This window comes from Mercurialis annua, linkage group LG1-X (assembly GCF_937616625.2).
Source record: "Mercurialis annua linkage group LG1-X, ddMerAnnu1.2, whole genome shotgun sequence".
Taxonomy (NCBI): Eukaryota; Viridiplantae; Streptophyta; class Magnoliopsida; order Malpighiales; family Euphorbiaceae; genus Mercurialis; species Mercurialis annua.
In genome coordinates this window covers 71,482,844-71,588,060 of record NC_065570.1, presented here as the reverse complement: position 1 = coordinate 71,588,060, position 105,217 = coordinate 71,482,844, and the positions used below count along the sequence as shown (strand labels likewise).

At 32.2% G+C, this 105,217-nt stretch overlaps 15 protein-coding genes and 1 non-coding gene across 19 annotated transcripts; 6 read left to right on the top strand and 10 right to left on the bottom strand.

Annotated features, from left to right (window-relative positions):
• The first annotated feature begins 7,408 nt into the window (after positions 1-7,408).
• LOC126665307 (subtilisin-like protease SBT1.7) lies at positions 7,409-9,985 on the top strand. The gene has a single exon (XM_050358067.1). The coding sequence runs from the start codon at positions 7,409-7,411 to the stop codon at positions 9,716-9,718; it is 2,310 nt and encodes a 769-aa protein (XP_050214024.1). The 3' UTR covers positions 9,719-9,985.
• Positions 9,986-10,859: 874 nt separating this feature from the next.
• On the bottom strand, positions 10,860-13,055 carry LOC126665308 (protein arginine N-methyltransferase 2). The gene is made up of 3 exons (XM_050358068.2): positions 12,665-13,055; positions 12,173-12,568; positions 10,860-11,335 (listed from the first exon to the last, which is right to left on the bottom strand). Exons 1-3 carry the CDS (start codon positions 12,993-12,995, stop codon positions 11,022-11,024), a joined length of 1,041 nt encoding a protein of 346 aa, XP_050214025.1. The 5' UTR covers positions 12,996-13,055; the 3' UTR covers positions 10,860-11,021.
• Positions 13,056-13,991: 936 nt separating this feature from the next.
• On the top strand, positions 13,992-17,309 carry LOC126662895 (uncharacterized). Of its 4 annotated transcripts, none has more exons than XM_050356383.2 (5): positions 13,992-14,324; positions 14,444-14,558; positions 14,641-15,243; positions 15,344-15,527; positions 17,003-17,309. In XM_050356383.2, the coding sequence occupies exons 1-5, from the start codon at positions 14,248-14,250 to the stop codon at positions 17,023-17,025; spliced, it is 1,002 nt and encodes a 333-aa protein (XP_050212340.1). In that variant the 5' UTR covers positions 13,992-14,247; the 3' UTR covers positions 17,026-17,309. The 4 variants fall into 4 exon arrangements, with proteins under 4 accessions (XP_050212340.1, XP_050212342.1, XP_050212339.1 ...); XM_050356385.2 differs by having other exon boundaries at positions 13,994-14,324; positions 14,444-14,554; positions 17,000-17,309; XM_050356382.2 differs by having other exon boundaries at positions 13,996-14,324; positions 17,000-17,309.
• Positions 17,310-17,521: 212 nt separating this feature from the next.
• LOC126662951 (protein TRIGALACTOSYLDIACYLGLYCEROL 5, chloroplastic) lies at positions 17,522-18,989 on the bottom strand. Its single transcript, XM_050356387.2, has 4 exons — positions 18,865-18,989; positions 18,709-18,753; positions 18,129-18,161; positions 17,522-18,034 (listed from the first exon to the last, which is right to left on the bottom strand). The coding sequence occupies exons 1-4, from the start codon at positions 18,902-18,904 to the stop codon at positions 17,862-17,864; spliced, it is 291 nt and encodes a 96-aa protein (XP_050212344.1). The 5' UTR covers positions 18,905-18,989; the 3' UTR covers positions 17,522-17,861.
• Positions 18,990-22,517: 3,528 nt separating this feature from the next.
• On the bottom strand, positions 22,518-24,143 carry LOC126664317 ((S)-8-oxocitronellyl enol synthase CYC2). Its single transcript, XM_050356660.2, has 2 exons — positions 23,939-24,143; positions 22,518-23,858 (listed from the first exon to the last, which is right to left on the bottom strand). Exons 1-2 carry the CDS (start codon positions 23,975-23,977, stop codon positions 22,725-22,727), a joined length of 1,173 nt encoding a protein of 390 aa, XP_050212617.1. The 5' UTR covers positions 23,978-24,143; the 3' UTR covers positions 22,518-22,724.
• A 5,203-nt stretch (positions 24,144-29,346) lies between these two features.
• LOC126678469 (uncharacterized) lies at positions 29,347-31,601 on the bottom strand. Its single transcript, XM_050373368.2, has 2 exons — positions 29,737-31,601; positions 29,347-29,587 (listed from the first exon to the last, which is right to left on the bottom strand). The coding sequence occupies exons 1-2, from the start codon at positions 31,460-31,462 to the stop codon at positions 29,481-29,483; spliced, it is 1,833 nt and encodes a 610-aa protein (XP_050229325.1). The 5' UTR covers positions 31,463-31,601; the 3' UTR covers positions 29,347-29,480.
• Positions 31,602-35,709: 4,108 nt separating this feature from the next.
• LOC126665481 (uncharacterized) lies at positions 35,710-37,910 on the bottom strand. Its single transcript, XM_050358298.2, has 3 exons — positions 37,246-37,910; positions 36,715-37,062; positions 35,710-36,622 (listed from the first exon to the last, which is right to left on the bottom strand). Exons 1-3 carry the CDS (start codon positions 37,708-37,710, stop codon positions 35,993-35,995), a joined length of 1,443 nt encoding a protein of 480 aa, XP_050214255.1. The 5' UTR covers positions 37,711-37,910; the 3' UTR covers positions 35,710-35,992.
• A 12,750-nt stretch (positions 37,911-50,660) lies between these two features.
• LOC126664743 (aspartic proteinase 36) lies at positions 50,661-55,537 on the bottom strand. The gene is made up of 12 exons (XM_050357279.2): positions 55,142-55,537; positions 54,918-55,038; positions 54,362-54,789; positions 54,109-54,265; positions 53,604-53,686; positions 53,400-53,496; positions 53,149-53,221; positions 52,741-52,947; positions 51,768-51,892; positions 51,496-51,597; positions 51,303-51,400; positions 50,661-51,083 (listed from the first exon to the last, which is right to left on the bottom strand). The coding sequence occupies exons 1-12, from the start codon at positions 55,396-55,398 to the stop codon at positions 50,906-50,908; spliced, it is 1,926 nt and encodes a 641-aa protein (XP_050213236.1). The 5' UTR covers positions 55,399-55,537; the 3' UTR covers positions 50,661-50,905.
• A 953-nt stretch (positions 55,538-56,490) lies between these two features.
• On the bottom strand, positions 56,491-61,449 carry LOC126678800 (pumilio homolog 12-like). The gene is made up of 5 exons (XM_050373711.2): positions 60,002-61,449; positions 59,717-59,900; positions 57,419-57,582; positions 57,077-57,335; positions 56,491-56,916 (listed from the first exon to the last, which is right to left on the bottom strand). Exons 1-5 carry the CDS (start codon positions 60,814-60,816, stop codon positions 56,794-56,796), a joined length of 1,545 nt encoding a protein of 514 aa, XP_050229668.1. The 5' UTR covers positions 60,817-61,449; the 3' UTR covers positions 56,491-56,793.
• TRNAL-CAA (transfer RNA leucine (anticodon CAA)) lies at positions 58,149-58,232 on the top strand. The gene has a single exon. It is a non-coding gene; the product is annotated as a tRNA-Leu (tRNA).
• Positions 61,450-62,552: 1,103 nt separating the features above from the next.
• Positions 62,553-66,489, bottom strand: LOC126664382 (metal transporter Nramp2-like). Its single transcript, XM_050356752.2, has 4 exons — positions 65,682-66,489; positions 65,459-65,595; positions 64,718-65,370; positions 62,553-63,269 (listed from the first exon to the last, which is right to left on the bottom strand). Exons 1-4 carry the CDS (start codon positions 66,287-66,289, stop codon positions 63,045-63,047), a joined length of 1,623 nt encoding a protein of 540 aa, XP_050212709.1. The 5' UTR covers positions 66,290-66,489; the 3' UTR covers positions 62,553-63,044.
• Positions 66,490-69,862: 3,373 nt separating this feature from the next.
• LOC126664791 (cytochrome P450 81Q32-like) lies at positions 69,863-74,949 on the bottom strand. The gene is made up of 2 exons (XM_050357342.1): positions 73,941-74,949; positions 69,863-70,611 (listed from the first exon to the last, which is right to left on the bottom strand). The coding sequence occupies exons 1-2, from the start codon at positions 74,817-74,819 to the stop codon at positions 69,991-69,993; spliced, it is 1,500 nt and encodes a 499-aa protein (XP_050213299.1). The 5' UTR covers positions 74,820-74,949; the 3' UTR covers positions 69,863-69,990.
• A 3,136-nt stretch (positions 74,950-78,085) lies between these two features.
• On the bottom strand, positions 78,086-80,359 carry LOC126665756 (cytochrome P450 81Q32-like). Its single transcript, XM_050358651.2, has 2 exons — positions 79,331-80,359; positions 78,086-78,827 (listed from the first exon to the last, which is right to left on the bottom strand). The coding sequence occupies exons 1-2, from the start codon at positions 80,237-80,239 to the stop codon at positions 78,213-78,215; spliced, it is 1,524 nt and encodes a 507-aa protein (XP_050214608.1). The 5' UTR covers positions 80,240-80,359; the 3' UTR covers positions 78,086-78,212.
• Positions 80,360-82,940: 2,581 nt separating this feature from the next.
• LOC126675868 (PKS-NRPS hybrid synthetase cheA-like) lies at positions 82,941-83,888 on the top strand. Its single transcript, XM_050370239.2, has one exon. It carries the CDS (start codon positions 82,941-82,943, stop codon positions 83,886-83,888), a length of 948 nt encoding a protein of 315 aa, XP_050226196.2.
• LOC126675836 (uncharacterized) lies at positions 83,885-84,658 on the top strand. The gene is made up of 2 exons (XM_050370237.2): positions 83,885-83,989; positions 84,084-84,658. The coding sequence occupies exons 1-2, from the start codon at positions 83,885-83,887 to the stop codon at positions 84,513-84,515; spliced, it is 537 nt and encodes a 178-aa protein (XP_050226194.1). The 3' UTR covers positions 84,516-84,658.
• A 9,865-nt stretch (positions 84,659-94,523) lies between these two features.
• Positions 94,524-99,587, top strand: LOC126675788 (agamous-like MADS-box protein AGL66). Its single transcript, XM_056105020.1, has 8 exons — positions 94,524-94,708; positions 94,818-94,871; positions 94,975-94,990; positions 95,067-95,156; positions 95,238-95,299; positions 95,373-95,472; positions 95,841-95,900; positions 99,315-99,587. The coding sequence occupies exons 1-8, from the start codon at positions 94,524-94,526 to the stop codon at positions 99,585-99,587; spliced, it is 840 nt and encodes a 279-aa protein (XP_055960995.1).
• The last annotated feature ends 5,630 nt before the right edge of the window (positions 99,588-105,217 follow it).

Genomic DNA, 105,217 nt, shown 5'->3' with positions numbered 1-105,217 from the left:
TTTATTTTATTTAACTAATGATTTTAACAGACACTGATAAAAAAATAACAATTATAACACACGAATATAATATACATAATATAGTAAACATACAACATATACTAAAATACAAAAATCGATAAATAAAGAAAAATATGAAATCTAATCCTCATATCTACGAGTCCTCGGTCTCTGTATCCTCAAACCGTGAGTCTCTCGTCGGTGCCGCGAGCTGTCTGTGATCGAGTGAAACTGTCTGGGTACCGGAGGGCTCTCGCCGCTGTCACCGTCATTTCTAATTAATAAACAGCAAACATGTCACCGTTATATTTAAAATGGAAATCTTAAATTTATAGCTTTAACATATCAATCGAATTACTATTACTTTATTTCTAATTTTTTTTTTCAAATATTCTAAAATTGAATTAAACATATCCTAATATTGAGATCTAATTTTTTTAACAATTAACAATATTTTTGTAAACTACAACAATTTTTAACAACAACAATATTAATAATTAAAACAATTATAAATATTATCTAATTTTTTTATATTACACATATATTTCTAAATTATAATTAATAGCTAATAATAATTTTCTACATTATAAGTAAATTTCTACATGCATTCTAAATTATAATTAAAATCTAACATTTTCCTACATTATAATTAAATTTATATATGCATTTCTAATATTTACTAACACTAAAATTATTTAAAGCAATAAATGAAAAATTAAACGTACTAACCTCTTGTAGTCCTCCAAAATAATTAGTATCGAATAAAAAATATAACTCCTTAGCTCCAAAATATATTTTTGTTTAGCTCCGAAATAAAAACACCTCGATCCAAAAAATTTTCCGTGCTCCGAAATAATAACCGACTCACTCGAACTATTATATTTCACTCCTTAGATTTTCGGGTTGTGAGAATTTTCTTTGTTTGGTATGTGTTGTGGGGGTGTGGGGCGGATTATATAGGCATTTGAGAATTAAATGTGTTCCGCATTCTAAGAATGCGGAACACATTTATGACAGCTCCCAACGGTAATCTCTGCATGTTCCGCATTCCTAGAATGCGGAACATGCATTAATCAGCTGATTATTAATTAATCAGCTGATTAATGTGTTCCGCATTCTAGGAATGCGGAACACCTCGTGGTCCGCATTCCTAGAATGCGGACCACGTGGGACCAGGCACTCTTTCGGAATTAAATCCGAAAGAGGCACTGATCTGTAATTTTGGGTGCCTTTGAGGCACCCAAATATCAAAAACCCTATAAAATTATGAGGAAATATCTCACACTACTTCTTTTGGAACTTAATTACCACTATACTTATATAATGGACTCTTTTTTTATTTTATAACTTTTAATTTTTAAAAATATATTTTTTACCTTTTTGATCGAGACATGCATGTCTAGAGCAAGATGTATTTTTTATGGCTTAAGGTCTGAAAAACTACCGACCTTTTAATTTTTTTTTAATGGCATTCTCACCTTATAATATTTTCAATAGCACTCTATTTTGTATTTTTGGCTTTCAATAACACTCTAAATTAAAAAAATTAGATGATTTGATTACTATAAGAATGAAAATTTTCAAAAAAAAAACTAAATTTAAAGATGAAATCATACTTTTTTCTACTTGCACACTTTCAAACAAGTCCTTTAACTTAAAAAAAATTCAAATAAGTCCTCGATAAATGAGTTTAATTTGATGATTTATGGAGCTATTGAAAGTCAAAAATACAAAATAAGGTAAAATTGATTATTTTACAAGGTCGGGGTGCTAATAAAAGCCAAAAGTACGAAATAGGGTGCTATTGAAAGCCAAAAATACGAAATAGGGTGCTATTGAAGAAATTATAAGGTGAGGGTGCAATTGAAAAAAAATGAAAGGTCGGTAGTTTTTCAGACCTTAAGCCATTTTTTATAGTCTTTTTTATGGTATATTTATGATGTTTATATGGTATTTATAAGAATAAAGCAATGTCTCAAACAAGACATAAATTAAAAAAAAAATGAAAAATTGGGTATCAAATGGAATTAGCAAAACAACGTAAAAAAAAATGTAATAAATACTTTTTAAAAGTAGGATATTCTAAAATAACCCCTAACATCATGGCCGACCATTTTCTTCTTCTTTTTTCACCCATTTCGTCTTTATTTCGTTTTGGTTATAGAGTTTGCCAACTTGAATTAATAGACTACTAAAATTGATAAGGTACCAACATGAAAAAGAAGTATCTTCATTATCACATGGTCCAATCTTCATATTCCTTTCATATATTTAATTTTTAGGTTTAATTTTATTTGTATCCCGTCTAATCCGATTATAACTATTCACTATATTTGAAATAATTAATTATTAATCACATTCCAACAATAATATTAACAATTCATTATATTTAAAATAATTAATTGTTCTTTTTTTTATTTCAATAAATTAATTACTAATTAAATTTAAAATAATTTTAATTTTAAATTAGACGATGTAAATACGCCTATAAATAAAAAGTGCAAATACACTCTTAAAATTTCATAAAACATATTTATATATCTAAATGTTAACTCGGTTTAATTCCGCTTTTAGAATTATAAAATCGATCCAAATCAGTCCTTTAAACTAACTTTGTTTATTTTTTTTTTATTTAGAAACAGGCTTAATTAGTCCATCTTTTCAAAAAATTTATTGTTAATGATTGAACTTTCAAATTCGTCAATTTTAGTCTACTCCTCTACTTTTAGTTTCAATTGTAGCCATTGTTCAAATTAAAGTGAGAAAAATTTAAATATTTCATTCATGTTGCTCCAATTTGCCTTTTTTACTATCAACAATTTCAAACTTAAAGGATATATTTAAATCATTTTTCTTTCAATTTAAACAAATGGCTACAATTAAAAGAGTGAAGATAAAATCGTTTATAGGTTATATTAATTTTTTTTTTATATCTTTATTATAGCAATTGTCTTTCTTTATAAAAGTTTTGTTATCCTTTCTATATGAACGGTTTGTTTGTCTGTTTTTTTATGAAGATTTAGTGAGTTTTTTGTTAGACAGAGAAGAATTGGATCTTATTAACATAGAGCAGTTATATAATTTTGTTTTTATTTTATAAAGTAATCATTTTACATCTTGTTCTATGTCAGATTATTAGAAAGAGGTCCCGTTTTTTTGTTAATGGGAGTCTTGGGTATCGCTTTATATAGCTCCAATCAACCAAGATTCCATTTTGAAACATCAACCAATCAATTTTATTTTATAATCTTTTTAAATTTTTACATTTGTAATTTTAATAGAAGACTATTTAATTGTTAGAAAAAGAAAACAATTTCAAAACTATAATATCTCTTCAAAACTTTTAATCAATCAAAGGTATTGAAACTTGAAATCTTCGACTTGAGATGATAATGGATCCAAAGTAAGATTGGTGAATCCTTGGCTTTCTATAACAACAAAATCCTACATATGCATGTCTTGACTATGATTTCACTATTGCTTATCGTTTATTGAAAAATGGCAGTAGTACAAGCAATTATTGGGCGGTGGGGCGCATTCCAGCTAATTATTAAAAGACACTATTATAGTATTATTAAAGGTCGCTATTATTTCAATTACTTAATCATCAAAAGGCCTCTTTCTTCTTTTATCTTTTTTATTACTGTCTCATAATTTTAAGCTACTTTAATACTGATTCCACAGTTGTGCCTTGGCACTCGTTGGTGTAAAAATCGAACCGTATCGTAAAGCCGAACTAAATCAAATTGAAATTGTAACTATGATTTGATAATTTAATTAATACGATTTAATTTGGTATGACAATGTAAAAAAGTTCAGCATTCGGTGTCCAGGAAATAACTGAAAAACCGAATCAAAATATGAAAAAGTTAATGTGTATACACATATCTGTATTTTTAATCTGTATTCTTTATAAATTTCATATAATATATAAATATAATAATAAACATATATGAAAAATTAATACTATTTTTTTTAATGTCTAAACTAATTTTAAGATAAAATGATAATAAAAAAATTTGGGTTTTAACCGGAACCAAGCTTTTCGATTTAGCATAATCTAATCAAAATTCATAGTTTGGTACGATTCGGTTTAAAATTTAACAAATTTTGGTGAGTCGATTTCGGCCGATTCTAAATCAAATTGAACTGAATCGACCGATGCATAGCCCTGCCATGCTGACTAGTCGCTAATCCATAATATAAAGTTGCCTAAATTCTGAATCATCATCACCACCACTACCTCATAACCCACTAAAATTCTCAACTCATAATTTCCTATTAAGAATGTAATCGGAATGAATCATGGCTTCAATATCTATTTGGTTTTTACAATCTTCGTGAGTTAGATTATTAGTAATGTTTCCACTACACTTTAGCAAATGATTTTTTCGGTTAGTAATGGAAGGTTAGGCAAAAATTCATTACCCATATAATAAGAGATATTATATAATATTAATCAGATTTTAATTATATTTATGAGTTGATGATATCCAACGTTTACTTCCACTAGGAATCGTATGAGCTCAAGTCTTGCAAAGCATATCCAACTTTTTTGGTTAAATATACATTAACAGCAATCAATTTTCATTTTTCAAAGAATATATTGAAGTTACCTATAAAAATATAACATGGTATTAATATTCAACTTCTTTTTTATAATTAGGAAAGGAAAAGTGTTTGTAAGAAAAATTGAACCTACAGTTTTAGTAGTTTCATGCTAAGCGTTTATATCATTTGAGATATAACTGGTGGGTAGAGAAATTTTTAGATAGACTCAGTCCTGCACGTCATCCGTGCACTAAGCCTATCACATAATGACACATCATTAAAATGATGACAATCTTGTAATATTACTATTCAAATGTGTAAATAAGTAATAAACAAATTTCTCCTAGTCGGTAATATTCAATATTTATTAGTTTCTTTTGATATAATTTATTAGTAGGAACAATCCCTCTTTTTATTATGGAATCAATTTTTATATTAAAAAATTATTATTTAAATAATATTTTGATACAAAAGTTAATTTGTTTTATAATCTTTAGTTTTTTTTTTTTTTTTTGAGAGAAAGATTGCTCTTTATTAACTAAAGCGGATTAACAAAAAGTTCGTTGATCGGGTAAGGCAAATCACCGTCAAACGAATAATCTCGACCAATGAACATACCCCATTTGGCGATGGTATGAGCAATGTGATTACAATGTCTTCTAACATGCTGAAAACGAACTGACGAGTTTAACGGGATAGCGAGGCAATCCTCTATAATAAGTTGAATATGATCGATAGCATTTAGCGGGTTGTGAAGCCTTTGAATAACTCCCAGTGAATCAGACTCCACAATCAACTCTGAACACCCAACCTCAGAGGCTAACTTCATGCCAAACTGAACAGCCAAAGCCTCTGCAAGTTCACTATCTACAACTCCATTCAACACGCAAACACCACCCTTTATCACCCTTCCTGAACTATCTCTGCACACGGCCCCAGCAACCGATCTTTTCCTCTCTGTCGACACTGCTGCGTCCGTATTCACTTTGATAGCTGAGGTTGGAGGGGGTTGCCACGTCTGCACAGCAGAAACTTCATCTAACAAAGCCTCCTGGGAATCCTTGTCTGCACCTGGAATCAGTGAATGAATGTTGCTAAACAAAAGATGTGGAGGCAGCCTGTTATTACCGAAAACAATGTTATTCCTGTCGATCCAGATCGTCCACAGCGACATAATAAATAATTGAAGGTCCTCCGTCTTTAGAGACCTGGTCATCAACCTTAACCACTCAACCACAGTAGTGCTGGGAATATTATCGACTCGCAAGCATAACGGCGAAGAGAGCCAAATCCCACGAACCTCGTCGCAGTCTTTGAGCGCATGCAGAGCTGATTCCTCCTTCAAACCACATCTGGGACAAAGCTCATTCATAAACTGCATTCTCTTTACCAGATTAGCGTTGCATGGCAGTGAATCATGCCCAATTCGCCACAGGAAATGCTTGATCTTCGGTTGGACCTTACATCGCCAAATTTGTTTCCAAAAATCCCGCATCATTGACATACCTGACGATGTTGCTCTATCCCTCTCCACAATGTTACGAGCTTGATAATATCCAGATTTAACTGAATAATTACCGTTTTTATTGGGGACCCAAAACAGTTTATCTGGTGGCAGCCTCTGACTAATAGGAATTTGAAGGATACAGTCAACTTCGTTTGGCGAAAATGCTATCTGAAGTTTCTCTACATCCCACTTCGCTAGATTTTCATCAATAAACTCGCTAACACGACTTCCGTCCTGCACATTCAGACAGCCAATCGGTTTCATATAGTTTGACGAAGTGATCCATTTGTCACCTTTCACATCTATAGACTTGCCATTTCCCACCCTCCAAGCTAACCCATAATCTTTAGTTTTTAAAAATAAAATTTATACCATTTAATGGATTTTCATTTAGTCCCTACATAGTTAGTCTATTATAAGTCGTCATGAGAGTTCCAGATTCGAATCCCCCCTCCCATTGTTATAATAAAAAAATATATAGAATAAATAATCCGACCATGTAATGAAAGAAAATTGAAGAATGATCCCCTCCCAACCCAAAAGCTTTATCTATAAAATTGTTCAATAATATTGATTTTGCTAAAGAAAAAAAGTAAGGACGGGAAATAATAACTGCCAAAAAGAAGCAATTTATGCTGATTGGTAAGCAAAGATGCAGTTAGAAAAATGAAAGATACGACCAAACCAAGAGCATTAGCTCGTATTTGGAAGATGACCAGGAAACTTTAATTTCTAAAATGGCGTATTTGGCAAAATCTTGCCTACCCTTTTAGCTCCATCTCACTGGTCAGTAATTTCCGACCGATTCAAGAGTGTTATAGCCACCAGTAAAACATAACTTATAGTATTAAATGCAAACCTTAGTTTGAAGCAGTCATTTTCATACAAATGCTTTTACTCACACAAACCTTGTTCTAAAAATTATGGATGTCAAATAAATAATCCACCTCCCATAATAGTACTATCTCTAGCAATGAAAACTATAGTGAATTTTGGAAAGCCAAGAGTAAAATAATTGGAGCAATCAAATACAAATAATTATAATAGGACATACAGTATCTTGTCAATCTTTTTCAGACTTATAGTGGACAAGGTTCCGTATGAGTCAAACCTGGTGTCACCATGCATCATCATATAATAGTATTTCCACCAAGTGCCCACCATGACCTGCATAATCTGCATTATATAAGGAGCCTATGACTCGGCTAAAATCCAAGAGAATCTCTCTTCTGCTACCATCTAAATACTCTTTTCATTCTCTCTGCATTTCCCTTTCTCCAACTTAAATTATTGATATCAGTAACTTGCCTGAAATTTCCAACTGAAGTTAACCGAAACCGGAGTGTAAAGATGAAGGTACTGAATTTCAGGCTCCAACTGCTGAAAGCGGCTGTTGTGAGCTTGTGTTACATGTATGCGGTAGCAGAAGTGACGAACTTGCAAGCCGAGAAGACTTACATAATTCATCTGGATAAATCCTATATGCCATCAAGTTTTGACGATCACCTCCAATGGTTCGATTCAACTTTAAAATCGGTATCGGAATCTGCTGGTGTTATTTACGCTTACACCAATGTTATCCACGGCTTCTCTACAAGACTCACACCTGCAGAAGCTGAATTACTGGAAAAACAAGAAGGAATCGTCTCTGTGTTGCCTGAAATAATATACGAGCTGCACACTACTCGAACTCCAGAGTTTCTTGGATTAGGAAAAACCGATGCTTTACTCCCTGCATCAGACTCAGTTAGTGAGGTGATTATTGGAGTGATAGACACTGGAGTCTGGCCAGAGATAAAAAGCTTTGATGATACAGGTCTTGGCCCCATCCCGAGCACCTGGAAAGGTGAGTGCGAGACAGGCAAGAACTTTAATTCGTCGAGCTGTAACCGCAAACTGATTGGAGCAAGATTCTTCTCAAAAGGGTATGAAGCAGCAATAGGACCTGTTGACGAGTCTCTGGAATCAAAGTCCCCCAGAGACGATGATGGCCATGGAACTCACACTTCAACTACAGCAGCTGGATCAGCTGTCTCAGGAGCTAGCCTATTCGGTTTTGCTAATGGGGTAGCACGTGGGATGGCTACACAAGCTCGGGTAGCAGCTTACAAGGTCTGCTGGCTTGGTGGGTGTTTTGGCTCAGATATTATAGCCGCCATGGATAAGGCTGTCGAAGACGGTGTGAATGTCATGTCTATGTCAATCGGTGGAGGCCTCTCAGAATATTACAGAGATACTGTTGCCATTGGAGCTTTTACAGCAACAGCACAAGGAATTTTGGTATCATGTTCTGCAGGAAATGGTGGACCGAGTCAGGGCAGCTTGTCCAATATTGCTCCTTGGATAACTACTGTAGGTGCTGGAACACTGGACCGAGATTTTCCAGCTTATGTAAGACTTGGAAAAGGGAAAAGTTTCTCAGGCGCTTCGCTTTACAGTGGAAAGCCATTATCTGATTCTTTGGTGCCACTGGTTTATGCAGGTAATGTAAGTAATGCAACGAGTGGTTATCTTTGCATGACAGGTACTTTAATTCCTACAAAAGTTGCCGGGAAGATCGTGATATGTGATCGAGGTGGAAACAGCAGGGCACAGAAGGGCTTGGAAGTGAAAAGTGTCGGCGGGATAGGTATGATTTTAGCAAACACAGAGTTGTACGGTGACGAGCTAGTTGCAGATGCGCATCTCCTGCCAACAGCTGCTGTAGGCCAAACTAGTGGAGATGCCATCAAGAGATATGCCTCTTCTGATCCCAGACCAACAGCCGCAATTGCATTTGGAGGCACACATCTAGGAGTTCAACCTTCACCGGTAGTGGCAGCATTTAGTTCCAGAGGCCCCAATCCGATCACCCCGGCGATACTAAAGCCAGACATAATAGCTCCAGGGGTTAATATTCTAGCCGGTTGGACTGGTGCAGCTGCTCCAACTGGGCTAAAGGATGACAAAAGGCGGGTCAACTTCAATATCATTTCTGGTACATCTATGTCCTGTCCACATGTTAGTGGGTTAGCTGCACTCATCAAGGCTGCTCACCAAGATTGGAGCCCTGCAGCCATTAGGTCTGCCCTCATGACCACAGCCTACACAGCATACAGAGATGGTAAAACCATACTGGATATATCTACGGGGCAACCTGCAACACCATTTGACTATGGTGCTGGACATGTAAATCCAGTAGCAGCCCTCGATCCTGGCCTTGTCTATGATACCACAGTAGAAGACTACCTAGCTTTCCTCTGTGCATTAAACTACAGTGCCATCCAAATAAAGGCAGCCACAAACAGAGATTTTACATGCGACAAAAGCAAGAAATACAGTCTGAGTGATCTCAATTACCCGTCTTTCTCTGTTCCCTTTGAAACTGCTTCAGGAAAAGGAGGTGGTTCTGGGGTAACAAGCACTGTCAAATACACCAGAACTCTGACCAATGTGGGAACTCCTTCAACATACAAGGTCTCGGTGTCTACTGAGACTCCATCAGTGAAGATCTCAGTCGAGCCAGCAACACTCAATTTCAGCAAAGTAAATGAGAAAAAGAGCTACACAGTGACATTCACTACTACTTCGATGCCATCTGGTACAACCAACTTTGCTCGTCTGGAATGGTCAAGTGGAAAGCATGTGGTCAGCAGTCCAATAGCTTTCAGCTGGACATAAAATCTAAAAAGGCTGGATGAATGACTATTAGTTACAGTACCTGCAGTGCCTGAATCTATGTATAATGAATGTCTTCTACTTTTCCATTCCGATAGTTCTAACAACTGAGTTACAAGAGCCAGTTGTTGTGCTTGTAATTTCTCTCTCAGATGATCTCAGGTCAAAAAAATGAAATGAAAAAGTAACTGTACAGAAAACCAAGCACAGAAAGCACAGACATGTATCTGAACTTAATATAATTTCTAGTCGTATCTCATGCTTATTAAATTCGTGTACAGTTGTATTCTGTAAAGATTCTAATTTATACCTTCTCTGGAATCACCATCTAAATACAGTGATTGTATTGCCAACACAACTAATATGACTTATCTTTACGAGTTGATTTATTAGAAACCATTATGCTTTAAAAAGATTCATTCCAGTTCAGGGCATGCTTCTCTGTACACTTGAAACAAAAAAAAGCACATGTTACAGCTTATGGATAAAAGACTTCTGTGGTTCTGTTTATTTAGTAGTCCAATCCAGTTGTTTGCAACAATTGATGCCACAATTGACAACCCTGTATTATAAGTTTGCATTTGCACGCAAACAAAGGCTCGTTTGCCAACAAGGGGAGTTCAATTTCAACTCCTACTCTTAAACTAAACAGATTAAATTTGTTTTCCTTTCTTATTCGGTTCACGTGAAGGATTGTTCTCTTTTTTCCTTTATATGTTTATTTTTTTTCCTTTTAAGAAAACCATGAAGAATCTAAAGATAACCAGTATTTTCCAGAGTTACTACCTTAATCGATTCCCATATTGGTAGTATATCAAATAAAATGCAGCTTCATGGAGAAATACTAATCAACAAAGCTTATAATTTATATGCATCTAAAACGGGTAGGCTGCACGTTAAATAGTTGTTATGAACTGTGTAGGCACAAACTTGTCCTTCTTATGCCTATAAAGTTTAGCACCTTGTCGTTCAGAAGTAGCGGAAAACATATTCTCATTTGTCCTTCTTATGGCATACTTGCAGTTTTGAACAGAATTCATGAAATGAATACTAAATCATGGCAAATGGGGTGTGGTCAGATTCATTCTTATCAACAGAAAATATCAATACTACCATATGTAACGGCTCAAACTAGTCATATCTATAGCAGTAGAAAGACAACAATTACAAGCTCAATTTATTTGGAAGATCCTCATACATGGCACGCCAGTCTATAACAAAAGTTTCACTAACTAAACTACCAACTATAGCCAAAAGCCTTACTAATGTTGAATAAAGGAGAAAATTAATGGCAAGATTTAGAATATCATTCAGAGTCTTGAATAGACTGACAGACCGGAAGGTAATATGTATCAAGCTGCCAATACTTGTGTTTTACACCTTCCCAAACTTCTGTCCCTAAACAATCCTTAACAGGCAAAGGAATTAACTGTGTGGAGTAGCCCAAATTCTCCAGCTCTAGAGAAACGAGATTACAGTAAACAACATGGAAAAATGCATTACCTCCGCAAAGTCCGTTGAAGAATGAGTAAATTCCTCCAGGCTTCAATAATACAGGAAGATGCTGGTGGAACTCTCTCAAATCCTCATAATACTCCCCATAAGTGTCAAAGAAAATACCTGAAATGTTTTTCCCAGAACTTGGATGAGTTATTATGTAAAATAATTGATATGCAAGCAAGCCGGAGAACAAGTCTTGCTGGAGCACTCTCATTATTCATTTTAAAAGTAAAGAGAAGCCAATTAACATTTGAAAAGTTGTTGCCTTATAATGTTAAAGGTACAAACAAGGTGCTACAATATTGATGCAGTGCCAAGCATTCAAGACAATATTACATAAAGCTGACTGGAAGGTAAACATAGCAACAGGAGTAGCAGTGTAAGACCATTCTAAATTGTATTCTTCCTCAGCAGAGCAAATCCAGATATAACGCACCATTTCAAAAATTCATCATCTTTTGCTTCATATATGAAAAGTTGAAAAATAAAGGTAATGTTTTTAAATTTAGGAATTTGATAGAGATTGAAGTCAAATGATGCGTAAAGTTGATATTGCTCAGAGATAAAATCAGTATCACTTTTTTAACATATCTTGAAAACTAGTTTGCTTTGCAGCCAACGCCACTCGTATAATGACTAATGAGCATACACTGTTAAGTGATTCACACAGACACTGTTAGGAACAAATCACGTGCAAGAAGTTTCAACAATATCACGTTTTTTCTTTTTCAAGATACTTTGCTATTGTAAAGTTGAAGGACTGAATCCTCACAGCAAATACCTTTCTAAACATAATAACTGACTAAATATAGAATTCAGTTCTTGCATCTTCAGACTTTCCATACAGTTTAGGTGCCAGAAATTCCGACACAGAAATTCAAACACACAAACTGAGATATCTATTAAACAAATTTTAAATGCATACATTTTTCATATACCAAAAAAATCTAAAATTACCATCATATGTTCTAAGTTGAGGAAGAACATCCTGCCACCGACCAAACACAATGTTAACATTATCCTTGTCACCCCAACCATCGCGAATCATACGTTCATAGACCTCCGGATGCGCCTCAACAATGGTATGGTTAACGGGACTATACTGCTGAATAGCAGAATCAACTAGCCCCATTCCAAATCCAATATTTAGCACATGACCACCTGCAGAGCAAACAGCCTTAGCATGTGCCTCCATTAACGGTTTCTCCCAAGCCATCATCACCGCCTTGCTCTCAGCATCCATCAGCTTATCCTCGCTGAAACTAACTCTATCTTCTAGATAATCTATATCAGACTCCTCTTTTTTACCACCTTTCCTCGCGATTGTTCCTAGTATTAACTCAGATTGAACTCCTAACAAGAAAAACAGATACAATCAGACTATTTTAATAACTCGTTTGGCAAGATATTACTGTTTATATTCAAAATATGCAATAGTTAATAGAGTACCAGCATTAAGTAGAACTTCGAAGGCTTCTTGGTGACCTTCCTCCATGGCTAAATCTCCGGAGGAGATATTACAAGGAGATAACGCGTTCCAGGGAGCACCGGCTTCGAGAAGCGCTTTGACGACGGCGGTGTGGCCGTGCTTGGCGGCGTGCATCAGCGGAGTGAAGCCATCGGTATCGAAGAAGGAAACATCGGCTCCGGAGCTTATAAGAGATTTAGCTTCGTTCACGTCACCGTTTTTTGATGCCTCGCATAGCAGTTGGCTGTTGTCTTTCATGGCTGCGGTTTGAATAGTGAAACCCTGCTGTTCACTCGCAGTGTAAAATTCCATTGGAGAAATTGGAGATCATTTCATTTTCACCCAAAGATAGATACAAATTTACTTTTCACCTACGAGTCTTTTTGTCTTTGTAAAACAATCCTTTTTTTTCTTTCTCAAATGACTCCACTTTTATTTAGCTGAATATTAAATTTTATAATTTAATGGTATAAAGTAAAACTAATAAATTCATGCAAATTAAAGACTAAAAAATGTTTTGAAATTTACATCAAGATTAGAATTTAGAATTTTATATAAACATAATGGTATATTTATGGAATTTGTATGAAAAACATTAATAGCACCGATTGGATTGAGGTAATTCACCTGATCAAAATCCATGAATTTTACAGAATTTATGATTTAAACAACATGATGGATTATTATAAAAAAAATTAATTTAAAAATATTTTTATAAATATATTGATTTTGAGTATTTTTTAAACAATAGAATTTGTAAATTCATCAATTTTATATTTGATAAATTTTAAATTTATTAATTTTGTTAAATTCATGGATTCGAATGGTAAAATTTAGTGCAATCATATTACGTGTATTTCTTAATACAAGAAAGAAAAAGGAAATAGCTTATTTAAATGCAATACTTATTCTCATACATTATAGATCTCCTTTTCAATAGAATAATAATTTAAATGGTGAAAAATCATAATTAGATCTAAAAATTTTAGATTAAATTTCCATTCTCAATTAAAAATAAACCAACATTTCTCAAAAACTAAAGTAACAAATTAAAATTATACTAGCTTTGACTGAATTTCTAATCTAAATGAGACAAAACAAAAGAAGTAATTATCCGCGTTGAAACGCCACCGTTCTAGACGATTCAACCCGGTGGATTATTAAACATTATGCGGCTGCTGTGACACCTTCTTGTTAGACACACGCCTTTTCAATTATTATTGAATCACACGCGCTGCTTTTTTACTTTATCTTTAATTAATTACGCATATCTAGTTTTTCAATTTAGAGCCACCTAAATAAAGCTTCTTTTTCTCCCTCTCGATTTTACATTAACGATCTCTAGATTTTCTTGAATTTTTTTTTATCAGAGATTTTCTTAAATTGATCTGCAGTTTTTGTTACAATTTATAACAAAGATTATATTCAAGATTCACGGCACATAATTTACAGCATTAATTTTGTTTTTCATTAATTAATTTGGTGAAATATTAATTTGCGTAATCATAATCGTAAATTTGAGTTGCTTGTTCTTGTTCTTGTTGTATTGTTATTATTATTATTAATGGCGTCGAGTTTCGATCGGTGGGAGAGAGATCCTTTCTTCTCTGCGGCGGAGGAAGTTCAAGAATCAGCCGACAGGTATTTCTTTTTCTTTTTCTTTCTGTAATTATTTATATACAATTCTTCATTTTAATAAATAATTTCTGAAATGTTAAACACATAATTGAGGGTATAATAGAATATCTGAAAACTTGAAGGATGGAATCTACATTTAGAACATGGCTGCATTCAAAGAGAGAGGATTCTAGTATGTGGAACTCTGATGAACTCCGCCGTGACCTATGTACTGCGCTTGGCACCACCAAATGGCAGGTGCATTTACTGAATATATCTTTTTTTATATGATATTGTGGGTAATGGTTGATGTTAATATAATTTATGATTGGTAATGCAGTTAGATGAGTTTCAACGTGCTGTCGGCTCGACTTACGTTAAAAACTCCAGTGAGGATGCAAGAGATAGACATCATGAATTTATCATTGCAATTGAGGATCAAATTTCAAAAATTGAACTCTCGTTGCAGGAATGTTCGATTTCAGAGGGGAAATCGCCGATGTCCCCTTGGGTGCGATTAGATGAAGGCGAGAGTAATGAACTTGCGTTGTTTTTGTCCGGGTCATCGGTATTTGGAGTTAATAGTAGTAATACCAAAAATCATAGCCAAGAAGAAAGGATGAGTAAAGAAACGACTGCTGACTTTTTGAAGACCTTGAATCACGCTGTTGAGAAGCCTCACGGGCATAGGAGGACAGCCAGTGCTAGTGCTGACATTGGATCCTGGAAGATTGCAATTGCTGAAGTTAGCTGTATTCCAGATGATTCTAATGCTCAGCCCCTGCAACCCCCAAGAAAGGTACCAAGTTTCTCAGGATTTTTAAGTTCCATGGAGTATGCACCAAAATTCAAGTGGCCAAAGAATGGTGTTAGAAAATTGAAGGCGATGGATATTAGTCAAGATTCTGACATTGCACTCTTGCGCTCTCCGCAGTTGACCAAGGCAAGTTTCTCTGACTTGTGTATTTTATTTTACGAATTGCTTCCGCTTTTTCATTACTTGCTAAATCTTGCAAGTTTTTCTTGTCACTTGTTAATTTCAGGGTATTCACGCATGTTATGAAAAGAGTAAGAGCTGCCTGGAGGGCTGTGATGAATGCTATGACAAGCAACTTTATGGCTGGTATGGAGTGATTCAGAGGCAGCTTCAGCGGTCTCAGTATCAGATGCAGTACGGTCGTTCTTTTCAAGTGGTTATTTGGATCGTACTTCTCCTTTGCTTAATTGGTGAGAGAGACATTGAGATCCAGTACATATTTACTTTTCTTTCTCTTAGTGATTATGTTATTTTCCTGCATATGTGGGGTGTTCATTACTAGAGTGGCATGGTTAATAATTGAATCGATTATTGATCTAGTAGCTATACATAAAATCTTGACAATCTCCATAAGGACTGAGCCCATACTTTTTTTGTAGCCTGACATGATTAGATTTGGAACCTTAAGATGGCTTAGAAATGAAATAGGTGGTGGCATCTACAATTTATAATTCTGATACTGCCTGGACATGTACCATAATTAGCTAGTGTAAAGAACACATAATCCGTTTTTGCTTTTAATAATTTGGCTCTGCTGCTAATGATTTGGAAAGAATAGATAGAATACGGCACAGAGAGAATATGCCAAGTAATTGGGCACTTAGACGTTTATCTAACAGATGAAATCATGTCTTCTATTTCCATGGTGGGACATATTTCCTTCTTTCTACTTGTTCAGAATACCTCCAGTTAGCATTTTTTTTTGGCTTTTTGTTCAGAGCTTTTTTATGATTAGTATCACACTGTATTTTTGAACTGCAACTTATTCCGTTTAATTTACTAAAGCTTTAATTTGTAAATCATATGGTTGACCGTGTTTCACAATTGGCTTGAAAGCTATGCCTCATTGTTCCTTCTGGTATCTCAATTGTTTGTAGAATTAAGAAATCAACGGCGGCCTGTCACCATCTGAGAATTAGTAGGTCGCTTTTGAAATTTTTTTCTGTTTGTTTTGAAGTATATCATGGTTTACATTATCATATGATTGAGTGCCACTTATGATTGCTTCAAATGCACTTGACTGAGATTGGGCATAATAATCATTACTTCCAAGATTGGTACAAAAAGTTACCACTTGGATCAATGTGATGTTATTTTGGCCTTAAATGTTTCTACTTGTAGGTGAAAACACCTTAATATGATAAATTGTTCTAATTTCTTTTTACTTGATTAAGAAATAGTTTGTGTGTATAACCCATAAGCTTTGAGAAGAGATGCTTGAAATTAATGTCATAACAGTTTAATAGATGCATTTCGTCATGCATGTGTCCATTAACCAGTTCTTGTTATTGTCTTGTTCTTTGCAATTTCGATTGTTTATCGAGAAGCAAATTGGAAGATGCAACAAAAGCTATAAGTTGGGAGGAACCCTTTACCAATTTATGACGAACTGTTTAATGTGATTCTATAAAAACAATTAAAGATTGTTGACATGTATTTGTGTTGTGCAATTACATTGTGTGGTGTAGAATGCTGAAATATGCTGTGATTGTCTACAACTGATATTTGTGCAAATTAGTTTGCTCACTAGGCTGGAACATTCCTAGAAAACTAAAGACAGATTAGTTTTGGAAGTTAAAGTAATAATCTTTCTGTTTTGGGACCTATTATGCATGGGGGAGTTTAATGTTATGATTCTGATTTTTGTGGGTTCTCTCTGCAGCAGTAGTCGCATTCCGGGCACTGTAAGATCATCATCCAGTGGCAATATGAGATGGCAAGGAATGTTCCATTAGCAGAATTGCAGGTTATAAGGAGACATGCTCTGCTCTTGGAATTCTCATATTTTTCAACCTTCAAATTTTGATTTCTCTGATGAAGGGCAATGTGTGTATAATTCTAAGAGCCGATGGCAGAGAAAGTTGGCAAAGAACAGTTCTTGTATCTCATTGGATCCTGCTATATACCTTTGTACAAATACAATTGTGTAGCGCTGTAGCTGCTTTCTTAATTTTATTTTCTCCCATTTTATAGATTTGGCTATCCATACGTTCCAAGTTTTTATCTTTATCACTGTCAGACCCGGAAGTCATTCTATTTGAATATTAACATGAAACATCAAACTTGCATAAAGAACAGGGCATCACTTGATTCAGGGCTGTAATTGAACTGAACTCGGGCAAGTTTTAAGATGTTTATGCTCAGCTCATTATTTCGTTTTGAGTTTTAATTAACGTAGAATATATAAAAAGAAAAAGGTACTTTTACATTAAAAAAATTGTTTTTTTTGTCATAGTACTACATTAAATATTGAGAGTAAATGTGTTATTTTTATAAACATCAACACATTTTGTCTAAATAGACCAAGTTTTTTAATTGCATCACTACTACATGATCACAGTAAGCCACAATGAGAACAGAGAGAAACAGATATCCACCAGCGATCCAATATTCATAAGATAATGGAAGTAAGAACCAACCGGAGTTGACAAGAGATCTGCAAACTCCGTAATTTGCTAAAGACAGCCTCGTCTGTTGAGGAAACGGTGAAAGCTGAAGGTACAAAAGGTGTTATTGTGATCCACCTATTTGCCGGCGGGTTTTAACAAAGCTTTAGACTCGCCGACGCCACTGGCAGCAGTTTCTTCCTTTGAATCAAACTCTATGCCCTGGAATGTGACTCTAGATGATCTATACTTGCTGCCAAATGCATTGCCAAATCCCCATCCAAGGCCTAGACCAACCCCGCATCCGCCTCCTATTAGAAAAACATAGTTCCCATCAAAGTCAGCTGATACTAAAATTTATCAGTTAGATTTTAACTAGGTTTAACTTGAGAACAATTGGTGTACCTGCACCGAGACCCAACACATTCAAAGGCACTCCTGCACCATATGATATGATCAATAAAGAGTAGCGAAATGAGGGGATTCATATTCACTCGTGGGGAAACTTACATGAAGAGTCAATTGTAATATAAGCTTTCTTAACACTTAACTGCTATATAATACACAAACAGAAATGTGAAAAATTCAAAAGAAATTTCAAAAATGAAGACAAAATATGTGGTAACATTTATATAAACAAAAACGAAACATGACTCTCGAAGTTTCCGTGCAACATAGCTTAATGGTTGTAACTTGTATCATATGTTTATTTTCACCATCTCAGAAAACTTAAAATAGCCTAAACAAAGCAGGTTGATCATTAATCTCTTACTAATTGCAAGTTCATGTATAATTACATATTTGCTTGTAAACCCTCAAATTTAACAGAAAAAACCTTAATAAAAACTAACTGGAATCAGCTGCATAAAAATCATATATTTGATATTTAATTCATTAAAATTGGCCAGTCAAGTGATTGTTTTTTGAATTATTTAAAGAGGACAAAATAACTCAATGAGTCAATGGTAAAGTTTAAATAGCAAACCTCCAAAACCCCATCCCACACCGAAGCCACAGCCGACGCCAAAACCTTAAATCAAAATTATCATAGAAAAATAGATATTAATTGATGAGGACAAGTTAAACACAGCAATTAAAATATACTTTGAGAAGGAGGAGCTATCTGATGCAAATGACACACCAAATCCAACGCCGACGCCATTGAAATTAGTAAGCACCATTTTCTAAAGCGAGCTTCCTGAGTAATTGAGTAGAGCGAGAAGGAGAAGATTGTGCTGGTTCTGCGGCCCATTTTGGACAAATATTGAACTATATAGGGCTTTTTACACAAATAACCTATTTTGCCAATTTCTTATCTTTTATACGGGTCTAAATTTGTCTTTTCTAAACTACCATGTGCGGCCTATTTTATTACTTTTATACGGACTCTATATATTAAACCCTAACGGTATACAAATCATAATTTCATTTATTTTCTCTCCTCATCATTCAATTCTCTCTTCCTCTCAGTTCATCTTCCTCTCTTTTTTACCGTTCGCCGTCTTCTGCTGAGCCGTCCTCTGTTCCTCCGCTCCTCCGTCATCGTTCTCATCATCGCCTCTGTTGTCATCTTTGTTAACGCCATCATCTCCTCTGCTCATCGTCGTCATCTATTTGATTTCAGATCTATAATTTATTCATTGTTCTTCTTCTTCTTCTTTTTTATTTTCAGATCTACAATTTTTTACTGTTATTTCACCATTAAACATGTATAGAGATTATATTTTAAGAATATAATGCTAATTTCATGTTATGTAATATAAATTTATGGTTATATGGAATAAATTTTTATTATTTCTGCATTTTTTGTGTTTGGTTGTATTTCTGTGTTTTTTTATTCCGCAGTTCGATTTATTGATGATGGGTGATTGCTGAAATATTATAATATTACAGTGTTGTTGATTTTGTGTTGATAATCAGTTGGTATTTCCTTAATTTTAACATTGAAAAAATTTATTCTAAAAAAAAACATTAGCAAATTAGATAATTTTGTGCGTGAAATAAACTAAAAAAACAAAATTTAAATGATATTAGATAAGGATATGTTAGCATTATTATGTTTTATTTTATTCCTTATGTTGATTCGTTGTTGATTTATTGTTGACACTATGTTGATATGTATTTCAACTTTTTTTGATTTTCAATTTTATGTTGACATGTTGTTGATAACATGTTGATTTTTCAATCATTGAAAGAAAAATAAAGTTAGTCTTAAATTGATGTATTAATGAACTATTGATATGTTTTTAATAATATGTTGATTGTTTTTTACTTAAATCAATCAATATTCTCATTTTACAAACATCTTGACTAAATTAGCATTAATTGTTGATTCGTTGTTGATTAATTGTTGACATTATGTTGATAAGTATTTCTACTTTTTTTGATTTTCAATTTTGTGTTGACATGTTGTTGATATACTGTTGATAACATGTTGATTTTTTAATCATTAAAAGAAAAGTAAAGTTAGTGTTAAATTGCTGTATTGATGACCTGTTGACATGTTTTTGATAATATGTTGATTGTTTTTTGCTTAAATCAATCGATGTTCTCATTTTACAACTAAATTAGCATTAATTGTTGATATCATGTTGACATTATGTTGATAATTTGTTAATATGATAGTAGTAATTCTACTAAAGAACAATAAAGGTAAAATGTTTAAAATAAATGAATCAGATAAAGATATTAGCATAGTAAGTAATCAAAATAATATGAAAAAACAACAACAATAATTCAAATGAAAAAATAAAATTTTTCTTACATATAAAAATAAAAATATATTAAATATACACCAACACAACAGTTCACAAATTAAAGAAATTTATTTCAAAATATTTTTTTTCCTCAATTCTCTTTGCAGCTGTACAATTTCTTCAAAATCACTTGTATAACTATTTTGCGTTCCATCTCTCATACCTAACTAAATTTCGATAAAGACGGTTATGATACAGTTTCATTTCATCTAACGAAAGTTTATTTCACAGACAATATTATCTTATTTGTCAATGTTAAAATAAAAAGAAGGGTTAATTACATATAAAATCACCACTTTTACACGAAATTGCAAAAATAACACGACCTTTAAAACGTGGCAATTCAGGGCACCACCTTTCATTTCTTTTCAAAAACAACATGGACACATTTTTAGTGGCGTTTTTGCTGACGTGGCATGACACGTGGCACTCCCATTGGGTGTCCAAGTCAGCAAAATTTTACCTAAAAACGTGCTCATGTTATTTTTGAAAAGAAACGAAAGGTGATGCCCTGAATTGACACGTTTTAAAGGTCGTGTTATTTTTGAAAATTCGTGTAAAGATGGTGATTTTATATGTAATTAACCTTAAAAAGAATCACTAGATATCAACATAATATCAACATAAAGTCAACATAAAATCAATAACACTGTAACATTACAATAATTCAGCACTCAATCATCATCAACAAATCATTCTGCAGAATAAAAAAAACGCAGAAATACAACAAAACACAAAAAAATGCAGAAATAACAGAATTTTATTATATAAAATCACAAAATTATTCTATATAACATGAAATAAGTATTAGATTCTTTAAAGATACTCTTTATACATGTTTAATGGTGAATCAACAGTAAAAGATAAACAAATTACAGATCTGAAAATAAAAAAAAGAACAAAAAATTTCAGATCTAAAATTAAAAAGATAAAAAAAAGATGACGCGGCGAGACAAAGGCGGAACGATGGAGGCGAAACGGCGGAGGCGGAACGGCGAAGGCAGAACGGCGGAACGGAGGAGGCGGAACGACGAAGGCAGAACGGCGAAAGCAGAACGGCGGAACGGAGGAGGCGGAACGGCGGAAGCGAAAGAGCAGAAATCGTGAAAATTTTCTTTCACAGCTTAAAAGAAATTGTGGAGAAGAAGAATGATTGAGAGAAATAAGAAAAATCGTATAAAAGAAAGAAATTTGAAGTATAAGTTATCAAAGTAAGAAAATGAGGTAGGTAAAGTAAAGATTTAACTTGTCCTGTATAAAAGTAAATGGGCTGCCAAAATCAGTATTTTATATAAAAAGCCCAACTATATAGGATGTAACCTTCCAAAATACAACTCAACAGAAAGTTCTTAAATGCAGCCCAACTCTGTTTTAAAGCCCACTTGAAAAAATACAGTTTCAAGGAAACAGAATGCTGATCTTCTTAGCACATTATGCTAAGCTGATACTCCCTCCGTTTTTATTTAGTTGTCCATTTAGCTAAAATTATACATATTACAAAAAAAATTTGTCTTAAATTATAAGAGTAAATATTAATATATCCCTAAATGCTTTGCAAATTGAGTTACAGAGTCATTTATTAGGAAGGGATAGATTTGAAAGATAATAGCTAATGTTATCTTAAAATCCTAAATGAACAACAAATTATAGCTAAATTCATCTGGCTAAATGGACAACTAAATAAAGATGAAGGGAGTATGTTTTTTCATGCTCAGTGTACAAATTTTCATCATGAGGCATGAACTCGTAGACTAATATATATCGGGTTTTCAAGAGGTTCATCTCTTTTTTATTAGGAAAGTCTAAATTCTTCCCGCTTCTTAGGTAGGGAGGCAAAATAGAATCAAATCCGATAGTTCTATTTCCCAATCTCTCTTGCTCCTACGAATTGAAGAAGTCGAGAAAATAGAGAAAAAAATTGATTATTCACAAACATTGATGAAAGATTTTCTGGAAAGTTAGGGATTAAAAAGTTTTTTCCAAAATCTAAATGGTTACATTCAATTCCGTAGATTAATAGTTCAAACCGCACTCAAAGTAAACAAGAACATTGCAACTCGCAATGCATGAAATTTTACTTTAAACATGACAATCACACAGACAACACAAAGAACTCCACAAGAAGAAACAAAGAATCATAAACTCTGTACTGATACAATCTGTTTGACACATAATTTTCCCAAGTTCAATTTATTCCCCAACAAAGACCAACAAATTCAAATTCAAGAAGCAAACCCAATCCAACTCAAGGCACAATCTTATAACCCTTCATTTTATCAATCCAAGAAATGAAAGAATTCTTGGAATTCCTAAACCCCAAGAACCCATGTTCCTTACTCTTATTCATACTCGACGTCACAGCTTCACCGCCAAATATTATATCAGCAAACCACCAATTGGCCACCTCATCCAACTTAGTAGCCTGCAACTGATTCTCTCTCACAATCTCCTCCCAAATTGCCTCTTTGCCTTTCATCATCTCCACCAAACTCAATTTTTGCTCTGTCTCCTCAATCCCATACTCCTCTATCTCAAATTGCTCCGCCAAAACCTTCCAAAACTGCTTCCACTTGAACAAATCTCCGTTGTTACAGTTAAACGCTTCGTTTTTGGCGTGCGGATCCACCGATGCCCAAATTTGATGCTCCGCAACTAAGTCAGCATCCGAAGCAACTGAGTAAGAATTCCACGCTGCTTTAGCTCCAGGAAATAGTAACGGCAATCCTTGGTGTTTGCATATAGCAGCATAAACACAAAGAGTACCCATTATATTCATCATACTGTACGGCGAAAACCCGAAAATCTGATCCGGTCTGTGAATGGACCAGGTCAGTCCTTCTTTTTTGGCCACCTCCTCAAACATAATATCTTCCATATTGTAATAGAAATTGGGTGAGTTCAATCTCGGCATATCCTCCGTGAAAGGCGGATCGTGACTCTCGATCTTACCCATCGATTCAAACGACCCGACGTAATGCTTAGCCCCGGTTTGGAGGCAGATGTGACGGAGATTCGGAGCGTTAGGGATAACAGCTTCGAGAATGTTTCTCAACATGAGGCCGTTAATTTCGCAATTCTCAGCCTCAGACGGTCTGTTAGTCCACGTCACGTAAAAGATGTGAGTGATATCAGTCAGTAGAGACAGCTTAGATTGTGTCTCGGCGGTGTCGGAGATGTCACACTGGATGTATTCCACCGGATGATCGGCGTTCCAGCTTGGCCGGGGACGTCGAGCTACTCCGTAGACTTTCCATGGCCCGCCGGGTGTGTCGGATAAAGGGAGGATTTCGGCTAAACTGTTGCCGACAATTCCGGTCACGCCTAGCACGAGGGCTACGCTCTGGAAGCTTCGCGGCGCATCATCATCTTCCAATTTTTTCTGACGGTGAAAAAGAAAATGTAAACAAATGTAAAACCCTATTTTAATAAACATAGAGAAAACGCAGCAGTTAATTTTACCTTGGCAGCTCCAATAGCTCCAGCCCACCACCAGCTCATGGTTCAGAAATGACAGATCGGAGAAGAAGACGAAATAAACAGGAGAAAGATTAACCAAAAATGGACGGTGTATAAGTGAAGGAGTGGCCAGTCTTAATAAGATTCAAAAGATTTGGTTGAATAAGTAACAAGTTAAATTTGGCCTATTTTTGGTTGCGTGTATTATTTTTATAAGTTTTTTCCAAAATGATTGGCTTTTGGGTTATCATTAATTTTCTTATGCTCGTTGAAGGTATAACTGTCATATTATTCACATGATTTTTTATTTTATAGGGCAAACAAAGCTTTTTGTTAAGGTATAATAGTAAAATAATCTAAATTTTTACGGATTATTATAATTTTATAATGATGGTCTAATTTTAACATTTTATTGTACTTTTAGTCAATTTTTTTAGAAAAGAAGTGAGAAACAGATAAAAAAAATATGCAACCTTTTAAAATTTAAAGATTGAAATTTATTGTAAGATTATTTAGTTCGAATAAAAAATAGTATTAAAGGTTTATAAATGCAATCCACATTTGAATTCATGGTATATATAATTTTTGTCTTATGACTTTTAAGCAATTTTTATTTTACTTGTTGGATTTTTTGATTACACAAATTATTTGAGTCATATTTTAAATTAAAAGAAAAAAGCGAAACAAGTTGATTTTGGAGCCAACTATTAGCTAACAGATATGTCTACATATTTTATAGAGAAATTCATAAAATTACCATAAAAAGCCTTTCATTTTCACAATATGTCATTGTTGTAGTATTTATTACAAACTATGTCATCTATTTCAAAGAAATTTCAACACTACCATTTTGCCAAATGCACCAGCTAGCTGGTGTACCAACTGAAATGACCTGCGCGTCATATTACTCAATTGAACCCATAATTGGGTCCAATTCAATATGTATCCAGTATCCAATTCAGTTTCATTGGATTTAATTTTCTTTTTTTAATAAAATTAATAATTTATTTATATATTTATCTAATATAAAAATATTAAAATTTAATTTTAAAAATATAAATATATTAAATATTAAAAATATACATATATACATATATAAAAAACGATATAATTTTTTAAAATGTAATTTTATAAATTATCTAGAGGATACATTATTGATACATACTGAACATGGATGTGATGCATAAATAATTTATTTATCATATATAATTATATATTAGAGATGTATCTATCATGTATAAATAATTTAGATCATGTATAATTATTAACTACAAACTATGTATTTATTATGTATCAAACATATATAAAAATACATGCAATATTACTTTAAAAAAATACGTACGAAAAGAACAAGGAAAAAAAATTTGACGATCGAATATGTATCATATATATACCAGAGATATATTAAACATGTATAAAAATACATACAATATTACTTAAAAAGAAGACGTACAAAAAATAAGGAAAAAAAGTTTGGACGATCAAATATGTATCATATATGTATCGGAGTTGTATTAAACATATATAAAAATATATGCAATATTACTTAAAAAGAAGACGTATAGAAAAACAAGGAAAAAAGGTTTTGACGATCGAATATGTATAATAGATGTATTAAACATGTATAAAAATATATGCAATATTACTTAAAAAGAAGACGTACAAAAAAAGGAAAAAAGGCTTTGACGATCAAATATGTATCATATATGTGTCACAGATGTATCAAATATGTATCAAATATGTATCAAAAATGTATCAAATATGTACCGCAGATGTATCTATTTTTTAATTACGAGATTTGAATTATATTTAAAAAACAAAGTAACTTATTTCAGATTTTTAAACATAAATTAAATATAAAACTTTAAAAAATAAAAACGAGCCAATCGAATTAGTCGGTTGATTTAATTAAATTGATAAAAAATAGAAAAATTAGTTTGAATGGTCGAATATGTATCGAAATTGTATCAAATATGTATAAAATATGTATTGAATATGTATCACGAATATATAAAAATATATGTAATAATATTTATCATATTACGAGTCACGTGTGTAACCGTAAAGCAATTGTAGTACATTTTAAAAGTAATCACCCTCTTTGCTACTTTTAGTTTATTTTAAAGAAATATATTTATTTATAAATAGATAACATCTTTTAAGAGTTCCTATTTTTTTCTCTTTCACACGAGGTAATAAAATCATTTATATTTGATGTTATATTCATCCCTCAAAAATAATTAAAATTGGTAACATGAACTCTGTCTCTCTATCTCCCATTTGAATAATAATAGAAAAAGAATCAATCTAAACTTGAGGCACCCATAACACGTGGATCCATCTTCACATGCCCACAACAAAACAAACCATTCATTTCAAAATCTACTGAACCCATTTTTGCTATAACCTCAAATTTTATAATCTGTGTCTCTTTCACCATGACTGTATCTGGGTACAATGTCAAAACAGTAATAAGAGCCATATATTTAGGTTTAGCAGTATAGTTTGTATGGAGTTCAGTTGGCATCTTCAGAATTTAGGTTTTGCACCACTAATACCCACCGAATCAATTTAAATCTCATAGAAATTCATTTAAGGATGACATTTTTTTTTTCTTACTCTCAATTATTATTATTTTTATCTGGACAAACACTGATTTTCTACAAATGGGTCTCAACACCTCATCTTCTATATAACACCCACAAATTCCATTTTAAATTCACAAAATTTATATTCATGGGTTCTTTTGGGTTAACGCCACAGTTGGAGGAAAAACTGTCTCGCTGGAATCTGCTGGTTGCTGCCGCCGGTCGAAAATAAGAAGAGTCGGTTGCCACCGTCGGTCGGGAGAGGGAAGAGGTTGCCGCTGGTCTTGAGTCAGAATTGCTATGGTCGTTCGTGGTAGAGAAAAAGTCACGCGGTAAAAAAATGGCAGTGATAGAAAAGAAATCATAGAAAATGGCAGTGATGAAAAGAAATTAGAGAAATGGTATTGTGTGAAAAGAAGTGTCATATTATGGTTAATTGTGTTATTTTCTCTATTTTATAAGGATGTAAATATTGAGATCTAAATCAAATTATACGAAATTAATAGAATAGAATAAAAATAAAAATATTTATATATAATAATAAAAATATATAAATAAATCTTTTATATAATTTTTATAGTTTTATGATGAAGTTAGATCAAAATTTATAAAAATTAGTCAATTTTATAATTTAACGAGATTTTCCAGTTTATATAATTATTTCGGTTCAAAGAACCACGTTTTGTTTTAAAATAAACTGAATTTAATTGAGCTTTGATTTGAAGATGAACCGGTCAAATCAGCCGGGTGATGTAACCTAAACGAGTTTAAAATAATTATTTCTGAAAATTATTGGAATTCATCTAACAAGTAACAACCATACGAATGGATTGGGTAAGAAATGGGTGCATGGCTTGTACCATTATTGCATTGCATTATATATTTGTGATCTGTTTTTCGCTCTCTTTTTAAAAGACTCATCTCCATCGCATCCACTGCATCTTTTTTCTTTATTGATAAATTATTTGTTTCTTTTCAAATCATAGAAAATGATATTATAATGTATCATGTTACTCTCAAATTGGAGAAAAGGAAATAGAAATGTTTTTGAAGGATTGGGATTTTCTAAGTTCAAAATAAATTTGGGGAATAATGTCACGATATACACCGTTTATATTTCTATATGAACGGGTAAATTAATTTAATTAAAATTATATTTTTAAAATTTATTAATTTATCCAGTTTATTTTATAATGAACGGTGTAAATCGTGAACAGGATTCCCTCAAATTTATTTGATTTTGAGAGAATTCCTATTTCCTTTTTGAATTGTCAGAAACAATTTATTTAGATAATAAAAGTAAGAATAAAGGGTCAACGCGCCCCCTAAACTTGTGTCACGGGATCATCTAACCTAATTTATACTTTTTTGAGCAACTAACCCCAAAACTCTTCATTTTCGGGTCAAGTAACCCATAATTGTATTTTTAAAACGCGTAAAATACAAATCGAAAGTGAGGGCTGCAAAAAATAATTAGATACTTTCCTAATTGTTACGATACAATTATCCTAAATCTGTTTTTAAAATAAAAATATAAATTATGGGGTTATTTGACCCAAAAATGAAGAGTTTTGGGGTAAATTGCTCAAAAAAATATAAATTAGATTAGATGATCCCGTGTCACAAGTTCAGGGGGTGCGTTGAGCCTTTGTTCATAAAAGTAACATGCTGTATATGTATTAAACTTGGTGGGCATCTTATTGGGCTAGGCCTCTAAACATACGAGCCTATTGACAACCCACTTCTATACCAATATTATCTTCAAAATGGAAGACACGGTCAAGTAGAAGAGAAGTGCGTAATTTTACGAATAGCAATCACTTTCTCCGCTAATATCTCTTGCTGTGTATGGAGGAATTGATTAAAACCGAATGCAGACTAAATGGCAAGAACATCAATTTTTAAAGAGAAATTATTTGATGTAACAAACGTGTGATGTAAATATATAATAGAACTTCATAATTAAAAAGATGTGGATATTATGCTTTAAATATTTATTAATTATCTAAAGAAAAATAATAAAAAAATTATTAATAGCGTGTAATTGATCATATGATCAAATTTATTTAGTAATATTTAGGTTACTTAAAATTGATTTAACTATTATTTTTTAAATTTTATAAAATTGATGATGTAATATCAAATGAATTATTAAATAAGCTAGCTTTTATGCATCTGAACTGCAAGAATTGAAGAGATATGAAAGTAAAAATTGTTAAAATGAGATTATCTCGCATTGTTTGTGTGATTTACATGTCAATTGAATCTCTCAATATAATATCAATCAATTTTAAGATAAAATCTAGCATGATATGAGAATTTTATTCATTTACGCAATCTAAAATTTAAATTGTTTGAATTCAGCCCGAACCGCATAAGATGTATGTGGGGATTGATTTTTTTCACCCAGTCACCCTATGCATGAGAAAGAGTATTGAAGAAAAAATTATTATATAGATTTAGTCTACCACGTTATCTGTGAACATAGCCAATCATATTATAATACGTTATTAAAATAATGGGATCATAATAATACTAATATTACTATATATTAAAAAGTGTAAAAAAATAACAAACGAAATTGCAACAATGCAATCACATTAATAACGTGTTAGACTGTGATTGACTCAATCACGCCACAAATGACGTGGTGAATAAAGTCTATGTAGTAATTTTTCAGTTTTAAAGGGAAATTATTCCATAATAATCGTGTGTGTGAGTTGATATGTATTTATATATCCGACCTCTATATTTAATTTGAATTGATTTTTTTCATATTAATAAAAATAAACATTTTTCTCTTTAGTGTAAAATCAACATCAATGTCCAAATCCCAACTTCTACCATTCACAAAATGATGATAGGCAAAAATACAAAAACTTCAATTCCACGACACCACCTAAACAAAATTGCACTAATTAACCTATTTATGACGAGCAAGATAACCCAATTTTGCATCACATTGATTCAGCCACAAAAGCTGTTCTTCCCTTTCTTGCCATATTCACCTTTCTTTTGCTACCTTCTTTTCCAGCGAATGATTCTTCCTTTATAGTCGACAGACCTGAAAAACTCCAAATGAAAACTTATCAAACATTATTCAGGCCACATTATTTCACAGAACCAATCTGAGTTTCAAAAACAAAAACTTGCTCAGTAAATGTAAGATAGGAAGATCAAGATTAATTAATTAACTTAATCAACTGATCATACCCTTTTTCTCCATCATAATTCTCATCATAATTTCCTCATATTTCTGCGAGTGTTCGTCATTTCCATCCTCTTCTTGCACGCCACTTAATGCCTTTGACTTAGCACCTGCAAAAAGCCACGTGGCTTCCATTTGTTTGCTGATCATACGTGCTGCATAGTACGGGATTAATTTTACACGCTTGGTGTTTATGCAGAGATTAACAAACACTATACAGTCCATCAAGCTCTCTTTAGCTAACCCTTTAATGTCATACGCCTGTGATCTTCTCCAAAGACTTTTTCTGTGAGAATTTGCTGGATTCGACAAACTAAGAGCTCGAGTTGACTCACTTATAGCAGCATCTGCATCTCCTAACAGCAGATGACATTGAGCTTTGTTACTGTGAATCGCCATTCTATCCTTCCGTAACCTTAACGGGCACGTTTTTAATGCTTCATCGTATTTCACTAAGGCTGCTTCTAAATCGCCATGCCAAAACAATTTTTTTGCTTGCTGTTTTATTAAACCAACCAAAACCCTTTTCTCTGCAGCTTTTTCTTCAGACAACATCAGTTTCTCTCTTCTTTTTCTGTCTACCTTCAAAACCCTTATTTCTTGGAGAATTTTTAGAACATTTTTGTTCTTTATATTCAACTTATTGCTTTGTTTGTAGTCTAAAAGAAGTGCTTTTGTAATTGCTTCACCAACATTTGTTCTCTCGCCAAGTCTTTTAAGCTCTACTATATCTACAAGAAACAAGGTGGCGATTTCAATAACTTTGTACCTCGTTTCTTGATCTTTGAGAAGTAGAACAAGACAGTCTATCCCCATGTACTGCCAATCATCTGAAGATCTCGAGAGATTACAGAGATTGTTTATAATTTCTTTACAGTCAGCTATTCTCATTCTTCCAAATTTACTATAACATAATATTCTAATCAGTCCAATCCCAGCTGGTGATGAATGATTCAACAACCCACCCCACATGTCACACAAATCTTTTAAAAATTCTTGCTTACAGATTAGATCTAAACACCTCTCTTTGCATGCAAAACAATTTAAAAGATAAACAGACCAACACTGTGTTTGACTAGCCCATTCCTCAGCTTTTCTGTTCTCCATATCGATCCCACCGATTCCTCTTGTGAGCAACTCACTGTGATACTTCAGTCTCTTATCCGAATCCTTAACAAAATTAGCATACACAGTATCAAGGCAAGTAGAAGCTAACTCGACAGTTAACTCGACTAGCTCTTGTTCGTATTCTGCTACTGCTGAAAAAGTTCTCTCGTAGCTGGCTAAGTGCCCAAGTGCTCGAACAGCAACTCTTTGCTCTATCCAAGTAATCTTTCCTCTTAAAAGATCCATTAATGGACGTATAACACCTGACTCAACAGCTTTCTCAGCAAACTCGACCTTATTCATAGTGTAAGAGCCGATTATATGAGCTGCATAGTAAGGAATATAAATGTTTTGATCCGTGAGAAGCCAACTTTTATCGTTTATACCTTTTTGGATTAAACTAGCCATGCAGTTGAAGATTCCGAGAGATGAGAACTCGGGATCATCAGGCTGAGTCATAGCCATATTCCACAGGCTACTAAGAACGAGAACATGTTCTTGGCCATCTTTAAGAGGCATTTCTTTGAAACAGCTTGCTATTTCTGCTTGCCTGAGGGATAAGTCTTGCTGTTTCATCGCACAGAAGAAACAGCAAGAACTGTTGCAACATTGTTCCGTACTCATAGTAGCTTTATCAAATTAAGTGGTAGTGGTAGAAATGAAAATCTGATAATGCATGCTTTAGGGTTTGCGGGCAGCTGGCATGGCATATATGGATATATATAAATAGGGTTAGAGTAGAGGTTCTCTGTAGATAAAGATTGAACAATGAACGGGAATTAAGTGGGTGGCTGATAAGTGGTGAAGTGGTACCAGCGGCGCATGAAAATATAATATGAAAAGCTACAAGTTCATGCATTTGCCATTGGCTTAACTTATCAAAATGTCCTTATACTTTCCATTTTTTTTTATTTAGTCCCTTTTACAAATATATTTTTCATTAGATTCACCTACTATTTGTTTTTTTTTTTAATTTAATGGATTCTTTATGGACGGAATTTAGAATATGTGTTTCTTCACTATTAAGTGGTTAAAAAAATCTCACATCAAAAAAATAAAAAGCTCAAACTCTCAAATTTTTATTTATCTATGATCTCATTTGTAAGGTTTTTTTTATTCGTTATGTTCTTATATAGTTAAACAAATTGTTTTTATGATCCTTCTTCAATTTTGATGATGTGATTAATTATTTTGCCAACATGTCAAATTAGGTGTACATTTAAATTTAATCTAATGCGCACTTCTGTTTTGTCCAAAGTATAATGCACTCTTCTGTTTTGTCCAAAATATACCTTAACTTCATAATAAAGTGAATATGCGGACTAGATGAAAATAGAGATTTGAAAAAAATAAAATAAATACAATTTTGAAAATGTAGGAACCTACAAATGGATTTAGCCTTTGCCACTCTGAAAGGTGGGCCTTTAACAAAAATATTAAACCTCTGCACATATTACCATCTTACGATGAACTGAAATATTATACCAGTTTCTGACTTAATTAAATATGTAAAACCGCATATAGAATTAAGAGCGGAAGCTTCCTTTAGTTCTATTTGATCACACATTCTACCGATATATGTGCGTAGCATTTCTTTAGATTATAAAACAGATTTGTCATGTTCTTGTCTAGCTTAGCTTAATCCTGAATCATCATACTATATATGGCGTATTTGCTTTGGGTTTAGTACTATATCTTGGATAGCAGATATAATCAAAGAACAAAATGTACCTTAATTAACCTCTAATTAGCAAAAATCCTGAGTTTCATCCTCCACTTACAAAAAGGAGCAAGGGACCACAGCATTGTCTCTTCAAAGCACAAGTATAATTTGGCAGAGGATTGCAAAATAAGATTAAAAAAGAGTTGCAAGTACAGAAGTTTAAGGTCTCAAGAATATGCGGCTACTGCATAAACGTACTTAACAAACACTAATCTATCTTCATTAATGGGTTATATCAGTATTTCCTTAGTTTTTTAGTTGCTAGTTTGTACAGTAGGCGTGGAAAGTAACTGTATTGGGTATCTAAGATCATCATTATTTACGCAATCCAACGTTGAAAGTTCAAACTGGACATACACAGTCTAAGATGATTTCGTTCGGGTATTTCTTCAAAAGGAGGGATCAAATACTTTTTGGTAATTAAACTCTCAAATTATTTTTAAAAAATTTAAAGTATTAATTCTTTTTTTAAGATCATCAAATTTTAATTTTATTTTTGTAAAGAGTTTTTTTATCTTAATTTGCTTATATAGCTATTTAATTTAAGAATATTTATCATGTCGGTAGCAATTACCAGATTAGATATTTTATTTTAAAAATAAAGAAAACTCTAACTTAAACCTGGTTCATGAATTTTTTATGGACCTCCCTCCAATGAAGTGTTAAAAAATTTAAAATAATTTTTTATTTTTTTTCTTAATTTTTTCTTTCTTCTCAGTTTCTTAACATCTCATTAAATAGATTTATAAATTTTTCATGTATTAGATTTAGGTAAGAATTTTCCAATAAATAAATAACAACTTATAAGGTGTATAATTGAACTGTCGACGTGACATTATCAAAATTAGATTAAAACAATTTTTTTAAAAAATAAAATTAAAATTTGATGATCCTAAAAAGATAAATTCAAATTCGATAATTTTTAATAAAATTTAATAATTCAGTGATATCAATGTATTTGACCCTTAAATGGAGTGTTTGACTTGGTTTACTGAGGAAAAGGCCTAAACTCTTGGCAGCCCAAAAGTTAAACTTGGCCCATCTATCTTTTTTTTTTGAGAGGAAGGCCCATCTATCTTTAGGGTGTGCGCCAGGTCGCAATAAGGAAAACAAGTAATTTCTTTTTTCTCAACAAGTGAATTAATGAGGCAATTTTTTTTTTTACTTTTACTAGGTTATTATTTTATCATTTAGAAGTGCCATGTGATATTTATGTCGGTTTTTATGTGATGTCATATGTAACCAGACACGAAGCAAGAATTTCTTTATGGGGTGTAACAAAAAAAAATTATGCATTTGTTGCAATGAAACAAACCTTCGTTAATTATATGAAATGTTTAATGACAATAAAAAATTAAAAATAAATAATAATTAAATTTTTTTTTATAGCAAATGGCAAAACAATTGTATGGACAATAAAAAAAAACAAATTATTGGGAGTGTAAAAGTACAAATTTTTTTTGGTTAACAACTAATAATTCTTGTTTAGAGGGGATAGTGCAACATTGACTCAAGATTCGTCCATGCGTGTAACTTTAATGTGATGTGTATTTAGTAAAAATAATAATTTATCAGATTTACATAACTTAAATTTATTAATGGAAGGTATTTTACTGTTGTAGAATTATAGTTTAGATATATCCTAGTAATAAATTAAAAAAAAATCTCTTTTTTTTGGAAAAAACAGATCTCGTAGGAAATAGTTCAAGTTCAGAATGTCAACAGATATTTAGTTGGCTACACAGATGAGAAAGAAACTAAATATTGAGGTAAATATTAGAATAATTCTACCTGATACAAAAGTTTGGTATTATAACCAACTAGGGCATCTCCGATAATTGAAGCCAAAATAGTGTAGATTTTACACTAAAACTCCACTGCTACAATATTTCATCTCCAATAGTTAACTCTATTTTTTCATACTATAATAATATTTTCAACATATTCTATCCAATAAGTTAATTAAATATTTTACACTTGCACCTATAAATTATTTATACTTACAAAATACATTCATATAGTTATTTATAATTAGATACATTATTAAAATTTTTAAAAATGTTTTTTTAAATGTTCATATATTTTTAAATATATAAAATTACTAAATTTATTAAAAAAATATTAATTAAATAATTAAAAACACCAAAATATACTCTATTTATAAATTAGTGAATTAATTACTATAAATCTATTTTTTAAAATGTAATATATTTAAATTTTCGACTAAATAGAACATGCTTATTTGGACTATATTGTAACAAAAACTAACAAAAATTTAATAATGAAATTTATAATAACATAAAATACCAAAAGTAAAATAGAGCTACTCTATTTTCATCTCCAATAGTACTCTATTTTAAGACACAATATTATAGAGTGACTCTATATATAGAGTAAAAAAATAAAGTACACTACAATAGAGTTGGATATAGAGTACTATTGGAGAGAATTTTTACACTAAAATGATAAAATGAAGGACTATTGGAGATGACCTTATATCGGCTTTAATGGGAAGTCTTAAAATAAGAAAAGGGCTGCTTAGTGTAATGAACTATAGGATTGGGATTCTCTCAAGTTCATTTTGAACTTGAGAAGATTATGTTCACGATCTACACCGTTCATTATAAAATGAACGGTATACATTAAAAATATACAATTTTCAATTAAATTAATTTACACCGTTTATTTTACAATGAACGGTGTAGATCGTGAACATGACCCCCTCAAGTTCAAATGAACTTGAGAGAATTTCAATCTGATTATATTCGTCCCATGCAAGAAGTTTCCCAGCTCTCTATTGGATTCCATTCGCTTTCAAGCACCAAATCCTCGTGAGTTTAATTGTTATATTGCCTAAAAACACAATTTACACAAGAAAACACACAACTTTCGCTGATCTAACACATTTGACCCCCTCAAGTTCAAATGAACTTGAGAGAATTTCAATCCGATTATATTCGTCCCATGCAAGAAGTTTCCCAGCTCTCTATTGGATTCCATTCGCTTTCAAGCACCAAATCCTCGTGTGTTTAATTGTTATATTGCCTAAAAACACAATTTACACAAGAAAACACACAACTTTCGCTGATCTAACACATTTGGGAATCCATACAAGTTAGTTTAAAATTAGATATCACTATGCAAAAGGGAGAACAAACATCTGTTAGATCTTAAAATTACCATAAACCCAAGTGATGAGATGAGCCTATATTTGAATTCTTCCTTGGAGAATACAAAGTATTCAACCAAAATCTCGGAAAATACGCAATAACTGAGCTCTATTTACATATTAAAGGAGACGACATCGATTCAATGCCAAAACTTTCCAAACTATGCTACCGCCTTTTGCCTACTCATTGGTTGGTCCAGTAATAATTTAACTAGACATCTAACCTAGCTGTGCAATAACATGCCATGAGATAATTTACTTTCTAAACCTCAGGCTTCCACATGTTATTGCTCACAGATTTGTCACGAGACCTATCCAATGAGGCGACTTTCGTGCGATAGGCTGCAGCAGCCGCAGGAGGTTTTGCCCTCTGACTCTGAGTTTGAGGTAGCTCGCAGGTTTCACTCATTGATGCAAATCTTAATTCTGCGGGAGGAATAAAACAATCCATTGACAAACCTGGCACATTGAATGCTACTTCCTCAATAGCCCATGCTTCTTCCATTCTGGTCCTAGTGTGGCTCATTGCTGTGTCACCAAATCGGAAAAGTGTTACGACAGAACGACCCGAATGAGCGATCATGATGCCATCGACGGACCTATAATCATCAAGAAATGAATTGATTGTGGTTTCCCAGTACACAGCATCACCGCCATTATTTTGGATGCGAGTCAAATGGGAATCCTCTATGTGAACTAGGAGCCCAGTTTTCTGGCTGAAGTAGCCGAATAAGACGTGCCTAATGATCTCTGCAGGTCCTTCGCTCCTAGCCTTCAGAGTTGTAGGATCTGCACATATCTTGAGGATAAAACAGTCATCTTCGTTAATTTTCTTCTCCCCGATACACCTTGCATTGGTAAACATGCTTGCAGTTGTCCTTGGGTCGAGGCCCTGTGAAGCAAATCGAATATAAGTAAGACGAATCAGAAAGATTACACATTTGCTATTACTTAGAGTGAACAAAACAGAAAAAGAAGAATCACCTGAAGAGCACGGCGCAATGGTCTCACAGGACCTTTTGCAGCATGTGGACCAAGCCAAGGCGTGTGCCTCCACACAAGTTTCCCGTTGCAACCGGCATGAACCTTGCTACCGCCTAGTGCAAGCTCCACGTACCACATATCTGGGTTCATTTGCCACAGAACAAAGCCACCAGATTCCGCAGCTTTGGAAGAATTACGATTCTTCGTAACCTTGTTTGCAGTTTCAAACTCAGAAGCTATCATCCTCACCTTTCCCATTGCATAAGCATTACGGATGGAGTTTTGAATCCTTTGCCCTCCTGAAGCTGCTGTGTACTGCTGCAATATGTACTGAGCAGATGAAGTTTCCTGCAATCATACCTCAGAAAAATTACCTTCAAAATTCATTATTATTACAAATAAAATAATGCACATTACTTCTTCTTGTGGCCAGTGATTATTCCAATCATATTCTACGTTTCAACTAAATCTACACCAATTTAACTAATTAATGAGTAATACAGCATTAGAGAAAAATGTAAAAGGGCTTACAATCGGAGTATCTTTGATGCTCAGGTGAGGAAAAGGTTCAGTAGTGCTAACGTGCACCGGAGCAAGCGGTGCGCCAAGTACACCAAGCAACAATCTCAGATCGGACCGTCTACAAGCATTAGTCGACGATGCAACTGACGGTGCTCTAGACAGCTGCCCTTTCATCCACTGACCCCACCTCCCTTCCATTCTAGAATCTCCACCGTCGTCTTGATCTGGTCCTTCTTTTAACGGTGATAAAGCTTCAGTCGGTCTTAAACTACCCGATCTCGGTATAATCACCGGCTCTGGATGAGCCGCGTGGTGTCCATGTCCATGTCTATGTCCTTTTCTCCTCCTTAATAAGCTGGACATTGGCGACGCACTCCTTACCGGACTTTTCGCTCTGGACCTGGTTCTCGCCGGTGATAAACCTCTAACAACCTCCTCTTTTAGCGCTGAAAAGAACCCTTGTTTTCTCTCCATTTTACGATTCTGCCACTTAGAAACTGAAAATGCAGAGTGCTCTCACAGAGAACGAGCTAGTTGAGTAGAGAGAGAGAGGTAAATATAAAATATAATTAAAAAAAGGAACAGCTACAGTGTAATACAATCGCCGCGAGAAACGAAAAACACTCAGCTGATAGAGTTTTTTTTAGTTTTCAAGAAGTGCAGCAAAATGACAAGCAGAGCTGCCTATTGGGAGTATTATTTTATTTATTTTGTTTATTCACTGTAAGTGAAACGGTTGAAGTGAGAGAAAATTAGCGCCGTTAGCAACGGTCAAATGTGGTCAGAATAATATTAAAGAATGTGAATAATTTACTATAGGAGTACTAAATAAATTAAGAACTGATACTCATCATCAACTATGATAATCAGTAATCAGCATGCTAAGCATGCGACCCATGTAAGAAGAATTTTTAATGATAATAAATATTTGGAGTCTAATTATTTATTTAACTTAGAGTGGCGTTAATTTTTTTAAGTTATTTAAATTACACTAGCTCAGTGGGTTAAAAGAATAATCTATACTATAATATGTTATTGAATTAGAATTAGAATTAAAATCATATATAGAATTGTTAAATTTAAATTCAGTTGGAATTATATGATTTTGAGCATAATTGAAGTTAATTTATATTATATTCTTAATTTATATAAGCTTCCAGTCTCTAAAAACAGGTTATTTTATTTTAATAATTATTTTATATTTCTATCAATTTTATCATAGAATTGAGGTACTAGTTCAAACCTTACTAAGGGCCAAAATTTATTAAATTTTGTTAAATGAGTTTAATAATATTAGTATTAAATTGCGATAACAGTAACTATAAATTACAAAATTATTGAACAAAAACATTTCCAACAGGATAAAATAATATTGAATAAATATAAAATAATTACTATTTTTTTATAATAATTACTATTTTATTAATTAATTAGCAAATTGTACTAATAATATTATATTGATCTTGCCCGAAACCATATTTAGTATAATGTTACTTTAATCTCGCGTAACTTATTTTTGATAATTTTCAGTTTTTACATTACTTATTTTACAAAAATTCAAAACTATTTTTTAACCTATTATTTTAAATTTTTTTGGTTAAATTATCATTTTATAATTTAAATGAATAAATTAAAGATATATTTTGCAATGTGGTAGGTATCTGTTTCTGCATAAAAGAGGTACATACATTCTAATACAATTTTTAAAGGAATTATGTATTTATAAGCTGTTTAATTTAATTATAGTCTGTTTTGGAGATATTGAACATGATACAAACAAAATCCTCAGTGGTTGAAACTGTAGGGCCAATTAGAGGATTTTTCCTCGTGCATATGAGAAGGCTAAACAATAATTAAAATGAAAAATAAAAAAGAATTTGGTAATTCAAAAGGTGGACCCATTACAAGTCAGTGGTGTGGCCATTATATTTGCAGTCTGCACATACTTAACCCCTGTTTACGACTACCTAATTGCTCAATCAGCATCGCCAGTCACGGCGTAATTGCCCTTTAGTTATGAGATCCATTTAAAAAAAAAAAGAAGGAAAGCATGAGGCAAATTTAAATTTTCAACATTAATATTCAAAATGAACTGACTGTGTTAATATTATAAAGAAATTTACATAAAAGACTCCATTTTTAAATTTATTTGCACTCAATACTTCACTTTTAAAAATTTATATTTTTACTTTATTTTTTTATTGTTTTTAGGTTTACTCTCAACTAAATTTAACTTATTACTCCCTCCGGTCTATAATATTTGTCGCATTTGAATTTTTTTTTGATTCATAATATTTGTCATGTTATAATATCAAGAGAGCATTAATTGCTATTTTTCCATATTTGCCCTCCATTAATTTATTGAAAGAATACAATAAACAAATGAAAATGGTAGTAATAAATGTAAACAAGTTTCAATGTAGGGTTAACTTATTAAAAGTGTATAAATTAAGATATATTAATTGTTTTCTTAATTTTTGTGTCAAAGTCAAATGCGAAAAATATTATGGATCGGAGGGAGTAGCATTTTTACTCCCCTCATGTCACATGTCCACTCTTTTTTTTTTCTTCTATTCTCTTTTCTCTCTCATCTTCTTCTTCTTCTTTCTGGATTTTTTTCACGTTTTTTCTATTTCAATGGAATTTCTTAACAAATTCTATCTAAAAATACAAGATAAAGAGGAATCTGCGATGCAAGATCTAATCTAATTCGTCTCAAAAACTAAAATAACGAAGTTTCCGCCATTGTCATCACTGATCTTCTTATTCTTTTTCTTCTTCTTCGTCGTCGTCTTCTTCTTCTTCTTCTTCTCCTTTTTGCTTTCTATGTTGTTTTAAATTATTGTAATATCTTTTTGTGGAATTTTTTTCAACTTTTTTTGAAAGAATCGCCATTTTCTTCATTAATGATGTTTTGATATGATTTTCAAACGTTTTTAATTAATTTTAGAAATCGTTTGAAATTATTTTTTTGAAACTATTTTATACTGTTCGAAATCTTTGTAAACGGTTTGAAACTGTTATTTTTTATACTATTTGAAAGTGTTTTTTAAAAACGGTTTGAAATCTTTGAAAACTGTTTTAAACTGTTTATTTGAAACTGTTATTTTTGAAACTGTTTGAAAGTGTTTTTAGAAACCGTTTTAAACTGTTTGAAACTTTTGTAAACTGTTTAAAACATTTTTAAATTGTTTGAAACTGTTTTTAGATAAAGGTTGCAAATTGTATTTTATGAAACTCTTTGAAACCTTTATAAACTGTTTGAAATCTTTGTAAACTGTTTGAAGCTGTTTTTTTTAACTGTTTGAAGCTGTTTTTTTAACTGTTTGAAACACTTGTAAACTGTTTGAATTTTTTTAAAATGATAATAAATATGTCTTTTAAAAATTGTTTGGAACTGCATTTGAAACTGTGTTTGAAACTGTTTTTAATAGATCTTTAATGAGCATAAATAAATTAAAAATTTAAACTTTTTTTTTCTTTTTGAAGAAAATTATGATCGTTAGATCTGAATTCGAAAAAAAAATTGAAGCAATTTGGTTACGAATTAAAAATTCGAGTCGGTTCGAAAATTAGATTTGAAATTCGCTATAAATTTTCAAGAAGTAATGATAGAATTAGAAAAACCAGTTTGTTGAATTGTTTTATGCTGAAGATTTTGAATTAAATTGCTGAATTGTTCGTTGTTTTACTTTGAATGATATGAAAAAGAAGAAAAAGAAGAAGAAGAAGAAGGCGAAAAAGAAGAGAAAACTGTCAATAAAACATATAAAGTATAAATGGAGTAAAAAATAAACAGAAGAGTAAAAAAGTAAATAGAAGAGTAAAAAAATAAATATGTGATACCGTAGGGTATGTAAATCAAGTTGTGATTTTTGAGTTAACAAATACAGATATTTTTTCTATTTAGATATTCTTTTAATTGTCCCAATATTATATCGAACTTCATAAACGGTAATATCTAATCATGAGAGATCGTAATAGTTATGATTAGCATGTAAGTTTTTTTTTATTATACTTAAGACAATCGTCTCTCTTTTGCTCTCTAAGAAAACCCTATCCGCCTATTACTTGTTTGTTGTTTGTTCTTCGGTTGGCGGCGTTAGTGATTCAGTTTTCTATTGACGATAGCTCTCTTTTTTATATTGCTTTGACCTTTGGATTTTATATCAATATATATTGTCAAATCCGACCCGGTCACTGAACCGCTGACGGCAGAGTGTGAAAGGTTAAAGATTCAACCAGAAGTTTAAAATAATAATATATTTAATGATTATTTATGTAATTTCACGAAAAATTAATATTTTATATAATAAAATTATTGAAATATATAACTATATATTACATAAATTATAATAAATTATTAAAGTAATGAATTAAAGAAAATAAATATATTTTTATAAAAAACATTTAGTCTAACATTTCAAACGATCTCTACAAAATAGTATAAATTTCTATTTAATCAAGTAATTTAATTAAAAAATAGGACATATATATCTTTTAACGTTTGTTATTCGGTAATTAAGTTTGAAATAAATAAATATTTTGGTTTAGAGTGAAAAAAATTAAGTTAAATTATTAAAAAACTTGTATTACCCATTAAATTCAGACCGGGTCGAACGGGTTTCAGTCGGGTTAACCGGGTTTGAGTTGGGTTATTAAAAAAAGGGTTTTATGGGTGTTATGGCCCGGCCAAGGCACCGGTTCCTAGGTTTTCTGGTTGAACCAATCGGGCCGGGTCGGTTTTGACAACCATGATTTTTATTCTTCATAGATCGGAATTTATCGACTAAGCGCATATCGAATTAATTTATCGTAAATGAACAATCGAAGATAGACTGAAGACCTTTATAGGTTATAGAGTTTTTTATTATTTTTATTGCTTACTTTCTATGTGAAAGATTTGTTGTCTTTTTTTTAAAAGATTTATTGTCTTTTTTTTAAAGGGTTTATCAGGTGATGGTTATATCAAATATTGTGGCAGTAGTTTCTAATTTCAGAATTAGATAGCGGCATTGAAGAAGTTTGATTGAAAACATAACTTAATTGGTGAAACAATTCATAATTTTCTGTTTTCGTAAGTAGATCTGCGAATCAGACACCGTATAATAATAGTTTGTTCCATGTCAGGTTATCGGGTGTAATTTTCAAATTTTTTATATTTTTTATAGATATAATTGTTTCGAATTTGAGTTAATGTTATTGATGCATTTAAAAAAATCTAAGTTTTTTTCCATTATATAGACTAGAAAATCTAGCTTAGTTATTTTGGATAAATTATATGAGCGGTGTCTGAATTTTTTTAAATTTTCTATTTTAGTTCTAGTTTTTTATATCATATTTAACACTTTAAAAATATATTAAATAAGTGTTTTTTACCAATGTTCTGATCACCTAGACTACTAATAAGGCTAAAAATAAACCACAGTCACCTAAACACAGATTTTTAAAAATAATTTATCTACCATAATTTTTAATAATTTTTAGCGACTGTGACTGAGGGCTTTTATTCAATATATTTTTTACAAAATTGAAAAAGTTCAAACATCGCGGGTAATATTTACCAACAGTTCTCGAACCATACTCTCTCCTTTAACCGCCCTTATAGATTAAAACGTATCCCAATAGTTTTTAAATTTTAAATCTCAAGGGCTCAACCATTTTTACCATCAAATTTTTTAATACTGTTAATTTTTTTGTGGAATACGTTATAAATTTTAACAACAATTATGAGAGAGAGAATAAAGTATGAAGACCATATTTGAAAATTACCCGACGTTATTATTATCAGGCATTTTCTTAGAATAAATTAATAATTAGTGAAATTTAAAATGGAAATAAAAAGGCTGCAGTGACATTCTTTTTTATTTATTTGATGATGAAGTCTCCTGAACTGGTTCCTACTGTAAAATAATTTTTTTAATTTTTTTACATCCAAACTAATTTTCACTCGAGCTGGTAGGTCTTTTTCGGCAAATAAAGCTTTACCTCTAAATTTTAATGGTGGATGCTTGAATACAGTTAGAACCCACGATTTTATTTAAATCAGAAAAGCGCTTTAGTAACTAACTTGCCTATTGAGGTTTGGCTGCAGTGACATTCTAGCGAACGGATTATCATTCAAGTTTGCCCACATGATGATTACTTTAAGTCCCCAAATTAATTAACCACTTAGAATATGCTGCCGCACATGAAAAGGGTAAAATTGCATTCAATACTCAATAATCAATATAGTACTACTAGTAGTTTATTTTTAATTAATTTTGTGACAGTAATTATTCATATGATTAGCTCCAAAAACATTATGATAGTAGCCATGCATGCATTGCTGGCTGCATTACATATATACAAATTAACAGAAAATGCAGCAAATTAGATTAGCTATGAAAAAGTTAGGGTGGGTAGGTGAGTCCTAAAAATGCTAAAATCACATATAATAAGAGAAGCTCCACTGGATATATTCCAATCTTTATTAAGGAGTATTTCCTCCTGAAGAATTTCTCTAGCATCAAACTAGATGTAGAATATTTCAGCTTTTCTATTTAATCCTAGCCATCTGATATTTAGTTCCTCATCATATTGACCATGATTTATCATCTTCGCTCCATGCAACAAGACGAATTATAGTTTGAGCAACGGCCCCCTTTTCCTTTTCATCACTGGAATGCTTCAGGGGCCCATTTGTTGCGGAAGCTCAATCGATTACGCTAGCGAAACACGTATTGTGCTAAATAATTATACCGGAAAATTCCCAGGAAAGAATGGTGGGTCACGGACGGACCACTTAAGTACCAAACTCCTTAGACAGAATTTCACACGATATAAATAACTTCACAATATATAACTCCAACTAGTCTGAGCGTTAGCTAATAAATAAACAATAAAGAGAACACCAACCTTTTAACGAGGTTCAGCCAGAAATGACCGGCTTACATCCTCGGGCACTGCCCAAAATACTACACTAATTGTTTGTAACAGAATACAAACTAGAGAGAGAACCAACTAAGCCTTAGGAGTTGATAAGGCTTGTTGTGGGATGAGTTTCAATGGGTAGAGGAGACTCCCTTTTATAGGCTAAGGAAGTCCTCACCCTTCCACTCCTAAGCAATGTGGGATTTCTACACTATATGTATATAGCTCAACAATTACAAGTCCCTTTTCTAAACAATGTGGGACAAGTCTAAAATGAGCCATATCCAACAAATCTCCACCTTGGCGAATTTTCTCTCTACCATCTCGGACTATCTTCAATAGTACCTTCAATTACGCTTCAAAAGCGCCAACTCTCAACTGTAGCAGTCAAGTACCAATGTGGGATAATCCCACTTCAACACTCTCCCTCACGCATAGCATGACCGAGCAGAGCAACCAATCCCCCCTCATGCATCGTGTGGGCCGGGCCACATTCAAATCTCAAATATTGAGAACACTAATCAAATTCAAACAATGTTTGAACTTGACTGCTTTCACAATCTTTGTCATCATATGAGCAGGAGTTTCCATGGTCAAAATCTTCCGAAGTAGGACTCCACCTTCTTCAATAACCTCTGGCACCAAATGATATCGAACATCAATGTGCTTCGTCCTTGCATGATGAACTTGGTCCTTCTCTTCAATTTCCAATTCACCAAACAACCCATGAAGCCAAATTGCTTCCTTAACAGCTTCTGCACTTGCCATGTACTCTACCTCTATGGTAGACAAAGCAACTATTGGCTGCAAGGTAGACTTCCAACTAAACGACGCCTTTGCTAGTGTAAACACATAGCCCATAGTCGATCGCCGTTTATCAACGTAGTCCGAATCATTGTACCCAACTACATATTGACCATCTTTATTGTCCTGCCCAAATATTAGACCAATATCCACAGTATTCAAAGTATACTGTAGAATCCAATTTTCATCTCCAGCCACCTTGAGTCCATCTGGCTGAGTCGAATTGATTTCCCCATCCAAGAATCCATGTAAAAACACTGTTTTTACGTCCAACTGAACTAGTTCCATATTCAAATGTGCTACTAAGGCCAACAAATTTCTAATGGAAGAATGTTTAACAACTCGAGAGATAGCCTCAATTCCTTCCGTCCAAACATAGCTTTTAGCTACCAACTTTGCCTTATAGCCAATATCATTCTTGTTCGGAAATCCTTCTTCATATATCCAATTACAGGGACGTAGTCCCTCCAATAATCCTTGAGTTGCAAGAACCGTCAAGAATTTTCCACCATCATGCCCCAAACGCCGATGCCAAAGACTGATTTCTTCTAGCTCATTATCATCACTAGAAGCAACTATAGCTGACCCAATAATTGCATTACCCTGATAGTAATACAAGTTATTGTTCTTTCGAATTCCTTTCATGACAACCTGTGCACCTGAGAATACCTTCATAACTCCATTTACTGCAGTCACAACAAAGCCCTTTGATTCTAGGACTCCTACAGAAATGAGCTTTTTCGTCAAACTCGGTACATAGCGAACATCTTCCAGAATCCTTATTGACCCATCATGGTTCCTCAAGTGAATTGAACCAATTCCTTTTGTCAAACAAGGATTGCCACTTGCTGTGTAAACAACTCCACCTTCTAGCTCTTTGAAGTCAACAAACAATTCCCGATTGGGACACATATGATGACAACAACCCGAATCTAGAAGCCATGCAGTAGGAGTATTTACCGATGACACAACAACCAATGAAAGATCTGAATCTTCGTCGTCACACTCAGCTACATTCGAAGCAAACTCAGCTTTTTCTTTATCAGTCTTGCCTTTATTCTTCAATTTGGGACAATCCCTTTTCCAATGCCCTTTCTCTCGACAAAAGGCACATTCATCTTTCTCTGGTCGGGACTTTGATCTCCCTTCCTTCCCAATTGTTTGGCTTTTCAAACGGCCTCTAACAATCAAAGCTTCTGTTGCACTACTAGTGTTTTCTTTCTTATCTTTTCTTCTCAATTCATAACTATATAATGCAGCGCAAACTTCGCTAAGAGACACACCAACCTTCCCATGAAGGAGAGTAGTTTCAAGAAACTCAAACTCTTCAGGAAGTGATCCCAACAACATCAAAGCCAAATCTTCATCATCAAACGTCACATCCAAATTCAACAAATCGGCTACTAATTGGTTGAAATTTGTGATGTGCTCATTCATAGTAGTACCTGGGAGATACGTGAACCGAAACAGCCTTTTCTTCATGTGAAGCTTATGCTGACTGTTCTTTTTCAAGAATTTCTCCTCCAATGCTTTCCACAAACTACTTGCAGATGTTTCCTTTGAAAAAGGATATCTCTGCTCTCTGGAAAGACATGACCGAATGGTACCACATGCTAAACGATTGATGCTACTCCATTCTCTCTCATCAACATCTGCTGGTTTCTCTCTTTCAATAGCGACATCTAGACCTTGCTGAAATAAAGCGTCTAGAAGCTCACTTTGCCACATGCCGAAATGTCCTGTACCATCAAAAATCTCCACCGCAATTCTTGCATTTGACATTGCCATTCTTCCCGAAGAAGAAGCTATCAACGTGGATAGACTTTTGCTTCCAGACATTTCTGCTCCAATTTTTATTTAATAGCTAACCGATATGCCAAGGATAGAACCTTAGCTCTGATACCAATTGTTGCGGAAGCTCAATCGATTACGCTAGCGAATCACGTATTGTGCTAAATAATTATACCGGAAAATTCCCAGGAAAGAATGGTGGGTCACGGGCGGACCACTTAAGTACCAAACTCCTTAGACAGAATTTCACACGATATAAATAACTTCACAATATATAACTCCAACTAGTCTGAGCGTTAGCTAATAAATAAACAATAAAGAGAACACCAACCTTTTAACGAGGTTCAGCCAGAAATGACCGGCTTACATCCTCGGGCACTGCCCAAAATACTCCACTAATTGTTTGTAACAGAATACAAACTAGAGAGAGAACCAACTAAGCCTTAGGAGTTGATAAAGCTTGTTGTGGGATGAGTTTCAATGGGTAGAGGAGACTCCCTTTTATAGGCTAAGGAAGTCCTCACCCTTCCACTCCTAAGCAATGTGGGATTTCTACACTATATGTATATAGCTCAACAATTACAAGTCCCTTTTCTAAACAATGTGGGACAAGTCTAAAATGAGCCATATCCAACACTATTAACTTAAATGCTTTTCTCTCTTTTCTCTTTTTTCTTCACCAAAATCATCCTTTACTGAATACACTAATGAGATAAGGACATTCTACCGTTAAAACTTAGAGGGTATTAGGAGTATCAAAATAAGTCATGACACAACAATACGATTCGACTTACACGTAAATTCGGCAAATTCGGAATAAGGTTTAACAGGTTCGTATCAAAAACATGTCAATCCATTTACGATACAAAATAACTGGGTCGTGTTATGAGCTGACTCACAAACCATATAACTCGCCTAACCCGTTTATCATATTAATTACAACAATATATAAACGAAATGGTTTTTAATTTCATAAAATTAAAAATGGAATTATTAAATTAATTAAATATAGTTATATTAATATACAAATAAAATTAATTGCTTTAAAATTTTATAATTTGAGTAATAAATAATAAAATTGGTTAAAATTATATTTATATGGATTAAATATTTTAAAATGTTAAGTGGGTCGTGTTAGTTATGTCATGTTAGCCGTGTCATTGTGTTAATCGTGTTATCCGTTTATCTTAACGTGTTAATCGTGTCGTCGTGTTAAAATTCATGTCGTGTTAGAGTCGGAAATTTTGACACGATTAGTTAAATGGAGCGTGTTCATGTGATTTTTACTCTTTAACTTTACTGAAGTTTTGTAATTCTACAAATTTTATTAATATAGTTTCTTGTTTGATTCTCTTTTTAATTTTATTCACATTTTTAAATTATCTATGTTCGCCCTCAATTAAATCTTCTCCATCAATTATATGCACCTCAATTCATAAAGGTACTCCTATACCCCTTGCAATATTAGAAATAATTTATATATCTCAAAATTTCTAAAGAAGATTATAAATATGCATACAGATTTACAGTGTAGATGAGATTCATTATTTAATAGAGATAAAACAAATAAAATCATTTGTCTGTCTTTTTTAAACGAGATGGAAGAAGTAGTGTTTATCTTGGCTCACAATTTATTTTTACAAAAAGAGGATACGTTTCATCTTCCAAAATTGGACTGTTTATTCCTGTTATTTTACTCAATATTCACCGTTTGAAGAGGATTTTTTTACGATCATAGCAAGGTTAATTACATTACACGTTTTGTGGTCATAAAGACTTTAACAAGTGGAAATAAGTTTCGTTTTTTTTTTTTAAATTACAAAAGAATCCCAATTACGAATTTAAGAGCATCCTTGGGTTTATTGTCACCACAAATATTAGTTTGGGTTTGATTCGTTAAAATAAAATATGGTAGACAAAATCATTATAATCCCATCCATAGAATTCCTCTTGTTTAATTCTTTTCTTGCTTAGAGGAGGTGATGGAGACAGCATATCTTTAAGCTTTCTTGCTATCTTTAAGCTTAAGCAACCATATTTTCTCACACCTCAATCTCTCCGTCTTTTAAATAATCCCTTCATCTCATTTTATTTATCCCTTTTTTATTTTTATACATATATTTTTTACACCTCTAACTATATTTTTTGGTTATAAAAATATAAATACTTATTACTTTTCAGCTAAATTACTAACTACAAATATTTATTTTATTCAAGATTGCCAAGTGTCATAAATTTAACACGCATTGTTGCCAAACTAGTGCATGTGATAAAATTCAATATAATTAGTTATTTAATTTTATAAATTTCAGACAGTAGTATGTATATTGAATTTATTAATATTAAAAATAAAAGAAAAATATGTATGTTAATATAGAAGATATATTATTTTTGAAACATTACAAATTAAAAAAAATAGATTATCCAATACTTTGTACCATTTTTTATTTTTTTCCTCGTGTATTAATCTTTTATTTGTACAATTCCTTTTTAAATGTAAAGTGAAAATAAAGAATTAATCCATTCTTTTATACCATGGCCCGATCTATTCATATATATATGTATGTATGTATACTTTAAACTACTTCATCGTTAGAATATTAAATTTAAATAGCGAATTGGACTTTTAATTAATAACAATTTTCAAAAATTAAATAGGTTAAATAGATAATTTATTCAAATGAAAAAACAAATGAAAATTTATTAAAATTAAATAATTATTTTATTTAAATTTAAAACTCATGATAATGCTCATTCAATAGAAATATTTTATTCAAGTTAGAAAAGTAATTAGAATCATAAAAATATTTTTTTACCCTTTCAATTATATAAATATAAATCAAGTGATGTTTATTTATCGGGTTGTATAATAGTCCTCTAATTCATTGATGCTAATCTGAACGACTGAACCGTCGTTGTCGGCTGGTCAATCTTTGTATCTATAAACTAGATAATTATAGAAACTTAATTGATGTAAAAGTTGTTTAAACTTTAAACATTAGTTGTAGAATATGACTGGATTTTTTTTTTATCAAAGATAGAATTACACTACATTAGGTGTTAGTTGTCAGTGTTAAATTTTTAGGAAATATAGTTTTTTCAGCCCACTGGCTGGCAGAGGGGTGGGTCGAACCCACGCCCTCATGCAGATGCATAGTGAACTGTGGCCAACCGGGCCAACAGTCACTTGCAATATGACTGGATTGAGTACTTCGGACTTTTGATATAGTAGTGTGGCTTTACGTGTTTCACAAGTGACTTATAGTATAACTCGTCAAATTATCAAATAATATTTAAAAAGATTAATGTCATAAAAATTCACAAACTTTACACGTTTTTTCATTTTAATCACGCCGTTTAAAAATTGTCATTTTCATTTACAAACTATCAATTTTTCTCAAATCAGTGCACCCTTTAAAAATCTGGTAAAAACTGCCGAGTTGGCAACCATATAGTGACAATGCCATAACGAATCAGATAATGACACGGCAACAATTATCGTCAATTTAATTAAATTTTAATTGATTTAAATAGATTTAAACGGATTTTGATTAGTTTGATTGGGTTTAGATTAGTTTATTTAGATTTAATTGGTGTTTGATAAAAATTAATTTATTGAAGCTAATTAGGAAGAAGGAAGTGAAAAAAATATTAAAAATAGTAAATATTTTAAACATTAACTTATTTTTGAACTTTTTTCCTATAGCCACATCAGCCATTAACAATAATTTTTAATTTATGATAGAAGAAAGGGTTTAATTATTCAATTTTAAAATAATGAAGATTTTATTATACCAAAAAATATTTAGTCTTATGTGCACTTTTAAAAAAAAGTACGATAATTTTTGTCTTTTGCCATAAAAAAGATCGAGTGTGTGTAGGCCCAGGAGCACTATCGTTACTATACACATTTCGGATTTCTTTAGGTGAATGTTTCATCAATATGCCTATGAATTATGATACACATAACTGTCCCCGTACAGAACATCCACCCCAAATCTCTATGCAACTACTCACTATTTTTCTTTCTATTTCCCTTTCAATTATATCCATTTTGCGACAGCGGGATCAACATCACATTTTATCGTCTCAAAAATTATCAGATTTAATCGGTAAATAAGCAAATCCTATATTCATTTTTGGCGGGCATAAGCCGAAAATGTTAAGATGATAATGGTTGGAGCTCTTGTTCAGGAACAATGCCACCAACAGCCTCATATGTACCTAAAGCTCGTTGTCTATGCCTCCACACCATCCATATCCCAATACTTAATAAACTAACAAGCACAATGCTCGCAGCTCCGGCAACCACTGCTAACAAGTGTTTATGCCACCATGTCCTATAAATACAGAAGAAAAACAATAATTTTCACAGTACAATGATAATAATTTTCCCAAAATAAATACGGCACTTTTTAAGATTTGGAAGACCGCTTCTTACTGCTCAAAACTCACTGAATGTTTTTCAAATTTGTCACATAAAATTCATCAATCAATAAAACTATTATTACTACTACTACTACTAATAATGATAATGGTTGCACAAAAGAAGAACATACCGCTTTCTTGGGGGCTCAATCTTCCATTCAACCAACTGATAGCTACCAAATTTCTCAGGAAAATGCAATCGGTGATCCTTCAACTGCAAAATTATGTTCTGCACAGAATAGATAAATAAGCATCATTAGTCAACACATAGGAAACAGTTAGGGTGGACGAGGATACTACTATGGTCTCAAAGAGGTTGATTACCATAGCTGTGGCACTAGAAATGTATTCTGCAGATTGTGCAGGGAAGATGCCCCATCTGACACGATAACTATTCCTTTCTGAGGTGAAATTCAACATATGAACCTGAGAATTGTGTGATCAAACAAGCGTCGGACCATATAAATATTCAGAATCAACCAAAATTGCATGATATGGTTAAAACCGGTTACCAGCAAATAATAAGATTAATAACCTCTTGATCTATAGGTTTTAAAACAGCAATGAACATGCCATAACATAATAACTATACGTACTTGTAAATTATCAACTTGCAACTCATGGGCAATGAATTCTGCCACTTCTGTTAAGTTAGGCTTCATGTCAGAGTTGGTGACATTTATCAACATATCAAATGTTATAATCCCGATTCGAATTTCACCTGAGATTACATGCAGGGAGCAATATCATCAGAGAATAGAGATTCGAAACACAAGCTGAAGACTGAATTATAAAACAAAGCACTCACTCAAATCAACTAATCATCAAGTCCAGTCCACACATGCATCTTGACATTACAAGATAATATTTTTCATAACTACCTCTCTTCATGATTTATATGGGCAATATCATAAACAAACGAAAGTGGAAAATCTCAAATGCGATCAAAAGACTGAAAAACTTTAAAATAAACGGTCATCCACAGCAATTTTAGAAATGTGAAGATAAACAGACACGGATAGTTCTGAACTCAGGAAGAAAACTTGGACTATGACCAAGATATGCCAAAATTCATTATCTACAGATCATACTCAACTTTTTTAGATGGACAGGAAAGTCTAAAAGATGCATTCCAAGAACTCGAAATCTCGAAAAGCACCGGAACAAAGAGAACTGAAGAATTTTAGTTGAAAACCCACCTCACATTTTTCCATAACAGCCACATAGGGTGGACAAGGATACGAGGCCGCGCCAGCATTTCAAGTATCTTTGATTCCAAAGAAAAAAAATTCTTCAATGAAGAATGGAAGAGAAATTTTCCAAAATATTAGAAAGGAAATTTCTACTTTACTAAGTGTTGCAAGAGACACATTTCACTTCAAAAAATGAACAAATACAAACACATGATTAAAAGCTGTCAGCAGTGCTAATGTTAACAAACTTAAACGAAAGACACAAAGTCTACAAATATACAGAATATAACTGCCAGTAAAAGCTAAGTAACGGTTAAGGCTGCACGGTTAATATACAGAATATAATAGCCACAAACATGATTAGAATCTGTTCTACCTGGTAAGAAATCAGGAGACGATCCACTCGGGGCTTGCGTAGGAGGAAGGCCTTCACTTCCACTACCACTAGGATAAACTGCAGGTGCAGGAGCAGGAGCACCAGGAACTTGCAGCCTCTTCCATAGTTCAGAGCAATTAGTTTTCCAAAAACCAATCTTATCGTTCTCCCGATCATAGGTTACAAGAGTGTTCCGCACGACAATTCCTGTCTCAAACAACAATACCGGAAAAGGGGGTCAGAGAGGCTCTAGTGAGCTCCTGCAGTTTATGTGTCAGAAAAGCATAAGGTTCAGTGAACTTAACTTTGGAACAGAGGTAGAATTTAAAGTATGGAACTAAACCATAAAAAGCAGTCCATGCAGATAGAGAGTGGCAGAGAGAGATGTATACAGTAAATAATCTATACCTCCTAAAAGAGTTGTTGGATCCTTTCCATTCTGGAAAATTCCCAAGCAGTATGCACCACTAACCTTCGTATGCTTTAGAGCATGTCATGCAAAGAGAAGAGAAGAGGAGACAATAACAACCAGCAAAAGGACACATGTTAGAATGGAAATGAAGATATAGGTAAACTGTCATAAAATAATCCTTGCTCTGCCTACGAGAAGGATGTAACACGTCAAAAATAAATGTAAGAGCTATAATTAGTCAGATTACCCGGAAGAGGTAGTTCTCTGGAGACAAATACAGCTTTTGACCATTGTTGAATACCATATTAACCTCTGGAAATATTTTTGATAGTTGAGAAACATCCCTGAATAATTTTCAGTGAGAAGGAAAACACTCATTCAATCCATATCAAAAGAAAATATAGGATATAGGATACTAAACATCAAGATATGTTTTAAACATAGGATATACCTTCCGGCACCAGAAAAGCAAATATCATTATAATTTGGATCAGGACCATGGATCTGTTTCAGGAATTTGATTTCTTTCATGACCTGCATTGAGTAAACACAACAAAGACAACTTATTTCAGGCACTAAAACAAGAATGTTAAGCGGCGGAGAGTACAACACAAAACAAGCACCTAACTTATCTAAAGTCAAAACTAACTAATTTATAATTTGCAGCTATTAATGTATCGTGCAGTACAATATATATCAAAATCAATCAAAAACTCCTAACAACTTCCTTACAAAAAGAAAATCTAGGCATAAAATAAATTCCTGCACAATGACCTAATTCATGAAGGTTCCTTCATTCATATGAATTCACAATCATATGCTGCAAAATAAGCATATAAATATAGTTGGACAAAGCTAAGCTCCATAAGAAAATGAACATTTTAACAAGAATGTAAACTTGAATTTTGAACCGGTTTAGTTAAGAGATGATTTAACTGGGTGCTACAGCATCTTACAGCATCCTTAAATGAAAGAAAAGCTTCTTCTGGAAGGTAAGCATATGTAGTACCACTGTCCAAAACTGTTCCATGCTTTCCGTCAAAGATTCTTGGGTTTAACTTCAACCGTTTCCCAGCAACATGTAATTCCTTCAGTTCAATATTGTAATAAGGACTGTTGCAATCCAAAAACTACAGTAAATGTGTGAGATGCACTAAAATAGATGCCTAAAATCGACGAGACAACCAATATGCTAACAAAGCATCATACCTGCGATAGGGATCGGAATGAGTGAAAACCATATCAGAGGGTGGAGATATACTACCGAGAACCATAGCACCACCACCAACATTCATTCCACCATAACATAAAGAAAACGAATCACTAACAACCTCTTTTTCGACAAGCTGATCAACAACACTGAGCCGACCACGACCCAACCCCATTATTCCATCAGCACGTTGGCTGAAAAGGTCACCAGTTTCCATAGTTTCACAACCAAAAACAGCACGCTGAGGCGTGAGATCACTTTCGTTTCCAAAAGAAAGAACATCCTCGGCAAGCACACCACTACTAGAGCTCATCTCAGCATACCGCCTTTCGTAAGTGCATTGCTTTCCTTCATCATCACAGTTACAACTAGGGTTACATTTCATCGGTTTATAAGTGCTAGACGAATCCGGTTGAAACCTCGGATCCTAGCAAAACAAAAAAACAAAAATAACAGTAATTCAACAGTTAAATAGTCCAATTAAATATTTTAGGTGATCTCCTACTGCTAACATAAAACACAATTGGAAAGCATTAAATAAAGGAGGACATAAACCTGATGCTTGCCGCACTGTTCACACGTAGAGCAGGGAACATAGGTCACAGTACTTCCAGTATCTACAATTAGAGCGAATTCTTGCGGTGGAGTACCAATAAACAGCCGCGTTGTATAATAACTGAATTAAAAAATCAAAACAAAAATAGAAAACTAGAACTAATAAAAAAAATCATATGAAACGATAAAAAGATTAAAAGAGTGAAGGAGAGAATTAAAATTACCCGTTGGAGAGGAGATCATCGTAGAGTCGCATATGAGCGTTAGGTAGGTCGGAATTCTGGAGTTGACGGCGGTGGTAGTCACCAGTGCGATGATTAGAAATGTTAGACGTTGAAAGATGGAGAGGAATTACCATCGGCCGCCGGGTCTGATTGGAGTTTAAATCGGCAGCTGATAAAACGACCACGGTACGGAGGAGGATCAACAATATTAGAGGATAAAGGTGGATTGTGATGTTAGAACACGACGGCGGAGACATGGCTGAGGAGGTGGTGGTCAATGGAGGATGAGTTTAGAGTATGGGAAAGAGGAGCAGAGTGAGTAAACCATAAATTAAAATTTAGGGAGAGAGAAATGGAAAAGTCAGTTTGCTGCAAAAGCGATTACTTGGTTAGAATAACTAACCAATTGGAAAAGGACCACATAGCTTCATTGCTCATCACTGAAACAATCACTGAAGTTTTCAATTTTTTCATTTCAGTCGTTAAACTATTTTTTTATTCGATCCTTGAATTTTCAGCCAAAATTACTTAAATCGCAGCCGGAAATTGACATATGCAACCAATTGTTGCTAGTTTTACTTTAAAAATTTATTATATATACATAATCTCACTTTGAAAATGAGTTTTTAAGCCAAATTATGCATATATGGCAAGTTTTTAAGTAAAAAAACAAATATTAATTCCGGTTGCCACCTAAGCATTTTTGGCCAAAAAATACCAAAATGAAAAAAATTGAAAGTTCAGTGATCAAAAAGAAAAAAAATAGTTTACTGACTGAACTAAAAAACCTCGAAAGTTCAATGACCTTCAGAATAAATTACCCTCCCCTCGCCTCTCTTTTCTTGTTTTATTTTCTATTATTTTAATTCATTGATAGTATTATTTTCTTCCCATGATTATATATCAGTTTCATTGTGAAATATAAAAAATTATTGGATGAAATTATTCATCTTATAATTTTCCTGACACATGATAAAATATTATATAAAAAAAAGCATTTGAAACTTAATGTATTATAACTATGTTTGATTGATAAAATGGAATAGTTTTTTCATGAAAAATAGAATAGTTGTTCTTTATTTTTTAGAAGTTGTTAGTATTTCACAAATTCATAGCATAATATAGTATAGTTATTCCAAGAAAAAATAAAATAACTATTTTTTTTACTTTTTGAGAGAAGTGGTTATTTTATAAAAAAATCATAGAATAGTTATTTTACACGGAATAGTAATTATTAATTTCGGACCTATTACATAAACTAAACACAATCTACAGTCCATTAAATCATGGACGTAGTAAAGAATTTTCCAAGAGTAATCATTCACAAGAAAAACATATAAAGAAAAGGCAAAAATAATGGGTTATTAATATTATACAATCAAAATATGGGATAATATAACAATGTACAGTTTCAAGACACTTTGTATCATCCCTTTGTATATGACTGATGCTACAAGAAAACTCAAAAAAAGTACATACTGAGGCTTCTTTCAAATGATACATCTTTCACATGCTCAAAATTATAAGAGGCAAAATTACAAATACACCAAAAGGGCTGAAGAACACAGCACAAACAACAAAATCATACAAGCCCCAGCAGTTAAAATTGGTAGTAATCTGTGCATCAAAACTTCCATCTTCCTCAAACATGTTCATATCTCAGGTATTAGCCTCTCTTTCTGGAGACAATATATTACCTTTTTTCCATACATGTTGCTGCGCATTCTGGGAATGTTTAGCCCAATCACTTTCAGCAAAAGTCTCAGAACTAGACCCTGTTTTTTTCCGCAGACGTTAAAATAGGTCAGAACTGATTATTAAAGCCTAACCACACTTCATATGCTACAAAGCCACACAGGCTGTGCAATGATCATAATATATAGCAATTGTTTATTGAGGCAGATAACTAGTGGAGTTTCAGTTGTATTGTCTAACCTTAGATATTTTAAGTGCAGACTGGATAACAAAGTTCCCATACGGATGCACCAATAGCATTGGAAAACTCGAACTTCTAAGCAACTCTAAAACAATTTGAGTAGATTGCTCCACTCTTGAATCGACCAGGCATTTCTCCACAACATTGCTGCCATACTTATCACACGCAAGAGCTACAAAACTCCCTTCAAGTTGTCTGAGAAGACTTGCTGTGATTTCTGGGATCCTCAATCCTAACAAATGCTGTACTACATAGTTGCTGGAGAGAAGGGAAAAAAATTACGAACTATGCATTCCATCAGTCATGACGCAACACATTGTCTAAGTTTTAGTTAAACGAACCCGTATCTATCATGTGCTAGAGGGAGAGCGATCTCTGTAATCTTAACCACCAGAAGGTCTCTTGCATCTCCTGAAGAGAGATCAACACAGTACTGAAGTATACAACATCCACTTTTATCTGTTGCAATATCAAAGCAGCTATGTGCCACCACTCTCAGAAGATACTGCACAACAGACAATCCACCATCAGCAGCATGTGAAATTATTTTTTCAGACAACATGTTTATTTGGGTAAATCTAATATGAGAAATAGGTAAAAATATGTAAAACAATTGTATAATCCCGAATAAAGATGAATACGTGGTCGCTAAAACTTCTGTGACTGAATATATGATCCTCTTATTTAAGTTCACTGTATATCACTTATCAGGATTGCAAGGGAGTTCTCTCAAAAAAAAAGGATTACAAGGGAGTAAGCAGAATGATATTTACAATGCTATAGATTCAAGGAAAATGTCATAATCCCCACGAGACAATTATGGAGTTTAAGGTAAGTAATCTTTTAAAAATGTGCACTTATCAAACATTCTACAACAACTACTAGACGTTTTCTAGTGTATTTGAATCTATCCTGAGCTCTAGTGTTAATGGAACTGACATAATATTCGAATCAAATTGCATACAAGAATTCAGGTTTTAGATAATCTCTTAATTACAAAGGCAAAGCAGAAGGTCTAAAAGGGTTAACTAAGGAAAGTTTCTATTTTCTTTTAAATTTAGTCTCAACAAGGTCAGGATGGCCGAGTGGTCTAAGGCGCCAGACTCAAGTTCTGGTCTTCGTGAGAGGGCGTGGGTTCAAATCCCACTTCTGACAATTTTAATTAATAGTTTTGTACTAAACCTTTATTGAATTATCTGACTGCTACATTTGGGAATCCAAAAAATATTCAATCTCCAAACCTTGTGTTATCTTTTTCCTATATTTTTCTCATCAACTATCTACATGCTAGGAATCACAACATGTTCAATCGACACACTACATGATGAAAGACAAGAGAGCAAATTATGCTTAGGAAAAAATTGATAAGCAAAGAGCATTTAAATATGCTATATATTTCAACATAAATTCCTCAACCACAAGCACATAAAATAGAGACTGCATGAGCAGATGAGCAACACTTCTAAACAAGATAGAAGGAAAACAGAAAATATTAGCTGAAATTTTATCATATAAACCAGAAACAATCTCGTTGCTTAGACAAAAACTATCAAACCACTTTGAGATACTATAAAATTATTGTCTTTGCGAGTAATCACAAACTATACTATTGTGACCACATAGGGTCCAAACCACTATGCTCCACGTGAACCCTGCCTTATACCAGTCAAACATTTCACAATTTCAAAAAATAGGTGTTGGGAAGGTGGTACTATAGAGTTTAGCAAACTCAGGTTACATGTATATGCATGTTGTACTTTACCTTAAAAAAAACCAGGCAGGATATCAGCTAAGTCAGCTTATCTCTTTCTATAACAATCATCGCTTTGACTCGCATATCGTTCTGCCTTAATCTTATAGAATGTTGTGGAACCAGTATATCACAGTTGCACTAGCACCTATCAGGTATTCAGCGTGACACAATTCTAAACATCTAATATTTCCCATCCTTTAAAAAACAAGATCTAGAAGTTAGCCATCTTACAATGAAAGACAGTAGCAAATATACTTGTTTTCAGATCTCATCATTCAATCATCACAAAAAAGATATGTATGCAACATCCTTCACTCATGTCCAACTACACAGGGAACCACCTTCAACAAGACCTCGAAGTATCAAAAATAAAGACGTGGCAAGCGTTTTGGCAAATGTAGGATTAGAGACATCAATTTACTCCGACATATGATTGAGAAATGAAGGAAAAAAGATAAGAATCTGGAGCATACAATCAAGCAATTGCATTCAGTAAAGACAAGTAATCAAGTGAAGCATAAATAAAAAAAGAAACATGAACTTATGAATTGAGCATTATCTAATAGGAACAGATCAAAAGAATGTGTAAACAAACACATTATGAACTCCAATAATATAATGCTAATTGTATCCAAGAATGATCCGAGAAATGTAAAGATACAGAACAACTAAGCCTCTCATCCCAATTGTTTTCAAGTTCAAACGTATGGTTTAAACTAAGTACTGAAGGAATATAAAGAGACAAAAGTTGGACGACCAAAGAAAAAAACATGTAATAAGACAATCATGTGATCATAAATAGTTAAATACCATAACACATGGAAGCATGTAAAAGAGAACACAAGCATATTGTGTTAAGCATATATAATAAGTAGAAGATGATGACCTTGTAGTCTTCAGGTAAGAAATGGTCCAAGCAATACTTGATGATATGGTGGCCATTTGTGTCCTTAGCAAAATCAATTGCATCTCTGCTTATAGCTGACATAACTACAGAAACTTGCTGTCTAGAAGTAACAGAGCCTTGATGGGTGGCAATGCTTTCCAACAGCTTCATTAAAGCGCGAGTTCTATCAAGCCACAATAAAAATATCACAACCCAAGCAGAAACCAAGAAGCAATATCAAATGATTGAATAAATAAACAAATAAAGATGGCATATTTTACATACCCATGCACGTCGAGACAAATCCTAAAAAGTTGCTTTTCAGTTTCAGTAATTGCCAACAAAATCATAAGCCTCTGTTCCTCAGTACACACCTCAACAAGCTTTTGTACAACAAAATTCCCAAACGGGTGTGGCATCAATTCACATATAGAATCAATAATCTCTAAAAGTACCATATGAGTTTCCTCAGGTGTTACATTATCAAGAGCCTTCTGCACTAACCTACAGTGCTTTTGATCCTTAGCTAAACGCACAATATTTCCCATCAAATAATACAAACTCAAAGGACCCCTCATATAATTATACTCCAAAGCTGACAATCCACAAGGCTCTTCCTGTAACCAATAAGGCTTGCTAGAATTTCGGGGTGGTTTCGATGGCAAGCCATTTGAAATAATACCTCCTCTCCAGGGGAACTGAACTGAATCATTTACAAAATTTTCCAAAATACTGCTTGTACTTGTAGAGCAGTAATCTGGCGGTAATCCAAGATACGCGGAAGAATTTACACCGCTGTAGTGGTTGAGGTTACTAAACTGTAGTGCCATATCATAATCTTGAACACCAGAAGCCTGAGTACCCATAAATGGACGATTTAAAACCGACCCGAGGGGGGCGTCGACATTAAGGCGAGAAAATAAAGATTCAATGTCTTGAGTATTAGAATAAGGGTTTTGGGTAGTGGAAGTTTGAGATAAAAGATGGTGTGGGTGACGGAGAGATGATAATGAGGATGAGGATGGTGTGTTTCTTGAATGAAAAATTGACGGATCAAACGGCATCGACGGAAATAAAGAATCGCCGTTTTGCTGAGCCATAACTCAAAAAACAGAGGAAGATGAAGAGGTGAAGGGTTTTGGGTAGTATTAGTAAAAGGGTTGTTAATTAGTTTAGTTAGAGTTGGGGTTAACAAGAGAAAATATCGGGATTTTAAGAGATTTGTGTTTGAAACAAAAAAATCTGATGAACAAATAGAGTAATTTTCAGTATTGATAACAAAAAAAACTTAAGTATTTGTAATTGCATAAAAATAGAATGGGAAGACTTAGAGTAATAGAAGGAGACTGAGACAGAAGAGATGGAAACGTGAAAGGGATCAAAGAGATGATGATATGGCGGTGGCTATAGCTAAAGATAGATAGGGTCTATGAAACACTTTGCATGCAAAAATGGCAAATTTTCATGCGAGCGAGTGGTTTTACGCGGCGTGTGTCTGTCAGCCCACACACCACCTAGGAAAGTGCTTTTTTAAACGATTGACCAATAGGTAACAAAACATTTTAAACTATTTTTTTGTGTTGCTTTGGGGACCACTTTGATCTAGTGGACCCTTCGTTTCAAACCGTTCACCAACACGCCTTATTTTATTAAGGAGTCTATTTCGATTTGAGTTTTTGACTCTTTCATTTGTTTATTACTTCTGGTTTTGGGTCCATTTGTTTCATACCAACGTTATGTTAATTTTGTTTCTGAACTTGACAAGACTTGCACTTTAAAACCCCTCTCTCTTTCGAACATGGTGCTCTCATTTCTCTCTAGAAAAAGCTTTCATTTTCTTCATCTTTTTAAGGATGGAAGCCGGAAACGCCCATATTTTTAATTATTATAAATCTATTCTTTATTTCAATAAATTTTTATTAAAATTTTAATTTCGAGTTGGATTTTTTTGATTTTATCATGTTGGAATAAATTTTAAGGTCTTTACTACCTTTTTTGTTTTAATTTTTTAAATTTATTAAAAATCTTTAGTGTTTGATCATTCTTCAAAATCAAGTTTCTGTAGATCTAAAAATCGAGAAGTTTATGACTTTTAACTTTATAGATCATGAGGATGGTTGTTTGGCAAAAATATTACGCTTCAACGGTTCGAGCGGATTTTCCATCTTATTGGAAGAAGAAGATCGAAATCTCCGTCCGACGGTTTATCATTGTGTCAAGTTTGCGGAATTCATGATTAGACTTCTTTTTAATCTTTGCTTGTATCACATTTATTGTCTTTTATTGACTGCTTTAACCTTGAAAAATCATATAAAAAAATTATTGTTATATGGCTTTCATCATTATATTGTTATCTTCATTATAGATTTGTCTTTAAAAAAAAAAAACTTGACATGACTTTGAAATTTTAAATTTTATTTTTACTTATAAATTTAAGTTCATATCAAATTATTGGTTGATCATTTAAATTGAGTTAACATAAAATTTAAAAATATGAAATCATAATTGAATTTAAAAAATTATTAAGTATCAATTTAAAAAATGAGGTAAACATTATAGTTATTTTTTTTTAAAAAAAGGTAAGAAATTAGTAGTGGGGATTTGACTCAAAATGATAAAAGGTGCAAATTTCTTTTGATTTTTCTTTTCGCGGAAAATTTATTGTGCCAAGTTGAAGGGGGTGAAATTCATACTTTGTTTCTCAAGAATTTATCGTCAATTTCAATTACTTAGCAACCTTAAAATCTTTGGATTCATACCACACCACTCCAATTTGATCCAGAATTTAAAAGAACCAAAAGCCAAGGATGCAAGAAGAAGCAACATATTCTCCAGATAAGCAAGTCTGCAAAATTTTACTTCAGTCTGTGACTGTTGTATTGATTAGTCTCCATCTCCAAGTCAATTACACTAATGTTTTGATTATGGTACAATATAAAATTGCAGCAACAAAACCGAAATAATTTTTTTTATAATAAATAACTAATTTAATTCTTCCTAAATTCTAATGAACTAGGAGCCCTAAACCTATTATTACATTGCAGGTTTTTACCCTTTCGGTAAAAAGATGCTTTATCCACACACTAGACCATTGAAAATATATCCTCGTTATGATCAAGTAATCAATAAACATGACCACATAGCTCCTCTATGCAAAAAGTAGAGATATTGTTGTATGCTCACTTCATGTATGATCAGGCAATATGACAGTTAAAGAATGTTTTACCGTTGGAAGAGCTGCGGTGGCTGTCGTGCTATACGGCAGGCCTTCAGAATCAGGGAGACGTTTGTTATTAACTTTTCTGAAATTTCTTGAAACTGAAAAAACTCAATTTCCAGCATAAGGATTCCTCTTCGATAGTTCTAAGCTCAGCCAAGTCGAAGAAACAGTGGTTCCGTGTGACACAAGATATATAATAAATGATACATATGCAACTGTGCCAGTGCAGGCGAGAAATCCAAATAGCAGTCCTTTAACTTCAGATATGAAGAAATCAAGCAACAAATATCCATTTATCAGCATAACCAGGATAGCTACGGTCCATGCCAGCCTCTACAAAATCAATTGAGGAAGTATCAAAGACAGAACAAAAACCAGCAAAGATTCTTTCCAATGCACAAAATTTAGCAATTATGGGATAAGGCTATAGTTTTTCATTCTAATTCACGAGAACACAGCCAAGTACAAATCAATAGCATTAGCATGTATTATATGTAAGTAGCTTGATCCCAAAATTTTGGTTCAGATATGCATGATTTAACTGAAAAAATATAAGAAAGTAGTTTTTAGGTTTTACTTTGAAGCTTGACAATTTATATTTGACAGCTCAAACAAAGAACTGATTAAACACTACTTGTCAGAGAGATTGTTCCATCAGCTGGTGTATTTTAATTGAGCCTTAAAACTAAAAAAGTTGGAGATTTATACTCCTACAGAAAGCAAAAAAGGAGGGCAGGCTATCTCTTATAAATCACAGCTGCATCTGTTTCTTTTGAGACTCAGTATACCACTATCAAGTATCAACTTAACATTATATTTAAAGATACATTACTCATCGACTCAACCTCAACAAAATTGAGTGCTTCTTCAGCAGATTTTTCAAAATCTAATGATTTGTAGAGATCACTTAACATTTGCATAAATATTTGGAAAAACAGTCTTAACTTTTTCAGAAAATTAGGGCATCTATCTGCACTATGGCCTTCGTCCCTAATCAATAATCACACCATTGTTCTAATTTCCTTTGAGATTTAGAATTGCTAAGCTCTCGCATGGTTGATCTTAATATATATGAAAATACTAAATTTCAAAAAACTCAATGAAGGTATCTAGATATCCTTTAAAGCAACAGAAATGTTATGAGGAAAATTCCAAAATGTTTCAGAAGGTAACGATCTCGTGAAGTTTGAATCACACAAGATCTTTCTGAAGAACAGATATTCATGGTTATGGCCTAATTAGTCATCAAAAAGACCTATTCGTTTGGTTAATGCCTTAATGGTTCATTAGATAACACGTTTACTACTATGTTCTACACTCATTGGGATAAAAGGCATGGTAAGTTGTTGAAGACAGCACATAAATCCATCTTTGTCAAGGGCTCCTTAACCAAGTAAAGTGACCAAGGAAAAGGACTAGTAACGTAAACCTGAATGGTTCACAAAATTTTCAATGATAATATGTTTTTTCTTGTTTTCTCTTTGGTTACGTTGTGTGCCTTTACATAACAAGCTAGAGAAATAAAAAAAATTGCCTCACAGAAGTGATATGTGGGAGTAACTAAAGGGAGTACAAGAAAAATCACTTAAGAGGCCCGGAACGAGAATAATTTTTTCTGTTCTCATCTTGCAACCATAATCTGTCTAAATTTGAAAAACCTACTGAGCATGTCCATAAACTCTTTCAACCATACAATTACGGATAAACTACATATAACTACTCACACAAAGTAAAATTACGAATTCTATAAAAAAAATAAGGTACAAAATTTAACAGTTTACCTCGAAAATAGGTGTAATTTTGAAGGACCCCATAACTTGCTCTTTAGCCACCAAAGTAAGAAGGGGAATAAGTGCAAAAGGGATCTGTATGGACTGAAGCACATTTAGCCATTCGTTCAAAATATCCAACGAAGCTTCAGATTTGTTAAACACAAGAGCTACTATCATAGTTGGCACAATAGCAAAACTTCGTGTTATCAATGCCCTTAACCATTTCTTAAGTCGAAGATTGAGAAACCCTCCCATGATGAACTGCCCAGCATATGTACCAGTTATTGTGCTACTCTGCCCAGCTGCTAACAAGCCAATACCCCATATATAAAGAATTGGAAAATGGCCACCTCCATATTTTTCCTGAAGATACTGCCCCGCATTGACTAGTCCTATGCTATTAGCTTGTTTAGTGCCATAGAATCCCTTGGCAAACACAGTTGTGACGAACAAATTAATCATGAAGGAGATAAAAAGAGCAATGGAAGACTCAATCAAGTAGTAATTTAGAGCCTCCTGGACGCGACCTTTCTTCTGAGGGTCGATCTTTCTCGACTGTACCAAAGCCGAATGCAAGAATACATTGTGAGGCATTATAACACAGCCTACAACCCCAACAGCTTGCCGAATTGTTTTCGAACTAAGCCTTGGAATTAAAATACCTATAACAAGTATCAGAATAATTGAGTTGGAGAATAATTAGACAACCAAGCATGGAAAATAACATTGTTATTCTAATTTCTTACTTACCCATGATGAGTTGTTTTCCACTGGGTTTAGTGTCAGCAAACATCCAAGCAAATGAGATAGCCATAGTTGCAATAAGCACAGCAAAAGCAGCTTCTAATTTCCTCACTCCATAATTCTCTAGAAACAAAAACATAAAACTGCCCATATAAACAAACACACAGAATTAAGAACACACAAATTCAAGTAAAATTGATATGAAAACTAAATAGTGTCACAAACGTACCAATCGAGAGCAGTAATAACAACACCAGCCCACAGAGGAAGAAATCCATTACTCAAGATATGAATGGCTATAGCACTGCCGATAACTTCTTGTATATCAGCGCCAATAAGTGCCACCTCAGCCATGAACCACAGAATCAACCTAGCCCAATTCGGATACTCTTCTCTACACAGCTCCGCCAAGTGTTTTCCGGTGGCCACACCAACACGCGCCGATAGCATCTGAATTAGCAATCCCATCACAGTTGCCCACATTAACAGCCACAACAATTTATACCCAGCTATAGCTCCAGCTTGGAGATCCCCTTCTAAATTACCCGGATCTAAAAAAGCTATGCTCATCAAAAAACCCGGCCCGGTAAATAACCAGAGTTTCTTCCACGAGAAAGGCGGTACGTAATCTATGGATTCGGTTGAATGGTGACCGTCCGCGTCGACGATGAGGATTTTCTCTCGCGCTTCGAACGCCGCCTCTTCTTCTTCTTCGCCGGTTGTTGTTGTTGCTGACGATTGAGATGTCGGCGTTGATGGTAATAGACGGCTAGATTCATCTTGTTTTATGTTCTTATTTCCTTCTCTGGGATCTTCTTCTCCGGATTGGGAATTCATTATATTTTACAAAAGAATAGTCCACTGTAATATATTTTCCTGTCGGAATATTCTTTTAAATTGCGGCGGTGCCAGTGGTGTGGTCCGAGGTGTTGTGGGCTGTTGAAATGGCTGAGGCGGCAGTGCTGGATTTGTAAAGGTGTTGCCGGTCGATGAGATGGGAAGAGTGGGCATAGGTGGTGACGGATTTATATGTCTTCTCTTTATTATGGATTTCGTCATCATGTCGTTTTTGGAGACTGCACTAGTCCCTCGTGGCAACCATCGATATCTTGTCATCATAAGCGTCTGCCACGTGGATCTTTTTTTTTCTTTTACATTTAAGTTTAAGTTTTATTTTATTTTTTCCCACTTGAGCAATAAAATTTTCCTACAACCATTGACATGACATTATTTGATTTTACAACACATTTAATATATCTACAAAGTTATAATTTTAGTTTCTATATATAATTAGTTAACTAAAAATATTTTTTATAAATTCAGCTCCTCAAAATTTTTATTAATAATTTTTTGAAAATAATACATTATTTTAGATAAATATATATTTCATCCATTTTTATTTTTTAAAATTATGGTAAGTTACACTGTAAATGATTTTAGATAATTATTAAGGTTAATGTTATAAAAATCCATCAACTTTACCCGATTTCTCATTTTAATCACGTAATTTAATTTTTCTCATTTTCATGCACAAACTTCCACCTTTTCTTGCACGTGCTGAGGTGTCACGGCTCCATTGATGTAATTCGCTGAGGTGGAGGTCATTTTACACCAATGAATGAGTGCCAACTCAGTACCGTGTATAAATTTGAGAAAAAGTAGTAGTTCGTGCATGAAAATGAGAAAATTTAAACTACGTGATTAAAATGAGAAAACGTGTAAAGTTGGTGAATTTTTATGACATTAACCCTAGTTATTATAATAGTAATTAAAATTTAGACTGCATTATTATTAATATATAAGCTAATTTTCATTAATTTAATTTTTCATTCATGATAAAATGTTAATAAGAATTATAGTCTTTCAATATTATTTGAAAGAAGAAAAAAATTACTCTAAATAATTAAAATATAACTTCTAATAAAATATAGGAACTAAAGTTATAATTTTATAGATATATTAAATGTGTTGAAAATGGCCAATCAAATAGTGTCATGTCAATGGTTGTAGGAGTTTTCTACAATTGAGCTCGTTTGAATTCAAAGATTTTGAATATTGTTTTTATAAAATTTATTTTAAATAAAATAAAAAGTATGAATACATAATTTTTAATTTTTTTTTAAATCTCAATTTTAGATACACTAATTTAACTCTTTTTATTGGTGATGGATTGTTTTATAATATTGTATTATTTTAAAATACTCCTATATTTAATTCAAAAGATAAAATTTTAAATTTATATATTTTACATTTAATAAATTTAAAATCCACATGAAGTTTATTAAATTTATAGACTTAAGAAAAAACAAAGCAAACAGTGTTTAATAACAATTTGAAATTAAATTTATACAGAGCTATTCTGAATCTCATGTTCTGCTTTATAGTTTGAAATTAGGTTAAGCAGATTAATTTTTTTTCTTCTGCTTATTTGTCAATGTATTAAATGTGATAGCAGAAGGATGCAGATGGCTAATTAATTTAAATTTGAAGTTTAGTGAATTTTGGACGCTGAGGAATGTGCTATTTAGGTAGCTTTAGTTATAATTTTGTTGTACAGACAAAAGTGTGATCAATATGGCAACTTTCCATATATGCTAGACAGAACGATAAGCAATAGGATCAGTTAAAAATGCTACAAGACATGCAAATTATGTACTCTCCACTTAGATGCGCATTCCTAATAATAAAACACTTTCATATATTATTTAAAGTTGGGATGGGAATAATTTAGACTTAATTGACAATATGCCCCTAAACTTATAAGCAATGTGCAATTAACACATAAATTAATTTGGTGGGCAAATCAGTACACGAACTTGGTGATTATGGGCAGTTTGCCCCATTTTGGCAATTTGCCCCTTTAATTTGTGAGTTAATTGTATCTTAAATTGGCAATTTGCCCCCCAAAATTTGTAAGTTAATTTGCCAAAATGGACTAATTGCCCATAATCACCAAGTTCGTGTATTGATTTGCCAACAAAGTTAATTTATGTGTTAATTGCCCATTGCTTACAAGTTGAAGGGGCAAATTGCTACTTTAATCGAATAATTTATAATTACATCAATCTAAGTGGTAGATTTAGAAACTTTTTATAAGGCGGAATTTTTTTACTGAAAACTTATAAGTGATGTAAAACTGTCGAATATAAATTTAAAGTGAATAATACTATAAATTTTAAAACAGCAAAATTATACTATTCAATTTTATAATACTATTTATTTTGAAGGAATTCCAAAATAATAAGGTGCGCAATTGTCCACCATACGCTCTTTCTAGATCTACTCTTGAACTTAGTTTATTATGTAAAAATTATAATTTTAATTAATTGTCTGACACATAATATTACTGAATTTAAAAGGTTAATAAATAAAAAAAATTAAATTTCAATTAAAAATAATCGAAATGTAAAATAAACTTATTAAATCACTCAATTTTATAGAAATTATCCATTTCACAATTAAATCTCTTTTACTTTTTAAACAATTCTCAAAACATAACTTCACTAAATTAGTTTTTATATTTCTATGAACTCTTATTCTTATTACCTCTTCTAATTGAGAAATTAATCCCATTTAGTGATCTTAATAAATTTTGATTTGGAGTAATATACACTGTGTCCACCAACTGCTAATTAATCAATAATTTCTGGAAAAAGATAATAAGTTAAAGCTATCATAAAGAGTTGAATGACTTAAAACCCACCATCCACTTTTCCTTCCACTGATCGAATCAATCTATATAAAATGGTAAATGCTGCCCACTGAATATGACAGCATGATTTAATTAGCACCGTTCTTTTACTTATGCATGACGAGGATCCCCAATTTGGTTCAACAAATTAAGCACAAATTCAAATTCTCAATTCTTTTTGCAAATTACAGAAATGCTTGTTATATATGTGTCGCTTTGTTATCCAATGAGTTGTTGCAGCAGACCAAGAATAAAAGATAAAGTGTATGATAAGGCATTATTTGATCTTGAACTTAATTACTTTTTATTTTTTGTTTTTATTTTATAAAGTCGTAGAAACTATAGACTAGTTACACGTAGTTTCTGATTCTCGAATTATTATATCTTTGGGTTTCTTTTGATTCAAACCACAGGTTTCAGATCTAAAACACGCAGCAGATGATCAGATTTCAACAAATCAAAGGTCTAGTTGGTTTTGCTTTTTAAATGGGAATTCAAGTCAAATGGAACAGGACTCGGTGTCACCTACCAAACTCTACAGTTAGACATGTAATCTAGCGTTTATTTCACAGAACGGTTATGCAATAAGCCAATGAATATTTGCGATATTAAAATTATCAATATTAATTATCTTTTTATTATTAAATATCATAATATCACAAACGTTTGTAGTACGAGTAACGTGACACCATCCTGCGTTGTATAATTATTCCATGCAATGAGCTCAATAATGCAACTTTTACTTTATCAAGATAAATTATAATACGAATGACATTTAGTTCTAGTATGACTCTTGCTTTCACTCAATACATGGAAATATAATACAGCAACATACATGCAAAATAATTCAAACCTTGGAGAGCAGGTTGACCATGGAAGAACGTGGGCTACATTTGACCACCAAAGGATGAGCCCTGGGCATGGTGAGTCCAACACCTTCAGTCATGTCCACCAAATCTGCGCCAACTCTCTCCCAATCAAAGCACTGAAGCAGTGAACCTAAGCCTAAAGCAATCATACGCAAGGCCAAGCCTTCTCCAGGGCAGCTCCGCCTTCCCGACCCAAAAGGCATCAACCTGAACCCATCTCTCACTCCTTCGCACCCTTCAAATCTTTCCGGCTTAAATTTTGTGGGCTCCTCCCAATATCTAGGGTCATTTTGAATGCTCCACATGTTCACTAGCAACATTGTGCCGGCAGGAATGCGATAGCCTCCTATATAACACTCCTCTGACGACTCGTGAGGAACCAATAGTGGTCCTGCTGGATATATTCGCATTACTTCGTTTATGATGCAGTGAAGATAAGGAAGTTTTGGTATATCAGATTCGCCCATCAGACGATCGTCCCCGACGACACTATCCAGTTCTTCCTGTGCTTTTTTTATAATATGAGGATTGTTTACTAAAACTGACATTGCCCATTCCATGGTTACTGCTGAAGTATCAGTTCCTGCTCCCAGTAGATTCTGTTTAAACACCCAAAATTAGTACTTTACTAACACTAAAAGGGAACAATTGCGCATTATGCTATTAATAAACTTTTAATCTTATAAATTATTTTGTTAAAATTATAATTCTTAGTTTTGAGTTTTTATATCTTTTAAGTGAATTGTGAATATACATATAACATAAATTCAGACTCGGTTTTCATTCATATTTTTAAAAAAATTGAACTTTTTTTCTAATCGATTTTTATAATATGATGTGGGTATTGTTATGAACAAACATCATTAATTTAGTAACAAAGGTTAATTCAAATAATGAAAATATACAAATTATATTAGTCATGGGATTAATAATAAGAGGTCAAACAATATTCCAACTGTATTAACTAAATTTCCTATTTCATGTGAAAGTTTAAAATTTCCTATTTCTTGCAACTTTGATTTTAAAGGCTTAATCACCAAAAAAACCCTCACCTTTTAGCCCCTTTTCAGTTGCACCCTGACGTTGCAATTTTGTCAATTGCACCCTAATTTGCACCTTTGGGTTTCAATTCCACCCTCAAAATTAAATTGGACTTTTTTCACTCGGAAAAAATTCATAAAAACCTTATAAAGTACTCGTTTGAACTTTTTTCCACATAAAAAGTTAAAAATGGATGACTTATTTCAATTTTTTTGAATGAAAAAGAGATCAATTTAGTACTTGAGGGTGGAATTGAAAACCAAAGGTGCGAATTAGGGTGTAACTGACAAAATTGTAACGTCAGGGTACATTTGAAAAGAGGCTAAAAGATGAGGGTTTTTTTGGTGATTAAGCCGATTTTAAAATACAAGGACTTCAGAATATTTTTTGCCTACTTTAAATAAAAACAATAAAAGTTCATTTCACACATTTAATTTGTCATAAAACGTTAAAAAAATGTACTAGTTGATGGTTTTGGACAAATATACCAACTTTGTAAAATTGAGTCTTTTGTAAATTGATGCACACTGTTATTTGCTAACATGGAATAATGATTTTATCAAGTTGTGAATTTATTTGTCCAGCTCCACCAATTTGAACATTTCTTTATCTTTTATGCCAACTTGATGGGTGAAATGTATATTCATTCCACGCTCCAATTTGGTATAGAAGATAAAAAATTATTAAATTTGTGTCTTTAGATAAAAAAATAACCATATTTAATAAATTTTGAGTCAATTTATGATCATCAAGACTGAGTTTATAATATAAATTAATCCCAAAATTGACAAATTATAGAACTTTTTATCCATAAACTTTTATGAAAAAAAAAATATCACAAACTCTATTTGAACTCATTTGATCATTTATGTTGTTAGATCCAGTGTTTTAACGGACTGTCCGGTCGAACCAAAATCCGACCAGTAGTCTAGTTTAAAAACACAAAAGATCAAATATCCAGTTGAACCGGTTAGGGCCGATTTAGATCGAGCGAACCGGTTGGATCACTATCAAATCAAATGAAGATAACTTTTCTGTCACTAAAAATCTAAAATTGGTTGTTAATTTTATTCTATTTTTATTTTGAAAAATTTCATCGAACCGGTTAAACCGAAATTCAATGGCTTCACCAATTCAGCCATTAGTTTAGTTTTTAAAACACCTATTAGATCCCCTTCAACATAAGTCAGGTTAGAAGTGCTAAATAAACTTTTATGAAAATAAAGATATCATTATAACTATAGTCTTATATCATATCCTTTGGAGTTTGGATCTTGCCTAAAGACTTTCAGCATGTAAACTATATATTTTAGAAAATCGTAATATACTGCGGGTGGGCACGATATAATTTAAAGGCATATATAATTTTAATTTAAGTCACTAAGACGATAATAATTAAGTATAAATTAACTAATAAATAGGATATAATAACTAATTTTTCATATTTTAACCATAAATCTTTATTTGCTTTATTTTACTAATTTGCTAAGGTGGTTTATTTTGTCAAAGTAAGGTGGTCTTTTTATGTAGAGTATATTATTAGGCGAAGTACTTTTGTGCGTGTTTAAAAAAACGGACCTGACCGACCGGTCGAACCTGGATCTGGTCAATGGTCTGGTTCAAACTAACCGGAATTCTAATTGAACTGGGTTGGGCCGGTTTGGACTGTCAAACCGATTGGGCTACTATCGAACCAGATTAAGAAAAATAGCAACAAAAAAATATGTTATTAGAAATCTAAAATTCCTCCTAGCTGTAAGTTTTTTTTAAAATGTAACTGAACTGGTTCAACCGCCGATTGAACAGGAAACCGGTTGCTTCACTTGTTTAGCCGCTGATATGATTTTTAAAATACTGCTTGTGTGAACCTAGTTTGCCACATAGAATTATAAACTATCCACTCATCATATGGCACATGAAAATAATACTAATCATTAAATATTACATTAATTAATTATAGTTAAAATATGATGAATTAATGTGGTATTTAATAGTTGGTTATCAAATTTATTTTTATCACGTGTCACACGATAAATGGTTGGTTTATAATTTTAAGTAGTAAATTTGGTTCATAGAAGAATTTTTCGTTGTTAGGAGTCTCGCTTGTAAATAAATTTTTTAAATAGAATCATTTACTCTTTTTGTCTTATTCTAATTGAGATAATTCTCATTGCATATTGTTTAAGAAACTTTAGTGTTTTTATCTTTATATTTTCATATAACATTAAATGCATCATAATTTTTAAAAATATATTTTTTAATTAAATGTATTAACAGAAGAGGATAACAGGAAAAAAAACAGTGTGAAAAATATTTTATAAATAAAAATGATCAGAATTTCTTCAAGTTCATTTAAACTTGATAGGGTTATGTTTATGATTTATATCATTGATTGTAAAATGGATGGATGGTATATATTAATTTAATTCAAATAGCTTTTTTTTATATATACATCATTCATTTGATAATGAATATTATAAATTTATTAAATATGACCTCTCAAATTGAAATAATGCTAAAAGAATTTAATTCAATTAAAAATTATTAAATAAAATGGAAGCGTTAAAGTAGAACATTTATTCACTGAATAGACAAAATGTCTTAAAAATATTTTTTTAATTAACAAATTTAAATGGTTCTATTTAAAAGTCAAGTCATTGTTTTGTTTCAAAGAAGTCATGTCACATTTGAAGATATTTTCCACTTGCGTGGGAACACAGCTTGCATATCCCCAAAGAAAACAGAGGTTTTGGAAGGGTTCCTTTTTCTTCTTCTTGCGTTTTAAGTATTCTTAATTCTTAGCTAGAAAATGATTTACGCCACTAATCACGGAATGAATGTGAAGACATAGTAATTAATTATAAAGAGCAGTAAATAAAAATCTTACCAGCATAAGGCTTTTGATAGTTTCATCAGTATAATTTTCCGGTTCTGATTCTTGAAGCGACAGCAACACCTCGATCAAAGTTTTGGTTCTCTCCTCCGACGAAGAACTAGCTATTCGTTGTCTGTGTTCATCAATCAAATCTTGAATAAAACAATCTCTCCTTGCACCCAGTTTCTTAAGCTTCTTCTCTCCGCCTCCGATCACCGCCACCAACGGCAAAAAGTCCCCCATATTTGTCCCCGCCGCAATGAATGTCTCCCTCACTATCTCCTGAAAATTTCTCGATTGCTCCGCTTCTTCAACGTTTTCACCGTAATACCTTTTCCCAGCAATCATTCTCATCATAACATTTAGCATCAGCTCAAAAAAAGCAGTTTTCAGATTAACATGTTCGTCACCTTTCTTATTTCTGAACAAACATTGAACCAACGACTTCACCTCATCGCTACGTATGCTAGACAACAACTGCAGACGATGAGCTGACAGAACTTCCACGGCAGATAATTTCCGAAGGCTTCGCAGTTTATCACCGTACGGTGCCCAAGCGAGGGTGGTGAAGTTGTAGCCTAAATGTTTGCCGGCGAGAAGACGTGGACGGTTGGCGAAAGCAATGTCACATTTAGTGAAACAATCTTCAGCGGCGGAAGGGGAGGAGACAACCAGGACACGGCGGTAGCCGAATTGAAGGAGGAGGATAGGGCCGTAGTAGTTGGATAAGGCGGAGAGGGATCGGTGGAGAGGTTTCTTGATGAGGTGGAGATGGCCTATTATGGGGAGCGATGGGAAGGGGGTTGGAGGGAGATTTCGGATTTTGTTGAAGAGATGGTTGGTGATGGTATAGAGCACAAAGAAAAGAAATAAATTAAGTAAGATGGTCATGTTTGCATAAACGAACTGGATACCTCCTAATTCTTGGCTATAATGTTATGTTGTGTAGACTGGTTGAAAGAAGGAGAGCGATTTCACCAAGTAAACGACGACTTCGCTGTCTTCTAATGTCGTGTTCTATAGATGGAAAAATCGAAGAAGAAAGTCAAAAGTTTGTACTCATAATTAATATGAACACATAAAAACTTCAATTTGTTTCTAGAAAGAAATATTAGTTTATTGCCTATTAAATTCTAACATTTTAATTTTATAGATATACATCCCACATTTTACTTTTGGGTGCGTTTACATTGTATAGTTTATAGTAGTTTTTCCTCAAGTATAATTTAAAAATGAAAGTGTGTAATATAATGTCAAAAAATAAAAAAAATAAAAATATACGATGCAATTATATAATAAAATTAAATCTATCATAAAAGTGAGACGGTAATATAAATTTTGATATGTAAATAATCTAAAAAATAATGGCTTTCTACAATAAGTTTGGCTTAAAAAAATAGTTAATAAATCGATGCAACCCTTTTTAAGTTTTCCATTTATTCAAAATTGTTCATATTTAAAAATATATTTTTCTTAAATTGCAAATATAGAGACTATAATTATTTATTAAGAAAGAATGAATAAAAAGTAGTAATTAAAACCATCTTAAAAGGATGGACAAATAAAAAACAGAAAAATTAATTAAATTATGGTTAAATAATTATGGTAATTAACGGGGTTGGTTCAAGTGGTTATAAGCAGTTTAATATCGTTTAAGCAAGATCTCGGGTTCGAGTCTTGTAAATGCATAAAATTTTCACTGGCAGACTCACCCACCATGTCAGGTGCGCGACGCGCGTCAGATCCGGATTAATCAGAACGAAGCCCTGAAAACCGGATGGGCAGTAAAAAAAAGAGTGGTAATATGCTAAAAGAAATTAAAATGCTAGTAAATTCTATGATGTCACTAAAATTATTTGATTAACTATTTTTTTGTATATGTGTAATAATTTATTATCGTCTTTTAAAAAAATTCATTTGAATTTTCACATCTTAATTGAAAAAGTTTAAATTCAACATTTCTAAAAAATGACAAGAGTATTTTGAAATTTTATTTTTTTCAATTTTATCCTCATAAATTTATGAATTTAATGTTCAATTCAAACAAATTTTTTTTTATGAAACAAACAAAAAAATTAATAAATTTATAGATTTTATATTTTATATTTTATATTTATGGATTTAAAATCAATGAGTTTAATAAATTTTAAATTTCAAAATTCTTCAATCCAATTATTAGTTGTTTTCATTTATTTAATCGACTATCATTCTCACTGGGATCATGCCTCTGGCTTTGGTGTTATTTTCATTTTTATGTTTAAAGAATAACATATTTTAAATAACTAAATTGTTAACATTCTTTCCAACCGATTGTAAATTGTATAAAATTCCATGGAATTCTTTTACCAAACTACGTCACCCTGTTCTATTAAGTACATATCAAATGTTCAAGTGTGTTCTTCAAAAATAAAGAAAGCATAGATAAAGATGAAACTAATTTGCATATTATGAGTATGTATTTTACTTCATTATTAAAAGTCTACAGGCTTATATTTTTCATGAAAACATTTAAAATGTTGTTCAAGAGAATGAAAAAATATAAAGCAAACGATTGCTTTTAAATTTTCAGAAACTGTGGTGACCTTTTTGTATTTGAATATGCCAAATTTTATACTTCCGTTTTTGGTGATGCTGGATGATATAATCAAGCAATTGTGAAGATTTTAAAAATACCTAAAAATACTACTTAGATCTTAAACTAAATACGTATAGGAGTTTAAAATTAAATATGGTTTTTTAAATTTAAAACTACAATTGAAATTGAAATTGACATACTTTGTATTAAAAAATAAAAGTTATAGTGCCTGAATTCTAAAAACTATGAGAATTGTCAATTTTTCTCTTTGAGAGTTCTTGTGTTTTTTGGTTTGATTTGTTCGTCCTTTGCAATTGTTGTTTTTTTATTATTTTAAACTTAACTTTTAGAAACCGTTGTGTCGACTCGACTTTTCAACTCTCATGTTTTTTTTCTTTTTCGTACAGAAAGTCCATCTTCAGAAACTGTCGCTACAGTAAAAATTGTTATTTTTATAAAATTTCTACAATGTACTAATAAATTAACATTGGCTTATGGATTTCTGAAATTCTAACTTGTTGAGTTTTTTGGCTTTTTATGTCCTTTGAACTTCTAATTTTTAAAACTTTTAGACTTTTTGGATCTTTTTGGACTGTGGAAATATTGTTCCGTGGAAGAGTAAGAATCAAATAGTTGTCGTGCAGTCGAGTGCAATACAGAGCCAATTCCGATAGATTTACTGGAGCATTCCATTGACGCATTCAATAGTGTCTCTGCAAGCCTCGAAAACAACACGGGAGTTATACTAGAAGTTGATCTTAGAGCTCTTGAGAGTCATCAGCATGTTATCCCCGGCATACCTTTAATCCGTTGAGTGAGAGCCCCTTTCACACCGAACTTATAACATGCTTGATTAGGCATATTTGGATCACATACAGAAAAAGAAAAGATGAGATTTCATAGCAAAGAAAGAAAGGAAAGGTTGGTTCGAGGACCCTCTAAACTTCTGAATTTCTTAATTTTGGTATGCAAAGAGACTAACCCCAAATTTAAAACAGTTTATTTTTTTTAATTCTTGTATTTGTTTGTCTATGTTCCGAAAATTATTGAATTTTGAATTGAAAAATAGAAAGGCGCACTGAGAACTAGAAGAAATAAATATACTATGTTTCATCAAAATGAAAACAATTTATATTTTTAATGAGAGAACAAATACTTCTTGTGGTTCATAAAATAGAAGTAATTTATAAAGATAAAAACATTACTATATATACTATAAACAAAGATAAAATTTTCAAAATATTTTTATACTTCCTCCAGTTCTTAATAATTGTCGCATTTGAGAAGTTTTTTTAGTTTATAATATTTGCCACTTTAGAATTTTACAAAAGTATTTATTGTAAATTTTTCAAATTCATCCCTACCAATAAGTAATTTAATAAGGTTAAAAGGATAAAAATAGTAATTAATATGGACAATTTAGTAAAATATCTACAAATCAAAACATATTTACTGTTTTTTAATCTATGTGAAATGATCAAATGCGGCAAATATTATGGAGCGGAAGGAGTAGTTTTTATCATATAAGCATTAAATACAATGGTTCATAAAATACAAGTGTAATTTTCTAAATTTCATAAACTTAAAAAGAAAAGAAACATATTACTATCAATCTTTATTTGAAACATGCATGAGCCACATATTAAAGGTATTCTAATAATACATAGAAAATCTTAATGCCAAGAAAGTCAAGAAAAGACAATAATTTGTTAGATGGTGGAAAGGAGGTTGACCATGGTTGGGCGTGGTCTATACTTGGCAATCAAAGGCTGAGCCTTGGGCATAGAAAGCCCACTCCCTTCGGTCAGATCAACCAATTCTTCACCAATCCTCTCCCACTCAAAGCACTGAACCAGAGTCCCTAAAGCCAACCCAATATTTTTCAAAGCAAACCCTTCACCAGGACACCTTCTTCTTCCTGCCCCAAACGGTAATAACTTGTACCCCAATCCATCTTCCTTAAGGTACCTCTCTGGCTTAAACTTTGTAGGCTCTTCCCATAAGTTTGGATCGTTGTGTACGGCAAACATGTTGACCAACAGCATTGTGCCACGTGGGATTTTATATCCTCCTAGAGTGCACTCTTGTGATGACTCGTGGGCGGGTATCAATGGTGCAGCCGGCTTCATTCTTAGCGTCTCGTTAATTATACCTTGAAGATAAGGAAGATTGTCTATGTCTGAGTCTTCGAGCAGTTTGCTTTGTCCTATGTTTTTGTCCATTTCCTCTCTTGCTTTTATTAGCGCTTCTGGATTGTTTACTAACAGTGTTAGTGCCCATTCTAGTGTTCCTGAACTTGTGTCACTCCCTGCCGTTAACAAAACCTGTCCATCCAATAAATCAAATTTTACCAGTGAAATTTAATTTTCGAATAATTAGATTAATAGTTTAGTTTTTGAAATACTCTTTAGTTGGTTGCATATAAGAATGAGTAAAATGATGATTTCAAGTGATTGTGGACGAATACTCAGCAACCATTTAATTGAATGTCAATTTACTTCAGCATTTATGTTTATTATTAAATGATGGCACTATTGATTCATTAGTGTAATAATTGAATGATTTAGGGGCATTTGGCTACAAGTTAAATGTAATTAACCAAACAAAGACTGACATTAATAAAATGAAAATGTTGGGTTAGAATTGATAAAGGATGGTAAAATTTGGATTTTTCTAATGATTAAGTCTAAAAAAGTTGCCTGAATAGATCCTCTCTTGGGTCCATAATGATATTTTTCTATTCTATGCATAGTTTAGCTAGAGGGACCGCTATGGTCAATAGCAAATTTTAAGCATTGATTTTATGAAAGATCATAGTAGAACTTACCAACATCATGCCTCGAATGATTTCATCTGTATAGTATTCAGGTTCCTGTTTTTGCAATTCTAGCAGAACATCAATCATAGTCTTGCACTTCTTTCCTGAACCCGAATCATCATCACTGCTTACACTCTTATGTTCTTCGATCAAATCCTGCATAAATGTATCCCTACTTGCCTGCAGTGCTTGTAGCCTGTTTTCAATCTTAGTTAATCCAACCCACTTCAACATCGGCACAAAATCTCCAATATTGCTTGATCCACTCACTAGAAAAGTCTCCGCTACAATTTCTTTAAACTTCTTTCCATCGCCCAATTCCGCTGTGTCCTGAACGTAATATCTCTTTCCGGCGATCATCCTCATCAGAACATTTAGCGTAAACTCGAACACAGTCGATTTCACGTCAACGGTGATGAATTTACCAGCATCCTTTGACTCTCTAAACAGACTACGAGCTAACGATCTGATCTCGTCGAGTCGAATGTTATAAAACATCTGTATGCGATTAGACGACAAAAGCTCAACAGCGGCTATGCGTCTTAAGTTACGCCAGTGGTCGCCGTAGGAGGCCCAGACAAGAGTTGTGTAGTCATAACCGAGGTGTTTTCCGGCGAGAAGTTTCGGTCGGTTGGCGAAAACAACGTCGTTCTTCGTGAAACATTCCTCTGCTGCTTCAGGAGACGACACGAGAACGACCGGACGAGATCCGAATTTAAGGAATAGAATTGGGCCGTGTTTTTTAGAAATGGCAGCAAAGGTTCGATGGAGAGGTTTCTTGAAAAGATAGAGATGGCCGATGATCGGTAAAGCGAGTCCGGGACTTGGTGGGAGATTTTTGTTGACTTTGAGCAGATATTTAGAGATAAAATAGAGGGGAAAAAAGATCAAGAAACAGTAAGAAAGTGAGATTTCCATGAGAAAATATTTTTCAACGAGAAAATTGATGAAGCAAGAAATGCATAGTGTAGGTTTTGTTGTTGAGTAGAAATGGTTTTTATAGGAAAATTGTAGGAGATAGTAACGGCCGATTGGCTAAAAAGAAATGTAAAATACAGAGAGCTATGATTAAAATATAAACAGGTATAAATTTCGAGCATGACTAGTCAATGCCAGATGGATATAAATTTCTCATTCAAATACTGCAATGCCTTGTGAGATCAACTGTGTGGGGTTGAATTGCACACTAATGTGAATTTGGCATTGGCATCAGCATTAGTAATAGCGTTGAATGTTCAAATCATCTGACTAGAGAATGGGATTTATTAGTTTGTGTGTCATTACTCTTTGCATAATTGAAGAGAGGGCAGCGCTGATTTTGGATTTAAATGTATGATTTTGTCCCTTCAACTTGTATTTATGGTTTTAAAATCCGAATCGGACCTGCCAGTTTAACCGGTTCGATCTGAAATCGGAAGCCTGTCCAGTCCAATTACTGAATTACATCTCAAGACCTGGATTTACGGTTCAACCTTTTTGAACCGTAAAAACTTAAAAACCGTAATAACCGATTAGACCTTATAACCAGACGGTTTTCATAAAATCTGAACTATTCACACACAAACTGTAAAAGAATTAGACGGTTCAAATTTTATTTTCCAAAACTTCTATAATCCACTTCTCTAGTCAAATCTGTTTGTCAGATTGTGCAAATACTACTCCCTTCGTCCCAATAGAGTTGTCCACTTTGCCTTTATCACACAGTTTAAAAAAAGCAATTATTACTTATGGGTTTTGTAAAATTTTCTTTACTTTTCTTGTCATACCCCTATTTAATATAGGGTCCACTTGTAATTTATTTTCAATTTACTCATTAGTGGATTTTTAATAGGGCTAATATGGGAAAACTAAGTGTAAAACTTAGTTACTTTTTGAAGGTGGACAAGAGTTTTGAGACAAATTTTTTTTTCAAAGTGGACAACTCTATTGGGACGGAGGGAGTAATATTCTTTTCTTTCTTTTTTTCCTTCGCCGCCTATTTTCTTTTACTCTTACTGCTGTAATTATTTAGAAAACCCTATTGAGAAAAGAACAAACAAATATGATTTGGAGTAAATTTCAATATAACTTTTCTGGTTCTCTACAAAAATAAAAGAGCAATGTACATGATTCCCCTAAATGGTCCCCCTTCTATTGTTTTTCCCTCAACTTTTCTATTTAAGCAATAATCCCTCAAAATAATAGGAAAGTTTGCAAGAATCCCTCAATACCCCAAAATCAGTTACAAATAAAAAATAAAGGACATTTATAACCTCAAGCTAATAACGTGTATAATATAGGAAAGACTTTCTTTCCAAACAAACATCAAACACAATCTTCATCTTCAACCTCAATCAAATCTGTCATTGTTAATGAATTTATAAAGAAAAATTATACTCATCTTAACTCCATTACCGAGCTGATCTCTGTTCAATTTTCGTCCATTGATAGCTTCGCAGTCAAGATCAAACAAGGTTAGTAATAATCGTTTCCTTTAAGTCAAGTTGATTTCTGTGATTTATATAAAATTCGAGCTGCTCTTCTATCCATTTTTCTGCCATTGATAGCTTCAAGATCAAGCTCAAACCATGTTAGTTATCAGTAATATAAGAAATAAAGAAAATCTGTATAATAACACATTACAAAAATATATAGTAAATTCAGTTAAATATAAGTTTAATAAGTTTATAGTAAGGATTTCAAATTAAAAGAGAATCTAATTCGATTTCAACAGACAAAATTTTGATTTATTAAGGTTAGATTACATGATTATGAAATTATATGATTTCAAGTGCATTACATTATTAACTGTAACTGTTTTGAATAATGATTTTTTTCATTATGTTTATGTGAAAAAACAGATATGCATAGTATTTTGATATTTGTTCACTACAATGGAGAATGGAATCAAAACATGGAGTATGTAAATTTTGAACCAATGGGAATATTGGTTAAAGAAGACAGTGACTACAACAGTTTATTGGAAATTCTGTCAAAGCAACTCAATATCAACTTTATGTCAACTTCCCTGGAAATTAAGTATCAAGTCAAAAACAATTATCCACCAATGAAAATAACAGACAATGGAAATTTGTCATTCTACTTGGAGCTGAAAAAGAATGCAACAGATTGCATGATGTACCTGTTATGCATTTCATTCATATCGTCCGGAAATGAAGTGGCATTCTTTGACTCAACTTTCAATGTATCAAATGCGGATGTGCAGTCAGGACAACAATCAGCAAATGCATCAAGATCAACATATGAGGTAGGCTCAACAAGTGAAAAAAGGAAAGAACAGATGTCCAATGTGATAAACTATGCTAGATTTTTGAACAATGAGTTCACACATGATGAAGATGAAGTGGAAAGTAACTTCAAAGATGATAATTTAATAACAGACACAAAACATAGAGAAATCAAAGAAGGACAGTCATACAAGAACAAAGATGTTTTGAAATCAGTTTTGAGCTCTTATGCAATCAACAACCATTTTCAATTCAAGGTACGGAGATCATGTGAAAGGCAATATTTCTTGAGTTGTTTGGATACAAATTGCACATGGAAACTTAATGCTTCAAGAAAAGGAACATCACAGATTTTTATCATTCGAAAACTTATTATTAACCACAATTGCTCAATGGTTGTGAGAACTAGTGATCAAAGGCAGGCAACATCGAGTGTAATTGGTGAATACATTAAATCCAAGTACACCAACCTCAAAACTGTATACAAACCGGCTGATATTTTGAGAGACATGAGAGATGATCATGGAATAAAAATGAGCTACTCTAAAGCCTACAGATCGAAAGTAGTAGCTCAAGAAATGGTAAGAGGAAAACCTTATGACTCTTTTTCATTAATACCAAGCTACTTGTACATGCTAGTGGTTGCAAATCCGGGTTCGTTTGTCAAGTTGGAAGTAAAAGATGACAATAGCTTCCTTTATGTTTTCATGGCATTGAATGCATCTATAAAAGGATGGGAGTTCTGCATTCCGGTAATTGCTGTTGATGGCACTTTCCTTACTTCAGCCTATGGAGGTATGCTTTTAACAGCATGTGCACAAGATGGAAATGGTAAGATATTTCCTCTAGCTTTTTCAGTAGTGGATTCTGAAAACGATGACTCCTGGGAGTGGTTTATGAGGAGAATTAGAGATGCATTTAAGATGCGAAGTGACATGTGTATAGTCTCTGATCGACATGAAAGCATAAAAAATGCAGCCATTGCAGTTTTTTCAGAAGCTTCCCATGTATTGTGCACATTTCATTTATTCAACAATGTTAAAAGAAACTTCAAGAAGTCATCAAAACCACTACGAGAAGCATTTTATGGGGCAGCAAAAGCCTACACAACTGAGGCATTTGACTACTACATGAAGCAACTTGACGGTATGTGCAGAGGTTTAAAGACTTACCTAGAAGCTGTTAAGTATAAAAAATGGACACGAGCACATTGCGAAAATAACAGGCACAAAGTCATGACAACTAATATTGCAGAATCAATGAATTCAAGAATAAAGGCAGGTAAGGATCTCCCAATCACTACACTACTTGAGTACCTACGAAAAATGGTGCAAGAATGAGCTACGCGAATAGGCATTTGGCACGATCAACTTTCACAAACCTATCAAAAAGAGCAGAAGATATATTGAATGACAATTACATTCAGTCATTGAAATTAGTGGTATGATTTAATTATATAAAATTTAATAAGTACAGTTCACATATAGTTAACATATGGTTCATATATGGTTACTGACATTTAACTAAAAATGCAGGTTTCAAATTCAAATGACAATGTGAAGACAGTCTATGATCATAAAACAAAGTTCATTGTCGACCTTAAAGAAAGAACGTGCACATGTAGGAGATTCGACATTGATGAAATTCCTTGCCCACATGCAATGGCAATACTCAAAGAATTCAATCAAGATCCTTACAAATTTTGTTCGCATTATTTCACAAAAGAAATAATACTGAAGACATATGAAGAAACAGTATATCCAGTGGTAGATGAAAGTTTGTGGAATGTCCCAGAAGAAGTGGCACAAAAGATTGTTAATACACCACAAGGAAGAACAAAGTCGGGAAGGCCTAGGAAGAAAAGAATTAGATCTGCCGAGGAAACTACAAATCATAACAAGTGCAGCAGATGTGAAAAAAAAGGACACAATGTGAAGACATGCAGGAATATGCCTAAGAAAAAATGATCCAATTTATTAAAGTTCACTTCAGGTTGATATAAGGTTGTTTTGAGGTTCAAATACATTTCAATTAAAAAGACATATTGAAGTTTTAAAGTAATATAAATTTCAATTTCTTTATATATAAAATGTCCTATATATTAATGCAATCCACAATATATGTAATAAATTTAAAAAGACTTGTTGATTTGTTTTTTTTTTAAGTTGACATAAGGTTAATATTAAGTTCACATATAGTCCTTAAGTATGAGTTGTACAGAGTTATGTTCAAATATGGCTTATATTAGGTATAAAAAAAATTGTAACTTTTAATTAATATTTAAAAGCTACACAAAGAAACAAATAAATGTTTAATTGTATAGTAGACTAAAAATAAAATAAAAGAGAAAAAAATGGTGCCAACTAGAATTAAAAATATAAATTCTGTTTACAATATAAAAAACAAAAGACAAATAATAACATCCAAAGTACGATAGTACGATAATATTTAGATATATTTCCGATACAAAACAAAATAAAATCCTAAAAGGAAAAATGCCTAAGAAGCCACCCTCTTGATTTTCAAAGGAGCTTCATTTTCACTAAGAACTGAAGATTCGTACTTCCAACGACCATAAAAATATAATGACGAAGCATGACGAGCACGGTGTTCTTCGGCACTAAAATCTTGCCCCATAACTTTTCCATCAACAAAAAACTCAGCAGCGGCAAACATATGAACTCCACAATCACTGCAAGAAGTAAGATAAAAATGTTAAAGAGGTATAATAGATAAGAATGACATAAGGTTCACATACAGTTCACATCAAGTTCATATTCTGCCACCATAACTTTAAAAAAAACAACTAAATAAAAATGGTAAAAAATATAAGACTTACGTATCAGTTTGAATGGGTAAGTTCTGCACAATCTCGATTCTGAATGGGTCAGTTATACTCTTTCCCTCATAAGGACCGCTGGTAGTGTCTATGTCATCTCGAGATTCAAAAAAATTGACATCTTCAAGGAAGAGCGGAAGCAACACACTATAGCAGTTAACGATCTCAATTGCAGATGAGTCACTTCGAACTGACCTCAACGAATTGTAGACATATATGCATCGTTCCTTGAAGTTCAGCCGAGCCAATATCCAATGCCAATCTTTACCGCAGTTGATCGGGAAAAGAACATCATCAACATCAGCCCACTTGGTGTTGCAACGCATATGACCACCGTAAATGTACTCAGCCGCTGTATTTTTCGAAGAAACAAGTGACGTATCTTGCTTTTTCAAGTATAAAGCGTATATGGCTTGAATACGTCGATCGAAAAAATTGTCAGTAGTTGTGCATCTTCTGTTTGCACCACGTCCGTTTTTAATTTTTTTCCTCAGATAATAAAGCAAAATATCTACATGCTGCAAAAAAATAAAAAATAAAGATAAGTTGATATGTAGTCAACTTATGGTTATTGCAGCTATCATGAGTAATTAAAATGATAAATAAATAAAATAATAAAAAGAAAAAATAAGAAAGAAGATACTAACAGAACACGCGATAGGCTGTCCAATGTGAAAAAGATTGTAAAACCAACTTTTTGAGTCAATGTCAGCAACGCCAAGACAAAAACGGGGACGCAATATGTCAGTCTTTGAATCGTATATTTTCTTCCTAAAAACAAAAAGAAAACAAATTAAAAAATTTAAGTGAAACAAAATAATTCTAAACATAAAATGAGTTAGCATACGAACCTGGAGCTTTTAGGATTGCCTTCTGCCAGCCATTTCCGAACAATATCTTGTTTAGTGACATCACTAAAAAAAATGCAATTACCGTCAAATGGACAAAGACAGACGCTGCCATTACTCGGCTTCGGCATAATGCAGCCTGAAGAAGAACCAAACTCGTTCAAAAATGGTGACTTCATTAAAAAACTAGGTTTTACAATCCTTTTAGAAGGAACTGGAGTCACAACATCAGGGTTAATAGAATCAGTACCGAAGTTTGCTTCTATATAGTCAATCTATAAAAAGTAAAAAAAAAACACATTTTTAGTAACCTGATATGAACTCAATAATAACCTAATATAAACCATCACATATAAAGTTAAACAGTTAATAAAAATTAAAGAAAACAATACCTCCTTAGATTTTAATTTAGCAATGGATTCATATGCCTTTTTTTCAGCCTCATCACACATTTCTTCTGTCAAAGTGCATGTTGGAGATATTGAAATCGCCTTACTTTCACGCGGAACCTAATAAATTGAAATTAAAAAGGTAAATAAAATTAACAAAATTTAATTTATAAATATTAAATATACCTTAGCAGTCGAAGCAATCACAGCATCAGCTTCCATATTCTTCTCATTTCGAACATTATCAGTAATGTCAGTCCAATCACCAGCCTTCTCGTCAACCAAATCTGCATCTTCCATTTTTTTAGAACCATCCTCCTCACCTACATCTTCACTTTTTTCATCACTTTCTTCTCCATCAGAAGGCTCCCCTACCTCTTCCATTTTTTCATTACTTTCTTCTTCATCAGAAGACTCCCCTTCTCTATTTTTTTTTACAGAATAAGACTTGGGATCGATTTCATCAGTATGCGTGACCTTTTGAGCATCAACGGAATCTTCAACTCCTCCTTCGGTTCCTATAGAACTATTTTTTTTCGCGGGAAGATCAGCATTTTTCTCCTTTTCAACACTTTTTGTCTGCAAACTATCACATTCTTTCTTTTTCTTACTCAGAGTATGTTACATATATGAAGTTCATATTAAGTTCATATTCAGTTACAAAAACATAATATGAAATACAATAAATTATATTTTACTGAACCTTTAAAAGTATGGCAGAATCTTCAGAATCAGTGTTTTCTGTTTCAATAGAAACTTCAGGTTCAATAGAAGATGATTTAGAATCATCCTCATGTTCACTGCCATCTCGAGAAGATGAGGCGTCTACATTGGAATCATCAACTTTGTCCTGTAATTAGAGCAAAGCAGTACATATTAATAAAAAATGTAAACTACTATAATAACATAAAACAGTAACATTAAATGATAAAAGTACTAAAAATCAAAACACGTTACCTTTTTTGAATCAACAATATCAGTAAGCATCGCATTTAACGAATTTACAACTGTCAAAACTTCGGAAAATTTGCAAGTGAAAACACGTTTAAACTCCAATATGTCAGCCTGCATGGTCTTCTGACCAACCATCAAAACTTGAAGCTTCTTTTCCATTTTACGTAAATCCAAAGTTTGCGTTATTGATTCAGAAGCATTCGATATATCAAACGCCGGACAATAACCGTCTTCATTCCCACCTACTTGGCTAACATTAGAATCATTCACTGCCTTACCCTTATCCTTATTCTTTTTGAAAAAGTCACCTAAAGGAAGGGCATTCTTTTCTGCAGGGGTTGGAACAATAGACCGAAAAAACACCTACACATAGACCAAATGTGAACCCAATGTAAACTATACATGAAAAAAAGCAAATGATAAATTCAATTTAAAAATCATAAAATTAAAAATCTGCAAACCTGATCAGATGCAAATTCAACAAAGAGTTCTCTGTCGACAGGAATGTATTTTGGATGAAAAAATGCTTGCCATCTCAAAATACGCGGGATAGCAGTTTTGTTCACAAGTTGAACAAAAGTCTTTTTGGCTGCCGGGCAGCACTCATAGAACCAGCATTGCAATACATATGGAAAACCATTTAGGCGATAGTGGTAAGCATTGTCTTCAGCCTTAAGACATCCCGGAGTAAGAACAGCTTTTGTGGCCAAGGAATCAAACGTGCACTTGAATACATCAACACCCCACGGATAGTCATTAAAATCGGCAGAATCAACGACATCAAAGTCTTTCAAAGGGATACGAGCAGTCTTTGGTGAAGCAAGCAAGAAATTGTGCAAAAAATGCATAAATGCGAGCTTAAAACCGTCCTCCTCCGAATCCTAACGCCTAGATAAAAACAAATCCTGAAGGGTTTGTTTAGAAACCGATTGCAGCCCGCTGAAGTACTTGTCATAAAGGCCATTTGCAACTTTTGGATAGCCATATTTACTGCTGTCACCTTGGCAGTTTAAACCAGACACCAGTGCAAATTCTTCAATGCCAAATTTCAGCCGACACCCGCCGACTTCAAACCATAATTCAAATTTGTTCAATTGTACGACCTCCCTTAGTAACAAACAGTGGATAATCTGATTTTGCATTGTGATCTCTGGAATGTCAATGAGGTACCCGAAGCAACATTGTCTGAACATTTCCAATTCACCGGCATTAAGAGTCGATTTGATTTCGGAAATGATATCATACGACATGCGCGTATCGACCTTGGAGTGAGAATGAACTTCTCGACTAAGTTTAAACTGCCATAGCTGTACATAAATGAAAAGCGAAAAATGTCATAATTCAAAAAAACTCAATGTCAACTAGATATGAACCATCATTACACAAAAAAAATTAAAAAAACAAACAAACATGCAAAAACAGTTACAATCATAATGAAAAATAGGTTGATAAAATTTAAAATAAAAAACCTAATTCTGGAAAATAACAAATACATAACAATTCTTCTCGACTAAGTTTAAACTGCTATAGATGTACATAAATGAAAGCGAAAAATGTCATAATTCATAAAAACTCAATGTCAACTAGATATGAACCAATATTACACAAAAAAAATGGAATGAAAATAAAAACAAAAAAATTGAAAAAAAAACAAACAAACCTGCAAAAACAGCTACAAATCATAATGAAAAACAGGTTGATAAAACTTAAAACCAAAAACCTAAACCTGGAAAATAACAAATACATAAAAAACAGAATACATAACAATTGTTTGTTTAATAACTACTAAATTCATAATTAAAAAACATTATACACAAGATCAAGTATAAACCCTAAATAAATATAACTTAATTGAAAATCTATTGAGTATAAAATAAATGTTAAGAAAACCTATAATAGACTAAATGTGAACCCTAAGTAAGTTAGAAAAGTATGAAATCACACCTTAGGAGCAGTTTTCTTTGATTCATTGATGGAAATGCCTTTGTGCTTCTTCGGTGACCGGATTAAATCATCTGCATGTCTCTTCTTTAAAGAGGTAGGAGATGGACGAACTGAAACTTCTTCAATTGATTTTTTTTTAACAGTTTTTTGAGGTTTCTTTGCAACGGTCTTCTTCCTCATTTCGCTAGGTTTGATTTCAGGTTGAGAATCAGACCCACCGCGTGTGGTAACCATATAAACAGGTCGGAAAAAAAAGAATGGAGGAAGTTAAGGAATAATGGAGGAAGTTAGGAGATAATGGAGGAGAAGAAGCTAACTGTTAGCAAGGTGGGAGTCTGAGATCGTGGTGATGTCGTGCTGAGTAATTATCAGAAGAAGGAATTTAAATTGTATTAATGGAAATAACCGTTGTGTAGGAGATGATAGAAAAAATGATTCAGTGTATTACACACACAATAAGCAAAATACATCAGGAATAAAATAGGAATAAAAAATGCAAAAAGGTAGGCATGAAAGAAACGTTTAAAATTTGAGGGATTTTTGTAAGAAAATAAAAGATGGGTTATTAACATAATATTTTGAGATTTTGAGGGATTGTATGTCATTTTCTCAAAATAAAAATCTCTTGGACCTTCATAGTTAAGTAAACAGGATATTACTCCACCTTTTGACAAAGGCCCATTAGTTTTTTTAAAGTCTTTTTTTTATTTTATATATGTATACTAGTTTGAAATTATACTTATTTTTGATACGATGGTTTAAATGTTATAAGGTTGTTTTAGGGTTTTTTTAACATTTGTATTTAAATATTTATGAAATGTGTTTTAAAATTTTGATTTGTAGATAATAAGGTTTTAGATTACTGTCATTCTCGTGCTAAGGCGGGTTTTGACAATTTTAATATCAGTAGTATGAAGGTCCTGTAAACTCTTTACTTTTAGTTTTTGATGTGTTATTTTATATTCTGATTATAGGACCATGGAAGTTCAAAGTCATGATATTATAGGACTTCTCACCATAAGATTGTTGCCCAATATGATAATAATATAAATGAGGAGACTGAATCTATAGCTAAAATACGTAATGTAGAGTCTTATGCTAGATTTCGGGATTATGATCATCCAGACCTCCTCCATCCATAGTTGTACCTAACCTACTACTGGATTCTGTTATTTGAATATAAACTATCGTTGTTATTCTGCAAGCTTTGAAAATAAGAAGAAAACATGAAAATATTATACTGGAACATACTAAAAAATGAGGGCATTTGATTTTTATGGCTTCAATTACAAGAAGTTGCTAAAATAGATAAAATAGTTGAGCTTGAAGTTTAAAGATAATAATTAAAATTATTAGTTTATGATTTTTTTAATTTATTTTTAATTTAAATAGTTAGATATTTTTATATTATTATTTGTATATTTTAAAATATTAATTACTTTTTTAAATTAATAATATATTTTTAAAAAAGTTAGTATTAATTATTTCATTGGATCTAATAATTATTAACAATAATTAAAAATATACTAAAATAAGTAGCTGAAATTAATTAAAAAATAAGTTCAATATTCCAGCTTAACTAGTCCATTCAAATAATATACTTTTTTTTATAATTTAGTATAATTTTGTAGTATCGGAGCGAAGTAGTCTTTTTCTTTTTGTAATTTATAATACTGAAAATTAGGATAGTATTTAAGAAAAACGCAGCTACTGATGGTTCCTCGGAATAGCATTTCTGTGTAGCAGCGATAATTGTTAAATTCCTTTTATCGTTTCCTTACATCAGAGTGTAGTCAATTGGGCATGGAAGCACGGCGTTCAAAAACGAAGAAGAATACAGGGGCGGACCACACGTGCGGGGAATGAGTTCGTGAGAGCTGAGACGAAGGCAAACAAGTTAAAAGGGACACGTAGGAAGGGTTTGGTGGCAGAACCAAAACTGAAAACATAACACCATCACCATGTGATGCTCTGGGACCTACACTTGTTATTCTCTCTTCTAACCTCGAACTCATCAAACCCTAAACCCCAACTCAGGGAAACAACATGCGTATGATATGCCGTACACCAATTGCCCTAAACAAAATGAATGCCCCACTACCTTATCTCTCGTCAACTAGGAGATTTTTCTTTGGATTACTACATTTCAATATGAATATCTAAAACAATAAGCTATCTTTTCATCCTATAATTAATAACCACTTACCACCGATAAGCTATAATTCAAATATATAAACACTAAACACTAAACTGTTAGATTGTAAGTTCCAACTTTTTCACAAACGCTTACTTTTTTTTAATACATTAAAAAAAATGATAACTACTTTAGTCCTATCTCTTTAACTTAGAAAAAAATATTCCTAAAACGAGAAAAGTTTATTTTTTTAGCACAAAAAATCTTCGGCTTTTAGTCGAATATCATCGTCTCTCGGCCCGTCTATTTCAATATTTGTGTTGTTTTTTGGATAATCTATTCCGTTTTTCGAAGTTTTGTGTGTTTTAGAGAGTTTTTGTTAAAATTTCAGTTTGTTTGTATAGATGTTTGGATTGGTCAAATTTTTTGGCGATAAAATGTTAATAAGAATTATAATTTTAGTTAGAAAAATAAAAAAATAAGATCACTCTAAATAATTAAAAATTATAGTGTCTAAGAATATATAGGAACTAAAGTTATAACTCTGTAGATATATTAAATGTATTGAAAGAGACCAATTAACAAGTGGCATATTACTAGTTGTAGTAGTTTCTTACAATTTTGATTGTAGGAAAATTTTATTCAAACTGAAAATCAATAATCATTATTAATTTATAAACAACAATTTTTTTTGACAATTAAAAAGGGAGAGTGTTTTGTGAAAAAAATAAAATTTAAGATTTTAATAGAACAATATCCAATGTTTGTACTGTTAAATGTTTGAAATATACTCCCTCCGTTTCAATAGAATTGTCCATTTTGGCAAAAAAAAATTATCCTAAAATTATTTTCCACTTTAAAAAAGTAACAATTTTAAAAACCAATCTTTACATTCTATCCTTATTTAAATTCCACTAATAAAGTAAATTGAAAGTGGACCCTATATTAAATGGATTATTTTCCAAATATCAGTTTTGGGTAAAGTATTTACACCATTTTGTCTCATCTTTTCTTTTTATCCTACATTACCTAATAAGCTAATTTATTTACCAAAAATACCCACTATATAAAGAAGGCTTATTTCATTTTAGGTTAAACTTTTATATAACTACTTTTTTTTTCTCTTCTCTTTCTTCTTCTCTCATTCTTTTCTTCTTCTTTTTCATTTGATTTTCAGTTTATCTCCTCTGATTAATTTTCCATTCGTCTTTCCGGTCGCGTTTCCGTTCGTCTACTTCCGATGAATTTCTCGTCGTTTTTCCGTTCGTCTTTTTCGTTCGCGCTATGGATTCCTCGACTCGTTTTTAGATTTGTGTAATTTTTTAGATTTTTTTTTACGATTTAAATATTTTATAAATAAATTATTGTAGATCTATAATTTTTTGTTTATAAAATTGTTCTATTATTTATATAATTATTTATTTTGTCTTTTCTTATTCATAGATTGTTTATTGTTACTGACATTGTAAAGACAATATTGATTTATGGTGCATTTGTAATAATTTTATAATATCTTTACGTTTTAGTGTATTTTTGGTGTATTAATGGTGAATTTCTGCCGTTTTTTAATATATTTATTATGCATTTACAGTGTTTATGGTGTATTTGCAGTGTTTATGGTGTATTTGCAGTGTTTATGGTGTATTTGCAGTGTTTCATGGTTAAACCACAAAAAATACTACAAAATGCCATAAATACACTACTTATACCCTACTTATACACTAATTTTATATTATATAAACACTATATATACACTACTGTTACACTATAAAAAATAAAATAAAAATTCCAGGAAAAAAATCTATAAAAAATAAAAATTAACACTATATAAACACTAATCTTATACTATATAAAAAAACTGCCGGTCGGCTCGGTCGGTTCGGTTGACCTAACCGAAAAAACCGAAAACCGAAATTGAAAACCGAAAAAGGTATTTATAAAATTAAAAAAAAATATTTTTCATAAATGAAAAAAATCAGAAAAAAAATAAAAACTTACAATGTAAAGTTGTAAATAAAATGTCAAAACATGTATTTTGAGAAATTACCACTATATTAAATGATGATATAATAAAAAAATAGAGAAAAATTTATAAGTTTTATAATAATAATTACTCCCTCCGTCCCAATAGAGTTGTCCACTTTGAAAAGTTTTTTTGTCCCAAAATATTTGTCCACTTTCAAAAAGTAACTAACTTTTACACTCAATTTTTCTATATTACCCCTATTTAAAATCTACTAATGAGTAAATTAAAAATAAATTGCAAATGGACCCTATATTAAATAGGGGTATGACAAAAAAAGCAAAGAAAAAATTATAAAACCTACAAATAATAATTGTTTTTCTTAAACTGTGTGATAAAGGTAAAGTGAACAACTCTATTGGGACAGAGAGAGTATGTTTTTTTTAAACTGTGTGATAAAGGTAAAGTGGACAATTCTATTGAGACAGAGGGAGTAACTCGTTATTCAAACAATAAATTTTTTGTATTTTCAATTCTAAAAAAACCCAATGTAAAACGAAATTAACCAATTTATAATTCAACAAAAATCATTAACTGCTATGTTTACACCGCCTGGGAATGGCCTAACAATGACAAAATTAATTATTGATATTTCCTTATTTTTCTTTTTTCTTATATTCACATATATTCTTTCTCATTTATTTTGTTCCGGGCATTAGCATCCAACAGTGACCGTATATTGATGCATGCTGTCAAAATTATATAGAAACATATTTGGATTCTCTTACTCTTAACAAAATTTTGACTTCTTATACAATTTGCTTCACAGTAAAGGCATCTATGATCTACATGTATGTAAGTATATAAAAGGAGGAAAAATCAAAGATAGGGACATTAGCAGATTATGGGAAGAGTAAAACTTGCGATCAAAAGAATCGATAATACAACAAACAGGCAAGTCACCTTCTCGAAAAGGAGGAATGGGCTTATCAAAAAAGCTTATGAACTTTCTGTTCTCTGTGATGTTGATGTAGCTCTCATTATGTTTTCTCCTTCCGGCAGACTCAGTCTCTTTTCTGGAGCTAAAAGGTCTGCTTACTTCAAACCCTAACCGCTCGCATGTGCATATATAAATCCAAGACCTGTTTTGTTGTTACTGATCAAACTTTTATTTTTTTTGTTTTTGGGTACTTTAAAGCATCGAAGAAATTCTGATGCGATATGTAAATGTTCCTGAGCATGAAAGAGGACGGTAAGTAGATTGTTCTCTATCGGATCATTGATTCTTTATATGTATGCTGACAGTTTCATTTCTTGTTTTCTGTGGATCTTTATTATCTTGCTACTACATAAAGGCTGCATAATCAAGAAGTAAGCACAATCTTGTGATTCTAGTCTTTAGATGACCATCTTAAACACTTAAATATAGACTGAAATGAATCTACAGAATCTATATAAAGCTCTCGGTAAGTGTAAGGCTGAAGGCGATCGGAGTTATCAAACAATTAGCCCCGTGGTTTGCGACAGCCAACTCGAGGTGTTTGTACATACTCCTTAAATAACTTTTGATGAGAATATTTCATTCAAATGACGTATTATAGATTCTTTGGATTTTCAGGAGCTTCAACAAGTAATTAACAGATTTAAATCCAAAGTAGAGGAAATGGAGAAACAACTAAGGTAGGCATATATCTTTTTTGTTTGCATCTAATTAAGTTCATGTAATCATTAAAACTAATCAAATTTATATCAGAATATTGGAAGGCAATGTTTCCGATATCAAAACAATGTGCGAAGCGGAGTACCATGAGCAGATTCTTGAAGAGGCTTTGAAACGTGTAAATATACGCAAGGTATAATAAGTATCTACGTATGTTACTAAATACTCCCTCCATTTTTTTTAGTTATCACTTTAGAAAAATGTACTTTTCTATCAAGAGTTGTCTTTTTAAGAATTTAAGATAACATTAACATTAACTATTATATTCTAAATTTATCTCTCCCCTAATAAATGACTCTATGACTTAACTTACAAAAGCATTTACTACATATTAGGGTTATTTGAGTATTTAATTATAAAAAAACCCTATTTTTAATATGTACAATTTTAGCTAAATGAACAACTAAAAAAATGGAGAGAGTAATCATTTCTGATTTGGCTCATTAAATCTGTTTTAACTTAATATTTCACAGGTATTAATTAGTATAGTGTATGTAACAGGAAATTTTGGAGGAACAGTTTAACATTTCGGATCCTCCGGCAACAGCTGATATTTCACAGGTATTAGTTGGTACAGTCATCCCACATTTTTAACGTGAGCTGGTTGAGAATTTTGTAAAGTTAAAGACTTAACTACTAAATTAATTTGGATTTTTTTATCAAAAATTAATTTAGATTAATCCATTACAATGATGAATTAAATTTTAAAAGTTAATGTGGGCAATTTGAATGGGATTCTAAAACCATTATTGGTTTTAACACTAGACCATGTTTGATGTTTGGTTCATATAGAATGATAAAGAATAGAATATGTATTTTATGTGAAATAGCTATTTTTCACTTTAGTTCAAATTTTAAATAAATACTGCAAATGAATTTTATGAAATTTCAATTCTGTACTATGGAATAAGATATTTTTTAAAAATAAAATTAAAATAGTTATGTTTGGAATAGCTAATTATATTTGTTAGAAATACTTAAATAATGACAAATAATTTACCATATTATTATTGTTGTTGTTGTTGTTGTTGTTGTTGTTGTTGTTGTTTACATTTGATAAATAAAATTTTAGTATATACCTAAATAATTTAAACTATATTTTCCAATTTTATTTTAAAGTTAATTTTTATATTTATACACAGTTTAAGAATTTATATTTTATTTTTGGCAACAATATATTTTACATTTTTATATTTTTAACCAAAATGATAAGTATATCTATAAAATATTTGTAACAATTTGACCCGTCACTTTTATAATTTGTGATAAGTATAAATAATCCTTATTTTAAATCTATTTCTGAGAATTATTTTTATAGTTTTTTTTTTAATTCATCGGATCTCATTAAATTGAATATGAAACAGTTACATTTGTAAGAAATTTGGGATAATTTAAAAACTAAACCCGATAACCTGACATGGAACAAACAACATGCTGTCTGATTCGCAGACCTTACTTACGAAAATAAAAATAAATTACTAATTGTTTCGCGAATTAAGTGCAGTCTTCAATCGCTCTTCGTTCAAACTTCTCCAAACACCCGCAAACTCACAGCATCTGATTCAGTCAACACTTATATAACTCTTTTTAAAAAAGAAACAACAATTCCTTCTAAAAAAGAGACTACAAACCTTTCATAGAGAAATGACAACAAATCTTTCATAAAAAAAGGACAAAATAAAATATTCATAAAAAGGACAAACAATAAAAATAAATAAAACTAGTATATCTCATAGACGAATCCATTTTGTTACTGAAAGATCTTCAATCTGTCGTCGCTCCTTGATAATTGAATTGCGCTTTGTGATAAATTTTTATCCGTCAGAAAAATAAAAAAGAATTGGTTATTTATTATATTTTATGAAATTAAAATAACATAAACAAAAGAGATAGCTACCGTCAATAGAAAAAATAAGCCATTGACGGCTGCCGAAGAAAAAATAAAAAAAAAGCTCTGGGCGGTTGGAGTTTGTTAGAGAGAAAAAAGAAGAGAAGGTGGTTAGGGTTTCAATTAAATTAATTAAGTCACATGTTTGTTAATTATTTTTATAGTTAATAGTTTAATTTTTAATTTCTTGAATGATTATTTTATATAATTAATATCTTATTTTAATTTAGAAAGAGTTATTATTATGCATATCTCTTAGTTAAATATATAGTGATTTTTTCTCAAAAAAAATATAGTGAATTGTTTTCAACATAAGAAAAGAGATAAATGGTTAAATTTACATTAAGTATTATTCAAAAAGAAAGTGTAACTTTAAAATAAGAAATTATCTCAAAAAACTTTAAAATAAGACTTTTCAATAGGAAAAAATGAGTTCTAAAAATTAAAATGGAAATATAATCATAAAAAAAAGGTGTAATTATGTAATAAATTTTACTGATGAAGAATAAATTTGGAATGGCATCGACAAAGAGACCCACAAGCTCCAATCTTAAAAAATTTAAATTCCAACGGTCTTCTACCTTTGGTCATGTTTGGTTCATAGAATAGAATAATATAAAGAACAAAATTTTCCTACTGCCTAAGACAGCAGGAACTCCTGCAATTGTGCATGTGGCATTTTTTAAGGCTGTCGCCACATAACTTTTTATTTATTGTGAATAGACAAATTAACCACTTTAATCCTTGGTCAATTGACCTATTTAGTTCTAGATAATTAAACATTTCAGTCCCTTCAATTCAAGCTCAACAGATTAGTCGACCAAAATTTTAAAACAAAACAGAAGCTTTCAACAAAATTAAAACCACAACTGATCATACACCTTAAACAAATACTTACATCAGAATTGCTCAATTATATTTCAAATAAAAGAGTTCTAGAAATGTTGTTTCTTTTTCTTTCTTTTCTTCTATCCTTCTTTTTTTAATTAATGTAATCTTTCTCATTTCTAATTGTTACTCCTTTTCTAATTTGATCTCACTTTTTTGTTTTGTTTTGTTTTTTTTTCTGGTTGGATTTATGAGTAATTTAATTTCACTTTTTTGTATTAGGTTTGTAGTGATCATTGTTAGTGTATTGGGGTTCTTTACAGGTATTATTCTGCAATTAAATTGCAGTGCAATAACCTTCTGGTAAAAAATAAAAGTCTAATAACCTTAATTTGCAAGGGTTATATATTATGTTAAATAGAATTTTCTTTCGCGTGATTATCTTATCAATTGTATTAAGGGTGATAATTATTGTCTAACCAGACTTTAACTCGTCAGATGAGCTGTTTGGTCATCTAGAACATACGTTTTGACAGACAATTATCTTTCTCTTAATTCATCAGCCCTTCAATTGGTTCTTTAATTTTCTTTGAGTTTGATAATGATAAGATTTGTTGAATTAATTTTCCTCTCAAGTTCTAATCTCTTTTTGTATGTTTTGGAAGAAATTAAGAAATGATTTTATGGATGTTTCGTTGTATCATAATTATGCCTTAAGGGTGGGAAATAATTATGACTATAAGTTTTTTATGATTGCATGAAGGAATTGAAATGATTAATTAACTAAGGATTAAAATGGTTAATTTGTCTATTCACAATAAATAAAAAAAGTTATGTGGTGGCAGCCTTAGAAAATGCCACATGCACAATTGCAGGAGTTCCTGCTGCCTTAGGCAGTAGGAAAATTTTGTTCTAATATAAATAGAATAGTTATTTCATAAGAAATGAAATAGTCATTCTTTAGTTTTTGAGAGGAGTGTTTATACCACAAAATTATGCAATAGCAATTCTTTAGAATACCTATTCCATGAAACAAAGTAAAGAATTGTCATTCTAAGCGGAATAGCTATTCCATTCCGCTCCTATTCCATGAACCAAACATGGCCTTAAAGTATATTCTGTACTGTAAGCATGGTTAATGTATTATTTTTTCTTTCATTTATAAGGATCCAACAAAAATCATAAAACTGCACTTTTTTTTTACAATTTTATTTAAAAAAATGTGCAGTTTTATGATTTTTTTTTTGGATCCATTAAAGATGACAATAATAAATTTGTTTGATGCTATATCCAGAAATCACGTACAAAATGCAGTAAAAATCTTACCATCACCTCCAACTATTAATCATGAACAGAACACGAGCATTGATGATCGCGTAAATTCAAAAAATAGTTTGAAGGACGATAATAATAATTTGCAACATCCTGAACTCAGACAAGTAATTGATGTAAATGCGTCCCCTTGGACTGCATTGTACGCTGCAGGTATAAATCTTTGGGTTTTTGATATTCATGTGCCTCATAGGCAATAAAAATTCCAGTTGTGTGCCTCTTTGTAATTTAATTCCAAAAAGGTGCCTGGTCCCACGCGTTCCGCATTGTAGGAATGCGGAACACGTGGCGTTCCGCATTCCTACAATGCGGAACGCTTTAAGCAGCTGATTAATTGCTTAATCAGCTGCTTAGCAACGTTCCGCATTGTAGCAATGCGGAACGTTGCTTCTCCCCAATGATTGGGGAGCACTTTTGTCTCCCCAATCATTGGGGAGATGCAAATGATTGGGCCAATCATTGCCAAAAAAAATTAATAAATAATTTTAAAAAATATAATATTAATAAACGATATAAATTAATAACGATTTTAAATTATTATTAACAAATGATATAATTTTAGAAATCGATATAAATTAATAAACGACTTTCTATTGAACCTTCATTAAATAAATAAAAGAAAAAATAAAACACTGAAAGTGGTCGACTAGAAATGACCGATAAGCTATAGAGTAAAAGTTGACAAACTCTTGCCAACCCTTCTGGAACCAAATCTCACCGTCAGATTTCACTAAATCTAGTTTCCATTTTGCACCACTTGGAACCTTGAGGACTACTGAACTTGCAGATTGTTTACGTAGAGTCTGACAAATTTTCTTGGAATATACTGTGCATATACGTAGAAATTTATATGTTCATGGTGAAGTTAGAAAGTCTATCTTCTTCTTATAAGTTATGCAGATCAAAAAATTGATTAAAAAAAGGTAAAAGGACTTACAAGCTTGCCATCACGAAGGGCGTCGTCAAGAATAATCTTGAAAAAACGGGGTATTTTTGATTTGAACATCGGCCTTCCGTCGTCTCTTAGAGGACAAGAATCCATTCGGAAACTCAAAATCAGTTTGTTGTTCTGTAATGAGAGTGAATGAGGTGTGTTTATTTTAGAGACTAAGTTATATATGCAAAACCAAGGCTCAGAGATACAAATTAAGTGACCTACATGCGGTAGTTGGCTCCGGTACCCAGATATTTTCAATTTGTTAAAATTAGTACTTAAATCAAATAAGCATTTAAATCGATTTTTAATATATCGTTTGATAACATTGTATTTAATTTATAGTGTTTATAAAAAAAATTAAATAAATTTTTTTTTTTTAATAAAGTTCAGCAATGATTGGGCACTAAATGCCCAATCATTGCAGTCCCAATGATTGGGGAGACAAAACTGTCTCCCCAATCATTGGGGAAGCACGTTCCGCATTCCTAGAATGCGGAACGTGCTTAAGCAGCTGATTAACTTTGTTAATCAGCTGCTGCCCTTGTTCCGCATTCTAGGAATGCGGAACCCCATCCGTTCCGCATTCCTAGAATGCGGAACGAGTGGGACCAGGCACTCTTTCGGAATTAATTCCGAAAGAGGCACTAAATTGGAAATTTGGGTGCCTTTGAGGCACCCAAATATCAAAAACCCTAAATCTTTCATATAAATATGTAGAATGATCGGTAATAAATTTAAAAGATGAAATATATATATATAGGCCAAATAATTAAAAAAGACTAAATTTTTCATGAAAATTTCACATCACATGAATAAAATTATATAATTGGACAAAATTGAAATAAAATCATGCATTTAAAGACAAATTGTATAAAATTGGAAGGTTTGGACTTTTATGAAATTTTCATGAAAGGTTTGGCCTTATATATATATATATCATTTGATACTTTATTTTTATCAATTTAATGTATTCTATAATCGGTTTTCGATTTTTCTTTTTTCTTCTTTCAAAAGTTAAATATAGCTTTAAATTTTTGCTAGTATTTTGAATTAACATATATTTTGTTGGTCAAAAATACGAGCAGGTGACAATTTCATCCAAACCCTTCTTTCTTCTCTGATAGGCTAATAATCACCCCCGATTTTTGTAACAAAAATAAAAATTTTAATGTTTAAAAACGATAAAAATAAAACCTTAAAACCAAAAATCGCCAAAATTCATTAAAATTGGTGATGTGGCAACTATTTCCTCAATAGGCAGAAAATGGTGCCCTACGAGTCGCTACTCCCATGTCAGATTGTGTAAGACATGTCAGCTCACATTTTACCAGGAATCCAAAATATTCTAAAATTTAATTAACAAAAATTAAAAAGAATCCAAGTCAATCAAGTCCAAATTAACCACTCAGTCCCTAACTTCCCTCCACGGTTGCTATAGTTCTTCACCCACCGCCACCCATCCACCGCCATCTTCAGTGTCGGAATTTTTTTCAATTGTCTTCTTCAATTTGTCCTTCGAAGGAAGGACATAACATGTATGTTCTTCCTTCGAAGAACAAATTCCAAGTCTGTCTTGATGAAGAACATGGGTCGGAAGGCGATGGGTGGCGGTTAGGAGTTGAGTTGGTTGGGTTTGATTAGGTTAAATTTGATTGGGTTGGATTTTTTATTATGTTTTGGGATATTTTGAATTTCTAGTGAGGTGTCAGCTGACATGTCTTACACATGTCTGACATGGGAGCAAGGACACGAATGGCGTTGTAAACTGACAAACGAGGAAATTTCAGTCACATCACCGGTTTTTGGTTTTATTGGGTTTTGTTATCGCCGCCACAAAAATTAAGGGGTTTCTTGATCGTTTTTAAACATAAGGGGATCCAAAAGTCATGAGACATGAGTGATTATTAGCCTCCTTGTTAAAAACAAACATTCTCTATTTTCTCTAAAAACACAAAACTAAAATTATACCCTTCTCTCTAAAATACAAAACTAAAATCATAGTTTTAACGAGTTGGTTTTGACCTTTTTGGCCGGAATACCACCTCATTGTCCTTCGACCTTTGCTCTTTTTTTCTTCCTAATAGAACTCTATACTCGAAGGATCCTCTCACCTTATGTAAATGAAAGATCCTAGTTTAAAGGAGAAGGTTTTGATAGCTGGAAAACCATTATCTTAACTTTATTTTATAGTTGTCTTTAAAAATTTATTGATAGAGTTTATTTCTTTTCTTGGTGCTTTTATTTGAAGAATTTTCAACCTGATAACTTAAAAAATTAAATATTTCTTGATCTTCTGAACTTATAGAACATAGGTCTTTAAAAAAAAAATTATATTTGGATTATTTAACATTATTTCTTTGATGATTGTTCTTATTTTGTTAGATAATTTTTGGATTCATATTGAAGATGAGACTTGCAAAATTTGAAGTTTCAAGAATCGTGCGGTTTCAAGATCATAGTTTTTAATATATGCATCGTAAATATATTTGGGTGACTCTTTTGATGGTTAGAAATTTTTTATTTGATGCCTGTATTTACGACTCTCATCAATTTTTTTAAAATATTTCATTTAATGTATTGAAAATTCGTTCATTTACGTAATTTTTCAGCATCATAAATGAAAGTTTTAGTTTTTAAAAAAAAATAACTTTACCCATTATCCGCGACTAAGAGGAGGGATTCTTCTCGAATAACACCATCTATTACTTAATCACTCATCAAGCAGTCATAAATCGGTTTATGCTTTATTATAGTTTTTTTTTGTGATTAAGCCCTTTTAATTTGATGGAAGTTTAGTTAATTTAATTTGTCTTCTGTTTATGATATACTCCATCCGTCTTAAAATAATTGTCAACTTTCTATTTTTTACACAGTTTAAGAAATACAATTAATGTTCTAACTTTTTCATAACTTTATCTACATTTTTTTTATCGTACTCTTATTAAATGTTATACTCCCTCCATTACTAATTAATTGACGTTCTATACTTTCAAAAATATTCCTGAATAATTGACGTTGTGGGTACTTTTACTCCTTTCTACCTAAAATAGCCTCTCTTTTTATTTCATTATATTCCATGGTCTTCTCTTTCCAAATTTACAGTTCTCTGTTTTTAAAATTTCTTTATCTTTGCATCTTCACTTCTCCATATCTTCCTTGAAGACCATTTTCTGAAAAATCTGATATTTGCCTTAGTAAATCAGAAGGAGAATGACGTACATGCTACAAAAAGAATGTGAAGAGAAAGAAATGAAGGGATTCATATCACCATTTTTTTAAATTGAAAAAAAACTCATGTAATGTTTAAAAAACCCAGTATTTACTATAAAAAAATAGATCTTTATTTGTTTTTTTTTCTTTTTGATGTTGGGTTCAATGAAAAAGATTCAGATCACTCTTTTAAGCTTTTATGAAAAATCGAAATCATCTTTTTTGAATTTAAAAGAAAAAACAGATCATCTTTTTTTTTAAAAGAACCCAGATCACTTTTTTTTTGCAAGAAAGAGATGAACAATATTATGGAAAATAGAAGAACATGAAAATGTAAAATAGAGAAGGAAGAAAGAAAATGGTTCATTTGCAGGTGTTCTTTCCAAAAAGAGAAGATGATGAGAAAAAGCCTTCTCACTTTTTTTTATGCAAATGACGTGTGAATTTACTAAGGATAGAGTAGGAACTTTGTAACATATTATTTCAGTCTTAATATACGTGCATATCACTAGAACGTCAGTTAATTAGGAATGGAGAGAGTAACTAATTTACTTTTTAGGCTAACAGCATTAAATGGTAAATATTAAATAAGGATGATATGAAAAAATTAATACTTTTATAATGTGATTTACTAGAAACATAGACAACTATTTGAGACAAAAAAATAAAGAAAAAGTGGAATATTGTTTTGAGACGAAAAGAGTATTATGTAACTTATTAATTAGAAAGAAACACCATAATTGTAAATTTCCGGCAGAGATATCATCAAAATAAAAAATCTAAAACAACTAATTTAGATGATTCTATATACCTTATTTTTTCAAATTTTTGATTCAATCTTAAAAACTGTAGAATTTGATGTTTAATTCTGAAATAAATTTTAGAATTTAGATATGCCCTTCGTTTTATTTTTTCATTTCTTCTATATTTTAAGTTTAGTTAAACGAATATATAAAAGGTGACTTTTAACTTATGCTTAGAACTATTTTTATGTAAAAATACATTAGGTGGATTTTACATAGATAATTACAGAAATGAATGATGTTTTATTTAATCCTTAAATAATTTTATAAGTTCAATTTAGCTCTTAAAGTTTCAGTTCTTTTCAAACAAACCAAATCAGCCTATTTTATCGATGAACTTTATTTTCAATTGAATCCTATCTTTTCTCAAATTAATCACTTGATATGTTAAATAAACTTTATCGTACAAATAAATGATAATGAATGTAATGAATGCATAAGATAAAGTTAAAATACGGATGCGATATTATCAAGTCAATCTCAATGCCAAAAGAATCACTTCCACAATTTAAAATTTGATTTTAATTATTTCTTTATATATTAAGTCAATAATGTATCACTATGATAGCTATAGTCTCTTGTAATTAGCTAATCAATTTTTGAAAATCCCTGAATATATATCAAGCTATTTTTTCGTTGAAATTAAATACACCAAAAACAACATTACAATTACTCTTATACGTGACAACTATATTCTTAAACTCGTTACTCGCTAGGTAGTATATTATTTTCCATATTTTCATCTTTTATAACACCATGTTTTTTAGCTCCTGGTTATCCTTCAACACCCTACCTTCATATTCCTAAGTATTATTAGAATCTAGACTTGCAAATTCAGACTGAGTGTTCTGCTCAGTATCATTATCCTTTAAACCTATCT

Bases quoted from the DNA above. Each gene is read 5' to 3' on its own strand.
- LOC126665307 (XM_050358067.1), top strand. From the start codon at position 7,409: ATGAAGGTACTGAATTTCAGGCTCCAACTGCTGAAAGCGGCTGTTGTG.
- LOC126665308 (XM_050358068.2), bottom strand. From the start codon at position 12,995: ATGGAATTTTACACTGCGAGTGAACAGCAGGGTTTCACTATTCAAACC. The intron at 12,569-12,664 runs GTACTCTATTAA...TTTTCTTGTTAG, and splicing joins CGAAGTTCTACTTAATGCTG to GAGTTCAATCTGAGTTAATA. The intron at 11,336-12,172 runs GTAATTTTAGAT...AAAACATTTCAG, and splicing joins TCAACTTAGAACATATGATG to GTATTTTCTTTGACACTTAT.
- LOC126662895 (XM_050356382.2), top strand. From the start codon at position 14,248: ATGGCGTCGAGTTTCGATCGGTGGGAGAGAGATCCTTTCTTCTCTGCG. The intron at 14,325-14,443 runs GTATTTCTTTTT...GAAAACTTGAAG, and splicing joins GTTCAAGAATCAGCCGACAG to GATGGAATCTACATTTAGAA. The intron at 14,559-14,640 runs GTGCATTTACTG...TTGGTAATGCAG, and splicing joins TTGGCACCACCAAATGGCAG to TTAGATGAGTTTCAACGTGC.
- LOC126662951 (XM_050356387.2), bottom strand. From the start codon at position 18,904: ATGGTGCTTACTAATTTCAATGGCGTCGGCGTTGGATTTG. The intron at 18,754-18,864 runs GTGTGTCATTTG...TTTTGATTTAAG, and splicing joins TGGCGTCGGCGTTGGATTTG to GTTTTGGCGTCGGCTGTGGC. The intron at 18,162-18,708 runs GTTTGCTATTTA...CATATGGTGCAG, and splicing joins TGTGGGATGGGGTTTTGGAG to GAGTGCCTTTGAATGTGTTG.
- LOC126664317 (XM_050356660.2), bottom strand. From the start codon at position 23,977: ATGAGCTGGTGGTGGGCTGGAGCTATTGGAGCTGCCAAG. The intron at 23,859-23,938 runs GTAAAATTAACT...TTTCACCGTCAG, and splicing joins GAGCTATTGGAGCTGCCAAG to AAAAAATTGGAAGATGATGA.
- LOC126678469 (XM_050373368.2), bottom strand. From the start codon at position 31,462: ATGAGTACGGAACAATGTTGCAACAGTTCTTGCTGTTTCTTCTGTGCG. The intron at 29,588-29,736 runs GTATGATCAGTT...GGAGTTTTTCAG, and splicing joins AATTATGATGGAGAAAAAGG to GTCTGTCGACTATAAAGGAA.
- LOC126665481 (XM_050358298.2), bottom strand. From the start codon at position 37,710: ATGGAGAGAAAACAAGGGTTCTTTTCAGCGCTAAAAGAGGAGGTTGTT. The intron at 37,063-37,245 runs GTAAGCCCTTTT...GTATGATTGCAG, and splicing joins GCATCAAAGATACTCCGATT to GAAACTTCATCTGCTCAGTA. The intron at 36,623-36,714 runs GTGATTCTTCTT...TTTGCTTCACAG, and splicing joins CATTGCGCCGTGCTCTTCAG to GGCCTCGACCCAAGGACAAC.
- LOC126664743 (XM_050357279.2), bottom strand. From the start codon at position 55,398: ATGTCTCCGCCGTCGTGTTCTAACATCACAATCCACCTTTATCCTCTA. The intron at 54,790-54,917 runs GTTTATGTCCTC...TTGTTTTGCTAG, and splicing joins AACAGTGCGGCAAGCATCAG to GATCCGAGGTTTCAACCGGA. The intron at 53,687-54,108 runs GTAAGATGCTGT...TACTCAATGCAG, and splicing joins TTCTTTCATTTAAGGATGCT to GTCATGAAAGAAATCAAATT.
- LOC126678800 (XM_050373711.2), bottom strand. From the start codon at position 60,816: ATGGCTCAGCAAAACGGCGATTCTTTATTTCCGTCGATGCCGTTTGAT. The intron at 59,901-60,001 runs GTATGTAAAATA...GTGGCTTGATAG, and splicing joins ATTTGTCTCGACGTGCATGG to AACTCGCGCTTTAATGAAGC. The intron at 56,917-57,076 runs GTTAGACAATAC...GGAAAAAAACAG, and splicing joins CTGCACTTAAAATATCTAAG to GGTCTAGTTCTGAGACTTTT.
- LOC126664382 (XM_050356752.2), bottom strand. From the start codon at position 66,289: ATGAATTCCCAATCCGGAGAAGAAGATCCCAGAGAAGGAAATAAGAAC. The intron at 65,596-65,681 runs GTACGTTTGTGA...TTATATGGGCAG, and splicing joins GTTATTACTGCTCTCGATTG to TTTTATGTTTTTGTTTCTAG. The intron at 65,371-65,458 runs GTAAGTAAGAAA...TACTTGTTATAG, and splicing joins TGGAAAACAACTCATCATGG to GTATTTTAATTCCAAGGCTT.
- LOC126664791 (XM_050357342.1), bottom strand. From the start codon at position 74,819: ATGACCATCTTACTTAATTTATTTCTTTTCTTTGTGCTCTATACCATC. The intron at 70,612-73,940 runs GTAAGATTTTTA...GTGTTTAAACAG, and splicing joins CTATCAAAAGCCTTATGCTG to AATCTACTGGGAGCAGGAAC.
- LOC126665756 (XM_050358651.2), bottom strand. From the start codon at position 80,239: ATGGAAATCTCACTTTCTTACTGTTTCTTGATCTTTTTTCCCCTCTAT. The intron at 78,828-79,330 runs GTAAGTTCTACT...TTGGATGGACAG, and splicing joins TCATTCGAGGCATGATGTTG to GTTTTGTTAACGGCAGGGAG.
- LOC126675868 (XM_050370239.2), top strand. From the start codon at position 82,941: ATGGTTGTGAGAACTAGTGATCAAAGGCAGGCAACATCGAGTGTAATT.
- LOC126675836 (XM_050370237.2), top strand. From the start codon at position 83,885: ATGAGCTACGCGAATAGGCATTTGGCACGATCAACTTTCACAAACCTA. The intron at 83,990-84,083 runs GTATGATTTAAT...CTAAAAATGCAG, and splicing joins TTCAGTCATTGAAATTAGTG to GTTTCAAATTCAAATGACAA.
- LOC126675788 (XM_056105020.1), top strand. From the start codon at position 94,524: ATGGGAAGAGTAAAACTTGCGATCAAAAGAATCGATAATACAACAAAC. The intron at 95,157-95,237 runs GTGTTTGTACAT...TTGGATTTTCAG, and splicing joins TTTGCGACAGCCAACTCGAG to GAGCTTCAACAAGTAATTAA. The intron at 95,901-99,314 runs GTATTAGTTGGT...GATCCATTAAAG, and splicing joins CAACAGCTGATATTTCACAG to ATGACAATAATAAATTTGTT.